The following is a 144,179-nucleotide window of genomic DNA, read 5'->3' as shown; positions in this document are numbered from 1 at the left end:
TTTTACTCTGCAAGCAAATATAAACATTGCCATATGTAAACCTGCATTGAAGGATCTCCTGGCATGCACTTGCTCTCCCAGCCACATCATCACCGACATCAAGCACATGGAATGTAGTTTCCACTGAGCTGTCAGGATCTCTGACAGTGGACAAGAACTCCTCATTTGTTGTCAATGGTGACTTAGTAGCAGGCCTATACCCTCTAGCCGGCTGTTCTCAGGCAACTGCAGCTACCCTCCTCCAGGCTAATGAAATTATATCAGTGGCCCAATGCCACACCTGATCATAATTTCGGCTGTGACCACCGACTGCATTTACATTATTGAGTAATTGGTCCCAAATTTCCTTTCTAGAAGCCATATCTCTAAGGCCTCTCTCAAGCAGAAAGGCTACATGCCACCTCACAGCCTGTTTCAGCATCACTGAAAGGGGGTTTTCATTGATTTGTAGGCTTGGGTGCCAGAATCCTGAGTGGCATAAAACAGAAAAGGATAAAATAGATAAATATTACATAACTGATGTATTTTTACACAAAATAATCAATCTGTGTACTTTTTTGTCACCATTAAACATTGAAACATACTTATTGTTCAGTGCAACTGAATGTTAGCTGGTTGCCCTACCTCCAAATCACATACAAAGACTTGTACAAACCAAGAATACCACACAAGTAATGTATATATGTTTTCCACAGAAATATCAGGATGTCTACACTTTTCAAAGAAAAGTCAATTTATGAATGCCAGTCACTTTTCACTGTGCCCATGACTCCTGTAGAACTTGCACTGGGCCATCTCAGAAGAATAACACCAGTGTCCGCGACGTGTACATTATATTTCTCTCCAATAACATAAGACACTGAAAAAGCAAATGTTAAAAATATATTTGTGCTGAAAATAATAACCTGTCAATCTCCGAAACATAAATGCCTGCCAAAACTGCCTATGCCAACTATGAAGAATAAAAAGTGCATACAGATAAAAGTTCTATTTTCTACTGGATATATAAATGCATTTGTAACTTTTTGTAATTTTGCAAAATCTAGAAAATACTTGAATAATACAAGCATACCTTAGCAAAATTTAGTCTTCCCTGCAGAGAAATCACTTCAAAGGAATACCAATCTTCTGTTTTGTCCAAATACACGTCTCCTCACCTTCAAGTTCCCTAGCTACACTGTTACCTTTTTATAGTGTAGATTCAGTCCTCTGAGTACTGTAAAGATGCAAATGAGTAGTGAATTCATTATAATTGCTGAATACCAAACCTTTGACTTCATGTAGTAGATGTAAACATATTGTAGGCTCTACACCATTATTGTGTGCTAATGGCCAGCAACTGTGGATGTTTAATGTGAGAAAGAAGGAAAACACAAAAGCAATTCAGACACCATTCATTGCAGTGGGTGTGTCAGTTAGGATACACTTACAAGTTGTGGAACTAACTTCACTGAGCTTTTAAATAAAGCAAAACACCACACATTTATCATTGTTGTCACTAATTGCAAAATTCTCGTGTCTTTGCTGAAAACTGTTGTTCACTGTCATGTATTTTTTATCAAACATTTAAAGAAAAAATATACAAAATGCACTATATACTGCATGTCTGATATTACAGCAGAGATAATGTAAGAATGAACACACTACAAAGATAAGACAGAGCTGCCTTTGAACAAACATATTTATAAATGGTAATATGATCACTCATTGCACTAAATATGTTAGCCACATATTTAAAACCAACTGAGAATGTACAAGTGTATGTCCTGTTAATACGGTAGAGGAAATATGAATTGCTTGCATGTACATGATTTGATTGCTGTTGTAAAGCTGTGTCTGTGGCAAAGAGAGACAACACATGCCAACTGTGTTTTGTAATCTCATTACTCAGAGAGTTCAAATCCAGAGTTGTGTGATTGTTTAACTTTAATTTTGTTTTAATTTTTTTTTGTCTTTAACATTTGCGCGGCACATGGCCTAGTGAAAACACAGTTAAATGTATAAAAATTTAAAATTTAAGTTCAATTGATTTAAGAAGTGCAAACCCAGTTAGTGGCATTGCCCGGCAGTCAACAACTTGGATGGTAATGACTGCAGAAATTACACCTGCATCCATCTGTGTTTGCAGCACAAGGTGTAAATAGGTTGAGGTATACTATAGATAAGATAGTTAAACCATGGTTTGAGTTCCACAGTAGTTATTTTTACAGAGGAAAGATCATACTGAATCTTAACAGAAGGAATATATATTCACTAGTGCCTTTTACAGTTATGCATTGTTCACCTGTGTGCAAAGATGGTTCACTGAAGGAAAACGTGAAGAATTTTATTTGTTTCACAGCACTCTGCACAAACAACTTAATCAGTGATGCATAGCCATCAGCACTCTGTAGAGTACCAAGTGTAAAAATACACATATTGCCTAGCTTTCTCTGTGTAATCAGGTGTAACGTCATGGATGAAACCCAGGGGAGCCAGTGTTCTAATCCAGCCCACTCCACTTTTTATTAAGGGGGTCCTGCTGTAATTTTTCACAAAAATTAGAATATAAAGATAATTACATGACAACACCTATGTATAGCAGGTTGATTGAGCATACACATGGTATCATATCTATTATATGTGTAACTGCTGTAGCATGACAATGATGATTATGTATTTATAAATGCATTTCAGACCTGGGATGGATTTCATGGTTTAATGACAGCCATCTACACACCTCCCATAACACAAGTATAACTGTAAAACAGGAAGTATTGTCTGGTCTAAACCACAACTCAAAAATCTGCTCTGCAAGTAATACAAGTATATGTATTTCCAGTATATTGTCACACATTACTTCTGCATCACACCTGAGAATGCATAAACCACTGCCTTGTCATGTCGCACACATACATGGTTAACTGAAGTGTAGCACCGCTCACTCTTTAAGGTTTATATTAGTAATGTCCATGGTTGGCAAACACTTCTGCTGTGCCAATGAGAAAAAAAATCGCCTTTGTGTAAAAACATGTATTCTCTTTTTTTACATAGGTTTGAATCCCACATTGCACAAATTACTTTTATCAGTGTGTACAGCCCCACAGAATATGTGTCAAGTGATTAAATTGATCCCCACAAATTTAGGTCTTAAAAGCCAAGTCATTTAGCATATCAGTGTTGATCATTGGAGAAACTATTGCCAGATATGGCAGCACACATGCCATAAGTTAATACCAAATGTCACATTATCCTTCCTGTTTTATAAACTCCCTTCCTGTTTGTCTGCCAGTGCTTCTCTCCATGTAATACCACACAAACTCATTTGGCATGGGTGTTCATGTTTGTGCATGAAATGGCAGGAAAAAAAAAGCTTTTCTGTTGTTTTAGGACCTGTCAGACATGGCAGGAGCTGGGAAGGATAGTGCCAAATTCAGAGCACAATGGTGGGGTGTGGAGGAATCAAAAATATTTGTTACACTCCTCATCAAAGGCTGCACCCATAGGCTACTTCAGGGTGACTATACTGGGTCTCATTATAAGGCTGAGGCTTGGAACAGTCTTGCCAAGATTGTCTCCAGTGTGACTGGCATACCACACACAGGGGAACAATGCAGGCACCATTATAATCACCTGAAACAGTGCAAGCAGGCATAACTCAAATAGTTGATGGATGAGTTTAGTACTGCTGACATCTGATAGTTGTGTAAGTGTACAGAAAGCAACTTTACATGCTATGGAAAGCTGTAGATAGCCAAGACTGGCATGCATAATGCGTTCATGTCTCTTTTTCCTGTCCTTTATTTTACAGTTGCTCAGGAAATTTCAGAGAAAGTGAGGCACGTGCTGAAAGATTAGAAATACTCAGAGAGTAAAGGAGTATATATGTAGCACAATGAACATGATTGATTAAAATTATTGTTCTTCTATATATTACTAGCTGTTTAAGCAAGCAGATGCTAACTGTAAAAGCAGGCATGCATGCTTTATTCTGTAGCTCTTGGTAATTGTATTAGGCAAGTGTAAAATTGTGTTAAGATTTTGTGGGTTCAAGTCTCAAAAGTAAGAAATACATTCAAATTGCAAAAAAATATATATATATTTTTTTAATTTCAATTCCAGCAAGATTGGCTTTAATGCCATGTTGTTAACTTAGTATGTGCTTTATTTAAAAGAATATATGTAATATCTGCATATTGCTGGGACTACTTGTTGCAATTTGCAGTCATATTTTCGATTGGGAAAGCTATATAGCTAATATGATAACAAAAGTATATTTATTGTAACAAAGTATTTGAATGTGACATATATTGGTCGTAATCATTTTTTGTGTCTCACTCCACTTCTTACTCTTTTTTCATAAATGGGAGCCCACTGTTCTGATGTTATACTTTTTTGCTAACAAACAAAATGCTTTTCAGCACAGGGAGATAAGCCAACCACTGCAGCTCAGCCTGCCAACCCTTCAACGGGTGCTGTACCAACACCCAACACCTCTGGGATGCAATTTGGCAGTACTGCCACCACAGGCCCTGCACTACCTGGCACATCCACATCAGGTAGCATTGTCCCAGCTGCTGGTGCATTGGCACTTACCAAGAGTATTGGTGGATGTGGGGATTATAACACCTACCAGAAACTGGGAGGGGTAGTGCATGATGTGATAGAAACTGTCATTGAGGGCTGCTTCAGCCATCTGGAGAGGCTACTCCTTAGAATGCAAAAAAGGCCCCTCCCATCTTGCACTATCACAGGGAATCAAGGAATGGGCAGTGATGACACTTCTGAGGGTGAGGACTAAATTCTCTTTGTTCCTATGCATGACAGGCATGTGCCTTTAATGTCTCCTACCTATCCCTAATCATAGTATCCCCCAACCTTTTGTGCCCATCACCATCCCTGTATCTGTCTTGCTTGTCCTGTTTGTCTGCACCTGCTTCCTCACCTACCCTACCTATCTGATCCTGACATAATTTCTGTCTCCCTTCCCCAACATTCCTCTCTTTGAAATGCAAACAAACAAAAAAAATGGGCACGTGTCCCACAAATGTCCCACACAGAAAAAAAAATGTCCCATACATAGCTCTCCAATTCACATATGTGTCTTCTTGACACACCTGATTCAATCCAATTGGCTATACAACATGATTGTGTTGTTTTTACCCATCTGTGTTGTGAGGACAGTCTAAATTCAGACAATTTTCTATACATGTCCATATTACAGTATTAATGAAGTGGGTAGCTTTGTTCCATTCCTAATTCCCTCCTGCAAATTCTTTTACTGCTTCCACCTTGTTCCTACTGCTTGCTCCCTATTTAATTACTTTCCTATCTACCTCATTTCACAACTTTAATCTGTTAAAAAATATTACCACACCTCAGACATTGCTAGAAATGACCCTTAATCATTTTTGTTCTCTGCATTGCTCGAAGTTTGGCATCATGCACCAATGCAGAGTGGCGGTCAGCGCTATTCATGTCCTATGGCAAAACCTGGTGAGATTTTGCCATCAGCCACACAGTCCAGTTATCTCCATTGAATGCTGCTTAAACTTGCTGCAATAAAATAGTACAATGTTAAAACAGAGTAAAGGCATTACTTCTAAACATTTACTCTGACAGTTATTTAGACTGCTGAATGTAACAAACTACAACCTGCTATGTGGAGTGTTGACCTAAATCCCTTAAGTTTTTTTTTTTTTTTGACAATAGTTTCAAGGGTTCAGTTCCAGATACATCTCTCCTCATTTCTTAGTGTTATGGTATATGTGTATGATATATTTAATCAACCACATATTAACATTTGCCACAGTTATGATTTCTCCAGGAGATATATTGATTACTGCCACTGCTATCACAAATTTATCGAACCTTGTTCTGCTTGTCATAAGCCTACTGTCCCTCTTCCAAACCTTCTCTACCCATATGTTACTCACTTCATGTTGGACTGCTAATAATGACAACAGAACAAAAAAATGACCATCAATTTGCCATTAAAACACACTGTTAGGTGTATGTTCATCTGTGTGTGTGTGTGTGTGTGTGTGTGTGTGTGTGTGTGTGTGTGTGTGTGTGTGTGTGTGTGTGTGTGTGTGTGTATCTTTTAGGTTGATGGATGGTGCCTACAGACTGACTTGACTGTGCTGATGGATATTACTAACATGTTACCTTAATTCAATATTATATCACTGCTCATGCACTGTGGAATGTTTTAAAATCATCTGTATGATTCTGTTTGTGACATGTTCACGTAATGATGAATGAAATATTCATCTAATGTGATGTACAAATTGTCTTTACTGTGACAAAGCATACTGCACACGCTTTTCAGGATATCTGGCCATACACAAATACTTGGCATATCTTCTGAGTGATAATAATCGTTTAAAAATATGTACCTCCCCTTGTCATTTCTAGAAAGCTGTACATACAATTAAACTGTGATTTGCAGTGAGACCTGCTAATAGTTGTACAACTGTATAGAGAAAAGCATTAATGATAAAAATTGTGGAAAACACATATTTTACTGTAGTCATTGTCTGCCACATTTGCAGTGATAATCACATTTACTTAGCTAATGCCATCCCATAAAAAAAAGAGAACAATCTGGATTTGAACTCTACACCATCAATGTTCTAATCAGTTGTTTACTGCTCTTACACCTGGTGCCACAGGGAAAGGTGGGCAGCAGGTGTATTTTTTACACTTAGTACTGTCCAGAGTGTTACCAGTTGTATATTTCCACTTAGCCTGTTTGCACAGAGTGAAGTGAACCAAGTGGAATATTACTATATGTTCCATTTAAGCAAAGAACTACATTTGCACATCACTTCACTCCATACAAACAGGGGAGGCAATAGCAACTTTTTTATGACACAACATTTCCAATATAAACTACAGTATGAACAGGATGATATATGTCAGCTAATTCTCCCATAACATATCTTCCTAATGACTTCACAAGTTCAATTTGCATTCATGAAATTAGAATATTGCATGCCCTAGCATTTTGCCATCATTCATGCAAGTCAGCTTCTCGGTGATGCACTATGTAAAGGTGTTTGGCATGTCTCACTATGGTTATTGTCCAGTTATCCTCCATCTCATTGAAAGGCATTCATAAACTCAAAAGAAGGGAAAGGATGTGATCTTCACTGAAGACACACTTACTCAGATTCAGGTGTGTCCTGCAGCAATGCACTTGCAAATGATATCTCATTACTGGTCCATTGTCAAGTACACTGAAGAAATAACGAGCATAATTACATTGTTACATTTGTTATGGGTTTATACTGATGCTGGACACTGGTCATCACTGATCAAATCACATTGATATTGTCAGAAAGATCTAGTACTGTGGACATCAATTCATCAGAATATGTACACGCATACCTCAACACTTGCAGTACTGCTGTTTCCTGCTGTTTCCAAAGTGAATGATATGATGATGCTATCATACCCCATAAAGTGCAACATGACAGTGTTACTGTCAGATATATATGGTGTTGCTACTGTTACACTGAATGTCATTCATATTCTAAACATGCGCAGGTGTAATTTTCAACTCAGGCCCAGTCCACTGCTCTGTGTGTGTGTGTGTGTGTGTGTGTGTGTGTGTGTGTGTGTGTGTGTGTGTGTGTGTGTGTGTGTGTGTGTGTGATATCTAAACAACATATTGAGAAAAAGGTACATTTATATGTCTCAGACAGCCTATTTCACCTAGGTTACCAGGTTGTCTTTAAATGCATGTTTACACGTTGCAATCACAAAAGCAAATCTGAAGTCCAGCGTTTACACACAAGTCTCATAACTGTATATGTTACCTGCACCATTATGATGTCATCCTCTATAAAGACCACTATGACAATGATAATATTAAACTTATGTGATGGCACAAATGTTAAGTACTGTGTTCTGCAGCTGAACTAATTAGTTAGATAGTGGGTTTGAATTGCATAACAGCCAACTTGTGTGTGTGCCTGTATGTCTAAATGTGTGTGTGTGTGGCTGTAGTCAGAAGAGCATGATTATACCTCCTCAAGTCTTGTTCAGAGCAAAATCTTACAGTGGTACATGACTACACAGGAGTGTCATACTTCCCTTCCAACATCATCTTCTCCCCATACACTGATGATGTCATCTGCCATCAAGTGTTCTCTGACAATATGAAGATCAGCTGTGTGCTATGGCACTAGCCTTAAGTACTGTGTTCTGTAGCTTATGTAACTAGATAAGTAGGGGTTCTAATCTCATTCCAGTCAACTTCAGTGTGTGTGTATACTGTATGTCCATTCAGCTATCAGTTGGGAGGCAGTATTAGAACAGCATGTGAGTCCACAGCTATGTCAGTTATTCCTCCAAACATCTTCTTGACATAAAATGATGATGTGAACCCCTATAAAGTGTACTCTGGCAGGGTTTCACTCAGACATCTCTGTTAGCATGGGCATAAACTGCTGTGTTCTCTGCTTTGTGTAGCTAGATAGTTTGGAGTTCTTATCTCACAGCAGATAATTTGTGTGCATGTGTTCATTCAAATGAGCGAGAATACAATTTTACATCAATATGTAACTTCGCATATATTTCACAAACTCCTCCCTACATTTCTTCTCAGCATACAATGCTGCTGTCATCCTCTATAAAGTGCACTGTGATACTTTTAAAGTCAGACATCTGTGGTGCTGTTACTGTTGCATTGTATAGAATCCAACTTATATAGCTACATAGGCTTACTGATGAAATTTGACCTCAATCAACTGCTGTGTGTGTGGTTGGTGGTATATTACAGTCATAATATGAGCTTTTGAATCTCTTGTTATTTGGCTCACACTCAGGAGAACTTTTAACATAGCCCCATGAATCCAATCTCCCCTTTTTCCCCTCTGTCCACATAATATCTTTTCTGAAGAACATCAGAGACATCATCTCAAAGATGCATACACACATCATGAAGTGGAGTATATTAGCACTCTCCACAGTTCTCATTCAACCATCACTGGAACACTTTCATTATGGCACATGTGTGCATGTGTATATCTACCATCATGAAATGCTATGGGACGTACAACAATATTATATTATACTGATTGCATGGGCACATATGCCTTTTTTCATCCAAATATTTCAATGCTGTTATATGCACAAACATATAACCGTTTTGGATTCACTTGCAACCTTGGGGATTTAACTGTATGCCCAATTGTGTTACTATTCTCAAGCATTATCCAGACATTGCCCAGCAGCATTGTGTAACTGTCAGCATTTGTGCCATTAACTGTTCTACATGAATTGCACCCACCTCATATGTAATGTGTCCATATATGGTACCAGAGCATTCACACACGCATTTCCATGCTAAACTTATTTCCATATGATCTGCATGTGATGTAATACTGCAAAATAGGTAGTGTTGTACAACTGTGTTAACAGTTTCACTGTGTGGCATGTGATGTATACCCAAGGTTAAATTTGGAGGTGCAGTCATAAATCTTGTTTTTTTAAGTAAATACAAAATTTTAAGGAGAATACACAGCCATGCACACAGATGGTTGTGGGTGGAACCACCCACACTCAAGTGGAGGCAATACACAATCTGCTAACTGACACATTTGGATCAAACTTCACCACCTTGTCCTCACTGGTCTTCATCCACAGTATACATGCAAACATTATTCAGTATATTTTCTCAAGAGAGTAACTCATCTGTGACCTCTCTAAGGTTAAAAACATGTCATCAATGGGCCTAGCAGACACAGCTGAATTCCTACTTAACCATAGCCTCCAGACTTGCTATATTCTGGCACAATGGTGGACAGCAACAGCATACCTCTCAACCTCTTAGAACACGAAATTTGGACAAAGCCACAAATAATGGGGGAACAAAGGCCCAGAAATGGGGACACTTTTTAAATATTCCTTTTGCAAACTTAAAAAGTTGATAGAATAACACTTTTGTATTAGCATGATTTTTCTGAAGAATATGAAGTCTGAATCTCAAATGTCTGCCATTATTTCTGACTTCAGTCTTCAGTGATTTGCCAGTGATTTGCCAGAAAAAACACAATTTTATGAAAAACAGACCAAAAATATAATCCAAAAACCTAGACATTCTGTGAAAATCTGGACAGTTGAGAGGTATGAGCAACAGTCATCTGTCTGAACAAAGGGGGACCAACTAACGCAAGGAATTATAGACCCATAACATTAACTAGCCTCATATGTAAGCCAATGGAAAGAATCATTATGGGCCCTACCAACAAGAACATAGTGAATCTCCTGAATGTGTAACCAACCTATTTTTTATTTGTTAATACTAGATCATGTCTTATAAAGCTAGTTGACTTCTTCAAGAAAGTCAACAAGGCCATGGATGAGGGAAATAATGTGCATCCCACATAACTTGACCTGGCCAAGGCATCTGACATAATACCACAGTCAGGTATTATACAGAAACTGTCTCAACTGGGCATAAACCACTATGTCACCAAATGTGTCGCCTAATAGAGCACAGACTGGACAGATACTGTGAAAGAGTTTGAACTCACCTGTAGCAAAATGCCAGTGAGCATTGCTGCAAAACAGGGTTCTATACTAGGCCTTTTCCTGTTTGGTATTTGATTCACAGAAGTCAAGGCAAAGTCAGTTTGCCTTTGTCCGACAAACTTTGCAGATGACTGAAAATTGTGTACAATCATTGAATCCATTTATGGTATCGATATACTGCAGAAAGTATTAACACACCCAAATGACTGGTGCCAGAGCCATGAAGGCACACTAAATGTCCAAAAAAGCATAATCATTCCCTTTTGTAAAGCAAATACCCAAGCTAATTACAATATAGACAGCACATTCCTATAAGTAGACGGGTCTATATCATATATTTGAAATTCCAAAATATTGAACACTATAAGTTTGAACTTGGAATTTCGAATTATGATAACATCGAATGCTCAGAATAGCAAATGTTTTCCCAGGGAAAAAATTTGCTCTTCCGAGAAACATACACACAACACAAGCACACCAAAATAAATAAACCACACATATACAGTTAACAAAACCCAACCCTACACTAAACCATACATACATTACTAACTATCCACTTACCTTAACCAGCACCCTAACCCTAAGGTCCGTAACTATCGCACACATACCCTATGAAACTATACACAAACAAACTAGTTAATACACACACATACAGTTAACAAAAAACAACCCTACACTACACCATACATACATTACTAACTACCCACTTACCTTAACCCACACCCTAACCCTAAGGTCCATAACTATCACACCACAGTGGAGTAAATAGCGAAGCCACAGAACGGCCCACCAAAATCTTGCCCTAGGTAAGATTTTGATGTTCCAGGGCTTTGCTATTTTCATTCTTCGATGTAGTGGGTTCGATATTATAACTTTTGAAGTTTTACATCTTTGAAGTTATAATATAGACCCAGTAAACCCAGTGGTATGTGATCTGGCTACTCAGGTAGATAGTGATCTGAGGTTTAGCCAACATTTGTCCACAGTGTTGACAAATCCTTTATATGTGGCACAACTCATAAGTATGGGCATGTCATTAGGATCAAAGGATATTATAATTCTATTGTACTTGACCCTCATCACAACAATAATTGAAAACAATGTACCATTTTGCATGTAACTCACCACATATCTGAAACAGCTGGAGCAATGCCAGAGTTTTTGTACAAGCAAGATACCGGATGCATGAGGCAAGTCCTACTGGGAAAAAATGAAAGTCATATCAGTGTATTCTGTCCCCTACAGACTAATAAAGGCTGATTTGTGTCTGGTCTACAGGGCAATCACCAGTCTATCCCTGATGGTAATGTTACACACTGGTAAAGAAAACTGCACAAGGGTAACTCATTCCAAGAATGTTAACCTAATCTCTGATGTAATAAATGACATTGGAGAGATAAAAATATCTCTCAGACACAACCTCTTCTCTGAAACAAGCTTTGCATTCACATAAAGCAAAGGCCTTTCCTGACCATTTTCAAGTGTAACCTAACTCAATGGATAGTTGATGGAAATTGCACTCCAGGCATTGCACCCATGTCCCTCATTGATAGAGGCAGTTGGTTTTAGATAACATAACATAGGCTCATAGCTGCAAAAACTATGTTCACCCAGTCATTTAAAACAGTGAAACTCATGTTAAATATGGCTAGGCTTTTATGTGATCTTGGAACATTAGCCAATGTCCTCCTATGAAAATGTGTAGTTCAATTGTATATTAGGAGCAGCTATAGTGTGACTGCACTGCATCATTGACATACCAGTACATCACATCAGTATTACCACTTAATATTTTGCATGAACACATATGCGTGCATGCATGCCAGGACTTCATGGCAATATAACATTTTCAGTGGCAATGTCAGGAGGACAGTGATCATGTAGCACATGTCTTGAGGTCTGACATGTGCTTATAGAGTGAGTTCCATGTATTGTTGGGTATGTGAACAATATAACAGTGACAGCTTCCTTAATCATTAATACTAGACTTTGTACCTCTGTATTTTCTGTACATGTGGGCATAGTTGATGCAGTGCCATCAGTCTCACATACTGCTATATTATTTATTATAACATCTCACTTCTTAATTATTACATCAGTTGCAGATGCTTCAGACAATGTCCATCGTTATAACATGTGGGAGATGCATGCAATACACAGCTGTGTGTAGGGATCTACTCATAATAGTGTACTGTCTGCATGTGTTGTTATCCTTATGGCCAATACCAATGTCAGCCAGGAATGCATTAGTCAAGTGTATCACATTTGACACAGTGAGCTTCCACACATCTTGTTGGCTATACAGAACTATACATTGTGATGTATGCCTATTAGGAATTGACAGTACAGACTTCCCTTCAAGGTGTTGTACAAGATGCATATGTGATGTGTCTTTCTGTGTTGCACCCAGTAAATACAGAGATCATTGACAGCATTGATGACATGGGTTTGATTCTTGCAGGCATGGCTTGTGTCTTATGTGTCATGGAAACCTCTCAACTGGCCAGGACTGCCCCTGAATTTAACTCCAGGTTTAACATTGCCCTTTGTAACTCTTCCAAAACAGTTGATTTTTGGAAAAGGGATGGTGACTTTCCCTTATAGAATACTGGCAGTCATTACAGTTATATACATTTGATCCTGCGGAACATGTATAATAACTTAAACTGACATGTTCTGGTAATGCCAGAGGTTAATGTTGTTAATATTTTAAAATTGTTCCTGATTGTGCCTGCTTCTGTCAACAGTTGTTCAGTCAGATTCAAGCAAGCCATTTTGCAGATCTGAACAACTTACACATACCCTGCTTTGTATATACTACCCTTGCCAAATGTCCTCTGCAGTGATCATGTCAGCAATGTTTATATCACAACCATTCATATCCACTGATATGTAACCTTGTGTAGCACTCACAAATATACTATCATATGTGATGATATAAACATACTTGGCACAGGAGGCATAAACAGCAGTATGTACTGTGCTATTTATGTATGATGTGCTTGTTTTGGAAGTGTACATACACTGAAATATCCTATCTTGGATACATTGCCATATTTTCCATGCCTTCTTTCTCTTTCTTCATTCCTATAATTCATGTCTGTGGCCATTTCAATCAGCACAATTTCCCACTCTATTGTATTTATGGTTCATTGTATTTGCCTTTGCTGTTCCCTCCACCATCCTTCATTTTAGTTTGCAAATAATTGTTGTACTGTACATTGCACTGAGTAAATTTTTCTATAATGTGAATACAGCAGTTATTGCAGTGTTTTCACCCATGGTAGTCATTGTGTCTGTCTGCATAATCTCGCAGAGGAGGTTTGCCAATAGGCAAACCTGTATGCATCTTCTTTTTGTGTTTGTGCTGCTCAGCATGGCCTCCTAGCCAGCAACACTGTTGTTGGCCATGAAATGTCACTTGTAGTCATGTAAGAGCAATGTGCGACACGCATATGTGATTAGTGCTGCTGGTCATCTTGCAAACAGGTAAACTTTGTACAGGCTTCACATGAAGCCTACATGGAGTTTACGGAATCCCATAGGTTATATATGACTGCTTTTCTATTATTTGCTTGTTGGCTGTAATCAAGCTATTTTTACAAGAAAAAAATGAAGAGCACAGAAGAATCACAGGCCTAAAGCAGATGCCCTATGCTGACCGCCTTAAAAAACTCCAGTTATACTCTGTCACATATCGTCTACTCGGAGGCAATCTCTGCTTAACATACAAGGCCATGTCAAACCCAGAGCTGTTGGACATGCTACACTTAAAGAAATCCCAATCCCTCAGAGCTACACACTCCAGGGATCTAAACCTTGTCATCACAATAAACAAAACATGCTGGAGGGATAGGTTCCTGACCCAGAGACTCCCCAGACTCTGGAATAGATTGCCCATACATGTCAAGCAGAGTGCCTCTTTGGACCTCTTCAAGAGGAACCTTGACGATTGGATGGGAGAAAGGAAATTCACCCCAGGGATCACGTCAGACACCCTGCTAGACAGGGGTCCAGGAAAGTAAATAATGTGGGAAGAAATAGCCAGGGAATTGTTATGGCTTAGCTTGTATAGGCCCTAGGGCTGATAGCCTAGTACCAACCTATGAACCTATGAGCACAAACCTCTTTTAACTGGGTGTTGTGAAGGGGTCTGTTCTTCAATCTTTGCATACAGAAGATTGTAGAACCAATGGCTGATAACCTTATGGGCTGATTCTGGAGAAGGCATAACCCAGAGACAGTCTGGCTCTGACAATAGGCCAAGGTTTGTCATATAATAATTTAGCGTCCTAAAGTGAGTGACCTAGGAAGGGGAATAAGTAATGTCATGGCCATCTGGGTGGCAACAGCACTGAATGACATTGTATTATCAATCTGACATAGGGCCGGATTCATGATGGCTTGCACGGAGTCTAAGAGTAGAATAAGACTCCATGCAGCCATCATGTCCGATGAGTGATCCAGGAACAGCCTGTAGGGGCGTGCAAGAGAGCTCCTAAAATGGCTCTTACACGGACAGGGCCGGGACATGCAAAGTACCTCAATTGCAGCCGAAAGGCATGCAAATGAGGTAGATTTGCGATTCAGGAAACCCGAACCTGTCCGAGTAAGAGTAGTGTTATCTGCAGAAATGTACTCAGTTGACAATTGAGTACCATTCTGCAAATAGCAAAATGGAGACGTGATAGCTCCAAATAAAGGTTGCATCCAGTAGAGGAAGCATGCCAATGGCCAAATATATGGCCATTGGCAATGTTTCCCGATGCAAAATGAAAAAAAAATGAATTTTTTTTCCCAATCTTCCATGTTTAAGCGCAGCGCAGCGTCGTGCAAACGGGCTGCGCTCTAAAAACCAGAAAAATAAAAATTAAAACCCACAAATATGGATTTTATTGGTATTTGTAATGTACAATGCAAGGCAATGGCAGGCTGAAGACAACATGGCTACCGAGTAGGGGTTGCTAAGTGGGGAATCCAGCCTAAGAGATGTAACCAAGCATTAGAAGGCAATCCTATGCAAATGAGGGTAATGATAGTGAATCCCAAGTCTACATAGCAAATGGGCACAGTCAGTGGAGTGTAAGACTAGGACAAGGGGAGTAACAGAGTAGGATATAGGTGACATCAGGAGGAGGTATGTATGAAAGAAGGTAAGCTCATTGGAGCAGAGTGGCATGTGTTAGCTGTCAGTTGCTCATCACTGGAAGAGGTGTGTCATCAGGTATCCTAGCTAAAGTCAAGAAATAGAAGGTGCACACTGAGGGTATCACTACAGTTTCTTGTATAAATGCTTGCAACGTGCATGCGCGCGTGTGCACGCCTGCAAACCCGAGTAAGACAGTGTGCACGTGTGGAAGCGTGAGTGCGCGCGTTTAAGCTGGAGTAAGCATGTATAAGGCAGTTTACAGTATTGTGAGTGCGTTTGCTCTGGTGTGCACGCATTTAAGCAGGAATTAGCTAGTGTAACTCCGTCTAAGCCTGTGTGTGCGCATGTTATCACGTGTACGCGCGTCTGCGCTTGTGTGTGCAGCGCTGCCCCCCTGAGGAAATGGAAAGAGAAAAGGAAGCACAACAAACAGTAGGAAGTTAACCAGGGAGAGTCAGCAGAGCTAGAATGTGGAAATAATCAGAATCAGGCAATTACACAGGCAGTAAACCAGCCCAGCCCAGCACTTAAAACTCTGCAAACAACTTTTCACCATGTATTGCTCAGAGACACTGCAGCACTGCAGTATGCTAAGAGAAGTGAATACTGAAAAGGCTTAACTGAGACAAAGAAATGTTAGGGGCTGCCATTGCTATCATAAACCGACATATGCAACATGCTGAGGGTGGTGACAATGGGAATGCTGCCAACCAACCCTCAGTGAGGAGACGGAGAAGAGTGTACAGACCCAGGGTAACCTACCAAGGTCTACATGAGCTGGAGATAGTGGAGCACTATAGAGTGGACAGAGACCTCATGCAGAAAATTGTTGAGCTGTGCAGGCCACGCCTCACACACAGAACCAACAGAGGGAAACCCATTCCAGTTGGTCTACGAATACTAGCAACAGGTACTTTCCAGAGATCAACTGGTGATATGATGGGGATATCACAGGCATCAGCATCCAGGGTACTGCACCAGTTTCTGGATGCTATGTCAGCACATGTCAGTGATCATGTATATTTCCCCAATTCCTGTGAGGTATTGGCCAGCAATATGCGTCTCTTCCAGCAAATAGCGGAATACCCTGAGGTAGTGGGTGCAATAGACTGCATGTACATACGCATCAAAGCACCAACCGGTGAGCGAGGTAGGGTCTACTTCAACCGCAAGGGCTTCCCCTCCATCAACTGCCAGGTCATGTGTGATGCCCAGGGCATAATACTGAATGTGTGTGCTGGCTGCCCTGGAAGCTACCATGATTCCCATATCTGGCATCTGACGCAGCTGTACCATTCATTTGCCAATGGGGACATCCCACATGGTCACCTAGTGGGGGATGCTGGCTATTCACTGGAGCCGTGGCTGATGACACCCATCAGAAATGCACACACACCTGAACAGGAACACCATAATGAGACACACGCACAAACACAAAATGTAATTGAGCGTGTGTTTGGGCTGCTCAAGTCACGGTTCCAGTGCCTGGACACATCTGGTGGAGCCTTGCAGTACACACCAACTACATGTACCCAAATTGTCATGGTATGTGCTATGCTACATAATATGATCCTGCGAAAACAGCTGCAGCAGGACCAGCATAGGCCTGGCCCAAACAGCCCTCCACCATTGCCAAGGTCATCTCAGGCAGAGCGTGACTCGGAGGAGGAACAACCTGAGCCTGCCCCAGTAGGCAGAAGGAGACGTGCCCAGTATGCTTTGGCCTTGGCAAAGAGGCAATGCATAGCACATACACTGGCTCAGTAGGAACCCTGGAAATGATACCTCTCTCTGACCCGCACATATAGTAAAAGGGATGCCTAAGTTGACACTACCTGGTTCAAACATGTACAGGGAGTGTAGTATGTGCATCTGACATAGGCAGCCCTGCAGCACCACCTGAGGCGTGATTGCCATGTGTCAAGCAATTTAAGGTAATGCTAAACAGCATTTACCACCATGTAGTATATGCAAACAAAATACACACACCAACTAGTACAACTGTGGTCAGTGTTGAGTAATATTGGGCAATGTCCAGCAAAGTTGGTGAATATACAGCAATGTCGGACAATCCTGGACTAAGTAGGGCATAGCAGAACAAAAGACAACATGTTCACATTTGCTTAACTGGCCCTTAAGCAGTCTGGTTTGCTCAGTATGGAAATATAAAGCAGTGATGGGCCTCGGACCCAGAATACTGTGCACCATAGTTAAAGTACTGAACCACTAAACCATGACAGCCTTGCACTGTTCAGCCACTATGAAGGAATGTTGATAAGTCTATGCAATGTATCTCATGGAAACCCTGCAGGCACAGCATAATCCCTGTTGAGTTATGACACAAAGGTGAGTCCTGCAGTAAGAACAGAACTTGACTTCCAACACACACAGTATAAATGTTAATATTGGTCATGTTCACACACATCCACAAATGTAGTGGGCTTCAGATCGCAACATACTGAAAGGTCACACTGGGCATGCTCACACACTTGAATAAATGAGACATATGTCAGGCAACAAAACATGGAAAGCCTGAACTGGGCATGCTCGCACACTTAGGCCATGTCTGACTACAGCAGTGGGCCACACATATCTGGCAGTTGCATGTGTTAACCCAGGAACCTCTCACTATCCAGCAATCCGCCCTGTACACACAGTTACATGACAACAGACACTTATATAATATAGTGGAACCCTGTCATGATCAAACATGTTCCACAGATACCTAAGCTGTTCATAGAAACTGGGAAATCAAAGACGATAAAGACCTGCAAACAGTATCAGCAATAAATATTGTGCATCCCAAGCAGAAGCATAGGTTCAGAGGTCGATAGTAGGCTATCTGCCCTAGGGTATGTACAAGCCTAGCTAGAGTGTGTTTGGCTTTTGCAGCCCTGTCAGAGTACTACACTGTGCCAGTGAATAGTAGGTCACACAAGATAGCCCATGTACGTTTAGGCTAGTGTGCCTCTGTCTAGCAGGGACACAGAAGATATCCCATGGGTAAACATATGATCACCCTTACAGCCATCAAGATGTCCCCTGTAGGTGGTTAGTGGGTGGCTCTGCCTATGTGAAACTGTGATCACAATCTGGAGTGAGTGGAGGCCCTGGGATAAGAATTTGTTCCTCCAGCATGTCCTATTAGCATCTGTGCTGAGGTATATGTCCCTGGAGTGTGTAGCTACAAGGGAGTTGGATATCCTGAGGTGGATGGAGCATGTCCATTAATTCTGGATGGGGTATTACTGCAAACAACAGGCACACAACATATCCAAGTAGGTGGTAAGCGACTGAGTAGAGCTGGAGTTACTGCATCTGAAATGTGCAGGTCATCTGTGTGAGTCCCTACATCTGCTTAGTGTGGAACTTATAGGTTCATAGGTTCATAGGTAGATACTAGGCTATCTGCCCTAGGGCATTTATAAGCCTAGCCAGAGTGTATTTGGTGTCCGTCTCCCTATTAGATTAGTCTACTGTGCCTCTGTAAATTAGGTCACATAAGGTACCCTTTAAGATTAGTTTGCTGTGCCTCTGTCTAGCAGGGACACAGAAGAGATCCCAGGGGTGAATTTGCGATTTCCCATCCATGTGTCCAGATTTGGCTTGAAGAGGGTCAGCGAGGGGCTATGTCTAATATGAATTGGGATTCTATTCCAGAGTGAGGGGAGCCTCTGGGAAATGAATCTGTCCCTCCAGCATGTCCTTTTTATTCTTGTGCTGAGATTTAAGTGCCTTGAGCATGTATCTCTAAGGGACTTGGATTTTTGAGGTGGAGCATGTCCATTAATTCTGCCTTTGACATGGCTTTGTATGTCAGGCATAGATTGCCTCTGAGCAGGTGGTAAGCAACTGAGTAGAGCTGGAGTTTCCTTAGTTGAGCTACATATGACATCTGTTTGTAGCCCATGATCCTCTTGGAGAGGTACTTTTGGGTCTCTCCAGGTGCTGCAGGTGTCGGGTAAGGTACATCCCAAAAGGGCCATTGTATTCAAGTATGGGGCTGATGACTGATGAGTAGAGGGGCACAATGACCTCTGTTGATGTAGATGTGAACCCTTTTGTGATAAGGTGGCATATATAGAAGGTCTTTGTAACCACTTTGGCAATGTGATTATCGAAGGAGAGATTACTATCTACATTGGTCCCCAAATCTCAAATTACTGCTTCTGTACTTAATGGATTACCACTATGTGGTAATTTGTGTGCACCTTGTTTTTCACAAAGGGGATGACTATGCACTTTTTAGCATGTAGCTCGAGCTTGTGGCTCTGGCACCAAACATCCATCTCTGTGAGACCCTTCTGGAGGATGCTTGTGTCAGCTGGAGAGTCAATTATGGCCCCCAGTTTGCAGTCATCTGCGAACCTTGTCAGCCATAATCCCCTCGTGTTAGCCTGAACCTCAGAGAAGTATATACCGAACCAGAGAGGTCCCAGAACTGAGCCCTGTGGGATGCCACTTGTAACTGGTTTGTATTCGGACATGGCACCTGCGATTCTGACAATGTGTGTTCTATCCCTGAGCCAGTTTGCAACCCATCTTGTGATATAGGGGTTGATATTTAAGCTGTTAAGCTTATGTATGATTTCCGAGTGGGGTATTGTGTTGAATGTTTTTGCGAGGTCCAGGTAGGCTGTGTGGACTACCTTGCCCTCATCCATAGCTTTGGTAACTGTTTCAAAGAAATCAACTAGGTTTAAGAGGAAAGATCTGCCCTTAACAAAGCCGAATTGGGTAGGGTCCATTGTCTGGAGGCTCCCAATGTCTTTGTTTATGAGTTCCATGATAATACGCTCCATAGCTGTACAGACCAGACTAGTCAGGCTTATGGGGTGATAGTTCCCAGGGTCTGTTCTGGCACCACCTTTGTGGAGTGGAACCACTGTAACTGTACGCCATTATTCGGGTACATATCCTGTAGTAAGGCTAAGTTTGAACAGTGACTTAATGTGAGGGTTCAGTTCTTCTTGGAGCTTGTGTAAGACACAGCCTGGGACACTGTCCGGTCCCATAGCTGCTGTGTTTTTTGCTTTGGCATGGGCAGCTTTCACCTATGCATCTGTGATGTCAGGGAGGTTACATTCAGTTGGGATAGGCATTTGTTCCTTTGTGGGTGAAGGGGGGGAGAGGTTTGTGCTGAATCTGTCTGCCAAGATGTTGTCTGTCTGTAGTTTTGGTATATTTTGTACTGTTATGCAACTATTCAGAGCATATCTGGGAGTTTCCACCCATATTATGGACTTAACTAAAGAAGGACTTGTGATTATCTTTAATGTCTAGGGCAATTTCCCTTTGGAAACTGGCCTTTGATGATTTTATGAGGTATCAAAGTTTCTTACTAATACTGATCAGAGATGCCTTCCATTTTTGGGATTTTGCTCTGTCATGTAGTAGCTTCCTCCTTCTGTTGTATAGCTTATTTATGTCCACCAAACAGGTCTCCTGTTTTTGGAGGAGTGAGTCATCGTTTTATTTGGGATAGCACGATCCATGCATTCCTGCAGGTGATCATAGAATGCATTTGTAAAGGATTCTGTGGATTGGCCTTTATTATCCTCTGGCCCGTGGGCTTTGAAGGATTCCACCTCAGTCTTGAGAAGTGCAAAGTTGGCGTTTGAGAAATTCTATACAGTGATTTCCTTGGCTGGGGGTGGGGACGGGATATGGATGTCCATGGAAATTTGTTAATGGTCTGATCTTACCAATGAGGGGTTTACCTCTGGTGTGGAACATAGAGTCCCCATGTTGGTGATGACCAGGTCCAATATGTTGTTCCCTCTTGTGGGAGTGGTGACCAGTTGTTCCATCGCATTACAGTTTATAACATCAAGGAACCGTTGGGTGAGTGTGTTTGGGCATGAGTAGTTGTTGCAGTCAATGTTTGGGTAGTTGAAGTCACCCAATAACATAGTTTTAGGAGAGACCTTGATATTCTCCAGTGTTCTCAGGAATGCCAAGTGGGGTTCCTGTAATAGGCAGGGTGTTCTGTAGCCGGCTACAAACTTAAAGGCAGTTTGGCCTGCTGTTAGTTGCACATGGATGGTTTCTGATGCTTCGTGCAGTGCCACTAACCTGGAGGTGTAGGTATCTTTGATGAATATAGATACTACCCCTCCTTTTGTGCTTTGGTCCGAGTTTTGTGTGTGAAACGCATGGTATGAGTTATAACCTGGTAGTGCTGGGGTGCTCTCAGGAGCCTTTAACCAGGTTTCTGTTATTGCACAGACATCGATATTCTCCATACTGAGGAGAGCCTCAAGTGCGTGCATCTTGAGGTTTAGACGTCTGGCATTGAGTAGCATTACCTTTAGATTTTGTATCCTTGGATTGTCTATGGAGGTGTGTTTGTCCTTTGAGCCTCACCTAAAAAAATGCACTATGGGGATGGCAAGAGGCATGGCCAGTATACGAAAGCCTAAGGGTGGCAGGTGCAAGCCATCCCTAGCGAAGCAACGTGGCTTGTCGGGCATGTCATCAACAAACAACACTGTTGAGCAGAAAAAAACCTTTATAAATAACACAAAGCTTTCAGCCAAAAACCACATGACACGCAGCCCAAATGTCATGTGACCAAATAATACAACATACAATTATACCAAAATGGTTATTACTGATATCATTGTTCATGATATCACTACAACTACAATTTCGACAGCAAAATGTGCCCATCTTTTCCAATCTGCATTTATCTTGCAAACATTCCCTAAAGTCCTTATAGCATAACATATTCTTTAAAGTTTTCATATTTCTATACGCAAACTGTGGTCTATCACCTAAAACTGTCTGAATCTCACTAGACGCCATTAATACCATCCAGTATTTGCTTATAACATTTTTAACCAAGTGTGTCATAACATTATAGGATGTAATGTACCTCATAAACCTGCTAAGGATAATATGCCTTTGGATAGCTTGGATGACTTTCCTGAATTGGTGTCTGCAAATTCTCAGCCTTCCACAAATTAAGTGGTATCGGCCATGCCGGTAAATAACGTCAGTATGATATCAGTAATAACCATGGTAATAGTGTTTTTGTACATCCGACAACAAATAAGATCTATAAGTTCCATGTATCAGCCACTTGTATAACTACTAATGTGGTATACCTTGCAACCTGCACTGCTTGTTCCTCTTTCTATGTAGGGAAGATGACCAGAAAATTAAAAGAACGTATAACGGAACACAAATCCGAGATAAGAAGAGCATGTGAAAATAATGCCCTATGTAAACATATTGTTATACATGGATTGAGTCATAGTTTTAAGTTTAGGGTAATAGATAGTGTTTACATATCTAGTAGAGGAGGGGACATAGGAAATTCTTTGGAAATAAGAGAGTTTGAATGGATTATCAGACTATCAGCTGATAGTCCTCCTGGTTTGAATTCTGCTGTTTCCTTGAAGCCTATTTCAGTTAGAATACAACGTACTAAGTTAAAGTAATGAAGTTAAATATTTATACTCATAATATGTACAGATAATTATGTATTTATTATTTTTTATTTTTCATTTTTATGTACATTTTGGTATAATTGTATGTTGTATTAGTTGGTCACATGACTTTTGGGCTGCGTGTCATGTGGTTTTTGGCTCCTATTTAAATTTCTATTTTTAGTGAACCTGTATTAAGCATTGAGAAAGGGTGTTTGACCTGAAAGCTTTGTGTTATTTGTAAAGGTTTTTTTCTGCTCAACAGTTTTGTTTTTTGCTGATTTTTGATACAGTGGTTGGTTTTTTACTTTGGAATTGTGCTGTTTCATTGAGATAGTTATAAGAGTCTCCAGCAGCCCACATGGAAACTATTAATTGTTTGAAAACTTTGTTGGCTAATGAGGTGAATCCTTTATTACACCTCATACCCACTTTAACTTCAGATTCTGAAGTGGTATCTTCGGCTTCTTTGGAAAATACAGCAGACTTTGGAAAGAAATTACAATTGTTGGAGAGGAAGGCGGGTGCTTACAAACGTTTGCAGTGGCAGCGCTTCAGCTTTACAGCCTATTTGGACAGGGGCATAGTACCTCGTGGACTTAGGGTACTAAAGATGCCCTCATATGGGAATGTGTATCCGGAATTGTTGAAACGCTGGCAACAATTGAATCTAAAATTAAGTCTTGATTATATGATGCTGATGAATAACTTTTTTTCTGGTATTGAAAAGGACTTGAGGGAAGAGATAAACAATATGGAAAATGACCTAATGTCGATGTTGTGCTTCAAAGCGATTACTTCAGCCTACCAGCAAATGTTGGATAGACTGCATGCACTTGACGATCGTATGGAAGTCATCAAGAAGCGTAAATTGTTGAGGGACATGGGGGACTTCCAGAAAGGTAACATATTCTCTTGGCCGAAAAATGATTCAATAGCAACCAAGGATTATGTTAGGGACAATCATAAAACCTGCTAAGGATAATATACCTTTGGATAGCTTGGATGAATTTCCTGAATTGGTGTCTGCAAATTCTCAGCCTTCCACAAATGAAGTGGTATCGGCCATGCCGGTAAATAACGTCATTATGACCATGCCTACCTCTGCTGAAGTTATGCCACAAGCAGAAGGAACAGATATGACCACACGTATGTCGGTGGTTGAAACCACTAAGAAATCTGAAAATAAAAATGATGAGGCCAGAAGTTTGCATCAATCAAAATTGATTTTTTTTCAGAAACCTTTTCAGCTGAACCAAGCCGAGAAGGTCAAGGAACGTTCAGCCTCGAGGGGGAGATCTATGTCGAGGGAAACGTCACTCTCCAACAAGCGGAAGAACAGCAGTCCGCAAAAACAGATGAAGTTAGTCCGAAGATAGTGGCAAGTACTTTGAATCTATCAAGTTTTAATTTGGGGGCAGCACATTATTAATTATTACAAAAGGGTCTTGGTTATATTCCATCAGCAAGTGACGATATCATCACTGCACTAACGGACCTTGAGCAGTTCATAAGAAATGTAAGTTTGAAACTAATGTTTAAAAACAGTACTTATACACAAATTGAATGCAAGATGCGGAGTACCTTCATACCAGTCAATATGCTTGTATTAACAGCATTTCATAAACTGTGTGAGAAAGATTTAAGGCATTTATATTCTAAAAAAAGTCAGGAAGGATTATAATTTGTCATATTCTGAATTTATGGCCTTAAAAGAATTAAAATTGAACTCGGAGATAGTAATAAAACAGGCAGACAAAGGGAGTGTTACTGTGATAATGGATAGGGCTAAATATATGTTATCTGTTTCAGATTTACTGATTGATACTACAGCATTCAAAATAATAACGTGTGGATGTGAAGAAATGTATTACTTTTATCAGTATGTGTATTTATGAGCTGCAGCTCTCAGGTGATATAGATATAGATTTATTTCATTTTTTTACCGTTCCTTGTCCCAAAATACCTCAGTTGTATGGAATACCGAAAATTCATAAATCACAAATTGATCCACCAATGAGGCCCACTGTTTCGGGTAATGGATGGGCAACGGAGCCTATCTCCATATATTTACAAAAACAATTACAACCTTTTTTGGTTCAATGTGAAACTGTTTTAAAAGATACAGCAGATTTTCTTTTAAAATTGAAACGATGGCATAAAAATTTGGATAAATCGGATATAGTCAAAGGTAATCTGCTACTTGTTACATTGGACATTTTGTCATTGTTTACAGTCATTCCAAGTGACCATGGAATCAATTCAATACGTGATTTTTTGGTTCAGTATTACTGCTAGACACATTGAGAATCTTTGTTCCTTACTAGATGTAGTGTTATCTAATAATATTTTTATGTTTAACAAACAGCTTTATTTGCAGCTTACTGGTGTGGCCATGGGCACACCGGTAGCAATCTATCATAAATTTAGTTTTATATCAGTGGGAAAGGGCTTATATATACAATGGTACTACTTTTATGAATTCAAATATGTGTTTTTATCAAAGATTTGTGGATGACTGTTTTTTAGTTGGGAAAGGGTCTGCCCTTGAATTGTCTGAATACTTGTTATATTTGAATAGTACCACCAGTTATTTGGAATCCAAAATGGAATTCTCTAGTAATCAAATAAGTTTTTTGGATGTTAATATAGAATATCAGGGTGGTATAATAAATACAAGTGTGCATAAAAAAGAAGTTAATGCTGGGAGGTACCTACATAGTTCTTGTATGCATGCCCCACACGTCTTTAGAACTGTGGTTATGGCACAACTAGGTAGAATAAGTAGATTGAATACAAATGATTTATGTTTTTTAAATCAATTAGAGGACACGTGCAGAGTTTATGGTTAGTGGATATAAAATTGATCTTTTGGCTGATGTCAAGACCAAAGTTATAAATAGTAGGCAAACTATTTTTAAACCTATTTTCCTGTCATCTGAAGAACTTATAAGTAATTCTAACAGTGTTTTGTTAGGGGATGGTAATGTGAGGTACGTTACATCCTATAATGTTATGACACACTTGGTTAAAAATGTTATAAGCAAATACTGGATGGTATTAATGACGTCTAGTGAGATTCAGACAGTTTTAGGTGATAGACCACAGTTTGCGTATAGAAATATGAAAACTTTAAAGAATATGTTATGCTATAAGGACTTTAGGGAATGTTTGCAAGATAAATGCAGACTGGAAAAGATGGGCACATTTTGCTGTCGAAATTGTAGTTGTTGTAGTGATATCATGAACAATGATATCAGTAATAACCATGGTAATAGTGTTTTTGTACATCCGACAACAAATAAGATCTATAAGTTCCATGTATCAGCCACTTGTATAACTACTAATGTGGTATACCTTGCAACCTGCACTGCTTGTTCCTCTTTCTATGTAGGGAAGACTACCAGAAAATTAAAAGAACGTATAACGGAACACAAATCCGAGATAAGAAGAGCATGTGAAAATAATGCCCTATATAAACATATTGTTATACATGGATTGAGTCATAGTTTTAAGTTTAGGGTAATAGATAGTGTTTACATATCTAGTAGAGGAGGGGACATAGGAAATTCTTTGGAAATAAGAGAGTTTGAATGGATTATCAGACTATCAGCTGATAGTCCTCCTGGTTTGAATTCTGCTGTTTCCTTGAAGCCTATTTTAGTTAGAATACAACGTACTAAGTTAAAGTAATGAAGTTAAATATTTATACTCCTAATATGTACAGATAATTATGTATTTATTATTTTTTATTTTTAATTTTTATGTACATTTTGGTATATTTGTATGTTGTATTATTTGGTCACATGACTTTTGGGCTGCGTGTCATGTGGTTTTTGGCTCCTATTTAAATTTCTATTTTTAGTGAACCTGTATTAAGCATTGAGAAAGGGTGTTTGACCTGAAAGCTTTGTGTTATTTATAAAGGTTTTTTTCTGCTCAACAGTGTTGTTTTTTGATGATTTTTGATACAGCGGTTGTTTTTTTACTTTGTCGGGCATGTCATCCCAGGCTGACGGACACTGGATCCCCATTGAGTGACACCAATACGTTAGACAATTGTTGAAACTGATCATTTTGTCTTTATACTCTGGCATCATTTTTGGTGAGGGCAAGATGCTACCCAAGGTCAGGGTCATACCAGCCTGGGCTACATGATCAGAGAGCTGCTCTATGTCTCATTTCTTGTAGTCCAGGGAGGTACGTCTCATGTCATTCACACCTGCACGGACAATGACGGAGTCATACTTGTACCTGCTTTGGAGTGACCTGAGTGCTTGTGTTATGTGGTGGATCTTGCCACCTGACAGGCAGCTTACAGTGACCTTCTCCTTGTTCAGTCAGTTGAGCAGGACGTCACTGTGTCGGACAATAGAGTCCCCTATAACAAGTGTATTTGGTCTGTTGTTTGGCCTTAAGGGCTGTGACTGTGAGGCACACTGATTTTGTGAGATATGTGATTCATGGGTATTGTTGAGGGGTGGCTGTTGCTTGGGTATCTGTGGCCAGTACAGTTGCTGCATTGGTTGGGTAAGGTACACCCCAAAGGTGGCATTGTAACCAAGCACGGTTGTTATTAGTATAGTGGCACAATGACATCCCTCGATCTAGATGTGAAACCATATGGGATAAGATTGCTTATATAGAAGGTCTGTACAACCACTGTGGCAACGTGAATGTCAAAGGCGATAGTACAAACAAGTCATGTCCCCAATCACCTAACAACACCTACCATATGTAATGGAGTACTACCTATGTGTTAATGTGTGGGCATGTTGTTATTCCCAAAGGGGATGACTATGCAACTAATGGCATTTAGCTGTAGGCCATGGCTCAGGCACCAGTCATCCATCTCTGTGAGACCCTGCTGGAGTATGCATGTGGCAGCTGGAGAGGTGATCATGGCACGCAGTTCACAGTCAAGTGTTAACAAGGTCAGCCATATTCCCCCTGTGGTAGCCTGTACGTCAGACAAATATATACTGAACAAGATAGGTCCCAGGACTGATCCGTGTTGGATGCCACGTGTAACTGGTGTATAGTCAGACATGGCACCTGCAATTCTGACCATGTGGGTGCTATCCCTGATCCATGTAGCAATCCATCATGCAAGATATGTGTCCATATCGATGCTGGTGAGCCTATGCATAATGGTCTAGTGGGTTATTGTGTGGAAGGGTTTAGCAAGCTTAAGGTAGGCTGCGTGTACAACTGCCCCTATGTTGATGGACCTGTTAACTGTCAAAAGAATACAAACATGTTCAAGAGGCAAGATCTGCCCACAACAACGCTGAAATGTGTCGGACATAGTGTCTGTAGTTTCCTGGTGTATATGTCTAAGAGTCCCATGACAATACACTCCATAGCTTTGCATAACAGGATAGTTAGGCTTATAGGGAAATATTGTCTGTGGTCCGTTCTGGCACCAACTATGTGGAGTGGGAACACTGTCGCTGTATGACATTCCGTGGGTACATATCCTGCAGTAACTCCAATATTGCACAGTGATGTAATGTGAGAGTTACGTCTGTCATGAAGATCGTGTAAGATGCAGGCTGGGACACCAACTGGTCACATTGATGCTGTAATGTATGCTTTGGGGAGGGCAGCACTCACCTGTTACTGTGTGGTGTCAGGGAGGTTACACTCTATTGGGATGGATAGTTGCTCCCTAGGGGGGATGGGGGGAGACATCTGCACTGAACCTGTTTGCCAGGATGTTGGCTATGCCAGTGGGTTCAGGGTAAGTTTAGTCAGTATGCAGTAACTCACAGCATATCAGTGAGTGTCCACCCAGGTTCCTGACATAACTGATGAAGGCCTTGTGATAGTCCTACTTGTCTGGTGCAACTGTCCGTGAGAAGAAGACCTTAGATAAGTACATGAGTGATCATAGCTGTCTGCTAGTACAGATCACAGATGCTTTCCCCGTCTGGGATTGTGATTATGTAGTAGCTTCCTCCTGACATTGTACAGCTCATTAATGGCTGGTGTCTACCAGACAGGTCCCCTGCCATTGGAGGAGTGAGTCTTGTTGTTATTTGGGGTAGAACAATCCATGCAGTCCACTAGGAGTCTATAGAATGTGTATGTAAAGGATTCAGCAGTTGGAGCTGTATTTCACACTGTCTCAAGGTCTCTGAAGGATACCACCTTGCTTTGGTGAAGTGAGACGTTGGCTCATCAGAAGTTCACCAAGATTACCCAGGATGGGTGTGTGGAGTGTATATGTATGTCCAGTGAGATAGATGTATGTTCCGACCTTACCAATGAGGGGTATATTGCTGGTGTGTAACATAGAGTCCCCATGTTGGTGATGATCAGGTCCAATATGTATTCCCCCTTGTGGCTGTGGTGACTGGTTGTGCCATAGCATATGAATGTACAAATTGTAGCAACTGTAAGGCGAGGTTGTTGCGGCTTGAGTAGTATCCCCAGTCAATATCCATGTATCTGTTGTCACCCAATATAATGGTGTTCGTGGAGACCATCATATCCCCCACTGTTCCCAGGAAAGCCGAGTGTGGTTACTGAGTATGGGAAGGTGGTCTGTAGTAGGCAACAAACTGAAAGGCAGTTTTGAATAATGGTAGTTGTATATGTATGGTCTGTGATGCTTACTGCAGTGCCACTAACCCGGAGGTGTGTGTATCTGTGATGTATATGGATACACCCCCTAGTTGTGTTGTCCGTTCCAAGTCCTGTGGTCAGAAAGCATGGTATGAAACATAACCTGGTAGTGCTGGTGTGCATATGTGACCCTGAACTAGGCGTCTGTTAGTGCACATATATTGCTATCCCCCATACTGAGGGGAGTCCTGAGTGGCCGCAATATGAGGGTAACACATCTGGTGTTGAGCAGCATTACCCTTAGTGTTATTTAACCTGTAATGTCTATGTAGGTGGGTTTGTCTTTTGAGCCCTGCTCAACAAATGCACTATGGTGGTAGCAAGAGCCTTAGCCAGCATTCAAAGGTCCAAGGGTGACAGGTGCAAGCTGTCCATAGTGAAGCTACGTGGCATGTTGAGCATGTCACCACAGGCTGAAAGACACTGTATCCCCTATGAATGACACCAATCTGTTAGCCAAGTGTTAAACGTGATATGTTTTTCTGTATACTGTGACATCATACTTGGTGGGTGTAAGATGCTAGACAAGGTCAGGGTCATACTGGCCTGGGCTACATGATGACACTGTTCCTCCATGTACTATGTCATGTGGTCCAGGGAGTAACATCTGAGGTTTTACGCACCAGCATGGACAATGATGGCGCCAGTCCTGTACTTGCTTTGTAGTGACCTGACTGCATGTGTTATGTGGCGGATCCTGGCACACGACAGACAGCACAAAGGGACTATTCCCTTGTATGGGCTGGTGAGTGGTACATCAGTGTGTCTGACAATAAGTGTCGCCTATCACAAGTGTATTATGTGTGTTGTGTAACCCGAAGGCAAGTGACTGTGTGGCACACTGACATTGTGAACTATGTGAGATGTGGGATTTGTAGTGGGGTAGCAGTTGTGTGTGTGTCTGCTGTGGAGACCTCTGCTGCTTAGGCAGAGTTCATTTACAGCATCCAAGTATGTGTATGTGTGATAATGTGGTTTGAGTGCTGTCGCCAGAGGATATGTGAGACTGATATGTGGTGTGTGTGGTTATCTTCACCACCTGATAGACTATGCCAGTCATGGGTCGAGAGAGTTCAGCACCCTGTATGTCTCTATAGGTGCATCTCACACATATATCTGGGTTTGTTGTGAGGAGGAGAGTCTTGTCTGTGTACATGAGGCAGATGTGACGTGTCTACATCACAATATTCACCAGCTGGACTGGAGACTGCACACAAAGCCGACCCGTGGACATGCCGGGATATCATCATGACATACTCTGTAGCCAGATGACAAAGGATCAGTAGGGTGTTAATTGTGTAAAGGACTATAACAGGGATTAGTGCTCAGGTTTGTTGGTGTTCTGTAAAGAATAGCTGAGAAGGAGTCCAGACTGAATCATGACACCTCCGACAGCTATGTCATATATAGCAATGTACACACATATATGTCGTGAGTCAGGGCCAACTTTACCTGACTGACAATGCCGACATCCTGACAGACAGGCCCATATATACATATCCACCTCTCACCGACGATAGTCCATATCATCATACCAGGAGATATCACATGTAGAATGGATGAACAGCTACCCCCAATGCTAAAAGCATGGCATCAAGTGGACTACATTGATTCCCAATATGTGTCATGCATAAACTACAGAACAAACAGATCCTGCACCTGAACAGTCAGCTGAACCTCTCCCCCTACACAGGATGTGGAACCATTGAATGTGTTACAGCAACATATGGCACTCCACACAAGTGTTGGTGCACAACACACCATGGGATGTACAGTCCAGTATGCCTATGAAGTATGATCTGCAAGCCATGGAGTCCATCATGGTTGAAGTCATAAACCGAGCTATTGGAAGCTGACATACACACAACCCTGTGGTATGTTCATGTGCGGATCATGGTTCCCAAACATGCTAGACTATTTGCAAGGCAGCCACATAGGACATACATCACTGAACACAGCTACACATGTCTCACATACACTTTGAATAGCCCTTTATCAACATCCCAGACACATGTAGTACCCACAAAACCAACAAGTTGTGCATAAATATGTGTTGACATATGAAGGAATGTCGATGTGTCCACAGATAGACCACACAAGGTAAGGATTATGAGTTCCTGTTCCAGCTGTTGACACCTGACAACCCAGATGGACCATTCCTGGAATGGCATAAAACAAAGTGTACACACATTACCATATCCAGTCTGATGATGTCACCACCCTTGAAATACAGACAGAGAAGGAAAACCACCCAGTAAAGCAAATAGCGTGCTGCGCTAATGCGTCTCTCTCTAGTATCATAACTTAGTTAGGTAGGAGTTTGAATCCTGCAAATGCTGACTGTGTGTGTGTGGCGGGTGTGTGTACATGTGTTCAATTCTCTTTGAAAGGAGTGGCCTTTTTGAAGACTGGGAAAACACACTACAGATGTACATTCCTCTTTGAAAAGACTGATGATGTCACCACCCTAGAAATACAGACGGAGAAAGGAAACCACCCTGTAAAGCAAATAGCGTGCTGCGCTAATGCGTCTCTCTCTAGTATCATAACATAGGTAGGGGTTTGAATCCTGCAAGTGCTGACTGTGTGTGTGTCACTCTTGGTCAATGCAGTGTGGGTCTTGTTTTACTATGTTATGGCATGTTATGATTACAACAGTAAGTGCATTGCACACATCAGGTATATGTGTTGCAAATATATATGTGTACATGTTCCCTTAATCAGTACATAGGTGTGAAGCCTGCATACTACATGAATACATTTGTTGCCATTGACAGGTTGTGCCTAAGCTTCTCAGATCATAGGTCACATATGTATGTATGTGAAAGGCCCATCCACTGTCGTGATCCGTGGCCAAGGACATCTGTGCCACACACACCCATGACAGTTACTTTACAGTAGTGTGAGTGAGGGTATATGCCTGGGGTATATGTCAGGCATGTTCATACACAACCACGACTGCCAATAATGGACAGTCTTTATAGGTGTACAACCGCCTTGTGTATATGCATCCAGGCCTCCAATGTCTCATGTGACACACCTTGGGACTCCACAATACCTATGGATATGTGGATACCAAGGGACACATGACATAATATGAGGCTGTATGTACACATTGGTACCCAACATACATGTTGAGGGCTACCACCTATGTGGTACTGACGGGATAGTAAGTATAGTACATGTGGATGACTATGCCATAGTTAGCTTACTGTTATACAGCATGTATCAAATGACAGGCATCTGTCTGTATGATACCCTTGTGTAGGATATGTGTCCCATCCAGGGAATGGATTGTAGGCCACTGCATGCATTACCAGATGTGGATGGATGCATCCCTAGTGTGTCTGCATGTACCGAAGGGGGCTATATGCCAAACAGGTGTGGACACAGGAATGGGTGGCGGTAATTACCACTGGTTAGTGTTATAGTGTAGCACCGGAAGGATACAACTGTTACTGAGTTCCCTACGACTGTGTGTCATTTGTCAGGACAACATCCAATGATAGCTTATAGTCATGCTGTTGAGGTTATGTATACTACCAGACCGCAAATCATTGACAGATACTAACAGTATCACCCACAGCATGGTGTCTACCCATGTCATACACACATGTCTACCCATGTTAGTACATAACTGTAGTAGAATGCATACTGGCCATTGAAAGATACTGTGACATGTTCACTATGTGTACAACAGGGTATGCCACATGTCCCATGTGTCCACTATGCACGTACATACAGACAGTGCGCACCCACCATGTTCACAGATGTACACTTGCTAATCTGTACAGCACACATCACACACACACGGTCCACTTACTAACACATGCTGGCAACACATTACAGATCAGCCAAGTGGCACATGGGTGGACAATACATAGTCAGACCTAACAGTGGTGTAAACAATGCTACATTGACAATCAGAGCTTTGATGAATAATGTCTATACCTACAAGGATGTCATTACACTTTCCTGTTGACAACTTGCTAATATTGCTACACTGCTATAGTGTCACCCTGTGCATCAGCACCATGTTAGCCTGTTCCTCCATCAATGTTACAGATGACAGGAGGCGACACAGGTATCATCATATGCACAGGGGTTATGTTGTTTGCCAGAGCCTGACACTGACCCATCCAATTGACATGTGTGTGTGTGTGTGTGTGTGTGTGTGTGTGTGTGTGTGTGTGTGTGTGTGTGTGTGTGTGTGTGTGTGAGGGACAACAGTACAGCATGGGCCAATGTTGATGTAATGTGTGTGTGTATGTGTGAGCCCTAGTTGGTTAATGTGTATGTGTCTGCATGCACACAGCTCCACCATGTGGCTGCCATATACAGTAGTTTGTGGGACAGCCACAGACTGTACCTGCTAGGCCATACAGATTACTGTCTCTGGCCACGGACACAGTACCTGTGCCTGGCAGGGGTGCTACAGACAGTATCGGGTACCAACCCTGACTGGGTACTGTCCTCAGAGGCAGAGGTGGGATGACTGGACCCATGTCCCTGCTGGGAATGGCCAGAGCCACGTGCACGTGCTCTACTGGGACAGTCAATGGACAGGCCAGCCCCAGCATTGCTGGGGCTGGTACTGCCACTACGGGAGTGGCTGTGAACCGGGGGCCGTCCGCGACCACTGCCAGCTGTTGCTGTTGCTGGCATGCATCAGCGTCGATGTCGCAACCGTCCCGCATGGTCCTGGCTCATGGATGACATATTGTGGAGGGCATCTAATGTCTCCCCCCAACGTCTATCAATGACCTCGGTGTAAGTCCGGATGGCACCGGCAAGGTCACGGATGCTGTCATTGATAGCGGTGCAATGTGCCCTCTGCGCCCTAAGTCCCTGCCTGGTCTACCGTTCCATACGTGTCTGAGCCTGCATTACAGCCCGGAACATACAGGACGTCGTAAGACCAGTGAGGGCACGCCTGCCAGGGGCAATATGACCACCGGTGCTCCCATGAGAACCCCTGGACCTCCGCCTATGTGGTACCATTCCAGGAATACGGCTATGGCTGCTGTGAAGGGATGCAAGTGCCATGGGTACCACACTCTCCTGGTCAGTGCCAACTGTATGCTGTCCCTCGCCTATGGCCATTGGTGGTGAGGGACTTATTGTTAGTATGAGTGTGCGCATAGATGGGGTTGAACGCTGTGTACTGTCAATTGGTGGACCAACGACAGACCCTGTCAAACCTCCCTGTGTCAAAATACATGTCTCATCATCAGCACTATTCGTGGCAGTGGCTTCAGGTTCCCTGCTGCATTCGGCCAGCCCTAACTCAGCACCTGTGAGAAGAAGACAGGAAACACACTTTACAGTCTACACATGAACACTTGCACACATGCACACATGCACACATGCGCACATGCGCACATGCACACATGCATACATGAACACATGCTCACATGCACACATGAACACATGCACACATGCACACATGCACGCATGCACACATGAACAGTAATACACTCCTCACTACAGCACATACACACACACACACCAGTAATCCAACACATACTCTATATTGGGTGAAGGTGGGTGTCAGTATCACAAGGTAAACAGTCACCACACACATGTCAGCATGCAGAGTATGTGTTGCACAAGACCATACAGTGCAAGTGTAGATGCCCCAATGTAATGGCAGTATACATGGATTTGTTGCAACTGTGTCATTGTTCAGTGATTGGCTACACCCTGGAACACAATTTGTACATGGACACAACATTGCTGTGCAGGTATTATCAGCTCTGCAATGCCCTGTGCACCATCACTCACACATATACATGCCATGGCTGCATGTGTTATTTGTGTGACACATAGATATCAATGTCTGAGTACAGTGTCTGTGTCCAAAGCAGATAATAGTGGGCACAGGTGTAGCACATGCATGCTATGTACACACATGGGATGATTGCTGCATGTTGTCATGACGGTATCCCAGTGCTCTGAATGGCCAGTGTACAGTGGTTATGGTGAGTGTGGTACATATTGCAGATATGTCGGTGCCACACATGGCATGTCATGCTACACGACTGCAACATTAAACACCACACATACCCAATGTGTGTCAAGTGACCTATACACCCACTAGCATTCCAGGACATATATGTAACACTTTGTTTGGATGGCAACTGCTGTGCATATTGTGTATACTGGCATATGTAAGCACACACACAACATGCTATGCATATTGTGTATAGGTGCATATGTTTGTACACCCACAACATTGAGGTGCAAAGCAATGACTGCTATGAGTAGTACTGTGGTCACTGTAACTGGATGGGATGTAGTACCCTGTGCCATCATCAACATGCATCCTGCGGTCACTCACAGCAACTAATCTGTGCAAGACCACCACCTAGCATGCTGTACCTGAACTGCAGTGCCGTGGCTATGTTCACAATTACACAGACACCTTGTACATGGGTGTGTGAGGTGACCAATAGGGAGCATTGCCTAACTTGACTGTGTTATGTGTTGCAGAGTGTTGCACACACCCATGATAGGACTCTACCCCTGGCGTACAGCATGTGTGTGTGCAAGACATGTGGGATACTGTCGTGTGACCTTACAGCGGGTGTGATGGGAAATGTAGCATGTTTTTGTGTACTGCATATGATAAACTTGTTCTGTTGTGTACAGCTGTAGCAACTATGCATATCTAAGGTGCAGTACAGTGTTGCCACACTTGTGTCTGCTGCACTGTGCAGTGTATGTGCTTGAGGCAGCTACTGGCTTTAATGAGATGATTAATGTCTCACAGCAAACATGGACAGTATGCATTATGCGTAGGTGTGTTACGTGTACATGGCCTACACCTCCCCTATGACATGCACATTTCATTACCATTATTAAAGTGTTAACACACTCACTAGCATGTACTGTCTGCCCTGCTGTCACACCAGAGGGACCTACAAGAATATGACACAGTTTATCAGTGGCCACAACTGTGGCATTGCTGCCGTGAGTGAGTGCGCTAATCTACAGTGGAATAACAGTCAACAGTCACAGGTGTGGAGATACTATTCCAAATATCAGTATTGCACAGGAGAGGAAGCACAACTGCTAAACACACAGTACACATCTCACATAAGCATATTCTAACAATACAGGTAACAGTAGTCTACAGCTAGGGCATATTACCATGTCATCCTGCTGGGTAGCTCTGGCCTCCATGATGACACATGCATGATGTTGCTGCTGCTGTAGGGCAGGAGCCACCACGCTTAGGAGCAGCTCCTCCACTCTGGTGAGGAGGGGATGTATGGGCGCCCCACCACCTGTGGCAAGCTGTTGCCTATGGATATCAGACACACGCCGGCGGACATGTCTGATTAAATCACTGCAGTGATGGTGTGCCTGCTCTTATGTCCGGTTATGCATGCCTATATCATTTACCCGGCGAACAAGATCTTGCCACAGTGCAGTACGCTCATGCTGGTGCTGGCTGGCTCTGGAAAAAAGCCGTGCATAGTTCTGATACAGGCTGGCCTGCATGACCTCCTCCTCTGCAGCTGTATACACAGGATTGCGGCGATGAGTCATAATCCTGGAAGACAATTAAACAGTATGTGTGAGCAAGTCATGTGGCACACTTAACATTATGAAGTACAGATATCATGTAACTGCCAGATATAGCATCTGTCTGTCTATCAGAGGATACACACGTTCAATACCACATATCAGTGCTCAGCCCACAACTGCCTGACAGTGGCTGCCGCACTCCATACAACAAACCAGTATACACCAGTACTCGACACACTTTATTGGATACAATGCACAACCTCACACTGGGGGTATATATCAAGCTAATGCTTGACGAATATTGTCATCCAATGCAATGAATGTAATGTACAGTTACAGTATTAACAGTAAACCACCCTAGTCTTTGATGCCATACCCCTACCTAACATATGTGCACAGTTGTTAATATAGCTGGCATACTGCTGTAACAGAGTATACATGTTGCTAGGTACACACACATACCCTGTAACACACATGTGATTGCGGCCATGGTACAGGCATCATTACACACACATTAGACATACATACAACACACAAATGTATGCCAGCACAGATGAGCATTACCTGTGTACCTTATAGTACTGTGTGCCCCTACTTACAGATACCTATGCCTGAGGAATGTAATCTGTGCAGACTACAGGAAACACACAAGACAGTGATACCAGGGAATGTGAACATACACCATACTGTGGTGTTTAGGCCTACAGCTTCAGGTAGTACAACAGTTCATATGTGACCTGGATTCACCAGCAGTACCACTTACTGAGCATACATGTATTGCTACAGACTACAATGGGACACCACAGTGGTACATAAGGTACTACGTCACAACATATGCCATCCTACTATGTCTGCATCCCAATAACTGACAAATCCTTCTCTGCCCTCACACCTAGGACACAAACTACCATGACAGACACAACCTCATGCTAAGCTATCACACCTTTACAGACCTTACACACAGTCAGTATCACACTCATTCCACCTCACATAGCTGGTATTGCACTGAGTACATGTGTGTGTGCATTGTGTCATAGGTAGGTACTACACTATTGGCCCGGGGCCTACAGCAGCCTAGCCATATGCTACCCTGCCATTTGACACACATGTAATGTGATTACACTTGCTTCTGTCAAACGAATACACAGAGGTGACTCCCAGGGCATATTACCTATCTCCATAACATTCATCAGGGGTATGTATGACATCTACTAATGAGGAGCCATGTTTATTAATGCTGGGTAGTTCAGTCCAGAGTATGGCATATTTGTGTATAGGAAACTGTACCTCCAGCATGTGCTGTTTAGTGCGTTGACAAGGATTATTAGGGCCCTAGGTCATGTAGCCTGGAGGGACTGTGAGGTGTTGTCATGGTTGTTGGCTGACTGCTATGGGTGTGACATACCTCTGTATGTCCGGCAGTGGTAACCTCTGTGTATGACGTATGCAATACAATCTAGCTGTGGTTTTGTGAGTCAGTCTGCATAGGGCATGTGTTTGGGGCAGTGTCACTCTTTGTTAGCTATGTCTGTGGCCTTTCCACTTGCTGTGGTTGTCATGTGAGGTACATACCACATGGGGCATTGTGAGGAGTAGGGGGTACACTGACCTATATTTCCCTAGATGGCACACCTTTTGTGATGACACGTACCACGTAGAGGGATTACAAGACTAGTGTGAAACTGTGATTATCAGAGGGGAGGCTACTGTACACCATGTCCCATGTTCCCTTCTGACACCTTCAGTGTTGGGCAGGCAACCACCTATCTGGTAGTTAGTGTGTAAAGTGTTTTGGAATGGGGTATGGTACTGCAGTATCAACACTGGTGTTCAGTCAATGCGTTGGTCACCAGGCACCTGTTGCAGTACGTCTGACCCCGTGTCTCTCTCTCTCTCTCTATATATATATATATATATATATATATATATACACATATATACATATATATATATATATATATACATATATATATATATATATATATATATATATATATATATATATATATATATATATATATATATATATATATATATATATATATATGTGTATATATATATATATATATATATATATATACATATCTATATATGTATCTCTCTGTCTCTCTCTATATATATATATATATATATATATATATATATATATATATATATATATATATATATATATATATATATATATATATATATATATATATATATATATATATATATATATATATACACACACATACCTATATATATTCGGATATATCCATATATATCTGTATATATCTATATATCTCTATATATATTTATATATGTATATATCTATATATCTACATATATCTATATATCTACATATCTATATATCTACATATCTATATATCTGTATATATGTATATATGTATATATATATATATATATATATATATATATATATATATATACATATATACAGATATATATACACATACTTGTAAACATCCATTGCTGTACATATACATGCACATATAGGCACATATACTGGCCACCTTTCATGCTGGGAATATCAATCATTAAACAGTTGTGAGACATAAAATTTTGTAACAATATTGCACAGTGTTGTGCGGAATGCATTTTGCTGTCCTTAGGTCGTATAGCTGTAGCAGGCCTCACAGTCTCAGTCCCACAGCATTTAACCACCACATGACATATACCTGCACTGCTTGCTGTTTTCAGTGCCACATACTACAACCTACATAGATATTTGCACATAGCAACCTTCAACTACATATATATGTCTAGCCTTCAGTAACATTTGCAGTATGTCCCTTGCCCTATGCACATCTGCATTTACTTATAGATATGGACTGCGCACACGTATGGAGGGTTCACAGTATGTACAGTACCCTTCAGACACATCATTCGCATCCCAACAAATACATATCTGTTACATACCTTACCTTTGTATTTCTTATCTCTGTCTGTTGTACCTGTTGACGTTTATTTTTTTTTTTTTAAATATTTTTTTTTTGGTGTCTGCAAACGCCTCTGTTTGTTCGTTTGTTTGTTTGTGTTTGTTTGTTTGTCTGTCTGTCTGTCTCTCTCTCTCTCGCTTGCTCACTCTCTCTCTCTCTCTCTCTCTCCATATGCTGCAATGATATTATTGCATGTGTGGACAGCAAGTACAGGCTGCTTTTGTAGGTATCTGCACATGTGCATGTGATGGCCTCTGCAACAATTGGTGCCCACCATTTACTAATTGCATGCAACCTGCTGTGTGCTAATTGCAGTTCTCACTGTGATTTCAGGACACTGCTATAAAATGATAGGTTAGGTAGGCGTAGGCCTTTCAGTTTTGCAAGGTGGGGACCATGCTTGTTTGCTGTGGACACAGTTGTGTGAGTCAGAAGGTTGGTATATGTCTCATATCTGAAGCTGGGTTGTAGCCAGTGAAATGCATGTTGGACTGAAACCTGACTGTTACTTCTTTCAGTACACTCTTATCATTGTGTCAGTTTACTCACACCTCCTAATGTTAACACTGGATACATGGGAGTATGTACTTTCTTTTGGAATTAGGAAATTAACTAGCATACAGCAGTGGTTATTCCAATGTATTGCTCTGGCTTTCCTATATTCCATTTACATTCACTACTTGTAATGCCTGTTATATTTCTGTCTTGAAATGTATTGCTCTGGCTTTCATATTTTCCCTTTACATTCACTCCTTTTAATGCATGTTATATTTCTGTCTGTCTTGAAATGTATTGCTCTGGCTTTCCTATGTTCCCTTTACATTCACTCCATTTAATGCATGTTACATTGCATTCTTGCAATGCAATGCTCCTGCTTTCCTGTTTCCCCTTTATATTCACTCCTTTTAATGCATGTTATATTTCTTGCAGCACCAAGTTACTGTATATCTGCTGTGGCTTAGTGGTATGTCATGCAGACTGGTGAGTCTAAGGTATGGGTTTTGAGACTGACAAGGATATTTTATTTTGCTGCTGAGCAGTACAAGGGCCTTGTCATACAGAGTGACTAAGGCACTTTTAAGCAGTTGTACGTGAGTTTGCGTGAGTTTGCGTGACGCTTAGCTACGCTTATCTACACTTAGCTAAGCGCACACAAGCGCACACCTGCTGACTACTGCTTAAAAGTGCTTACTCCCGCTAACACCCGCGCTAATTTCTTTTAAAGAAAAGAAAATGGGGAAATAGGAAAGTGGTGAAAAAGGGGGCACAAAGAGGGTAGGACAGTAGGAAAACAAGCTCGGGATGTGCAGGAAGGATGTAGGGAAGGCCCATAGCTGCCCAATTCTTTACCAGCAACAGCTGTGCATGTGTTAGAAATTTAGAGTGAGATTTGAAACCTTCCACCCCTGAGAGAGGGGTGAGGACAACATAGTATGTTGTACAGCCAATTGTAATTATCAGTTTTCAGCAGACATGTGTGCAAAATGGGCAGCTATATATGGGGCGTAATTTTTGTGCGGGTACAGATTGCCCCTTTTTTTTTTTCAGGTAAGAGTGGAATGTGAGGTAAAGGAAGTAGGAATATTGGGGGAGGTGGGTTGAGGAGGTTAACAGACAAGACAAACAAGATGCATACAGGGGTGGAGTATGACACATGTGGTGGGTAAACACAATTGACGGGGACAGATGTTTGGATATCACAAGCCCATGAGCCCACAGATGGCAACAGTGGAACTGAGATCCCCACCCATGGGCAGTTACAACTGCACCTTCACAGCCCATGCCGAGGCTGTGCTGGGGGCTGGATAGGAGGGTCAGGCACACCCGTGAGCTGCGTCACTCTCTCCTCAAGCTGGCATAGGGGATCAGTCACAGAATGCCTGATCTCACTACGCACCACAGCCCGGACCCTTTGTAGGGAGAGTGGAGGCTCTCCTCTGGCCACGCTTGCAGAAGGGGGGCGAGCCCCATCCCCTGCAGCGAAGGTGGCACAGGGCGACCGGAGGAGGAGGTCCCGGGCTGGGCACTAGTGCCAGGTGCAATTGCCAGATGAGGTGAGAGAGGTGGGTCCGCTGGGACCTGCCTTCCCAGTTGTCCTATGTTTAGCAGTATTTAATGGCATTTTGGGTTAGTAACAAACAACACCATTCCAAATTAGTTGTAATAGCATGCATTAGTATTCCCATTAACCAAACACACATGAATTCCAAATGTTGAACAGCAAGCATAACACATGCATATTTAGAACAACAGTGGACATTCCAACATCATGCAGGGTTGATTGGTGGCAACAAGCCATCAGGTTTGGATATGTGAACAGGGCACATGCGTCAACGTACATGCAGATATGTATAAACCAACAGGACAAATGTCCATAGGAATTAATTGTGAATACACATACCCAGTTTGGTGTGGAATGGCATCATTTGTGAACATAACATAGGGGGGTATAATATTACATTAACAACTTAAAATACCTATACGTATACTGTACATTCCTACTAGATGCAGATATATATCCCCTACATGTATTAGTACAGTTTCCTGTATGTAACCTTAGAAATGTTGGTGATGGAGATGTCACTGCTACATTAATATACATTCCATTTGTATTCCTATATGTTCATATTTGGCTGTGTTCAGGTAAAGTATCCTGCTGCATTTGAACAGTTACGTACAGTTCTAGCAACACACTGACATTTGTGGGATCACAAGCACAAGCTGCTCATGTACCGGATTAACATGTACATACTATACATGAAAGAGTTGAGGACTATAAATATTCTTCTGAGATACTGGCATTCCCATCAGCCAGTTTATATGGGCCTAGACAACTGTGGATGTTCAGCATTTTATACAACTATACTATCTCCATAATGCAAGGGTACAACAACATATCCAAAATGTAGGATGGACACAGTCCAGGTATTGTACTTTATTAAAAAACATTTCAGTCTTTGGTTTTGGCTGTCACATTCATTTCATTATCTAGTGCATGCAGTATATACCTTTATTCCAGACTTCTTACACCTTTATTGGTAGCTTCAAACTCTTTCTCACACTCTCTCACTTATTTTATATTTACATCTCAGGATGGTACTTAATTCCAGGCTTTATTAACATTTATTACTGGGTTACAACAATCCTTTCCAGCTGACTCACTTATTTCATATGACAGTATATACAAGGATGTATTCATGACTTGTCTGTCCTTTATTGATGGATTAGAACACTCATTTTCAGGCTGAAGCAGTTATCTGATATTACAATACAGGTGGAAACTCTATTTGAGACTTGTTTACTCTTTATTAATGGATTACAATACTCTTTTTCCAGCTGCATCACTTATCTGATCATAGAATACTAGCAGAAGCTTTATTCTAGGCTTATTTGACCTTTATTACTGGGTTACAACACTGAACTCTTTTACAGGCTGTCTCACTTATATTCTATAATAATACCAGCTGAATAATTACTAACCTGCCTGGTGGCGCAGCCTTACCAGCCAATCAGCATAGGCTTGCTGATTCATGGAATGAGCACCTGCAGCTGTAATATAAATGAAGGGATATTAGAACATACCTATCCATACTATAGGCTAGGATAGCATTTCTTACATACTTAATTACATGGATACTTACTCAGTAGCGGGGCATTGGGCATCTGATGGGACTCCTGGATCCATCGGTTCAGTTGGTCCTCCTTTCGTCGCTTCAGGTCTGCATGGTGGTGACGGACCTGCTCACCAGTCCTAGGAATGCCTGTGGCACTGGTAAGATCATGTGCCAACTGGTTCCATGCCTCTGCCTTGTATGCTCCCCATTGAACCTGGCCCTGCATGAGTCGGCCTTCATGTTGGTCGACTAAGAGCCAAACCATATATTTGGACTCCTCAATGCCCCACCTTTGTGCTCTAAAGCGATTGCCCTCTCCGACACCTGCCATCCTGACTGCAAATGGGTACCACAATCAGTTATGGTGAGTATTCCCGCCGATGGGGCTTAAATATGCCGCATTTCTGGCACTTTTTTGTGATTGGCCATTTTTGAGAATTCTAAGCTTACTGCAGACCTGCTTAGTAATGGTCAATCTACCACTTCTAAGTATATGTATGCTAGTAGTGGCTGTTTCTCCTAAGCTGTCATGGCTTAGTGGTTCTGTGCTTTGATTATGATGCACAGGGTCTTGGGTTCAAACCTTGTCACTCTTTTATTTTAATACTGTCTAGACAGGCTAGGGGGTGTGGCTGCGTTTAAGCAACTTAGCTCTACGTTGCTCCCCGGTGCCCTATGGTGCCCTGGTTGGCGCAGCGCGCACGTCCACGCAAACACATTGCGCTGGGTAAAGCGCATTTAAACTTTGGGCAACTCTATTGCGCTGGGTAAAGCGCTATTAAACTATGGGCAACTCTGTTTAGCTGGGTAAAGTGCTATTAAACTATGGGCACCTCTGTTTAGCTAGGTAAAGCGCTATTTAACTATGGGCACCTGTGTTTAGCTGGGTAAAGCGCTGCTTAACAGCAGGCTATTCTATATCTGGGTCCCTTAAAAATATATATTTTGTTCACTGATACATTGACCATGTCACTGATTTTAATAAAATTTTGATCAAATGTATGGTATTATTTCAAATACTAATTTAAACATAAATAAGAAGGGGAGTGGTGGGACTTGAACCATGAATGCCTCCTCTTTGTGCATACGCTTTACCATTACACCATTGCAATTTGTTGTGATTTGCATAAACATTCTTTCTTATGCTCTTCCATGTCGGAATTGCTAACTATAGCTAAGCAATGGGCACACCCGCGTACACACGTGCAAATACGGGCAGCTATATCATGGATTTTAAAAAAAAAATTAAATATTTTACTTTTTATAACTGTGATGGGGGTTTACAGTGTCAAGGAGTGTGGTGTTTGGTGCAAGTACATTTGGGCAAACTCACTCTTGTGTGTTGACATTTTGCTTTTACTACACTTGCAGGGGCATGGACATTTAGACTGCTCGGCAGTTGGACATGCCCCCTGCTTTCATACTCGGTCCGTGTAAGAGTTGCGGTTGAGTCAGCGTACCCTCATGAATATTCATGGCACGCTGACATCATACCATTCAACTGCAGCCTCCGAGTAAGACTTATTAAGTCTTACATGGAGGATTCGTGAATCCGGGTGATAGTCTATGACAATACCTTTTGTTCTCTAACATTGTTTTTTGGAAGATGGTATTGATCAGTCTATAACTGAAATGATAGTTACATTAAAATCGCCACAAGGGGAACTAGAAAATCTCCTTTAAAATCAGGTGCAGCCTGGAACAAACCTAAGAAAACATGAGGGAGTCCTTGTTAAGACCATATATATCACTGATAAGTAAAGGTCATGCAGAAATAATTACTTTTGTAAAGTCTATCTGCCTTCACCACCCTGTTTTTCACAAAATAATACCCATTCTAATATATTTTGTATCAAAATTAGGGTCACGTTCTTAGTAGAACTACAGCACCCCATACTTTGGTGTCTTTAAAGAATTAATATACATCTGACATACCTACATTTCACTTCAGTCTGTTGCATTAGGACTACATTCACCTGTTGGTTTCTACTAAAAGAAGAAGAGTACTTCAACATGGTGTTTGAGTTTCCTTTCACTAGTAGTTAAACATCTCATCTTTCATTATTAATAATGCAATGAAAAAAAGAACTCTAACAAAAGAAGCATTTATAAATAATAAAAAATATTTACTAGCAGGTGTTCAACCATAATAATGTTGAATCCAAAAATAATACCATTAGAATATTTTAAGCCATGAACCAAAAGAGTGAACATATGGACTCACATTAGCACTTGTTCCTGTGTCCACGCAGGTCAGGAGATGTGACGTTTGATGTTGTGTGCTCTGTAGTCTTCTGCATTGCTAGTGTGCAATCCTCTGGTCATATTATTTTCAGATTTGACATTGTTAGACTCGAACAACTACAGTAAACCTAAAAGAACACTTAGCAAAAAACACATAGCCAGTGAAATGAAGGAAGATGATTCATAGGTTCATAGGTTGGTACTAGGCTATCAGCCCTAGGGTCTATACAAGCCTAGCCATAAGAGTTCCCTGGCTATTTCTTCCCACACTATTTACTTCCCTTGACCCCTGTCTAGCAGGGCGACTGACATGATCCCCGGGATGAATTTCCTTTCTCCCATCCAATCATCAAGGTTCCTTTTGAAGAGGGCCAAAGAGGTGCTCTGCTTGACATGTTTGGGCAGTCTATTCTAGAGTCTGGGGAGTCTCTGGGTCAGGAATCTATTCCTCCAGCATGTTTTGTTTATTGTGATGAAAAGGTTTAGATCCCTGGAGCGTGTGGCACTGAGGGATTGGGATTTCTTTAAGTGTAGCATGTCCAACAGCTCTGGGTTTGACATGGCCTTGCATGTTAAGCAGAGATCACCTCAGAGTAGACGATATACAACAGAGTATAGCTGGAGTTTTTTAAGGCGGTCAGTATAGGGCATCTGCTTTAGGCCTGTGATTCTTTTAGTGAGGTATTTCTGCGGCCTTTACAGTTGTTGCAGATGTTTTGAGAGGTACATACCAAATGGGGCATTGTATTCTATAATGGGTCTAATGAGGGATGAGTACAGTGGGACAATGACCTCCTTTTTTATGGATGAAAATCCCTTAGTGATGAGGTGTGCCACATAGAAGGATTTCCTGACTGTTGTGACAATGTGGTTATTGAAGGTGAAACCACAGTCCACCTGTGTCCTTAAGTCTCTTATCACACTTTTGGTGTTTAGTGTACTGCCACCTATGTGGTAATTCATGGGTACATGTTTTTTTCCCAAAGGGATAACTATACATTTCTTGGCATTGAGCTTGAGCCCATGGCTCTGGCACCAATCATCTGTTTCTGTAAAGCCCTTTTGTAGAGTATCCACATCATTTGGAGATTCAATAATGGCTCCCAGTTTGCAGTCATCTGCAAACATTGTTAGCCAGAGTCCCTTAGTGTTGGCCTGTTCTTCAGAGAAGTAGATGCCAAACAAGAGAGGTCCCAGGACTGAACCCTGAGGTACTCCACTTGTCACTTGTCTGGCATTATGTAATATCCCAATAGATGAAGTCATAGAAGGTACTAATTACAATTAACTACCAGAGCAGACATAGCTGCATGGTGCAGCCAATTCAGTAACAGTGAGTCTTACAGAGTCACCAGTGTGTATCTCTCTCCTTTAAGCTCTACTTTTTTTCTGTAACTCTTAATATTATGAGACTAGGAATAATTTTAGAATGCACCATGCCCATCTGGAATTGAAAATTTTGTGCACCTGATTAACTTTTTTCATTCATTCATGCCCAATGCAGAAAGAGTTTGTGATGTGTAGACTCAGAACATGTCATCATAAACAAATTCCTCCAAAAGAGAGTGGTCTTCCATTGTATCATACTAATATCCTAAGAAAATGGGTGTACTACAATTGTTCATGTGCTGTTTGCTTTCGACACACTTGCTTTATACCACTTTGTCAAAAAAACAATTAACCTAAGTCTCACTGTCTCAGTTTCCCATAACTCAGCCCCCCTAAAACCCTCACCTACAAAACTTTATAGCCCTACAAAACCCTGACTCTAACCCAAAACTACCCTTCTTGCTCCATAACTCTAAAACCTCCTTCTGTCTCTATAAACTTAACTCCTCTTTTGTGCCCTAATCCTAAGAATCCCTTCTTTCTCCCTAACCCTATGACTTATCCATGTTCTCTCTCTATCCTGAAGACTCCCTTCTAGCTCCCTAAACCTAACCCATTCTCCATTCCTAATTTCTAAGACTCCTTTCCCACTCCATAAGCCTAAAATCCCCCATCTCATTCCTAAAACTTAAAACCTCTTTCCTGACTATTGCCTCATTTATACTCCCACACCCACTCCCTCAACATGGCTTCCACACTTGATCGAATAAAGTGTTCAGGTAAGGTGCGGCAGCTGCTTGTCTGAACTTGTATTTGAGGTCTAGCATGAGGTGAGCGGCAGCCTACTTGAGCCTCAAGAAGCTGAAGTCCCTGGTCTGAGAAAGTAATATTCAAGTGCTTGGGACATGTGCACTTGCAGAACAACTTAAAACATGATACATCATTTAAAGCAGATGTGTCACCTGCATGCTGGTAAACAAAACAGCTTAGAAACAGCAATACATTTTTGCATCTGTTCCTTGAAAGAAGGGATCCTATTCATGAGTGAATTCAAAAGATATCTGTACAAACATTTTCATCTATGTGCCAATGTTTGAATTAAATTACAATTCTCTTTCCAGCTAACTGTTACATTCTTAGGTTTTTATTTTTTAGTGTATACCTTTGTAATTGTAAAAGTTAAAGCAATCATTTATTGTGATTCTGACAAATGATACTAAAGAAATCTAATCGTGACCACCTTTAGATATACCAGGTTGAGTAAGCATTCATTTCTATGCATCTGAAATAAGGAAATGAGAAAGATAAACCTATATAACATGGCAAATAAAATATTTTAACAGACGTGATGAAAAATATGATGGAATGGAATATATGATATTTTGCACATTAGCTTTTGAAATACATGCACAATACTTTTGTTCTTCCTGTTCATAATTTGTTTCACAATAGCAAAAGGCATTTTATATTCTAGTGATAATTATTTGGTGCTTGGCATACCTATGTGCTAAAGATTCATAGGTACATTTATAAAACAATGCTATTTTGCTGCAAGTGCAGAAAAAAATAAATTGATATCCTTTCCAGCAAAATATTTTTTATTTAGAATCCGGTGGTATATCTCTCAGTGCTAGCTATAGCAAGACATCTTATGCTTCAGTGGTGCCTGCCCACAAGTAATCACTGCATGCAGGAATTGATTTAATTCTTATTTCCCTATAGGGTTTTTTTTTAGAAACTAGCATTGACTTCACCTATCCAGGTGGTAGGCCCTACAGTTGTCTCTAGGGCTTTTCTGTGAAGTGCATTATCTCTTTCATTAAGCAGCTTAGATGACCTAGGCTTTGCTGCACACCTTCCTGCTCTTCAAGGATTGAAACAGTGCCCCAGGATTTTATGAGCGTACACTCTTTATAGTCACATTCTTTGACAAAGAAGTCGCTCCTTTCATCATGCTGATATAGTGTATTATATATGTTTGACTAGTTTTGACCTTGTCATAGAAAACAAGTTGCAAGACAGCCAGTAAAAGCATGATTTGCTGTTCATGATGAACTTTGCTGTCAGTGAATATCTGATGCTGTTATATCATTGTATGGGGAAGTTAGAGCAGGGATTATTTATTAAGAACATATTTTAGTTAGATAACCTACAAGTAAAACTGCTTATTTATTTTTTGGTCATACTTATCACGTAGCAGCTACATACTTCTTGCTTATACAGGCTTATTTTAATATTAGGGTCTGAAGGTATTAACTGTGACAATGAATGACAAATGATGCAGTCATTATAGTCTTCATATAACTGGTACTGTAGCAAAATAACTGAAATTATGCACATCAGAAGAGTGAGTGTATTTTCCTGCAAAGGCATCCAAAGATGCTTCTAAACCATACCTCTCAACTGTCCATAATTTTGCCTGATTTTGCCTCAAAATTTTGCACTGCCTGCCATCATTTTTTGATTTTCTGGTAAATACTACACAACCTGATTACTAGATATTCACCAAGGATCGTAGTTAGTCAATAATGACATACATTAGAGTTCCATACTTTTTTATTTTTCAGAAAATGCATGCTGATGCAAAACCTGTGGGTCCATTAACTTTTTTGGTACTTACGTATTATCGTAACCACATTTTCCCGGTTGCGAAATTCGTATCCTGAAATCAAAACGAATGTAGGAAACACTGTAAGGTGTTATTCAAAGTGGTTATTGCTGAAGAATAGGTTTGGATTACCTTCAGGAAGAGAAAAAAAATGAAAAACTCCTCTTCCTATTTTGCACGCTTGAATCGTCATGGCTGCTCTGTTACTGATGTACGGATTATTTTCATTCTGTGGAAGGAATCCTTCTGAAAAGGAACACACAGATACAGGAATGATGGTTTGGGTATATCATTTATTTTTCACAGTTTGTAAGCATACTTCAAAATAAACATTTCAGAGATAAAGTTGCAGTATGTAATGCGGACAGGCAGTTGTCCGAAATTGCAGCAGGAGTGCTCCAAAATGCCTTTTGCTATTGAGTGCGCCAAGCTGGGTTTCTTACGACATGCTGCCAGTCTACTGCATACATAAAAGGCGACACTAAGTTTCTCCTTTTTTATTGATATCCCTGCATAAAGGTGCCTTCGTTGTGAAAGAAAACACATTGTATTACATTTTTAAAACATTTAATGGCCAGATTTCATTATCGGGAAGCAACCAGTATTACCGTGAAAATGTGGTTGCGATAATACGTAAGTACCACTTTTTTTATACCTTGATTGTATCAGCACTTAAGACATAAGCAAATGGACACTTATATAAAAGAAAACAAACCATATTAACATGTTGCCAGTGACATACATTATACATCACATACTTTCTTTTGTGTAACTATCATCTCATTCCAACATTATATACATTACTCAATTCCTGCTTTCCCTTAATTCTCACTCCTCATCCAGAACATTATTTTGCATGTAATGTTCCCACAATTTCCATTTATTTTTATGTAATCTGCTCCTACTATTTTCTAAAGATCCCACTTCCAGTTCTGTCTTCTCTGTTATAATATTCACTACTTCAAATATAGTGAGTTTAGACATTGATTTCTATTTTCTAGTAATTACTTTTCTTGGCAGCCACTAGAATTAAATGTAACAAGACCTTACTATGTCCAGGTAATTCATATCCTATGTCCCAGCTCAGAATAATCATTTCCTTAGTTACACTCATTTGCTCACCAAGTATATGCTGACAAAAGTATTTTGCATGGGATTTTTAAAGTTTGCCTATCCATACTCCCAACATAACTTTTTAAGTGAATTAGAATGATATTCACAAATTGTCCCTGATCCAGCCTTTTGTCCTACCATTATCTTTGGCTTTGTCTAGAATTATTGAACAAAGGAGTTAAGTCTGCTTCTAACATGCTTTTATTCATATTTGTTGTTGTTATTTGATTTTTTACAAACAGTTGCTAGCCTCCAATAACTGTAAGGTGATGCTTTTGGTTGCACCACATCAGATCAAAACTTCCTCCTTCTATGCAGCCAGGAATAGTAGAAGACATAAGTTAGATGTAAAACTTTCTACAAGCAGTTCACAAATATTATATAATTTCGCAGTGTCGTTCTCAGATGAAGATTCACCCCTCTCCTTTCATCATGTATAAAAGATTGTCTCTCTAATGGCAACCTGGAATAATGGAAGTTATGGACAAGATTTGAAGCATTTTAGGAAGTCATAATCTGTCATTGTGGTGTATCGTTTTCATCTGCAAAACTTTACTCTTTCTTTTTAATTATAAAATTATTTTTATTAATAATTTTCTACAACCAAAAATATTATGCCAACAAAATATTCAAAAAGACAACATTATACATATTCATTACATTGACTAATAACAAGAAAAAAGAAACATCACATTAACTATATACAATTATACATTGCCCAACGCTAAACTATAACCTGAACACCATGATATTAACTGGTGATATCAACGTAAGGAAAAAAAAAATTTGGAAAAAAGAGAAAAAGAAGTTCAGTCATTTCAATATATAGTCAAATAGAATTCTCCATACTTCTTTAATTATAGGTTTATGATTTATATTGTGGAACAGGTATTTATGAGCTTTGAGGTGCTTATTGGCTAAAGATTTAAAACCTTCCCAGGATAGAGATTGCCTGTTCTTCCAGTTTAAGGATATATAGTATTTGATTAACATAAAAATAGGGATAAAAACTTTATACTTCCTCTCAGTTAGACCAGGAGGTGGAATATGAAGAATAGTAAATTCCCAGGAAAGGGTAGATTTTTCGTATCCGATTTTCTCAAGTAATACCCTCAAAGCGCACCATAGCTTGTAGGTACATTTGCAACTCCAGAATATATGTAGAATATCATCAGTTTGGTTAGAACAAAACTGACATTTAGGAGAGTAATTGGGAAAGATTTTAAGTATGTCCGGAGTGAATTACGCATTATTCATTATCATAAGCTGAGTATATTTCAGTTTTTTTAAGGGTATAAATTTGGAACTTAATCTTATAGCCTTAGAGATTTGACTATGGTTAATAGAAGGGTTAATTTTAGGCCAGTAATTAGAAAAAATTAGCTCGTTCTGTGATTTAATTAGCATAATAACCTTGTAGGTATTTGAGATCATCTTTTTCTTCAGGAGAAGCAAGTCCCTCAGTGTTTTACAAGTTGATATATTCTTATCGGAGACCAAAGGGTGATCCAGATGTAACCGTATAAGTTCTCTAATTTGTCGTAATATGATTGTATATTTTTTAGGTAAATTCAGATTAGTTCTTAGGCTGGAAAGTGGCTGGTACCTATACGGGAAAAAAATCAAAAATGGTAGTATTCAAGAGAAGGGGATATTGTTCTAGATTTAACATATGTCCATTCAATTTTAGATTGGGGTTAAGGTGAAGTGGTTGAAGTGTATTGAATGAATGTATCAAGTTCAAGGAGTTAAACAAGTTCTGTAGAGACTTTATACTAAATAGGATCCCCTTAGTTTGCCTCAGACTGCCTATGTTTGCTTTATTCAAGAATGGGAGAGCTGAGGGATTAAAGTTCAATACTTTAACATATTTGTTATACATGACAACCCATGCCGGTGCCCAAGGGGATTGGTCCTTGTGGTATGCAGCAATATTTAAAATTCTGCTTCCATTAATAATCTCATAATAGGTTTTAAGGTCAGGTAGGCCCAGGCCACCTTGTTCCTTAGGATAGGTAAGTTTTGCATAGCTAATCCTAACGGATTTGAAGGCCCATATGAATTTTGAAAGAAGAGATATGATATTTTTAAAGAAATTGTTATGTAGAATGTTGATAGTTGTGTTGAATAGATATAGGAATCTAGGTAGAATGTTCATTTTAATGATTGCCGTTCTGGCTAGTAAAGGGAGCTTAAGTTTAGCCCATCTGTTAAGATCATTTTGGACATCTGTCCAGCATTTCATGATATTATCCTGATAATGATTGGAGATTTCTTGAGAGAAGGATATACCTAAATAATGCAGTTGTTGCTTGGATTTAATACCCGTGTTAGTAAGTATATTAGTTAGCATAGAATGAATATTTATTGGGAAAATTAGTGACTTCTCTCTGTTAAGTTTGTAATTTGCGAGGCTGGAAAAAGAGTTAATATAAGATATAATTTTGATTGGCTCAGAGCAGGGGAGTGCAAAATATATGTTTAAATCATCAGCGTATGCCGATAAAAAGATGTTTGAGTTAAAAATACTAGGTTGATGATGAAAAGTACCTTGTTTGATTAGTATAAAAAGTGGTTCAATATAAAGATTAAACAACAAAGGGGAAAGATGGCAACCCTGCCTGGCCCCGTTAATAATTTTAATTCTGTTAGATGTTTGTTTATTAACTTGCAATATAGTATATGCTGTGGAGTATATACTACATTGCAAGTTAATGTAGTGTATAGTATATGCTGTGGAGTATAGAATTTTAATTTTTCTGATAAATGTGTTTGGAATGTTAAAGAAAGGTAAGGTATCAAATAAAAATCCGGTACTAATGCGATCAAAAGCCTTAGAAGCGTCAACCGCTAAAGCGTATTTGGGGAATTTATTTAGAGAAGAGAGATGTATCATAGCTTCCAACGATAGACTGTGATCGTTAGTTTGTCTACCTGGTATGAAACCAGATTGTTCGGGGGGAGACGATAGATGGAATAACAGCTTTCAATCTATTAGCTAAAACCATGGCCAGAATCTTCATATCCAAATTAACTGTGGAAATGGTCTGTAGTTCCCAGGGTTTTTGGGGTCAGCATCATGCTTTGGAATAAGAATAGTTATGGAAGCATTTAAATGAATATCTTTAAATCCAAACTAAATGATATATTTATACAATAGGAGCAAAATCCTGGGAATTTTTTTGATAAATGCCTTATAAAATTCCGCCGTAAACCCATCAGGGCCAGGTGACTTGTTAGGTTTAAGACTATTAATGGCTGCAATGATTTATTGTATTGTGATTTCTCTGTCTAAAAATTGATTTTGCTTCTCGGTTAGTTTAGGAAAGGTTAGATTGTTAAGGAAAGTTTGCAGCTCTTCTATATTGAGGACGTTATCGGTAGGTCCATAGATTTGGGTGTAGAAATTTTCAAATATTTTAATCATTTCATTAGTCTTCTGATATTGTTTCCCTTGATAATGTATCTCTGGTATAAGCAGAGAGGATTTATTTAAGTTGACAACCCTAGCCAAGAATTTAGAGGGGAATTGGACTAGATCTGCGTATATGGCTAATGATTTAATCTCATGAAAGTTAAGACTGTCTACTTGTAAAGATAGTAACTCTTTTTGTATCCGTAACCTTTGTTCTTCCAAATGTGGTGTGTGTTTTTGTTGGATTTCAGAATCTAGCTTATGAAGTTGAGAGGTCAAGTCAAATTATTTTTTGTTAAATAGCTTTTTATAATAGGAGGCTTTGTTAATGAGGAAACCTCTGATCATTGCCTTAATTGCAGCCCACTCGCAATCTAAGGGAGACTGAAAGGATCCATTGGATTTTAGAAATTGATCAAGGTAAACTTCAACTTGGGAAGTGATCTCTTTTTTGACAAGGAGATTGGGGTTTACGCGCCACCAATTAGTTGTGTTTTTTGTGGGACATTTGTTAAGCTTGTGGATAGAGAGGGAAATCTTAGAATGATCAGAGAGGGTTCTAGGAAATTTGGTAAAGGAAATGTCAAGGCTATGAAAGACTGAGGAAATCAGAAAGAAGTCTATTCTAGACCAACTTTTAGCGCAATTAGAAAAAAAGTGAATTCATTATTTTTATGTGGGGCAGCTACATATATATTTATATATATATATATATATATATATATAGGTGTCAAATAGATTGAAATCCTCCTTCAGTTCTGTCATAGACTTAATAGCAGGGAGATTAGGTTTGGTCTTAGTATTCGTTCTATCTTTTTAGGGGTCCTGCACGGAATTCCAATCTCCTCCTATAATATAATAGTGATTAGGAGAAGAAGTAAAAAGATTGCATATCTTCATAAAGAAGTTCTGTTGTAATGAGCATGGGGCATAAATATTGATGAGAAGAATAGGTTTGTCTAAGTAAGGGCAGGTTGTGATAAAGTAACACCATCTACCTTCATCATCTGCATCAATTTTCACTATATCGTACAAGAAAGTATTCTTAATTATAATGGCCACCCCTGCACTATTGGATGATACCCCCGAGGCTATAATCTTGTTAACCCAAGGTCTCGTTTTATCTTGTTCCCATTGATGATTCAAAAGATGCATCTCCTGAATAAAAACAATTTTAGATGTAGATTTAAAAGTCAGATGCATGAAAAGTTTTTTTTTATTTGGAGCTTGTAACCCTTTAATGTTCCACGATTCTATGTCCCACATATATCAAAAATCTAAGTAAAATTAAACGCATTAAGAGGAGTGGAGAAACTATATTTAGCTGTTCTTTTCCACATAGTTGAAGTATGATCATATGGGCAAGTATAAGAATTCCTTCCTGCTTGATCTCCGTGCCTAACCACCCTCCCCCAAGCCCGGAAGGATCCGGGAAAAAAAGGGATAAACTCAAATAGTAGCCGGTTCTTGGTCCCTCCCCAGGAGGAAAACAATTTATTCCCGAACACAAATCCTAAAACTCCAGAAACAGAAATGCATAACTATCCCAGGCAATGTCTACAAACCACCATAACTCCGCTATATTGAGTAATAAAAAAAAGAAAATAAAGTTGGTCACCAGTAGAAATAACCTAATTATTTAAAGTTCTGTTGTATGATTAAAAAAGAAAAATGAAATACAATAAGAAAGAAGGTTAGCGCTTAATAATTGGGGAGAAGTCCTTCACCCCTTGTTATATCTGAAGCCTTAGAAGAATACCAGTAACGTCCTAATAGGGGCTATAGAGCTGACCCTAAAAAGATATATAACATACATTACAGGTATTTCCTGTTACTGTATTAAGTATACCGGTGTAGTTATAACCGAAAGTAAATTTATTACAGTGCTCTATTAATATTTCACCGATATTTGTTAATAAGTAATATATTTGCACAGAGAGAGTGTTACTTAGTCATCTTCAACGCACTACTTTCTTCTTAATTTCCCTCTGCTTGAAGGTTAAAGGTATAGTATACATCTACACTAATCTAACCCACCCCCTATGAGTTTAAATTCTTATGTCTAAGAAGATCACTAACAGTGGGTATACATGTAGTCTTCTTCTACTATAGATTATATACATAGCATGTTACTTAACTCCTAATATCAATAAGGCTAACTGCACTTTATCTAATAGGTCCTTTACTGCCTAACGAGCCGACCGTGCGCTAGGTATCCTTAGAAATAACTTACTCTCTAAAAATGTCTAGGAACTGTAATAAATCATACATATCCGCTTGGGCGTTTTGTTCAGGCTGGGTGGTTCAAATGTATTGAAATTGATTCTCAGGAATAATTTGCATGGAGTAACCTTTGCTTATTATATAAACACAAAGTGTCACATTATAGACAATATATATTGCACATAAATGTGATAGTACATAGAGTATAGAACATGGTATCATATACAATAGATGAATGCACAATTTAAGATGTGTGAGATATATATATAAATAACCACACAATTGTTAAGAAAAACTTGCAATATAGGTAAATCTCCCAATTTAAAGGAGAATAGTTAGTGGCTGATTCACTTGTATCTCCCATGCAACCTGCCACTGTGAAAGTGACATTGAAGAAAAAAAAAAAAAAAAAGAAACATTTTTTAGCATATAACCACACCTATATAGGGAGGCCAAACTATAAAGTCGGCATTTTGTGTTTTGTTATTCCTCCAATGTACATCCAACAGTGTAGAGCACTGATGCTAATATATGTGACTCTAGGGAACAATATTATAGATGAGCTCCATTAAAACATTTTCACCATAACCTTAACGGCCACTTCTGCTATTGCATACCTCTTCGCCAAGCCTCCAGACATCACACTGTTTTGAACATTCACTTCAAAGATAAACACAGGCGAGTGACTATTGGACCCAGACCAAAGCTATGCTTAAAAGCCTTTTTTGTTTCATTTGATTCTCTTTAGTCATTTGAGTCTCATATAAAGTCATACTTTTCTGGTTTATGTGGTAGATGCACATCATTTCCCGTCCTGGATGGGGTGTAAACAATCTCTGAAAACGCATTGTCCCTAGAAAGACTCTAGAAGGACTTGGAATTGTTGTTTCCTTTTGATATGACAATTTCCTAGACGTTACCTATTGCAGAAGCGATTACTACTCATATTTGACCACTTCGTAACATACAGAGAAAATTCACAAATATTCCTTTCTACATTTTATTTTACTTACAGCCCACCCCTAAAAATGTTGCATTGTGGGTCCTACATCAGCCTACTCGCCTGTAAAAAAAAAAAAAAATATACACAGCCGGTTACGCTCACTACAAAAGTTGTGCAGTGGTTACTTAGAAAGAGAAAGAGGTCATGTCTTACAGTAGTAAATACAGAGACTTGTACTTCCTTAACTTGTGAGAGAACAGTTAACACTGTACTTTAAGAATAGAAAAAGCATTTAGAACACTGATTTGTATCCAGTTTTGCAGAACATGGACAGTATTGGCCTTTCCATGTGACTTCATTGGATTTGAACACAAAGGGGTTGCAGACAGTTTTAATTAGTCCCTGTTCACTCAGAGCCATGTAAATGTCAGTACATATCTCAGTGAAGACCCAAGCAAGATATATCCATTTAAAAAACACATTGCTCAAGCATTATTATACTGGTGACAATACATACTGTATAATTAGAATGTAATTGTAATACCATCAGCTAATGAGCATATTAAAACAAACCCGTCCTAGGTAGGGTGCCTCCTCATACCAAGGATATATAATGAAAGCCAATCTACAAATATCAGGACGTAACTGAAGGCTTAAAGAGTGAAATCCACTATATAGGATGATATGTAAAGAATGTACCCTCATTTAGGAGTTTTTAAATTTAATATGTGATGTATAAACACTACTAAATAATAAAGCGCGTACTGCTGAGCCAATCGCTCAGATTCCTGCTATTCAGGGAACCATTTTCTCTCTGTTTCGGAGTCTGCTATCAGAGCTGAATAAGGAAGATAGGGATAGGAATAACAGTACCTGGATACGAAGATCCCTTGAAAACTCCGTCGTGATGAGACCGGAGGGTTAAACCAGGCTAGTTCAAAATGAATTGTGATACAATACACTTGCACTTGTTTCGGAAGGGATCTTTCTACTTCCTGTAGTTGGTAGATAGTAGGTGCACCTTGAAAAACCGTCCCTACGTCGATCTGGATATGCAGGAGTCTTACCACTTTAAGAGACTCCTTGATTCATGGGAAATAAGAGGGTCAAAGTTCTTATAGGTAGTAAACAAACATGGCGGCCGGCTAGTAGTTCTATAGTGTTCCCATGGATGCCACGAGGGAGCTGGGCCAAAGATCGGCCTCTCAGGACACTGTGGTGGCTTCATAGAAGTATATTATCAAGGTGAGTTAGAATTCTATACAAACTGGACTAATACTATTTAACGATCCAGGAGAACCATCCGCAGAGTATGATTTACTGATTTTGTGTTGTTTGTTCCGGAGATTCATTGAAAACTGTAGTGAAGATAGCAGATGCTTCCTTGTAGTTTTGAGTGGAAAATTTTGATCCTTGATGGGAGAAAGTAAGAGTGTTGGGGTACTTCATTTGGAATCTGATTTGTTTATTAATTAAATATGTGCAAAAGGGAGCTAGTTTTTGTCTCTCTAGTTTTATTGGAGCAGGAAGATCAGCTGAAAGAAATATTTTGGAGCCATTCCATTCTATGTATTTTTTATTCTTGGCTGCTATTAGTAATTTACTTACATGTTGGTAGTTAAGAATCTTAACATAAACAGGTCTTGGCTTAGATTTGTCATATGGTGGTCTTAGAGCTCTATGAGCACGTTCAATTATTATTTTATCTGAGAGAGGTGTTTTGTCAAGGAATAAAGAAAAGATTGTATGTATGTTCTCCAGCAAAGCAAGTTGATCAAAATGCTCCGGAATGCCTCTTAATATAAGGTTGTTATGCCTGGATCTGGCTTCAAGGTCTAATAGTTTCTGCTGAATGACCATAATGCTTGTGGTATTATTTTTTTGTTCATTCTGTATCTGTTCAATTTTTACCTCATTGTCCAGCACCTTTGCTTCTGTTTTATCAATTCTTGTTAAAATTCTGTCAATGGATTCATTGAACGTTTTAAGCTGTTGTGATAAGCTTTGAATTGCTGTTTGAATGGGTTGCAGTGCAATCTTTAAATCCTCCATGTTAGTAGAGTTGTTTTTCGCTTTTGATGATGGTTTAGAAATATCTTGTTGTTTAGTAGTTCTAGCTCTTTTAGGAGTTACGTCTTTCTCTGGAGATGCTATAGTAGAGAATTTCGCTTTAGTAGTTTGAGTTTCCATGTTATCGAGGTCCTGAGACATATCTGGGTTTTCTTTTTGTCTCTTTTATTTTCAGTAGAGAGAAGGCCTGTAAGATCCAGACCACATGCACTGTAGGCAGCAGTGAGGCATGCACAAAGAGGAAAAGACAAATCCAAAACAATCCTTTAAGATATTTCTTCAGCAGACCCTACTAGGCGCCGAAATTTGTATCAGGTGAGCTTCAAGTCGCTTTAGCAAGATTATTGTCTGTTAAATTAACTTCTCTTACATTGAATTTGGTTGTTTTATTTTTGAGAGAAGCAGAGCTATGTAGTTACACTGCTTACAGGATGGCAGCCATCTTGTTCTCTCCAAAACTTTACTCTTTCTGAAAGTAGTCCAGAACTATGGTAAGAAGGTTTATTAAACACACAGAGGATTTCATGTATTACAGCCCTTTTACAAGCTTTATTTTGAAAGAGAGCTATAATACATGGCAGCTTGTTGATCTTATTCCATCTGCATGTTTTAATAAACCTTCTTGCCATGGGTTTAGACTACCTAGTGCATGTATTTGGAGTTAATTTTTGTTAAGGTCCAGTTTTATCTGAGAACCTGATGTCCTGCAGTTTCCATGCCATAAAACTAAGAAGGTCCTCTCCATTTGTTCAATAAGAATATTGTAAGGAATTTTGGATCCCATAGTGTCTATCTAGGTTCCTTTGTGCCTCTACTCTTGGACATTTTAGAAGTTCCTAGGGCTAGTTTGAAGACCTTAGGAATCTGGGCTTTTAGACCATGCCCTTTATGTATTGAACTTTTTCACATTGTGGTTACAGGTTGCACTCACTCTCAATCATAGGTTGCATTATAAAACACATATGATGTCTGTTGATTCATTTTAGCTTTCGCTAATAATTTTCCAGTCATATCTTTACATTAGATTTATCCAATAGTCCATTTTACTATTTGCATTTTGTGTGGCAGGGCTAGCAACCTGGTGGTGTATACACTGTCTCTAAGTGATTGTCAGTGTTGACATAACACCCTTAATCCATATATAAAATGGGAAAGGAGTGGATGCTGATGCCAATTGTCCTGTTTTTATCTCAGTTTTATTGGATCTGCAGAAGGTTTTCAGAAGTCTTTTTTTTTACTAAATTGTTTCTGCCTGTAAAAGTGATTTAGTGTAGTGTACTTATGTTCTAGTACACTGTTAATCAAATGTTACTGTTGTCAATTTGAGGATGATACATTGTGGTAGTTATGAGGGCTTTTGTTGTTAATACTGAAACTTTTGAATATACTGAATCTTTTCACATTATGGTTAGGGGACTGTGTGTGTTTGTGGGTTAGGGTTAGAGTCAGAGTAAGGGTTAGGTAAGGGGATATATTTTAGTGTGTGGCACATGTTTTCTGGTTAGGATTAGAGAAATGGATAGCTTTAGTACGTGCATGATATTTATGGGATAAGGTTACAGTAAGGGCTAAGCAAGGGGATAGCTTTAGTGTTATGCATCTGCTTTTTTTTACTATGAAGGGTGTATTAGAGCTGTTTTGTATATTATTAGTGTTACTCAACGTTTTTTCTAAAATAAGTTACAAGGTGAGTGTTAGGGTCAGCGACAGGATTACATTTAACATGTATTATCTTATTCTGTAATTTCTCTCTAAAACAAAATTTCTTATATTTCTGTTTTTATACATTTCTTGAATGTTAAGACCTCAGGCATTAAAGTTTGGCAACACTCACAAATTAAGGCATCTGTCAGCTAGTGTATAAAATGGACCACAGAGTACATAATACTAGATAGATTATGTGTGACACAACATTTATTAGTTTTGTCTTGCATTTCCCTTTTGTAGTGCTAGGGTATAGAGAGGTTAACTGATGAGTAGATTGAGGGTACTAGGTGTTCCAATTTTATATTAACTGATTTACTAGTTCATAATGTAAACATACTAGTCATCAGTGCCTCTTTCCACTGGAACCTCTAATGCTTTAAGGGGGTTAAGACTTGCTTAGACTGGTACAGCATGCAAAACTGAGACCAGTGGAATCAAACCATGGACAAAATAGTTTGCACTGGTGATACAGAAGGATGAAGCCCTGGCTACAACCCAAGTAATCTGAGTCTGACTAGTGGCTTTGGTGCTTGATGGCGCAGGCCGAGAAGATGGGCATTCTTATCCTTTGGGGAGAGGCAGTTGTACTCTCCTGGCTTGTGTTATTAGCAGGGCCCAATTGAAGAAGCAGAAGCTAATGAGGCAATGGTGGTCTGGGTTGGAAAGATGTCATCATGGCCACTCAATTTGGTGATGATAGCCGTTTTTGGCACATGTGGAAGAGCATACATGTGCACTTTGGCAAACAATATGATGAAACTGAGATACAATATAAGGTTAGAACATTAAGGTAAGCAATTAAAAATTTACAGCTGACCAAAACAAAATCTTCCTCTTCGAAATTTCAATACTTTTTACTTGAAAAGTAAATATCATAAGCTAGAAGTTAAGAACTAATCATCATCCAATAAGCAGCTCTGTTAAAGAAGGTGGTATCTACTAAGCACCAAGGCAATGATCCACATTAGCCTGAACCTCTAAATGCTGAGGGTAAGTATATTACTCAGCTTTGATGTTATAAAAAGGAAAGAGAAAAACAGGAATTCTGTTAGCTGGAAAAGTGCACATGACCATACACTGAATTTCTTTTATTCACACAATGGCATGGTGACTTATTTTAACTAATGCATCTCAGAATAAGGAAACTATAAGGATTTCCTTGTTGGTGATATAGCAAAAGAATTCTACATTGCATCCTGGACTTGATAAAAGATCTCAAAGGGAATAAAACCCCTATTGTGTTAGACCTAGCAGGGAGAGAACATAGGCAAAATTGGAGTTTACTCATGGATACCAAGGATGTAGGAAGAAAAAGAAGCATGGCCCTCACCTTAACTAAAGATTACAACACAATCAGGATGGCAATAACTGAAAACTGGATAATCATTTCAGACAGTAAGCAAATGGAAAAACAAACTGGCCCTGAAATAAACTTTGTGATTAAAAAGGCATGGAACGTTAGTAGCTCATTAGTGAGACACATGGATGTCCCGCTCACCAAGTTAGATAAGGAGAAACTCACAGTCAGCTGCCTGTCCAGTGACAGGATTTGTCAGATCACACATACACTCATGTCTCTTGGCAACAAGTACCATTATGACTCTGTTATAGCTCATGTTGAAGTGAACGACCTGAGATGTACCTCACTAGACTATATGAAGAGAGATATGATTGCGCTCTCCAAGTATGTATCCCAGGCAGGTACGTCCCTAGCCTTGAGCAGCATATTACCCTCACCTACACCGATGCCACAATATAAACACAAAAATGATCAATTTCAATAATTGGCTTAGTTTTTGGAGTCATTGAAAGGGGATCCAGTTTCTGTCAGCTTGGGATGACATGGTTGACAAACCTCGCTGCTTTGCTAGAGGCGGTTTGCATCTGGCACCACTAGTCTTTTGGCTGCTCGCAAAGGCTCTTGCCTCCCCCATAGTGCCTTTTTTAGGCAAGGTCTCAAAAACAAAATTCTCAACATGAAAATTGCCAGTCATAACAAAATAAGGGTTGTGCTGCTAAATGCTAGGAGCTTAAACCAAAAACTGCACACCCTGGAAGCACTTCTATCACTGGTGGATGTAGATGTCTGTATAGTCAGAAACCTGGTTCAAGGCCTCAGGAGTAACCCAGCCTTGCAAGGCTACAATATCTTGAAAACGTTCAGACCACAAAAAAATGTGTGATAACCAAAGGAGGTGGTGTTTCTGTCTATATTAGAAATAAATTCACGCTCCAACTAGTTAGACTGGACAACTCCATGGATTTATTCCAAGTGCAGATTACTGTGGGTAAGAACCCCATTCAAGTTATAGCTAGCTATAGATCTCCCGCCATGGATCATGATACACATGAGGTCTGCTTGACCAAACTGGAGTCAATCAAAATACTGACAAACACTCTGGTCATAGGAGATTTCAATTATCCCACCATCAACTGGGAAACCTACTCTAGCTTTAACTCACTAGCACAAAAGTTTGTTGACTTTGTTAACTCAAATGCCCTGGAACACATTGTTCATATCTCAACAAGAGGAACAAACATACTAGATCTTGTCCTCACTAACATGACAAACAGATCACCACCACAACTGCTGGACCCTCATTAGTTAAAGTTGACCACAAATCAGTCACCTTTGAACTGGCACTAATGCCAGAACTCATAGAGGGCAAAGTCAGACTAAACAACTTCACCAAAACAAACTGTAACCTCCTAGGGGAAGGTATAAATGCATTCAAATCCCCACCCCCAGATGGAAATGGTAACTACACCAAAGCTTACACTAAAGACCTGCACAATCACTTGTACAGGTGTATAGACTCGGCTGTTCCAGAGACAATCAAACCCAGAGTCCTAAGTAAAAAAAAAAGCCATCCTAGTGGACATCCAACATCTACAAGGTTTTCAACAAATGCAAAAAGTTGCTGTCTAAGAAAACTAAGGCAAGGCTCCAACAATGGAAAAGCACCCTCCTCAGCCTCAACAGGTAAATAAGACAACATGTCAAATCCTCTAAGGGTAACTTTGAGAAAACCTTAGCAATCACAGCTAAGGATAATCATAAAGCCTTTTACACCTACATACATAGCATAAAAGGTAGGACACAAGAATGTGTCACACTAGTGGCTAACAGTATCACACAAACTGATCCTGCAGAGATAGCAAACCTGCTAATGGACAGATTTGGTGAAAATTTCACTCCCTTATCCCCTCCAAACTTACCACAAACCTTGCCACTAACTTTCCCCCACCCTACATATCTGAAAAGCAGGTCATTAAAGCCTTGTCTAAGGCAAAAAACACAGCTTCTATGGGACCAGATGGCATCCCAGGCTGTCTTCAAAACAAACTAAAACATGAACAAGCATCAACATTAAGTACCCTATTCAATAACAACCTAACCACTGGCTTTGTTCCTGTGGAATGGAGAACAGATGCAGTTATTCCCCTCCATAAAAGTGGCTTAGCAACTGACTCCTGGAATTGTAGATCCATAAGTCTGACCAGCCACGTAAAGCCATGGAACATATCATTATGGACCTCATAAATAAAGACAGGTGACCTCCAAACCCTGGATCTGACCCAATTCAGCTTTGTCAAGGGCAGATCCGGCCTGTTAAATCTGGTGAATTTCTTCAAATATGTGACTAGGGCCATTGACAATGGCAAATCTGTGCACACAGCATACCTCGACTTGGCAAAGGCCTTTGACACAATCCCACACTCCAGCATTACAGATAAACTTGGCAAACTGAATTTAAATCTCATTGCTGTAAGTTGAGTTGCCAACTGGCTCACAGACCAGTCACACACTATCAAAGTGGGTGACTCTACATCAACCAGCAGACTTGTCCCTAGTAGGGTGTCACAAAGGTCAATGCTGAGCCCCCTACTGTTTGGTATATATTTCTCTGAACTTCAGGCCAAAACTAAAGGGCTGTGGCTGACCAAGCTTGCAATGACTGCAAACTGGGTGCAATTATCGAATCCCCAAATTATGTCAGTATACTGCAGGAAGGTCTTATGCAGATCAACGACTGGTATCTTAGTCATGGTCTTAAACTGAATGCAAAGAAATGCATCATTATTCCCTTTGGTAAAAATAATGTCCCTTCACACTATCAAATTAACAATACCGTATGTACATACAAAGTGGCAAGAGATCTGCGATCACAAGTAGACTACTACCTTAACTTGTGTCTACTGTAGTAAAGCAGGCTTTCTACATAGCACATTTGATTAGCAAACACACTGCCTCTAGAGCAAAGGAGGCTATAAGCCCTCTATAGTCATCACTAATCAGGCGCATAATTGAGTATAATACCCCTTTTGGCATGTACTGTACAAAGCACCTGTAGCAATTGGAGAGACCTCAGAGGTTTAAAACTAAGAAGATCAAGGGACTCCAGCACGTGCCTTACACAGACCAACTAAAGTCCCTATCGCTATACTTAGTATTGTATAGACTTCTTAGGGGAAACTTATGCCTGGCTTACAGAACAATCTCCAACCCAAACCTAATGAATTTGATACACATCTGTAAATCAAAACGGAGTATAGATACCCATTCCAGGGACCTAAATATGGCCTGCAAATTGAATAGGATGTGCTACTGTCGCATCTTTGGGATAGGTTGCCAATTTATATAAAGCAGAGTACCTCTATGACACTGTTCAAGAGGAAACAGGATGAGTGGATAGGGCACCATAAATTCTTACTGTAGATACTGCCCACAACCCTCTTGGATATAGACAGTCATTATTAAATATAATCCTAGGTATTGACTAGAGTATTTATGGTATTAATTTAGATTAAAACAGATAGGCTTGAAATAACCTCCAGGTCAATAGCCTAGTAACCTCCTATGATGCTATGATCCTATTAGTAAGCAGAGGAAAAGGGTCTAGTAGCACTATAAGAGGTATCTACAAATGTGGATCAATAGACTGCTAGTACTCTAACCTAATAAGTGGCAATGACCACTTAACATCCCCAGTGTCATACAGAAAGTACTGGAGCACTGGAGCAACACATCTGTAACACTGAGAACTTTGTCTACAGGACCCAATGCAACAACTGTCATTATAAAGACAAAACTGTCAATAAGCTCAAAATTAAAACAGCCCACCATCTTTCAGACAAAAAACAGAGAGTGATGAGAAACATCCTGGCAAAACTCAACACACACTTTTCAATGACAGTCTCTCTTTCCACATTATGTACACAGTACACTGTGAACCATCATAAGGCATCAAAAATGCCATCCACAAAAAGGAGTTGGAATAGCAGATAAAATGTAATGCCTACAATACACCAGGTTTAGAAATCTAGCTGCTCAAATGAAAGTATATTGGTTATGTAGCAATTAAATGTCAATATGTTCTACAGAAATTAATTTTACAAAGTCAGCCCTAAGACCATTCTCTCCTCAGATATCTTGTATCATTTATATACAAGTTCTCTGTGGTTCACCCATTCATCCTATTACAGGATTGTGACAAGTGTCTCCAGCGATGTTGTTTCTACTGTTCCCAAACTGATCAACCTAGTGGTCCTCAGAGTTTTTGGTTCTCAGTTTTTATTCCCAAATAAATTCTCATTTGAACAAATGTCTTTTAAGCACAGTCATTATTTCTGTTCCTCCCAGTTCAATTAACCTAGTGATTCTCAGAATATCTGGTTCTCATTTTTATTTCCAAATAAATCACAATTTGTACAAATCTCTTATCTGCACCAAAAACACTTTGAAAAAGGGAGGTGAGGTAAAACCACCATATTTTGTTCTAGAGAGTGGGGGGTCACATACAACATGCTTTTTTCACTGAAAATAGCATATAGCATTTTTATTAAACTAAGAAAGCCTCATAAAAGAATGTAACAGATTTCATATGTTATACAGTAAAAAGCAATTCCTGTTTTCATACTTAATTTGATGGATCCAACAAATCTTTACTCTAGTAAAAATGTTTTGTATCCTTTAATTCTTTAATTTTTTTAATTATTGATATGTACTGTGAAGCCCATGCACTGGCACAGTAATCAAGGAGCATCAATCCTCACCACTAGCACCAGTGAGGGGTGTCCACAGTGGGAGGATAACAAGTACACACACAGTAAAATGCAGTTTCCCTTAAGAGCACACAGAGATTACAGTCAGCCTGGGGCTGGTTTCTCCCTTTCTCGCCAGATCCCCAGTAAGACTCCCCACTGGCACAGCTATAGGGTACAGATCTCAGCTGAGTGGTCAAACCAAAACCTCCAGCAACCTCTCTGTCCAATCAGTCCTTCATGTACCTGCCCAAGTAGCTGACACACACACTTTGAGATGTGAATTATATACAAACACACAGACACTCCTGGGGAAGGCTGGCACAGGTTCTCCAGCTATGCCCCCTCCTCCGCAGACTATAAGGTAGAAATCACTGCCACCAACTACTACTTATCAACTACTATAAGGGCTGTTACTGTTATCCAAATAGTAAGTGTAACCCAGGGTTAAGGCTATTCTAGAGTGGGTTAGTACAGTATCACCAAACACATGCAAGTACCCTGAGAGCTTAAATCATCTTATCTTTACACAAAACAGCCACAGTTGAAAGGTTTAAAAATATTTAATAATAAATAATAAAACACAAAACAATACTCATCAATTCAACATAATAATAATAAAGAGTTCAGAAATCACAGGAAAATGCTTTAAAACAATATTATAGGATAGTCTGACATAAATAAAGAAAACAGATAGACTAATCTGTTATATTTCTATCTCTCTCTAAGAGAAATCACTGTTGTAAATATCTTAATTACAGAGCAAAGCAAGTGCTTGGTGAGTTGTTGTCAGATCCAGATCAAGATACAAAATGCTATTATTTATTTCTGTCCTTAAATTGATAATACACAGTACTGCTGATTCATTTCAGATTACATAATTCCTGACACTTCTCTGATTTAGTTTCCCAGGCACACAGAATTTAGAATTTTAACATTTCTTTTTGTAATCTGCACCTGCAGGAAGCCACAGCAATTTGTAAAATCTAGTAATTACCTCTTGTATTAAAACAATAGAATGAATTCCCAGTCCATTGATGCAAGTGCCAGAAATATTTTTAATACGGGTACATAATTTACAGTGTCTACAAGCAAAAACACCAATAGACGCTTCAGGAACACTTATTATAGGCATATTCAGCAATTCCTTTAAATTAGCATAACGCCCGTATGAGAATTTCACATGTTTAGGAAACAAGTTTCCTACTACCACATCTTCACAAATAATGTACCAAAAATCCAAAATTGCTTTTTTTATCACTTCTGAAAAACCAGAATACCGAGAAACAAAGAACAACACTTTGTCATCAAAAGCATTAGCGTCCAAATGCCCATTCATAACAAATGTGTCCCTTTTCTCACCTACATTCTTATGCCTTCTTCCAAATGCCTCATCATAAGCCTGACATCAGTGTTCCACCCTGTACCCCCATTTAAAAAGCCTATCCCTTGCTTCCAACACAAACTTCTTTTTAAATTTTTCCTCAGAAGTGTTCTGAATAATTCGCTTGAATTCACCCAAGGGTAAAGATGTCACCAAATGAGGGGGGGTGCATACTGTCCGCATACAAGAAATTGTTAACTGATGTATTTTTCCTGAAAGGTTTATACTGAATTCTATTACTATTATCCACATAAAGTACTACATCAAGAAACTGAATGCAATATTCACCTTTTTTCATAGAAAATGTCAAACCATGACTATTTTGATTTACCTCCTTAAAAAATGAATCAAATTCACTGACATCACCCCTACACAAAAAATAAGATCATCTATAAAACGTTTATAAACCAAAGCATTCTTCTCGATAAATTCAGAACAATAAATTAATATTTTTTTCAAAGTATCCCATATGCAAAATAGCATAAGTTGGGGCATAAGAAGCCCCCATAGCTGTACCCTTATGCTGCAAAAATACCTCACTCTCAAATTTGAAATAATTATGAGTTAAGCAGAATTCAAGCAACCTAGTAACAAAAGCAGCTTTAGGCCCATCACCCATAATATTCCAAATGGCTTCAAGGCCCCATTTTGTCTGAATGTTAGTGTAAAGTGAATTTACATCTACAACCACCCAGTAAAAATCATCTTGCCATTCCACTACACTAACCAACTTACAAAGTTCTTCAGTATTAGTGACATGTGCAGGCACTTTATTTAAATATTTCTTCAACACAGACTCTAAAAATAAACCTACATTTTGAAAGTATGACCCTACCCCTGAGATAATAGGCCTCCCAGGCGGGTCAATTATGTCTTTATGTATCTTAGGCAAGGCATAACATATCGGGTCATAAGGTTTTTCAACAAACAACTTCCTAACATTCTCCCTAGTAAGGAAGCCCAAACGCTTCTCTATTTCCAAAAGATCCAACAACTGTACATTGTATTCATTCACTGGATTTCAATTTAATTTGATATAATCTTCCCTAATATCTAATAAATCATAGACCATTTTCTTATACTTTTGTCTACTCATAAGGACCGAATTGCCCCCCTTGTCTGCTTGTCTAAACACATAATCATTCAAATTTCTTCTCAACTCATTTAAACATTCCCACTCACTTTTAGTAATATTATACATTTTTTTTACTCTTTAACAAATATTTGATAATCATGTTCAATTCTTCTCAAGAGCATTTGCTCAAAAAAGAATTACAGCAGAGGAGAGCTTGGGTGGCATAAAACTGCTAATAATAGGTAAATGGGGTACCAACAATTTCTCATACTGTGGAAAAACCCTCAGCATTCAAGTTAACATCAGAACAATTTTCTTCCTGTACTGGATCATCATTAAAGACAAATAAGTCACATTTTCTTCATCTGTAGGAGCATCATAAATTGAAACATTCAAGAGCGGATCATCCTTAGCTGTCCTATACCCATCATTTAAAACATTTTTACTTTTATCAAAATATACAGTTACATGCAATTTTCTACAGAATTTTTTCACCTCCACGAGTGTGTCTGCCAATGATGGCAATTTAAAAGGTACAAACTGCATGCCTTTCATTAGCAAAGAAATAGCTGAATCACTAAGCTGCATATATGATAAATTAATAATTTTTAAAGCATTTGATTCTTCAGATACACAATCACTTACATCAAGCAAAACAGGATGAGTCCAAAACAGGATAACATGAGTCCAAAACAAAACTGGCTGCAACTTTATAATGAATGACACCACTACGTTCATCATTCTCGGGTACAGCAAACAAATTTCAATGATCCTTTTTCTCTTTGTAGCGACCCTTTCTTGACTTTTCCTGCTGCTGAACAGAAACCCCAGCAGTGTTATTTTCACCTTCTTGCACTTACAGAGTGAGAAAATGTCTCACCTTCTATAGTTTCAAAAGAAACACTTTTTTTTGAGGAAATATCCAACAAAGAGGCTGAAGAATCATGCAATGCTACCTCTAGACCAACATTCTTCCTATTCAGCTTACTTCTCATCGTACGTGAATTACGTTGCCAACCAAAGATGGAGCCATTATGAAAACCATTGATATCACGGAGGAGCTTCTTTTTCTTTCTATCAGTCACTTCCAATTCATGTTCACCCATTTTGCTCTTCAGCTCGTTCATCTTTTTAGAAAACAGCTCCCCAGTTACAGACATATGCATTTTTTGTTGCAAATCAGCAATTTGCTGTTGGAGTTTCACACCATTCCTATTGTTTCTTTTTACAAGTATAGAAATCAACCCTAAGGTACATTCAGTTGAGACTTGCCTCCACTCTTGCAATAAATTCTGCTCATCTTCAGCAAAATTACCGGCTGGCAACTTATCAATTCTTAAGCCTTTTGGTATTATCTTCATACCAAGATATTTCTCCAACAGCTTGGTATCAAAGTACAGATTCAGTTCTTTAAACATCAATCTCTCAAGTTGTATAAACTGGAAATTACAGTCCATCTCACCAGTGGCTTGCCAAAAGTCATGATTAGCCAGCTTCGCCTCATGTTCCTTGATAAGTTCAGTGAATAACCACTTATTAACATCCGTTGGGGTTCAAAATACCCCTGGAACTGCATCTGCCACATCCAAAGACATGATAAAAAATACTCGACTACTTCACCACACAAATATAGAATATGAAATATAACCAAACAGCAAGAAACATGACCACACAAAAAAGAAGTTTGAATTTTTACTCCACCACTGGTACCTCGGCCATTCGCCTTCATCGGATAAAATACAGTGTCAAACAACCAACATTTATACACAGGTTCAAACCCCAATCAATTCAATTAGATAAATTAATTAAACAATTAAATACTATATTCCACTTTTTACATTTTTAAAGTACTACTAACACATTTACTAAAAACAGCCATCATGAACATTAAACATAGCTAACTTTTTTAAATTTCATCAACTTTTTTAAATAACTTACTTAATGTAATTGATTTTAATAGTAAATTCAATACATTTTACTTATTCTTTAAATATTTATAAAAAAACATTTAAGTGCAAGAATTTAAGTACAATCAAATAAGCATGTTAATTCACACATTTACAAATTTACCTCAAAATTAAGACCTCTAGGAAATAATGTTCCATACTTGAGAATGAACTTACTTTCTAATTCATTCAGCCTTTTCACTATATCACCCCCTCTAGATGAAACAGGTTGTGTCAAAATACTGAAGACAAAAGAGCAAATGCTGCCCCCATGAATGTTCATAAAATGCTCAGCCACTGGACTCCTCATGTTCCTGTTATTGATGTCCCTCAAATGCTCCATGATCCTGACCTTCACCGGCCTCTTAGTTTGACCAATGTACCATTTTACATTGGTACAACCACATCCTACAGTATAAACCACCCCAAAAGAGTTGCAACCAAAATTACCCCTACAGGTGAATCTTTTTCCATTGATACATGTGCCAGAAATATTTTAATATGGCTACATACTTTACAGCATCTACAAGCAGAAACATCAATAGACGCTTCAGGAACACTCATTATAGGCATATTCAGCAATTCCTTTAAATTAGCATAACGCCCGTATGAGAATTTCACATGTTTAGGAAACAAGTTTTCTACTACCACATCTTCACAAATAATGTACCAAAAATCCAAAATTCCTTTTTTCATCACTTCTGAAAAACCAGAATACCGAGAAACAAAGAACAACACTTTGTCATCAAAAGCATTAGTGTCCAAATGAACCTGTGTATAAATGTTGGCTGTTTGACACTGTATTTTATCCGTTGAAGATGAATGGCCAAGGTACCAGTGGTGGAGTAAAAATTCAAACTTCTTTTTTGTGTGGTCCTGCTTCTTGCTGTTTGGTTATATTTTGTAGCATAATCTACTACCACTAGGATATACTTTTTCCCCGTGGAACTTGGGGAATTCAGAGGGTCCATAATATCCATAGCTACTCTCTGAAATTCACAGGCAAAGGCATCAAAGGAGCTTTCACCTTGTCTCCTGCCTTGCCTACCTTTTGGCACTGCTCACAGGTGCTGCAGTACCCTGTTACATCTCTGGAAATTCCAGGCCAATAGAAGTTCTGCATAATATGTCTTTTTGTATGTTTTATGCCCATATGACCTGCAAAGCAAATATCGTGGGCTATGGATAGAAGTGCCAGACAGTAGGCTCTGGGCACTACCAACTGCTGTATCCTCTCATCTTCTATCCCTCCCTTAGGGATCTACTCTCTGTACAGTAACCATTTGTCCCAGTATACAGATTTCCCCTTCCCTTGATAATCAGGTGTCTCACTAGCTACCTGCCTCAGGCCTTGTAATGTAGGGTCTGAGAGCTGAGCCTGTCTCAACTCTCTTTTTATAACACTTCCCAGCTCCCCATTCACAGGAAGTCTAGCATCCTCTGACAGCAGTGCCTCACTGTCAGCCTGGGTACTACTACTCACCTTGGCCCTGCAGTCACTCTGTCCAAGGGACCATCAGTACCAACAACCACCTTCAGTCTCACTGCTACAGGGTAGCTCCCTCACTGAAGTAGCCACCTCAGCAGCCCCGGCTGCAGGTGTGCTCTATGTTTGGGTCTTCCCCAGGCTACCAGACCCACATGCTTGTCTCCAAGCCTGACTGCTTTTAACTGCATGAGCCCATGGTACTGCATTATCAAAATCATTCCCTATCAGGACATCTGCAGGGATATCCTCAAACACACCTACTTGCTGGTTTCCTTTTCCACCCTCCCACTCAAGTTGAACCCTAGCCAAAGTTATTTGGAATGGGGTCCCTCCTAAATCTCTGACTAGAGTAGACTGCCCAGGCAAGTAGTGCTCCACTGTAGCCACTGCAGGCTTCCTAATGGTTATGTCAGATGCTGTGTCTCTCTTACCAATGGCCTCTTTGCCATTCACTATGATAGGATATAACTTCTGGTGGTAGTTGTTATCCTTGTTGTCTCAAGACAACCTACTTTTGTCATTTGTCATTCCCACTTACTGGCTCCCTCATCTTTTGTTCCCCATCTTGCATCCATGGACATCTATATGCTACATGGCCTCACTAGTTGCATTCAAAACATTTAACCCTAGGTCCTGTACATGTACCTGGACTAGTGGCATCCCCTGCTAGTGGCAAATTATGTTGGGGCAGTCAGGGCTGCTCTCCATGGGTTCCTTTAGACCCCTGAGCAGCACTGGGTGTCCCCTTCCTGTGCAATGATGCCCTGCTTGCTAAGTATAGGTCTCCCTTCTTCCCTAACTCATCTGAAGTAGCGCATTGTTTATCAGCTAACCAGATCCTCATGTCTTCAGGTGAAGTGCTAAGGGCTTGTTCCATCAGTCGTGACCTGATATCCACTCACCCACCTATCAAAATAAGTGCTCAGTTCAGCAACATATTCACACACACTTTCATCTACCTTGCGTCTATGGTCACAAAACTTTTTCCTGTAAGCTTCAGGTGTTAGCTTAAAAAAATTCTAGCAAACAATTCTTAACAGCAGTATAATTAAAAAAATCACAATCAGATAGTTTAAACAGCACTGTTACAGCTTTACCATGGAGTAAGGGGGTCAGGAACCATATTCAGAGCCTTTGGTCAACATCATACTGTTTACATACCCTCTCAAACATATGAATGAAACTATCAAAATTATCCCCCTCTCTAAACTGTGGAAGAAATGTACTGACCTGTTGTGCTTCTGTACTCCCTTCTCCATTACCTCCATGACTGGCAAAGAGTCAGCATCTCCTTTTCATGTTGCCTCTGCATTTCCATCTCATCGGCTTCTATTTCCAAATGTCTGGCCTCCAACTCAAGTCTCTTTAGCTCCAGATGGATTTTTAAGTCCCCCTGCAGAAAGGTTAAGCTGGCCATTCTCCGAATGTTGTTAATCTCCACAGCCAGTCTGATCATCCTCCTGGTTGCTATTTTCTGCTGCAGCTAGCACCAAAGCTGCAATCATGTCTGCTTTAGTCAGGTTTTCATGCACCTGTCCTTTAGCCTGCCACATCTCAGCCAACTGTCTCCTCGTCAGCTTGCCATACTCCTCTCTTGACATGCTTGCCGGCTCTCCCTGACTAATTAAGCTAACAAAAGAAATAAAACAACTGTGAGCTGAACTCTGAATGTTCACTGAGTGGCTGATTTAGAGTACAAAAATACCTTCAGTGATCACTTTACACAAGCTACAGGAATTCAATGTCCACACCACTACAAGCCAATTAATATGTGATGTGGCTAACTCACCACTGTCAAGCAATTAATATTTGATGTTGATATCCCACCACTGCCAAACAATTAATATGTGACCCCCATGCACTGGCCCAGTAATCAAGGAGACTCAATCCTCACCACTAGTACCAGTGAGGGGCATCCATATTGGGAGGATAACAAGTACACACACAGTAAATTGCAATTTCCCTTAAGAGCACACAGAGATCACAGTCAGTCTGGGGCTGGTTTCTCCCTTTCTCTCTAAATTCCCAGTACTGGCACAGCTATATGGTACAGATCTCAGCCGAGTGGTCAAGCCAAAACCTCCAGCACCCTCTCTGTCCAACCAGTGCTTCATGTCCCTGCCCAAGTAGCTGACACACTCACACTTTGGGATATGAATAATATACAAACACACAGACACTCCTGGGGAAGGCTGGCACAGGTTCTTCAGTTATGCCCCCTCCTGCCCAGACTATAAAGTAGAAATCACTGCCACCAACCACTACTTATCAGCTACTATAAGGTCCTTCTCAAAGGGTGACCAATTCCACTGTGTGCTATTATTGTTATCCAAATAGTAAGTGTAACCCAGGGCTAAGGCTATTCTAGAGTGGGTTAGTACAGTATCACCAAATACATGCAAGAACTCTGAGAGCTTACATTATCTCTACACAAAACAGCCACAGTTAAAAGGCTTAAAATATTTAATAATTAATAATAAAAACACAAGACAATACTCATAAACTCAACACAATGACAAAAGAGTTCAGAAATCACAGGAAAATGCTTTAAAACAATATTGTAGGATAGTCTGACATCAATATAGAAAACAGACCAATTTGGATACATTTTTATCTATGTCTAAGAGAAATCACTGTTCTAAATATCTTACTTACAGAGCAAATCAAGTGCTTGGTGAGTTATTGTCATTTCCAAATCAAGATACAAAATGCTATTATTTCTTTCTGTCATTAAATTGATAATACACAGTACCGCTGAGTCATTTCAGATTACATCATTCTTGACGCTTCTCTGATTTAGTTTCCCAGGCTCACAGAACTTAGAAAACTAACATTTCTTTTTATAATCTGCATCTGCAGGAAACCACAGCAATAAAAGACATTTTACATGTAAAACCTAGTAATTATCTCTTGTCTTAAAACAATAGAAAGAATTTCCAGCCCAGACATCCTGTCTCCGAGCTTGAGATCAAACAGTCATAAAATGCTTCACTTATCAACTTTCGTCCAGCAGGGTGCACTGTTGCTACATTTTTGAAGCTAAGAACATACACAGCTTTCTTACATTTGTTACACCAGCCTGTGGATCATATTAATATTTACAATGACATAGAATTATTTACAAAATTCTATCTAGCTAGGCTGGCAGCCTTCACATGTACATGTCCATTTTTTAAGCCTTGTAAATGCAGGCAATTATGTGCTTCTCTTCAAATATCTAACCACATAAAAAGCAGGCAGGGTCTGCAAATAAAGTTATTCAAAGCTGTTAAGGCTGCCTTCTTGACAAATTTGTAAGAGGAGACAAAGTACAGTGAGAAGGCTAGGAAACTGCCCACCCCCAATGGCCAGTTAAGGACATTCAATCTGAGAATAATAATCCACCCACTCCATTGGCCAGTTAAAAATATTAATCTTTAGAATAATAATCCACGTACCCCATTGGTTTAATAAATACATTTAAATGTAGAATAGTAATCCACCAACCACATTGCTCCCAAACACTGTCATAATGCCCTCCCCTCATGCTGACCTTATATAACACTGCAAAAATTCTGTACTACCAAGTAGTCATTTTACAAGAAAACTAATACATTGAATAAAACTTTTAAGACTGACCCGGGGATTCAGTAAATTCCATGTAGGATTCATGTGAAGCCGACATAGAGTTCATGTCTTAGCACGATGAGCAGCAACGTTAATCGCATATTTATGTTGCTTGTCATGCGTAAACAAATGCAAGCATGGTTTCATGGCCAGCAACAATGTCATCATTGAGGAACCCATGCAAGCAGTACAAATATAGAAATAAAATTCATTCAAGTTTGCTAACAAGCAAACTTGCTGGGTGAGATTGCTTGGACAGCCACAATGATAACCAGGGCTGAAAGTATTGCAATAACAGTGCTAATAACACAGCAAAGAAAAATGCTCTCAATGCAAAGTAGTCTAAAAAAAATCTGAATAATGACAAAATGATGGGTTGGTTAAATGGGAAGGGCAATTACAAGGAATGTACACTGGGCAGAGAAAATGTGCTGATGAAAATGGGCACAGACATGAATGACAGAAATAAATAATGAGGAAGAGGGCATGGTAAATATGGCAATGTGACCAAAATAAGATGCGTTACTGTATGTACACTTAAAGCACAAGTCAGTAGCATAACATTAAGCACATATGTAGATAGCACAGTATGTGCTGCTGTTTACACCTCCTCAGTAAGTATATTATGATATAAACACAAATTATGGTATATAAGTGATGGTCACTCAAGGTTACATGTAAATGGAGGTGAAATGTTGTGAAATAAACATCAATGACATACTCATCGCAGAGAATATTTAGCAAGAACAATATATAGAGCAGGGGGTATCTGCATACTGTGATGATCTGCAAAATGACTTGCTTGAATATGATTGACATGTCACCATAGCTCTCAACCAATCAGGGACACATAGCAACAGACTCATGGACAAAAGCAGACAGAAACAGGCACAATCATTGACACTTTTAGAATATTATTACCATTAATCTGTGGCACTGACTGAATATGTGAGTGTAACTTATACATGTTCTTCAGGAACAGACATGTATAAGTGTAATGATTGTCAGTATTCTATAAGTGGAATTCACCACTCCTTCCTCAAAAATGACCAATTTTTGGAAGATTTAAGTGGGATGGCATTAAAAGTGGAGTTGAAATCAGGGCAAGTCATGACCAGTTGATACTTTTGCATGACACATAAGTCACAGTCAACACCTGCAATTATCAAACCCATGCCGTCAATATCATCACTGAGCTGTGCATTTACTGAGTTCAACACAGAAACACGTACCCACACAAGCATCTAGTAGAACACCTTGAAGGGAAGTCTTCACTATGAAATCCTAATGGGTATACATCCCAAAGAATATCCTGTATGGCCTGCCAGATCTATGGGAGCTCACTGTACCAAATATGATATTCTTGAAAAAAGCATCCCTGGTTGATGTAGGTATGGGCCATACAGATAACACATACAGGCACCACACCGTAGTATGAAGGGGTTCCCTGCACACAACTGTGTATTGTATACATCTGCCACATGTAGTACCAATGGATATTATCTGAAGCATCTGCAATTGATGTGTGAATTAAGAAGTGATCCATTATAATGAATAGTGCAGCAGTACATGAGAATGATGGCAATGCAGTAATTATGCCCATAAGCACAGAAAGTACAGCAGTGCAAAGTCAAGTAACAATGAATGAGCAAGCTGTCACTATAATATTGTACACATGCCAAACAATATTTGGAGCAACCAATATAAGCATATGTGAGGCCTCAATACATATGCCACATGATCACTGCCCCCTGACATTGCCAGTCAAAATGTTATCCTGGCATGAAATCCTGACATACATTCATATGTGTTTATGCAAACTATCAAGTAGCAATACTGATGTCATGCAGTGGCACCTCTGTACTACATTACAGTCAAACTATAGCTGTACCTAGGCTACAATTACACTTCATAGGATCATATGTTCATAGGTTCATAGGTTCATAGCAGAGTACTAAGCAAATGGCAAAAGAGCCTAGCCAGATTTAACCTAAGTTTAACAATTTTCAATAGCTATGTCAATGATGTTTAAAGGGATATGAGCCTGTGCTATGGTATGTAATACTGACTGCTTGTGTCCATGAGGGCATGGAGCCACCCACAAGTAAATTTACGATTATTCATCCATTGATCTAGGTTGCAGTTCAAGAGGGTCAGGGAAGGGATTTGCTTCTCATGAATGGGGAGCTTGTTCCAGAGAAGCTGTAGCCCCTGAGAGACATATCTATCTCTCCAACATGATTTATTTATGTCAGAGGCTAGGTTAATCTCCTAGGAATGAGTGATCCTCTTTCATTTTGATTTATGAATGTGTAACATTTCCATCAGGGCTGGATTAGATACTGCCCTCTTGGCCAGACACAGACCACCCCTTTTTAGTCTGTAGAAGACAAAATGCAATGATAGAGCTTTCGATCCTTTGGTGTAGGACTAGATTTTATAACCTGTATCTTCCGGGTAAGAAAACTCTGGGTTCACTGCAGTGGTTGCAAATGTCTGGTGAGGTACATGTAAAAGGATGTATTGTACTGAATTACTGATGTGATGTTGGCCGAATGCAATGGAATTATACCATCCTTTGATCCTGATGCCATGCCCTTACTTATGAGTTTTGCCACATAGAAGAACTTTCTCATTAGTGTGGACACAGGGTGGTCAAAGTTCAGATTAGTAGTAACCTGAGTACCCAGATCACATACCACTAGGTCTACTCTTAGTGTTTCATTGTCTATATTGTAATTAGGTTGGATATTTATTTTCGATAAAGGAATAATTATGACTTTTTTGCATTTAGTTTCTCTCCATATCCCTGACAACAATCATTTGTTGCATTAATCCTTTCTGCAGTATATCAGTATAATGTGTGCATTCAGTGATTGCACACAATTTGCAGTCATCCTCAGAACTAGTCAGACAAAGACTATCTACATTTGCATTGATTTCTGAGAAATAAAATACTGAACAGTAAAGGGACTAGTACAGAAACCTGTGGTATGTTCCTGAAGACTGGCCTCTTGCTGGGGGTTCATTCACACACTTTGACAGTATGTGTCCTGTCAATGAGCCATTTGGCTACCCACTTGGTGATATAGTGGATTATGCCCAGTTGAGAGAGTTAAGCTATGGTACCTGAGTGGGGTAAAAAGTAATGTCTTTCAGCTTTTCCCGGTTAGGGGTCGCCACAACAGAACGCTGGTCTGCTTATGATTGGCAGTAGATTTTTTATGGTGCGAAGATGCCAGCTCGATGCCCAACCTTCAATGAAGGCACACCCATTCATGCATGCACCTACCTGCATGTCTTTAAATGTCACTCAACCATGGGGAGGACATGCAGACTCCACACAGAAGGCTCTCCAGCTGAGAATCGAACTGCAGAACCTCTTGCTGTGAAACGACAACGCTAACCACTGCACCCCATAGTACCTGAGTGGGGTACTGTGTCAAATGCCTTATCCAAGTCAAGTTTGACCAGACACAGAGTCTTTCCCTCATCAATGGCCTTGGGGACCTTCTCAAATATGTCAACCAGATTTAATAGACATGATCTGCACTTAACAAATCCAAAATGGGTCGGTTCCAGCGTCAGGAGATTAACTATGTCCTCGTTGATAAGGTCTATGATGATTATTTCTGTGGCTTTACTGATGAGGCTATTCAGGCTTATGTGTCTACAATTACCTGGGTATGTTGATGGTCTCCCTTTGTCTAGAGGGATGATTGTTGCTGTCTTCCATTCTGCCGGAACATAGCCTGTTTGGATTCTGTGGTTAAATAAGAATCAAAGTGGGTCTGCTAGGTCAGGTTTGAAGTTATTTAAAATCCAACCTGTGATGTAGTCAGGGCCTCTTGATGCAATGTTTTTAGCCTTAAAGAGGGCAGAGATGACCTGCTCTTTTGAAATGATAGGCTGTGAAATGGTGCCAGGTATACTTTGGGTGATAAGTGAAAGTGACAGGAGGTTGACGTGTGATCCCAATCTATCAGCTAGCAGGTTGCCTCTTTCATCTGGCTTAGTAAGGTCAGTGCCATCCACAACCAGCTATGTACATAGCTGGGTATTCTCTTAAAGATTTCAGATGTAGCTACAACATGCTTTGTGACATCACCTGCAAATACAACACTGGGTATGAATCACATGCAACACAGAGGAACTGTTAACACAGTCATACAGTTCAACCTGTTTCATGTAATTACATTAGATGAGCATCATATGCCTATATGTTCATCAGTGGAAATGTGTAGGTGAGGGCCCTGACACCATATATGGATACACTACAACTAAGGTGGATGCGGTTCATGTACAATAGCTACTGACACAAATACTGACAGGCCCACAGTGCTGCTGTGGAACTCTTGAGTAATTCATGTGAATAGGAACACAAATGTATATAAAATTAATTCTCCAAGGTTGCAAGTGAATCTGAGCATATCATATGTTTGTGTATATAATAGCATTACAACATGTGGATGAACCCAGACATAGGTGCTCATGTAATCAGTATGAAGCAATATTGCTATATGTCAGATAACATTTCCATATGCTGGGTATATACACACATACCTGTGCCATACTGCAGCTGTCATTAGGATGGTTGAATGAGAACTGTGAAGAATGTTGATATATACATAGTATCATCCATGTCAACAGTTCTCAGGAAACATTTTACTATAGTTGTTATGGAAGGAACATGTAACCCATTGGCAGAAGTGGCCATCAATACAATAGCTCAAATCACACATTGGAGTACACTTTTGTAGGGCTACATTAGATCTACACCTCAGCATAGCACATGTGGATGAAAACACCACTGACATGTGCACCGTTCAAATGGGCATAAGGCATTACTATGCTAATGGTCAAGAGCCTATCACATTCTTGCCATTATTATGCCATTTAAACCCAAATCACTGTATCTATATGGTGGAAGATAGTAGGTGAATGTGTGTATGTGTGAATGTGTTTAATTTGATTACAGACCGCCTCTGTCTATATGTGACACCTGCCCCACCCCATGATAGAATTACCAATCACACATCCCGTGGTCTGGAGATGGCTTGCACAGGGTAATGTGGCTTGTATGCATCTTTGAAAATGATGGCATCCTCAATGTTCTGCAGAAAGGGTGTTATGTGTACAGAGGGGACGAGGATGTTGGTTTCATGGGGCCTAGTAAAATGATCTCATAATTGGAAGTCACATGAAAAGAAATTCAAAACATCATACAATGAGCATATTATACCTCCAACTACCCACATACACACACACCATTTGATTGAGTTCTGTTTTAAACACCACATCTGTGTAGGTATACAAGATGGATTTCATGCAACATAAGACTAGCACTGCCTCAGATGTCTGACTTTAACAGCGTCAGTGTGCACTTTACAAAGGATGATATCATCATTGCCTGCTGAGAAGATGATGTTGGGGAGGAGTGTCTGATATAAATGTGGACTCACATGCCAATGTAAAACTGTCTTCAAATCAATTGTTGAATAAACACATGTAAGTTGACTGCTGTGAGATTAGAACCACTAACTATATATTTACACAAACTTGAGCACACAGTACTTAATGCTTTTATGCCAAAGCAAACAGCTGAGTTTAATAGTCTCAAAATGCATTTCACAGGTGATTACATCATCAGTGCATGCTGAGAAAACAGTGTTGGGAGGGTTGTATGACACAGAAGTGAATTCACATCCCAGTGTAAGATTGCGTCTGCTGAAGCGGTTGTGAACCATGAAAGTGCTTACCATTCATTAAAGAGTTTGCTATTGTATCAGTGCATCAGCCTTTCTGCCTTGTTTGGGACTTCTCTACATATTTTTACAGTATAAGATTGTCTCCAGATTGCTAGTTGAATGAACAGAAATTCAGGTTAACTCATTCTCTCCAGTGAAGCTCAGGAAGTTTGCATTGAAACTTCCAATGGGCAAAGCCTAAGCCTTTAGACAGAATCAAATTATGTCCTCACATTTCAAACAAATATATATATATCTCTGGAACCATAGGGGTTATGAAAGAAGTATAAATGGCAAACCCTTCAGCACAAACTACTTTATAGTGGTAGTATACTTTAGCTTCTAGGTGTTAAATTGAATTTTATGTCACAGTAAACACAGTAACTATTATGTTTGTAATATTAATAAACAACTTACAATATCTCAGCAACCTTTCAAGATACACACATACTGTCAGCAGCATTTTGTTTATCTACCCAAGAACATTCATATGAGGTTACGGAGCTCTGTCTGTGTCACTTGGTTGTTGAGATATTTAGAAAAATGTGAAAATTATATCCATATAAATCAATAAAATAAAAACAACATTTAATATATCTTTACCTGCACTATACAGAGGACAGTATTAATGCAGTTGAGTTTGCAATTGTGTAAGCTTTAATATGAAATCTTTTAAAACCTTGTACAAAGCATGGTTTGGGAATTATTGATGCAAATATGAACAAGCAATATTTGACGCCTGGAGGCATCAATAGGAGTTAACTGCAGATGCACCTGGAGGGGTCACTCGGATGGAACAAGGTAATTGCTATGAGATTAGGACCCCTACCTATTTACTTACACAAACTTAGCAACAGATTGTTTAACACTTATACAAACACAGACATCTAAGTTTAACAGTGTCAGACTGCACTTTATAGGGGATGACATCATCAGTGTTTGCTGAGAAGATGTTGGAAGAATTATGTGACACAGATGTGGACCCACATCCTGGTGTAAAATTGCCTCTAAACTGATAGCTTAATGAATACTCATACACACACAAGTTGACTGGAGTGAGAACCCATACCTATCTAGTTTCACCAGCTATAAAACACAATACTTAACACTAGTACCACAACACAAGTCTGATTTGAATACTTTCAGAGTGTACTTTTTAGAGGATGATGAATGCTGAGAAGATGTTGGGATTGCTGTATGAAATTGGTGTGGAGTCATATACCAGTGTAAAAGTATTTTCTAAATGATACTTGAGTGAGGGTAGCGAGATATGGACTCAAATTTTTCTGACTACGTACACATACACAGAAGTTGACTGATGGGAAGAGTCAATCCCCTATCTAACTAGTTATCCAAGATAGAAAACATAGTACTTAACACTAGTACCACAACACAAGTCTGATTTGAATACTTTCAGAGTGTACTTTTTAGAGGATGATGAATGCTGAGAAGATGTTGAGATTGCTGTATGAAATTGGTGTGGAGTCATATACCAGTGTAAAAGTATTTTCTAAATGATACTTGAGTGAGGGTAGCGAGATATGGACTCAAATTTTTCTGACTACGTACACATACACAGAAGTTGACTGATGGGAAGAGTCAATCCCCTATCTAACTAGTTATCCAAGATAGAAAACATAGTACTTAACACTAGTGCCACAACACAAGTCTGATTTTTCCAGTGTCAAAGTGCACTCTATAGATGATGAGATCAACAGTGTATGATGAGTAGAAGATGTTGGCAGGGTTGTCTGAAATTGCTGTGGAGTCATGTACCAGTGTAGAACTATTTTCTAAATGATATTTGAGTGAGGGTGGCAGGACCTGGAGTCAAGTTCTTCTGACTATGCACACACAAGTTAATTGTTGTGAGATTCAGTCCCCTACCTAGCTAGTTACACAAGCTGGAGAACATAGTACTTAACACTAGCATCATCACTGACATCTGGTTTTGTCAGTGTCACAGTAGACAATAGCATCATCATAGTGCTGCAGGTAACATATACTGTTATGAGACTTGTGTGCAGAGCCAGGACTTGTAATATGACTGTGTGATTGTAATCTGAAACAATACATTTAAATATATCCTGGTAACCTAGGTGAAAGAAGCTGTCATGAATGCATATAGCAGTGCTGAGCAATACATGTACCTGAGTCTCACAATGTTGTTTAGATGATAACCCCCCTCCACACACACACTCACACACACACACACACACACACACACACACACACACACACACACACACACACACACACACACAGACTTTGGAAACACTGGTACTGCAAAAATGGGGTTATGCATCTTCATATTCAGACAAAGTGATTCACACATTAATATAACTTACTGACAATATCAATGCAATATGATCACAGATTACCAGTGTGCAGTGTCAGTAGAAACCCATACCAAATGTAACAATGCAGTTATGCTTTGTATTCCTGCAGTCTACTTGACAATGACACAAGTACTGGTATATCATTTGCAAGTGCATTGCTATAGGGCACACATGAATATCAGAAATATGTGTTCATTCAAGCACACGTCATTGCTCTTCTCTTGTGTTTATGAATATCTTTCCATGTAATCAAAGATAACAGCTCAGTAACCAGAGTAAGACATTCTAAACACCTCTTCACAAAGCACATCACCAAGAAACTGATTTGCACAGATGATAGCAAAGTGTTAGCCCATGCGTGATTAGCATTTCATGAATTTAACTTGGACTTGTGAAGTAGCTTGCAAGATGTGTTATGGGAGAAATTGCTGGAAGCTACTAAGATAGTCATGTTGTTATTTGTCTTTGAAATCTTGGGGCCAATGTTTTATTTCATAAAAGCTCTTGCCATTGTCTTTCTCATTTATGTGATGTTAAGCACTGAGCAAACATGGTTCTCTGGTTATTGGAAATATTGAAAAAGTTAATGTAGTACACCTTCCTTGATGCAAACAGGCTAAGCAGGGAAGTGCATCTGTCAACACTCTGGACAGTACTGAGTGTGGCAAATACACTTATTGCCTAGCTTTCTCTGTGGCACAATGTGTAAGAGCAGAGCACTCCTTGTCTGAATCCAGAGGAGCCAGGGTTCAAATTAAGATGAATCTCTTTTTTTACAAACGATGTCAGGATGTCATTAGTTAAGCAAACGGGGTCTATGTCACATAATTTGAATGGCCACATCTTTGAACATATCATCTTATCGACAATGCATGCTGTTGATCCATTCTGACTGAGTTTGCATTATGGCAAGGATCAGGAAATGTGCCCTTTTCCCCACTGTAGTGTGATCTCAGAGTTGGTATATATAATTATTTGGGGGGGGGGCACAGCCATCCATATGGGTGTTTTGATTTTGATGAACTGCATTGTTGATGAGATGACATTTGACAATGTGGCAATTCAGTTATTTGACATAGACCTAAGTAAATGTGATCAGGATTGCAAATGTGATTATTAATGACTACATTAAATTATGTGTCTTCCCCAAATGTTATCAGTAATGCCTACCTCAGTACAGTTATACAACTATTAGCTGTTTTGCAGGCCTCACTGCAAATCACAAGTTAATTGTGTGCACAGCTTTTTAGAAATAAAAATGGGTGGTACATCTTTTATAGGTTCATAGGTTCATAGGTGTGTACTAGGCTAATGGCCCTGGAGTCTTTACAAGCCTAACCCATAGAATTGCTCTGGCATCTTGCATCCCAAAGTTAGTTCCCAGTGCCTGTATCAAGTAGAGCCACTGGAGTGATCCATCGGATGAGCATTCTATTGCTCATCAACTCATTAAGATTTTTCTTAAAGAGAGACAGCGAGGTGCTCTGTTTGGCATGTATGGGAAGTGTATTCCAGAGCATGGGCAGTCTCTGGGTGAGGAACCTGTCCCTCCAGCATGTTCTGTTGATTGTGGTAATGAGGTTGTGGTCTCTGGAGCATGTGGTGCGGAAGGATTGAGATTTCATTAGCTGTAGCATTTCTAAGAGAGCTGGGTCAGACATGGCTTTGTATGTTAAGCAAAGATTGCCTCTAAGTAGGCGATATAAGACAGAGAATAGCTGGAGTCTTTTGAGTCTGTCTGTGTAGTACATGTGTTTAATGCCTAGGATCTTCTTCGTGAGGTACTTCTGCGGTCTCTCCAGCTGTTGCAGGTGTCTAGTGATGTCCATGTCAAATGGGGCATTATACTCGATGATTGGTCTAATGAGGGAAGAGTAGAGAGAGATGATGACCTCTTTCTTCCTGGAAGAAAAACCTTTGGTAATGAGATGTGCCACATAGAAGGACTTTCTGACCACAGTGGCAATGTGGTGGTCGAAGGAGAGGTTGCTATTAACCTGCGTCCCCAGATCTCTTATAAAGCCTTCAGTGTTCAGTGGGCTCCCATCAATGTGGTAATTAGTGGGAACTGAGTTTTTACCAAAGGGAATGACGACACATTTTTTGGCTTTAAGCTTAAGGCCATGGTCTCAGTGAGGCTTTTATGTAGGATGTCTGTCAACCTTGGGGAATTAATAATGGCTCCCAGCTTGCAGTCGTCTGCAAACTTGGTCAGCCAGTGTCCCTTTTTGTTGGCCTGGACATCTGAGAAATAGATGCCAAACAGGAGAAGACCCAGGACCAATCCCTGTGGGACTCCACTCATGACTGGTCAGCAGTCTGATTTGGAGTCTACTACTTTCACACTGTGTATTCTATCTTTGAGCCAATTTGCAACCCACCTAGTGATATAGGGTTGATGCCTAGTTTGCTGAGTTTATCAATAATTCCTAAGTGAGGAATGCTGTCAAAGGCCTTGGCTAGATTGAGGTAGCGTGCATGCACTGCCTTACCTTTGTTCACAGCCCTGGTGGCTGACTCAAAGAAGTCAACTAGGTTGAACAGGCATGATCTCCCTTTCACAAAGCCAAATTGTGTTGGGTCTAGAGTTTGAAGATTTCCTATATCTTTGTTTGTCAGGTCTATGATGATGTGCTGGTCGAGTTGTGCCTGCATGTGCTATTACAGGTAACTGTAATGCTGCCTGCACTGTTCTCCATTGTGTGGTATGCCATTTGCATTGGAGACAGCCTGGGTTAGGCTGTTCCAAGCCTCAGTTTTATACCGAGACCTGGTATAGTCCCCTTGCAGCAGCCTATGGCTATAGCACTTCACAAGGAGTGCAACAAATGTTTTTGACTCCTCCACACATCATCTCATTGCCCTGAATTTGGCATCATCCTTCCCATCTTGTGCCATTTCTGCAAAGGCCCTCCTACAACAGTACAAGTGTTTTCTTGCCAATTTGTGATATCTCGTTTTATGACCAGTGCACAAACATGCACAACCATGCCAACCATGTTTGTACAATTTTAAGTGAAGAGAAACATTGCCAAACAAAGAGGAAGGGAGTTTATGAAACAGGAATGATGGTGTGACATTTGGTATTCATTTATGGCATTTGTGCTGCTATTCCTGGTCACACTTTATCCAATGGTCAACACTGAAATGCTAAATGACTTGGCTTTTAATACATGACTTTGGATGGATCAACAGAATGACTTGATGCATTTTTGTTGGAGACTTACAAATTGTTAAAAGTAGTTTGTATAATGTGTGATTCAAACCTATGTATAAAAAAAGGAGTACATACATTTCTACATATGTGATTATTCCTCATTGCCACAGAAGAAGTATTTGTCAATCATGGTAATCAGAGATATACAGTTTAAAGAGTGAGTGCTGGTATATTTCAATTAAGCCTGTATTTGTGTGACATTACAAGTTCCTGGCTTATGCATTCTCAAGTGTGATGCATGACTAAGATCTGACAATATACTGGAAATGGATAGACTTGCATTACTTTATTAATAGATGTTTGACTTGTGGTGCATACCTCATGATACATTCTATTTTACAGTTCCACTTGGGTTATGGGATATGTGTAGATGATTGTCAGTAATCTATTATGTGCATCAGAAATATGCAACTGCATTCTTATTACATAATCATAATTGTCGTGATAAACCAGTTACCCACATAATACATATGGTAACTACAAAAGTATGTGTGTGCTCAATCAACCTGGTATACATAGCAATTGGTAGATAGTATTATCTTTACAATCACAATTTTGTAAAGAAATTGCAGTGGGACACCCTTACGAAAAAGTGGATGGTGCTGGAATAGAACCCTGACTCACCTGCATTGTAATCGTGAACTTATTGCAGTTACACCTGTACCACAGGGAAAGCTAAGCCAGAGGTGTATTTTCCACACTCAATACTGCCCAGAATGCTGATGTCCCCTCTTCACCACTGAGCCTGTTTGCGTGAAGGAAGGTGAACCAACTTTAATTTCTCACTTTTTTCCTTAAGTTGTGAACAGTTTTTGGGCACAGACAGGCAACGTGCAAATGGAAAGGGCAATAGCTAACATATATTCCTTGTGTAAATAATCATTATGACCCTTCCTCAGTAAAATAATCACTGTGGGACTCCAACCTCACTTAATCTATGTCTGCTCTCTTTTTAGCTCTACATATTTACACCTTGTGCCACAGAGACAGGTAACAGGTGGAATTTATGCAGTTATTACCATTCATGTTCCTCACCACAATGCAATGCAGCTAAGTGTGTTTGTGCTTTCTAAGGCAACTGACATTACATTTTCAGTTTTAAGCATTAAACCTTGTTTACACTAAGCTACAAGCCACACAAATGGTAAAGCCAAGAAATACCTGGAAAAGATAAAAAAGTGAAAAAAAGGTTATGCAATTAAATAAGTCTGGATCTGAACCATCATATCATTGCACTTACACAACACAGTTGTGGTTTATCTCTCTTTGTCACAGACATAGCTTTGCACTAGCAATCAAATCATGTGCATTCAAACAATTCACATTTTGTATCCAGTATTAACAGTTCGTACAGTTGGACATTCTCAGTTGGTGGTACATGTGTGGCTAACAAGTTTAGTGCAATGAGTGATCACACAAGTATTTGTGAATATGTTTTCAAAATGCAGCTCTGCCTTGTATTCTGGTCAATCTTCCCTTATCTCTTCTTTTCTGTCAGACATGCAGTCTGCAGGGCATTTTCTATCATTTTGATTTCAAGGTATGATTAAAATACATAACATTAAACAGCGTTTTTTCTCAAAGACAACAGACTTGTGGTATTATGGCCAAAAATTATACATGTGTGGAGTGTTGGCTTATTTAAAAGCTCATTCTGTTGTCCTAAATGAGAAGTGTGTTTCAATTGCTTTATGTTGACAAAGGGTACACAGATTGATTATTTTTGCAACAGATACATTACTTATGTGACATTAATGTGTTTCATCCTTCTCTGTTTTATGTCACAAAGACTATGGCACCCAAACCTACAAATTCACAAAAAACCCTTTTAGTGATGCTGAAAATGGTCTGAGGTGCCATGGAGACTTCCTACTTGAGAGAGGCCAGGGGGATATGACTGCCAGTAAAGAGATTTGGAACCAGTTAGTCACCAATGTAAATGCAATTGGTTGTCACAGCCACAATCGTGTTGCGATGAGGCATTGAGCTACTGACGTGGTTTCATTGGCATGAAGGAGGACAGCTGCAGTTGCCACAGAACAGCTAACTACAGGGGTTGTCCTGCTATTGAACCACCGCTGACACCAAATGAGGAGCTCCTTTCCACTGTCTGTGATTCTGACAGCATAGGGGACTCTGCGCACCGTATGCTTGATGTCAGCTCTGATGTGGCTTGGAGACTAAATATGTCCCAAGAGCAGATTACAGGTAGGCATCTATATGGCAAGATTATAATGTCTTGTAGACAACATATAATTTGGCTGCTACTGCTTCTGATACATGTTTTTTTCTATCTGTACCTATTGATAATTCATAGTTATAAAAGAGAGTTGTTCAATAGACATGGATATGGGTGGATGGCTCCGCCATGTTTCAGTTAGAGCTATTTCTTACAGGGCATATAGCCAATTTTGTATTCACTCTCCCTGTTTTATTTCCATTGTGATCATTAATTGCTGTCCTTTCACTACTTCATTTCTTCCAGGCCTATCCTCCCTGCAAAGTGTTGAGACATCTACACAGGGTAAGAACATTTTTTGTTTTTGTTCTTAGTAAGCATTATTTATACACACACACACACACACACACACACACACACACACACACACACACACACACACACACACACACACACACACACACACACACACACACATATATATAGGGTCTATGTCATAAGAATGAAAGATCAATCTCTCGAACACTCACATGAGCGAATACTGAAAAACTCAATTTTATTTATTTTTTTTTGCACTACAGTGAAGATCAGAATATTTGCCCTTCCCTCACTGTAGTGCGATCTCGGAGCTGGAATATATATTTAGCCAGGGGTGTACCCCCCACAATAGGGAGTTTGAGTTTTTTAATATTTGCTCATGTGAGCATTGGAGAGTTTGATCTTTCATTCTTATAACATAGATGCTATATATATATATATATATATATATATATATATATTCATACAGATATATACATATTTATAGATATACAGATATATTGATGGGTTCACTACATATGACCGAAAACCCAGAATCCTGATGCTCAGAATACCGAGCCCACAATACCTAAAGTCCATAATCACGAAAATTCAGTATACTGACTCCCACAATACCGAATAAGTTACCCAATCACTATAGAGACATACCTGACTGTGAACTTCCATTATTTAAGAGCGGCATTACCAGTGCAAGTCCATATAATGGCTGATGTTGTAGACATGGCCAACTATGATGCTCCTGGGAATGTAGGCAAGCTTTACCCAAGGCTTAAATCACAAAAGTGTAAAGAGATCCTGATCATCGACAGCTGCATCTACCATCTAGAAAGGAAATCCAGTAGTAAACATTACTGCTGTTGTAAGTGGAAGCAGAGCAATATGTGCAGAGGAAGAACAGTGACAGAGTCCTTGTCCAAAGGTGAGAGACTTCTGAAATCAATGCCCCACAGCCATGTGGGGGACACCTTGGAAGTTAAACGGTACGTTTGTGGTACACTCTGAGAGAAAGCTGCTATGTCTAAGGACACATTGTGCCTATTAGTGGATGATGCTCTGGCATCTGCTTCACTAAGTTGTGTACCCAGCCTTCCTAACAGGAAGGCTATGTTGCAACAAATACGCCATGTATGGTGTAAGACCACATCTGCAGGACACATTCCAAACCTGACCCTGGAAACATTAGACTTCAGTCACTTTCCCTTACAGACAGGTGAATTTCTTGTGAAACGGGCAACAGATCCAGGCTCTGGAACACAAGTAGTTGTGTTTAGTACACTTAACAACCTACATGACCTGAGTGTCGCTAACATCTGGTTGATGGATGGTACTTATTTCTGCAAGGGCGCAGTATGCCATCAGTTGTATAGCATACATGGCATTGTGAAGTGCTGTGGATACAGTAAATGTGTCCCTTTGATATACTGTTTGATGTCAAAGAAATCCCTTCATGCTTACAGCATGTTATGGCACTGTGTTTTGTATTTATTTGCACCCCAGAACTTTACATTTTCTCTCCAGTATGTGCTACATGATTATGAGGTTGCTGCTATCAAGAGTGTTAGGTTCAACTTTACTGATGTAACAGCTAAGGGTTGTTTATTCCACTTTGGCCAGAATATCTGGTGCAAGGTGCAACATTTGGGCTTGGGGTCATTGTATAACCGATGCCATATGTTTCAGCTAGCTGTTAAGTCACTAGTAGGTCTTGCATTTTTAGAAGAGTCAGAGGTAATAGCTACTTTTAACACATTAAAGGAGTCTTTCCCTGAGGAGTTGGGACCTTATTAGATACTTCTTGGACTGGTATGTCTTGGGTCGTGTTCGTAAATTTACAATGGATCCACAACAGTTATAAGGTTCCCACCACTATTTCCCGTGAAATTTTGGAATATTGCAGAGTTAAACAGACTATTCCTGCCACACACACAAAACTCGGTCGAGGCATGACATCGACGTCTGAAATGTCTGCTAGGGAATAGGGCAACTAACCTGTCAGTCTTAATGATGTGCCTAACCAAGGAACAAACTTGTGTGGATGGGTTATGTGAGCGTCTAGTTGCAGGATGTCCACCCTCACCAAAATGCTGACGAGTTCTGAATAGGCAACACAAATTTCAAAGATTGCTGGATAATAGAGATGAGTATACTACAGTGGGATTTGTCAAATGCATAGCTCAACTGCTTAAAATGTGATATCAAATGCCTACAATGTATTTTTAAATGTGCCGTTGTACCAATATCTGTCATTGTTTGTTGTCATTATCGGTGTCATGTTGTACACTGAGGAGGTGCTTAATTGCACCTAATTCATTCATGTTTTGGTGTACAGGACACTTAATCTGATATGTCAGTGTGTGGGTATTGCAATGGATTATGCTTCATGGAATATTGTCTGTTGTTTTGTGCTCCACGATCGGGTGTATGTATGCACATGGCATTTGTTTCTGTGTTGTTCAGGATATGTCACCGCATATTACAGCTGTTGGATCATTTTTTTCGATATTACTTATTTATTTTATTTTTATTTATTTTACATTTGTTAACCGGGATAGTCCTACTGGACACAGGTCAATTTTCAGTGGAGGCCCGGGGAGAAAAGCTCCACATGTGGATAGTTACGTGACTCACACACCCCCTGGACTTACTTTAGACACAGTCAGTATGACTATGCATAACCATTCCACTGTGCTCTCAGACAGTGGACAGGCAGAGGGTCACACAGTTGATCAGGGTAGTGTAACTACTGTGGTTTTGATGCCTGTTGACTCTACCCATTCCCAAAGTGTGGGTGAGGTGCCACACAGGAAGGTTGACAGGGGAGATTGGAGGATGACTGTTGCAGTAGTGGTACAACACAATCTGGTGTTAGCCAATGTTTCTGTGCCTGATCCTGCTCCCATTGTGACACTACTTTCACTGTTCCATCAGTGGTTGAGGTGTCCTTACCCAGAAGTGGTAGGCCATGAGGTTGTGGACTGTGGCATAGTCGGGAGGAGAGATCATCCAGCAGATATCACTCACATTCAGGTAACATCACCACATCTCACCATGGTCATGGACATGCCAGTGCAATTCCTGGCACAGCCAGGTCCCACGGTCAGGGATGATGAAAATGAACTCATACGTTTATCATGCTTTGCTCACACCTGTTCAACATGCCAAGATGGGGTATATATCACTTTAGCAAAGTGACAATTCAGCAAATGACATTTCATTGGAAATGCCATTTATCAAAATCTCCTCCTGCACTCCCCACTAATTATATATACCAACTGTGAGATCGCACTACAGTGAGGAAAGGGCAAATTTTCCAATCTTCACTATACCACCATCTCAGTATGAACAGTTCGACAAATGGCATGTTAGATGTAAGTGAACCAAAAATGCCATTTGCTGAACTGAATTTTCACTGAAGTGATATAGACCCACCAAGATGTAGTGCTAGCAAAGAGCTTGACTGTGTTCCTGCAGATGCTCACACACACAATTTCACTTAGAGTGCCCATACAGACACACAAATATCAGCTACCTGAGGATTTAATGAGGTTTGCAGGTCATCCTGTCTCAGTGGTCCTTTGAAATTATCTGCATTCTTGCCTGCCTGTGTTTCTTACTCACACACACTCACTACTTTGGTGTCATCCTTGGCCTTCTGCCCCCCCCCCCCCCAATTCTCACCCTGTGTAAATGATGATAAATGCGCCATTGCCATGTTTCTATCTGGTGGATTCAGGGTTATATATGTATATGTAATGGTGATATTATTTGGAATTTTTTTCTGATTTATTACAGTATTGTAGTGTTGGAATTCCTAACTTGAAATTGTTTATATTGAATTAATGCTTATTGCTCCACTTGTGAAAATGTAGGGATAAGAAGAGTTTGAATAGATTTTTCTTTACTCGGTATTTGAGATGCATGATTCATGTTAGTGGATAAACTGCATAAATTTATATTATGTATGTCAGTCATCACATATTGATGTAATTGCTGGACAGGTCACACACATTCTGCTTAAGTAAATTTACAAGTAACAGTATGCAGGTGTCTGCTATTCATTCATGTTCTTACACATTTTTTCCTATTATACATTCAATACTTACCTCAATAGTCCTGCAGTTACAACCATTGTAATTCAGGGCTGGCTCTGCCTGATGCTAGCAGTACACAGCCATTATATTGGAAAGTAAAGGTTGTGACTGTAGCCTGACAACAATTTTACTGTATGCATGTGCATAGCATGAAAACTGTACCCCTTAGGTGGTCAGCATGTGTACTATCCATTGCCTACTGGCCAGGGTTCAGGCATATTGTAAATGCCTACACCTACCTACACCCACAGAGGCTGTGGGGGGCCCCCTCTGACTCCTCAACTGTGTGTGGGTATGGTGATGGTGTCAGTGGCGGTGGGACATTTCCTCTTAGCCCTTGGTGCTCCTGCTGCAATTAATTTCAGAGGATGATATTGCGTAGGATAACACAGACTGTGATAATCTTAGCAGAAGTTCTGGGATCATATTGCAGAGCCCCCCCCCCCCCAACCTCAAGTATCTAGGCACAGAAACTATGGCTTCAACAACCCAGACATGTGCTCTATGGTATTTCTTGTTTGATCATGTGCTTCATTATAGTGTTCCTCTGTAGGTGTGTGTGCATCTCAGATGGGCATTGTGATGCCCGTGCACTGGCCCAGTAATCAGGGAGCCTCAATCCTCATCTGAGGGGCGTCCATATAGGGAAAGGATAATAAATACACACACAGTAAAGTACAATTTACCTTAAGAGCACATAGAGATCACAATCAGTCTGGGGCTGGTTTCTCCCTTTCTTTCCAGGTCCCCAATAAGACTCTCCACTGGAACAGCTATAGGGTCCAGATCTCAGCCTAGTGGGCAAGATAAAACCTCCAGCACCCTCTCTGTCCAACTAGTGCTTCATGTCTCTGCCCAAATAGCTGACACACATACACTTTGAGATAAGAGTTTTATACAACAACGCAGACACTCCTGGGGAAGGCTGGCACAGGTTCTCCAGCTCTGCCCCTTTTACCCAGACGATACAGTAGAAAACACTGCCACCACCCAGCTAATTTTTATCAGCTACTCAAAGACCCTTATGAAAGGGTGTCTAATTATACTGTGAAATATAAAACCAAGCATTGGAGCAGCAGAGGAAGACACCAACCAGGAATTAGCGTAAAAAACTTTTTAGTCAACGCTTTCGTCAGAATGACTTCTTCAGAAATACAATTACAGACATTTTTACACAGACTTATATACTTACAATCTCATGTCCCTCCCACTAATCAAATTAAATTAAATTACTCAACTTTTCAGATAAAAGTCTTAAAGTGTGTAGCAACAAAACATAATATAATAAGCACATTTAAACACAATTGATAAAAATAAAAACACACACACACACACATGTGCCAATAGTTACGCCAACATGTTTTTGGCCCTATGGGAAGAGGAACGACTTTTTGTGAAACCTTGGTTTAAAACACATGTTTTATTTTATTGTCATTTTGTGGACGATATTTTTATTCTTTGGAGAGGAAATGAACATATTTTAAATGAATGTATACAGCAAATGAATAGTATGACAGCATGTCTTAGATTTACATCCAGTGTTTCAAGTCAAAGAATTGAATTCTTAGATGTTTTTGTTGAGAGAGTGATGGACACGTCTATAAACACAGGAGTCTATAGAAAAAAGTGTTATAAAAACACCTTCCTTCATAGACGTAGTATGCCTCCCCAGTATATTTTTGATAATGTTATTAAAGGGCAAGGTATGAGGATTTCATGCCTCAGTGCCACACAGGAAGGATACAAACATGAAATAGATATTTTCAAAAATAGATTGATTAAGTGAGGGTATGACCAATGTGAAATAGAACGTGGGCTACAAAATATGGATCTGTTGAGACATAATAGAGCAGCACCTTTCTATTCTAATATAAGAAGAGAGTTAGACAGAAAAGAAAGTGTAGTACCGATTTTGAAAATACCTATGTACTACACCAAAGATAATTATGACACTGTGAAGATTATACAACAACATAGGCGTATTCTCACTACAGGTGAAGATCTCAAAAACATCGTAGTAGATAAACTTAGATACAAATTCAAAAATAAACCCAATCTTAAAATACTATTATGTTATCAAATAGAAACATTGAGAAACGAACACCATATAGGAACATCTCCCTGTGGCAGGTGTAATTACTGCTCTTATATAAATAAAACAGATAAATTTGTGCATCCTGATACGGGTAAAATCTATTATTTTAAAGTTACAGCAGATAGTAATACTAGGCACGTGGTATATTTGGCAACCTGCCAATACTGCTCTTCCTATTATATAGGAAAAACTGACAGGGCTCTTCGAGATAGAATAAGGGAGCACCTGTATGCTATCAGGGTGAATTATCAAAATAATGCTCTAGCCAAACATGTACAGCTATATGGTAGTGAGCATACATTCAAATTTATGGTTATTGATATAAATCAACCAACTGAAAGAGAAGGAAATGTAAGAAATGTTACAGAAAATAAAGAAATAACTTGGATAATTAGAATGAGGGCAGATAAAGGTAAAGGCTTTAATGAAAGGGCCTCCATTAAACCCATTCTAAGAAATAGATCAGTTAACATCAGGTAAAAAGAATAATCTATCATATGGTATCTATCATATGGTATACAATATTTTTAGTTCATATTATTCTTGTAATATTATATTCATCACATGTAGTATCTAAATAATACCATATTTCATTTAGGCTACCAGCCTTAGGATGAATATAGTATATGAATTTCAAATAACATCTCAAGAGTCACATATTAGTATATCATATAGCTAGTCTGTAAAAGTTATTTATACTTGATATACTAATAACACTATATAAAATTTTCTGTGACATATGTCATACACCAATAGGACACTCAAATTACTAAATTTAATATCCTTCTATTCATATGTAGTTATTCACTTAATGTCCATCTTGGAAGCTTCAATAGGAATCTCATCATAATTCATATAAATATAGCTCTATATAGTTGCATAGTTACTAAAAAAAAAATTCCTATGTTTTTTCTATATTTGTTCATCATGTATTTGGAATGTAAGACCCTAATGCTTTTTAAAAGCATTTAGTTCTATTAGTAATATATTAATACATAAATACATATATAAAAAATCTTTCGGTGTTGCATGAAGGTAAACAATCTGTACATATATCAGCATGAGTAACACGTAAATAAGGTATGATTTTTTAGGCATTTATATTTGTAATATATGACCTAGTGCAACAGTGCATTGTATTTTGAAATCATTTGGAGGTAGAGCTGGATAATGTATGCAATCATTATGATATACTGCAAATAAATATTCTTGTTTTTAAAATTCTGAGAAATCCCTGAAATTCCAGCTTTGAATATTGTCTTTATAATGCAGGTGGGAGAGTATCGTAACCATGGATTTATGGTACTATAGGCATAATTGTAGAAGTTAATTTTGATACTTCATTAAAATCCTAGATATGTTACTGGAAATTCTAAATAAGTTACATGATATGTATTCATGTAGATATTGTTATATAATTATAAGAACATCACATATACAACAAATGGTGACATAGCAGCATAATTATGGATTTGTAGCAATTAGGTATCATCATAGCAGCAAACATTGCTGTTTCATTATAATACGTTTTAGCAGGTTTAATATAAACTGTTATAAGAACTAGTTAGTATGAAAGTATTCATTATTTGTAAGGAAAGTGCTTGAATGTATCATAAGTTTTAGCAGATGTTTTAGAACAGGCTGTTGCGTTTTTAAAAAAAGTTAATAGGATAATCAATCCTTTATCACATGACTACTATTTAAGTAACTGTTTGTGTTTTGTAAATGTTTTATGGTCTGATGAAGCAGATGTGAAAGTGCTTACCGAATAAATGTTTTATTTTTTAAAAAAAGAAGTTAGACTGGACTTTTGTCAAGCTGGTGGTTGCCTACTGCTACTTTGTGTTTTTGGACATTATTCCCCTGGGTTTATTGGATACAGGCATAGATTTCAAATTGTCATTCTTTTCTAACAAGTTCTTAATAGTGTTTGATTTCTTCAACACAAAACTGGGTTTATTACCCAAAATAGTAGATAATTCATTATTGCCTGAAATAATCTTCCAGTTATTTGTAACTGCTGCCTTAATTTTATTACTATCAATGGACATATTAATAATACATCTAGGCACAGTTGGCAAAGCAATAAAACCTACACTAGTACTGGATATAGACTGACAGTTAATATTCTTAACTTGCAACCCTTTTATTAATATTGGGGAAAATTCACTATTCCTTCTGTTTGCAATATCAGTGCTGATATCACAAAGTAAAGGCAACAGGTAACTTCTAACCACAAACAATTCAGTAATAAAGTCAACTTCCTCATGAAATACCTTGTCATCAGTTGTCATACGAGATGTACTTATGTACTGACCTTTAGGCACATTCTTCTTAATATACATAGGATGATTACTGCCAAAATGCAGATAATTATTTACATAAGTAACTTTCCTATAAATGTTACTTGCGAAGCATTTACTAATAGGATTCCATTCTAAACTTACATCCAGGTAGTTTGTTTTATTACCAAAACCACTTAAAGTAAAGTTTAGAAAATCACAACTAGCATTTAATTGTGTAAAAAATGTAGTGTGGTTAACTAAGCAGTCCTTTATAATGAAAAACAAAACTTCTATGTATCGACAATAGAACAGTATATCAGTAAAGAGGCCAATGGGGGGTAAAATTTCTTTCTCCCACCATCCCATTACCAAACCAGCAAAAGTGGGCGCCACCGTTGCCCCCATTGCTACCCCTCTTAACTGTTTATAACTTCTTTTGCTGAAAATAAAACAAATTGTTATCTAATAACAGTTCTAATAAGGAGCAGCACGTTTTTACTGTTGAACTACACCAGGTAGTATATTTAGTAAGGAAATTAGACACAAATTCTAACCCTTCTGCTTTTGGAATACAGGTGTATAAAGAAACGACATCAGCAGTTAGAATAAAAAAATTCCTCTGTACCATGACAACTCGAATCTCAATATTGTTTATGAAACTGTCTGATTTGTTCCAAAAAAGACCAAGAGTCCTTAATAAAGGAAAGTAGTTTCTGAACTAAAGGGCTTAAAAGTTTGTCCAGATACAATGACAAACCCTCAGTAATACTTCCTGATGAGGAGTCAATGGGCCTAAAGGGTGGATGAGATGCATTCTTGTGCATTTTGGGTATACCAAATAGTATACCTAACATAGGACTATCATTGACCAAAAAAAATCATAAATATCAGCTGTACTTTCACCACTCATTAAATGGTCATAGAAAGCATATTTAACAAATGTATAACTTCTATCTATGAAGTCTCCATTAATTTATATGTACTCATTTTTATTATTTAAAAGTTGTTCCATTGCCTTAATATAGTCAGCTGTAGACATCACTACTAATTAATTAATTAATCTATTAATATTACATTTTTATCAGATAGTAGATAGTATGTCGATTCACATTTATATTTTATGGTTTAATATATATATATATATGTGTATGTGTGTGTGTGTGTGTGTGTGTGTTTTTTTATTTTTATCAATTGTGTTTAAATGTGCTTATTATATTATGTTTTGTTGCTATACACTTTAAGAATTTTATCTGAAAAATTGATTGTCAATTAAGTAATTTAATTTAATTTGATTAGTGGTAGGGACATGAGATTGTAAGTATATAAGTCTGTGCAAAAATGTCTGTAATTGTATTTCTGAAGAAGTCATTCTGACGAAAGCATTGAGTAAAATTTTTTTACGCTAATTCCTGTTTGGTGTCTTCCTCTGCTGCTCCAGTGTTTAGTTGTATTTGTTTTTTTCTTCACTGGTGGTCATTTTTATACTCTGCAATATTACTATCCAAATGATAAGTGCGACTGAACAGTCAAGACTTATTTGTTATGACTTGATACAGTATCACTATATACATGCAATGTACTTTTAGAACTTAAATTATCTCTACACAAAACAGCCACAGTTGAAAAGTTTAAAAATATTTACTAATAAATAATAAAAACACAAGACAATACTTCTTACTACACAGTGCTAGTCAAGAGTTCTGAGATCACAGAGAAATACTTAAAATAATACAGTAGAAAAGTTCTGACATCAACACAGAAAATCACTTAGTCTAATCTTCCTAATTCCTAGCTATTTCTAAGAGAAAACACAGCTCTAAAATCCTATTTCCATATAGACACAGGCAGAGTGGTGATGTTGGATGTTCTCAAGACAAATGCTCAAATGCTGTCATTCTTTCTGTCCTTAAATTGATAACACAGTACCCCTAATTCATTTCAGATTACATCATTTCTTTCTAGTTCCCAGGCTAACAGACTCTCAGAGGTTAATAGCCCCTTTGATCTTGTAGCTGGCCAGGAACCAGAGCAATAAAATAAATTATACATGCAAATTCTAGCCATTAACTCTGGCCTCAAAACAATGGGCAGAATTCCTTCATCCAGACATATCAGCTCCAAGTTTTGACATCAAAGAATTGACTTGTCAGCTTTGTTACAGCACAGTGCACTGTTGTTACATGTTTGCAGTTCCACATTTAACACTATTCTTTCTCATTTAAGAGAGCAAGCCTGTGGCTTATATTAATATTTACAAATGACAGAATTATCTACAAAATTCTGTCTGGCTAGGCTGGCAGCCTTCACCTATCTTCACAGGCATCATCAGCCGTGATTTGAGTTTATACCCTGCATCCCCTCAGTAAATGGGTTTGTGGGACAATACTGTCTGGAAAACCTATGGTTGAGCTAAGAGATATGGTTGATATTGGAGTTGTGGTAACAGCCAACATTGCTAGCGCACACATTCAGGATAATTCCTGTGCCATTACACATGACCTGGCTGTATGGAGTAGAAGCCCTTTCTGTTGCTTTAAACCTTTTCCTGTTCTTCACATGGTGCTTTGATCCCAATGTGTGTGCAGACTATAGCACCAAGATGTCATGGAAGTGTGCTAAGAGTTAGAAATCCTGCATAGTTATAACTTTCTCCTCAGGTGTGCATAAGAAATATATGTGGTCACTATCATGCTGTAGCACAGCATTCAAGAACTGATGTGGGATCCTCAATGCTGATGCCTGTGACACCCCCAGCATGTCCCCTCTGGGTCACTGAAAGTTTCCTGTAGCTAATATTCTAATACGGATTCAATTTGCATGCTCGATGTTTTAAAATGTCGAATTTCATATGGCCAAGACCATATGATCAACGTTTTAAAACATTGAACATTCTAAGCGGAGAGCTCCATACAGTGCATAATGGGACGTTTTCTTTTTTCCTCACTGTAGTGTGATCTCCGAGTTGGTATATTTAAATAGCAGGGGGTGTGGGAGGTGCAGGGGGGCAAAAACATTTTGCAATTTTTTTTTTTGTGTTGTTTTTGCTTGAGATGCTCGATGTTTTAAAACACTGATTTCATGGTCTCAGCCATATGAAATTCAACGTTTTAAAACATACAGCATTTAAATTAATCCTCTAATACATACCTTGGTCTCCACAAGAATTGGTTCTCTTCAGTTAATTCTTGCTCTCAGGTAAGGATGACAGAAGTTGCAGAGTTTCTGGAGTGTATCTCTATCCACCCTGCAGTGCTCTACTATTTCCACATCATGCAGAGCCTGATAAGTTAAACAAGGTATAAATACCCTTCTCTTCCTTGCCTGAAGTCTATCAGCAGCAGTAGCAGCATAGACTTCAGTCTGTTGGACATACACATACAGAAGAGCAGCAGAAGCCCCTAGCATTGTTCCCCTCCAGTGTAGTTTCAGTGGTTGTATTCCAGTAGATTTTGGAGTATAAGGCAAAAGGCTACATTAAGTGTACATGATTGCTTTTTAGCTTGTTGAATTGATCTGCCATCTTGCATTAATTGATTAGCATACAATGTGTCTGCTTATGAAATAATTAGTATGCCATGATATTTACCATGTAAGACCGCTTGCTGAAAACAAATCAGTGTGCTGTTATGTGAACATCGCTGCAAGATGCTCACATGGTTTTAGTGAGCCATATAGGGTTTCTTGAATCCTGTCCTGAGTACTAGCATCTTATTTCTCTTTGAGGAAGACTGTCTCTGATAGACATCCAGTAGATAACAGTCAGCAGAACCTTGGGCCCTGGGGCTGTAAAGTTATCTTGTTTGTCTTAAAATGGAAACTGGGATATGTATGTTCTTTTCAACTGTCAGCATTTATGATTAATAACTTCCTTATTAGTTTCAAGTTAAGTATCATATATGATATAAAAGTACTCAAAAATCCAAGGAAAATTTTGTGGAGGAAACTTACTTAGTGAATATCTTTTGCCTCAGAAATTTTAAGAAAATTTATAACAAAAGAAAGTGTGGGAAAAATGAGCAAATCTTCAGTAGTTGAAAATGTTTACACTGTGGCACAGATATGGATAAGACATATTTCACAGATACATTTTCTGCTGCTTTCTTATTTATGGTTGTGGTCTCATAGTGCGCCATAATATTGTCTAAGAAAATAATGACTTTTTGTATACTGCCACTTTTCTACTCCTTTAAGAATTACAAAAAACTCAACAGTGTGCTGAATCTTTCTGCTAAGATTCTGTCTCTTACTGGCACCTACTGTGAGTGTAAGATGACAGCCCCTCCCCCTTATCCACTCTTTTGAAAAGAAATCATTAAAAGCTATGCATATAGTAAAACAAGGTTTCTTTTTCAGAACATCAACACTCTTCCTCCTTTGTTCATCACCAGTCTACTCCATCACTGTATTTTTAGAGAGCTTAAAGCAGTATCATCAAATATTCTTCAGTCCCGTCACTTCTATCTCCAGTTGCCTATATTTTCTGCACCCATTCTACTGCCCCCCTTCATTGCCTCAGTGTCTCCTATTGCCCTATCTCCTCATGACTCTGTACCCAGGTGTATATTACTCCTGTTCTCTAATGAGCACCACAAGTAGAAAACAGAAGGTGTTGTACCATCACTTTGTCTCCATACTATTTATTTATGTACACGGATGCATATTTATTGATTTATTCATTGTTATCCAAATAGGTGGACTGGTCAAAGGACTGTTTTCAGTGGGTTCCTATTACTTTATCGAAAACTGTAATATTGAACTGCTATTTATCAAACCGGAAAAGTCAAAAGCTGAAAATAGCAAAAATGCAAATGAGCGAATTCTTTCCCTGGGAAAGAAGCCACTTGGCCATCCTTGTGAGTTTGCCCTTTTTCCTACTGTAGTGTGATCTCAGAGTTGGTATATTTAGTTAGGAGGGGTGTGGGGGCACAGCCCCACACTTTGTTATGTTTAGATTAGTGTGTAGTTGGTGGTAGGGCTAGCAATTTCATTCCCAGGGAAAAAATTTGCTCATTGCATTTTCACTATTTTCAGCTTTCAACTTTTCCGGTTTGATGAAAAGCTATTCGATGTTATGGCTTTTCGATGAGGTAATATATACCCATTTTCAGTTATGCCACAAGCCATGATGACATGATAAATGCAGAATGAAACTAAGAACCACAATAGAGCGTAAAGCAGAAGATACATTGGATAGTAATAACAAGTCAAGGACAAGCACAGAGGCAGTAACAAGCAGTATAACGCAAATTGAAAGTACCTCAAAGTACATGAGCAAAGTTTATCAAAGATGGATATGTGAAAATGACTCTGTACAATGAGGGTGCATGCCTTAGGTAGACTAACAGAACATAGAACAAACACAGCCATCAAATCTATTTCTTTTTCACTCAGCCTCTGATACTTGCCTAATGGTTCCACTTCTTCTCCTCAATTGACCCATGCATTCTTCTCTTGGTGTGGGAGGCAGGCACCTTGAAGCCCATGTAAAACCACTCAGCCCACGCATTCACTGGGTGCAGGGTCTAATCAACTTATTTTCTCTTCAGAGAAATGAAAATCAGGTGGTAGGAAGTGGATCTGTCTGTTGGACTCACCTTCCAACTCCTGGAGTTTCTAATATCCACAATTCTTAAGATCCGCTATGTGTTGCATTTTGCAGAAAGCAAGTGCACACCCACATGACGTTCACTGCTATTGTGGTTCACCACTGGGCAGTGTGTACTCATCAGGCTTATTCTGCATTGGTATAGCAACCAGTGATCATTCTGGTTGTCACCTGTGTAGTGAGCTGTACCTGCTCCCCCCTCAGTATGGCAGAGTCAGCAGTGGCTGGTCACCCCATTTTCCCTGGCCTGTCCTCCCAAATGCTTATGATGCTAATTGAATGTACAGTCATGGCTTCATCCATCTACATCATGGCAGCAGGTTATACTGCCAAAGTTGTGTCACCATTTTAGTCAAAATGATTGCAGTTCAATCGTTCCACATCACTGCATCTCTCATTGTATCATACCCCTCTTTTAGTCATTGCTGTAAAGCATTCAGTCATTTATATGCAGCTGCATGTTTATTCACTTACAACTATTATTCTTTCAGTTCTGTCAACAGGCCTTCAGCTAAGCTTAGCAGATTGAGGAACCATCCAAATAACCTGCTCAATCCCCTATTTAGTATGACTACCTCTTAAATTGCACCCTCATGCACTGTGTTACTTCAATTATCTTTGCAGGCTTTTAGGAAATTGCATCATAGACTGCAATCTTAAATAAAACAAAATATAAATTACGTATTTCAATTTGCCAGATTAAGTATAACAGCTTATTTCTGAAAACTGAACATCACTTTGTGTAAAAATCCCCAGTCCTCAGCACATACATACTTCATTCATGTATACACTCATAAAACAGTCAACTAACATTCATTCATAAAGTACTGCAATCACTAACATGCATTCATGCATATGTAGGCAATCGGAAATTCAAAGAGTTCTCCAACTCATAAAAATGTACGCCTTCCATCTATTCATTCTTATTAATATAAAATGAATGTCATTTGTACAATTATTACTGTAATGAATCTGAAGCAGTAGCATAAGCGCATGGTTGTAACATATAAGGGTTGTGGGTATTTAGGATGAGAAGTGATAGATAAAACTCTTTAGTTTTCAATTTGTAACAGGTGAGGCATTCAGAGCATTCAGACTTCAATGTGTTTTTTTTTCTGAAAAAAATAACAGAATATAAAAAACATTTAGCCACTTGAAATCTATTACAAATCAGCAAAGTTACATAGATACTTGTCATCCGCTATGAAACTAATTGCCTGAGACCAAAGATGTAGTAACACACCCTGTTTTTGTATGTGATGTATCTTTATTAGAAAAAGCTAGACTGCATTTAAGATCATTGTCTTTTTTAAAAGAAAAATTGCTGATCTACATTGTCTACATGCAAAGTGCTCAGTAATTTCTTTTTCGTACTCTTACTTTCAACCATTCAATGATAATCATACTACAGCACTGTGATTTATTATTTATTTATTTACTTAGCTTTGTAGTGCTGAGCTTTGCAGCCAAGGCACTACTACTGATGGCTACTATTACGATAAAAAAATAACCTATATAGAACATAGAATGTGGAAACATTTACAAATATTTCATATGCTTTTTTCTACATAATGTCAAATATTAGCTATGTCTGTGTAAATGGTATGTCTGGGCTAAGATACAAATTTCTTTCCTGGAAGACATGAAACTCCTACTTTAGTTAAGTGGGTTATTCATAATCGCTCAAGATTATAAACAGAATATAACAAAATCAAAAGTGCTTGTGGTACAACAGGTAACGTATTTGCCTGTGGTGTAGAAGGCTTTGGGTTCTATTATCACACTAGGCAGATGGGGTGCTGCACTCATGTGTATTTCATTAAACAGAGATCCCATCTGCTTGAGTTGGTTAATATATAAGATTAGAGAAAATTCCTTACTCCCTGGCAAATTTCTCGCAGTAGTATAAATATCACCTTGTGTTTACCAAGCAAAGTGGCCACTAACATAATGGCACTAACCAGGTCAACAAATGATAAATAAAAATAAAATACATAAATATCTACAATGTATGTTAAATTGCATTAGCCCTTCTGCTATATTCTCAATATCCCTTATGTACTTACTATCTAATGTGCTCATGAACTGTTCCCAAAACACACATTCAAAACTATGCAACAGCACAGTTATTTATTACAGCATATGGACGTGGCTATTTAAAAGTTTGAATCAATTACTTAGTCAAAGGTGTATTATAAAAGATTTCAGTATGTTCATGATGTTTTAATTTCTATAAGCTTAGAATAAAGACTGGCAATGCTTCTCTGCACTTGGTTCAAATATTTCACAGTGCTGCTGTGTGATACATTTTTGGTGCCTAACTTTACTGAGCAATATATATTGTGCAATGGAACATTTGAAGGATTATTGTCTTAATTTCTACTTGAGAGTTGAGTCATAAATTTTTATCCTATTGACCAATCATCTTGAACAAATATTAGGGAACATCAGGTTCTAGACAAGCCAATATTTGGCATTAAAAGTGCTTGTTTATTTGTCCACTCAACCATGTAACTAGAAGGTGGGAATCCTACATTGAATCACCAAGACTGCAATCTTACAATCTGAACCAAGTAATATCCATGAGGCAATTGGCCTTAATAGCATACAATTATTATGGAATGCTACAGATGAGATCTCCTTGCTGCAGTCAGAGTTTCATCCCTATGCACCACATAGCTAAAATAAAAAAAAAAAAAAAAAAAAAAAAAAAAAAAAAACACTCAGAGAACTGATTCTTATTAATTTATTTAAAACTTTGATCTTATAAGTATAATAACCTAGTTCAGGAAAAAGCAAATCTAAACTTGACTTTCAAATGCATTTAATAGTGATCACATGATTAAATTCTACCAGTGCAAAATACAATCTTTTCTCCACAGAAGTTAAATAAAGCAGACAATATTTCATTAAGACAGTCACCTACTAATCATGCTTGCTAATTTAAAATACATTTTTATACTAATGTAATCATTTAAACCTGACCATCGTCCAACATTCAGTTGTACCTGCCATTCAATTCCTTTTTTTTTTCAAAAAGGATATCTAGATTTCTTTTCCCAAAATGTAAACTTTTTAAATCAGAATTGCAACATCGAGAATGCTTACATGATCTGTTGCTTCTATTGGCAGCAGTATTGGCATCAGTCCCCTTTTCTATCATTATTTTTTATTTCTTGTTGTCTGTTGCTTTTTTTTATGCTTTTCCTGGCTAGGGGTCGCCACAGTGGAACTAAGGTCTGCTAATGATTAGAAATAGATTTTTACGGTGCCGAGGTGCCAGCATGATGCCCAACCTTCAACGAAGACACACACATTCACGCATGCCTTTCGAATGCCACTTGACCATGGGGAGAACATACAGACTCCACACAGAAGGCACTCCAGCTGAGAATCGAACGGGAGATCCTCTTGCTGTGAGGCAACAAAGCTACAGCTGCACCACCGCGGCTTTTATTTTTTATTGCTTATTAATGTTTACAGATATAACATCTTTATCATTATTTTTATCAAAATGGAAATAATTGTAGATAGATAGATAAAGTTGTTATGTAATCACGCTTTGAGAAATACAGTACAGTTGCCTATCCTTAATCTAGTAGGATCTTTATCACCTGGCTCGGTTAACTCATTACATCTGAGTGATATCTCCAGGTGTATCTGCAGTTAACACCTACTGATGCTGCTAGGTGTCAAATATTGCTAGTTCATATTTGCATCAATAATTCCCAAACCATGCTATGTACAAGGTTTTCAAAGATTTCATCTTAAAGCTTACACAATTGCATTAATATCTGACTACTGTCTAGTGCAGGTGCATAGATATTAAATGTTTTATGATATTAATTCATATAGATATAATTTTCACTTTTTTCTAAATATCTCAACAAAAAAAACACAGGCAGAACTCCTTAGCCTTATATGAAAGCTCTCAGCTAGATTAATAAAATGTTGTTGACAGCATGTGTGTAACTTGAGTGGCTGCTTAGATATTGTAAGCTGTTTACAAAATATTACAAATGTAATAGTTAATGTGTTTACTGCAACTTATAAAATTCAGTTTAACACCTAGAATCTAAATAATACTACCACTATAAAAAAATTGTGCTGAAGAGTTTGCCATTTATACTACTTTCATAATCCTTATAGTTCCAGAGATATGAGCATTTGTTTGAAATGTGAGTATATAACTTGATTTCTGTGAAAAGGCTTAGGCTTCACCCATTGGAAGTTACAGTGCAAACTTCCTGAGTTCCACTGGAGTTAATGAGTTAAATAAAAAAAAAAAAACACTGTTGTATCTATACATTCTAGGAACCAAAGCAAACAAACTGCACACAAAGGAGGTCTAATCTGGTTCACATTACACGTTTTAATATCTACACAGATTAAGCTCTTTTGTCCCCCCCAAACAGGAGACTTCATCAGAATCAATTAAAAATGTTATAAAACTCATTTATATAATTACAACACCTTTCCAACTGGATAAGAAATTCACATGATAATTTCATTGTCTTTTTTATCCAATTGGAAAGGTTTTGTAATCATATAAATGGGTTTTATAATATTTTTAATTGATTCTGATGAAAACCCTGTTTGGGAGGGACAAATGCGTTTAATCTGTGTGGATATTAAAATGTGGAGTGTGAACCAATTAGACCTCCTTTGTGTGCAATTTGTTCACTCTTATTCCTAGTCTATTTCATAAACTGCATGTCAGCAACTATTTTGCTGTCTCTCTGTTTTTTCATGTTGCTAGAGGCTCAATATCTATACATTCTACCAAATACTCTTTTATAGTCAGACTATTTCACTGCCCTTAGCTGAATTTTCTTTAAATTTATGAGTAAAAAAATAGGCCCATAGCCTAATAATTGATTCAGTTCTGGACTACCCTTTATTAATTTTTTAATTATCAGTCCAAATATGTTTACTGCCTCTTGTATTTATCATTTATATTAGCCAAAGGCCAAGAAGCAATCAATGCTATTTACAACTGTGAGAGCACTGGAAAATGTATTGGCTGCTGTATTTATTTACTTATTTTAAACCAGAGATACTTCTCTATCATAATTCTGCTTATCATTCATTATTTACTGACATATTCTGTTTCTTTTCTAGTTCTATACTATCAGCTACTAGGGTGTAACATTTCTCTTTTTTTGTAGCCTATATCTCAAAACACCTTTTATAGCTAGAAAAATTGATTGTAAAACATGTCATCATTTGTAGTCAAATTTGTTATTTTGCCAGCTTTTTTACTTTGTTTCAAATTGTACTGATAAAAATGGAGACCTCTGAGCAGCAGTGCTAATTGCATATGCATGCCACACATCGCAGTTACATGAATACAAGCAACTTTTCATGGCTAGCAACAGTGTTGTCAGCCAGGAAACTGTGCAGAGCAGCATGAATGCAGAAAGAATATGCATACAGGTTTATCTACGTACAGACCTACTCTGCGAGATTGCGTGGACAATCACAATGATTACCGGGGTGAAAACACTGCAGCAATTGCAATATGAACACATTATAGAAAGTGTACTCAGTGCAATGTACACTACTACAACTATTTGCCGACTGAAATAATAGATGTTGGAGTAATTAGCAATGCAAATACAATGCAATATAAATACACTAGGCAGGCAAAGTGTGCTGATTACAATGGCCACAGACATAAATGATAGGAAGGAAGAAAGAGGAAGAGGGCATGTAAAATATGGCAATGTAAACAAGATAGGATATGTCAATGTATTTACACTTCCAAGATGAGTCAGTAGCATAACATGAAGCACATTTGTAGACAGCACAGTATGCACTGCTGTTTACACATCCTGTGCAAGTATATGTATATCACCACACATGATAGTATATACATGTGACTGTCACACAAGGTTACATGTCAATGGAGATGAATGGCTGTAATATAAACATCACTGACATGCTCACTGGAGAGGACATTTAGTATAGGATGGTATATACAATAGGGGGTATTCGCATGTTGTGAAGATCTTCAAAATGACTTGCTTGAATATGAATGGAATGTCAGCATACCTCACAACCAATCATGGAGACATAGCAACAGAATCATAAACAACTGCTGTCAGAAGCAGGCATGATCAGAAACAATTTGAAAATATCAACAACACTAATCCATGACATTGCCAGACCATGTGAATTTAAGTTATTATACATGTTCTGCAGGAACAGGTGTGTACAACTATAATGATTATCAGTACTCTATAAGGGGAATTCATCACCCGTTTTCCAAAAATAAACTGTCTTTGGAGGGGTTACATGGGACAGTTTTAAACCTGTAGTTGAATTCAGGGGCAATCCTGGCCATTTGAGAGGTTGGCATGACATGTAAGCCACAAGCCACATGTGCAACAATGGAACCCATGCCATCAATGTTGTCAATAATCTCCATATTTACTGGGTGTAACACAGAAAGACACACCACACATGCATCTTGCAAAAGACTTTGAAGGGAAGACTACAATACCAATTCCTAATAGGTATGCATACCAAAGAATAGTTCTATATTGGAGACGAGATGTATGCAAGCTCATTGCACCAAATGTAATACACTTAACTAAAACATCCATGGCTGACATAGGCATTGGCCATAAGTATAACAACACTTACAAGCAACACACTATTTTATGAGTGGATTCACTACAGACAGCTGGGTATTGCATTCATTTGAATCATGTAAAAGCAATGGATATTGTATGAAGCATCTGCAATAGATGTGTGAATAAAGAACAGATGTGCTACAATGAATGGTACAGCAGTATGTGAAACTGATGGCAATGCATCAACTATGCCCATGTGCACAGAAACAACAGCAGTGCAAAGTCTAGTATCAATAACCAAGTAAGCTGTAATATGATAATTTGTTCAAATGCAAAACAATGCATGGAGCATACTCTATAAATACATGTCAAAACGCAAGACATGTGCCACATCATCTCTGTCCCCCTGACATTGTAAGTGAAAATGGTATAATGCCATGAAATTCTGACATGCATGCATACGTGTTCATTCAAACTATCAAGTGATCAAGTGATGTACTATTACATGCATGACAGATACAATTTGACTTTATAAGTTCATAGGGGAGTACTAGGCTAATGTTCCAAGATGACATAAAAGCCTAGCCATATTTATCACAAGTTTCACAGTTTTAAATATCTATGTGAACAAAGTTCACAGTTTTTAGCCTATGCTATGTTACCTAAGACCAGCTTCCTCTATCCATGAGGAGCATGGGCACAACACCAGGATTGCAATTAACATTAACCATTCATTGATGTAGGTTGCACTTGAATACGGTCAGGAAAGGCCTTTGCTTTACGTGAATGGGAAACTTGTTCCAGCGAAGGGGTAGTATCTGTGACACATTCTTTCTCACCAATATGATTTATTATGTCAGAGGCTAAGTTATCATCCTTTGATCGTGTGACCCCCCATGCAGTTTTACTTTAGCAATGTGTTTCATTTGTTAAGACTAGATCATGTCTGTTAAATCTGGTAGACTCCTTTGAAAAGGCCACAGATGCCATGGATAAAGGAAAGAATGTGCATTCTGCATCACCTGACCCGGTCAAGGTATTGGGCACAATTTCACACTCAGGCGTTACAGATAAACTGTCTCAACTGACCTTAAACCACTATGTCACCAAGTGTGTAGCCTAATGTAGCACCAACTGGACACATACTGTCAAAGTGTTTGAATTCACCTGTAGCAAAATCTCTGAGCAGTGCTGTATCATAGGGTTCTGTACTAAGCCCTTTCCTGGTTGGGATTTAATTCACAGAAATCAAGACAAACTTAGACAACCTTTGTACAAACAACTTTGCAGGTGACTGCAAATTGTGGAAAATCCTTGAATCTAGTAATGGGGATATACTGCAGAAGGTATTAACACACACAAATAAATGGTGCAAAAGCCATGGAGACACACTAAATGTCCAAAAAAGCAAAAAAATTAATTTATTTTGTAAATGAAATACCCAACCTAATTAAAATATAGACAGTGCAACATAATGAGTTCAACCAGTGGTACATGATCTGGTTACTCAGGGAGATAGTCATTGTAAGTTTGACCACCATGTGTCCACAGTAATGACCAATCCCTTCTATGTGGCATAACTCATATGTATGGACATCACATCCATCTCAAAGGACATTATAATTCCATTGTGGTCGGCACTCTTTACAACAATAATTGAGAACAAATCACTCTTTTGCATGTAACTTATCACACGTGCAACAACTGGAACATCACCAGTGATATTGCACAAGGAAGATACATGGTGTACTTGACAAGTCCTACATGGAAAGATTGAAACCCATACCACTGTATACTGTCACCTACAGAATAATAAAAGCTGATTTCTGTCTGCTCTGCAGGGCAGTATCCAATCTATCCCTGCTAAAGGTTTTGCCATAGGACATGAAGAGCCATTTACTGCCATTCTGCATTGGTGTGCAATGCCAAACAGTGCAAATGTAGAGGAGAAAAAGTGAAGTCTTTATTAGGGGCTATTTCCAGCTGTGTGGTATGTAAAACTATTTTTTGACCAGATTAAAGGTGTGAAAATGGGGTAAATAAGAAAGTGATGAAATTGGGAGAAAGCAGGTGGACAAACAACGGGGAAGCAGTAAAGGAATTTACAGGAGCGAATTAGGAAAGAACCATAGCTATCCACTTTTTTAACAGTGTAATGTGAACATGTATAGAAAACTGGATGAATTTGCACTGTCACCTCAATACAGATGGATGACAATGCAATCATGTTGTACAGCAGACTGGACCAAATCAAGTATGTTGAGAAGACACATACATGAAGTGAACAGACAACATTTTTTTTGTGGGGCAGGTGTCCATTTTTTTCTTTTTTGATTTCATGAAGAGAGGAATGTTGGGGAAGGGGCATAGGAATGTGAGTTTCAGGTAGGTAGGGTTGGTGAGAAAGTAGGTGCAGAAAAATAGGACAAACAAGGCAGGAAAATGGATGGTGATGGACACAAAAGGTCGGGGAACACCATGATCATGGATAGGTAAGGGACATTGGAGGCACATGCTTGTTAAGCATGGGAACAGTGAGAATATAGCCCTCACCCTCAGAACTGTCATCACTGTCCCTTCCTTGGTTTCCAGTGGGATTGCTTGATATGGAGGTCTTTTTTGCATTCGAAGGAGCAACTTTTCCAAATGGCTGAGACATGCACCATTGATAGTTTCTAATACCTCATGCATCATCCCTTATATCTTCTGATGGGTGATGTAATCCTGACTTCCATCAATACTCCTGGAGGGTACCAGTGCATCAGCAGCTGGGAAAATACTACTGACATGGATAGGCGAAGTAGTGCAGGGCTGTGGAGTCAGTACTGCCAGATTGCATCCCAGATGTGCTTTTGTTGCTGCTGCTACTGATGGAGGACTGGCAGGCTGAGCCACAGAGATTGGCCTACCTCCCTGTTCTGGAAATCTCCTATATTCCAGAGGTACATTAGTAGGACTAATGTTCTATAAATTAAGTAGTAAAGAGACATTTTCCTCACACTTACACAATGAAAGTATCTGTCACACATGTAAGTCTTAGAAATTGTTTTAACTAATAGCAGTGGTAAATAGCACCAAATGATATTAGTACAGCAAAATAACAGCGTAGAAAAGAATACTGCCAAATTTTAACTAGTGTGCGAGATTCCTAGTGTGTGAGATTCCTACTTATTGCTAATTACTAATTGTAAGGCGTCATTACAACATTCTACATATTCTTCATCTGTTCAGATGGAAGGTTAACAGCAATTGTCTTGCTGCCTCTAACCATTATAAGCCGGAGTTACTGCTGATCCTATCCTCTCAGTAACAAATGGAGGGATGTACATGTTTCACACCTTAAGGTGCCATTGGAACCATAATACTACAGTGCCTATATTTTTTCAGTATCCCATCCGATCTTCTGTTCTCCCTTTTGCTTGCTTTTCATTTTCATCTGTGATCTAATCTCCATTGTCTGACCTTTAATCTGCTCAAGCAATAGATAAACACAATGCGCACATTCCCAAAAAGGGCTTATAAACTGAAATGTCCATTTCTATAGTCATACATTGCATGATAGTTGGTATACAGCGACATCTCTGATCATTGATGACCAGAGTGAAATTATAGTTCGCCTCCTTTGGCAAAACTGAAGAAAATTCCTACACATGTGCAAAGATATTGCCAGCAGTCAAACCCTCTCAGCTGAGCATCAGTGCACATCAGTAAGCAAATCTGCCATAAATAAATGTTAGGTAAAGTGATTCTGTACTCTGTATTTGCTTCCATGGCCCAAAGTATTAGAGGTGCAAGGAGTCAATTCCAGAGCGCTCGGTGAAGGGCTCTAATCCACTGAGGTTGGGATATTGTTTTGCATTCTTATTTTTAGTCCACAGTTGTCTTCCATTCCACTGAATATCAGGGTCCCAATCCTTTGAATATTTTTCATGATATTAGTCTACAAATGGTGTAAATTTACCTGCTATATCTCACTTATGATCCCATACAGATAACCTTAGTTAGAACCCTGGATAAATCATTACTATGGAGACTATAACTACGAAAGGCATGGTTTACAATCCATTGAGTTATATCTATCCCTGTCACCAACCTCCATTCTACTCAGTTCTTATGGTGACATTTTTATAATTTCCATTTTGAGCATTTCCTTCAACTGTCAGTTGTCAGACCCATAGAGTATACATTTTTCTGAGGCTTTACATGACACTGCAGTGATCTGGAGAATATCACTTAGACAAGCATGGTTTCTATTCCGTAAAGTGAAAGCAAATTTGCTATCCATACACAGAGAATGATAAATGACATTTATCATCTTATGGCAAAAAGATGGAAAATTCCATGGGCCATGCTAATGTTTTGGGTGACTGTCACGAGTGATCATACACTTGAAGCAAGACAGAAAGCAATACTGACATAGGAATAACATGGCATTATTAGCTTAACTGTAGCAGCTTCCATGGCTCATTGTACTCCTGATGTGATGCTTAATATGTCAGTAAGGTATCTGGAGGATTGTGACCCCTGATTACTGGAGTCTGCTTAATATTGCTCATTTTGCAGACTTCCACACTATTGGAATGCTTACTCTAATGTGTGCTTTATGATGACCATTGTATAACTTCTTCTGCCACATCAGAAAGTAGCATAAAGATCAAGTGAATGTGAGTCAGGCAGGCAGGGTTTCAAATCCAATGAGGCAAAGGCTGTATCAGTGTGAAAAGTTATGTATGTCATGTACTAGTGACTCAGTGAACAAATATGACATTAGATATACTACTTGGATTTGATAGGTTGGGGTTTGAACCCCTGAGTGTTGCACTCAGTTTAAAACTGTTCATTTTCAGTCTCACACACTGTTGGTAGCATCCATTGAAATGTGTCCCTTATGACAACTATTCCATAATGGATGACGAAGTGGGGCAGCGGTAGCATCACCTCACAGTAAGAGGTTCTCCAGTTTGATTCTCAGCTGGGGTGCCCTCTGTGTGGAGTCTGCATGTCCTCTCTGCATGGATATGGAGTGTTTCTCCCCAGGCCTCTGTTGAAAGCTGGCTGTATTCCAAGTCAGACTTTCCAAGTAAACAAATGTTAAATAAATAAATAAACTTTTACCATGGCTTCAGTAGTTAGTACACATGTCAAGAAACCGTGAGTTTAGCAGGGATGGTTTTGAATCCACTGCGGTGTACGTTTTATCAGTCTGAAAAGCAATTTTTGTCATGCAGTAATAACCAAGTGCTCAATGATGATGTCAGGTATACTCCTTGGATGGGACAGATTGAGAGGTGTAGGGTTTTGCTCCCTAAGTGCTATAATCTGTTTAATACTGCTCACTTTCATTCTCACACATTATTGGTAACATCCATTCAAATGTGTACGTTCTGACAACCAATGCATTACTTCTTCTGTGGTACCAGTAGGTAGTGCCCAAGTCATAAGTATGTTTTTATTACTATTATGTATTTATTGTATTTGTTTACCTGGACAGTCCAACTAGGTACACAAAGTGTCCCTTTTCAGCAGGGGTCCAGGGAGAAAAGGTCCACAATAAATGAATAAGCAGTAAAACAATAAATAATACATTTTAGAAAATGAGCATAAATAAATTTCAGGCCAATTTAAGTTATCCACAGTTTAATAAATATTTCTCACACATATGTAAATAGTACATGGTAGAATAAAATTGTCATACAGTGTTAAATTTGACAACAAAAAAAATGAAAACAGAGATTTATGACTGACATGTAATGCAATTTGTTACAAAGCTTTATGTTTATGGCATAAACGTTTTTGTAAATTGTGACGTTGATAATAAGCGTAGGAGGTGCTTTGAAGTAGAAAGAGCAGTAGGCAAGATTGTGGTTATACAGGAAGACTGTGAGAGACATTTAGTGAGTACAAAGATTATAAAAAGTAGAGAGGCCAGGAAAAGAGATTATAGAGAGGCAGCATTTTGGTTTTCCCAAGAGAGGTGCAAGACATAGTCAAATACTTTTTAAATGATCCTTTAAATGTAGTTTGAAAGACTTTTTTTCTAATATTCTAAATGTGAGAGGGGTATGGAATTCCAGCTTTTAGGAAGAGTAGGAGTACAGAGTATCCATCAGTACTCTTTGATTTAGTTACAGTTTGCAACACCTTGTCAGAAGAGTGCAGTGATCTATTGGAACTGCAGAGCTGGAGAATATTGCTTAGACGTGGGCATTTGTCTGGCTCATATATGAAGTTATGTGTCATGGGAAGCTGTGAAAAAGTTAAACAGTGCCTAAATTTCAGCCACTGAAGTGACTATAGTGTGAAGCAGTGATGTGTCCTATAATGAGGGTTGGCAACACATTTTGCAAATTTATTATAGCACTGGTCAAGTAGAAAGAGTTTATTGGTCTGGAAATTGACAGGTATGTGGGCTGCATATAGGAGACTGGGGATGAGAAGAGATGATGCAATGTTTATCCTAGCCTGCTGTGTTAGGTAGGGTTTGGCTATATAGAGAGCTCCCAGTTTTGATGGGTTTTCTTTTCACTTTGCAGAATGTGAGTTAGGCAAGCAGGAATTCAAATCTATTGAGGTCTCGGTTATAGCAGTCTGACAAGCAATCTACACTTTGCTATAGATATGTAGAGTGCATGTAAGTTCATAGATTCATAGGTTCATAGAAGGTTACTAGGCCAATGGCTCTAGAGCCCTTACAAGCCTAGCCATGTTTATTCTAAGTCATTCCAATTGTCAGTGGTTAGGGTGAGTGAAGTTCACAGAGTTAAGGATCTATGGTAGTTAATAATGACTTCCTCTGTCCAGGAGAAACATGGGTCTGTTCCCAGGAATGAATTTGCTGTCACCCATCCATTGATCTAGGTTGTTTTTGAAGAGGATTAGGGAGGGAGTCTGTTTCACATAATGGAAGTTTGTTCCAGAGAAGTGGTAGTCTCTGGGAGATGTATCTATCTCCTCAGCATGAACTATTCATGTCACAGGCTAGGTTAAGATCCCTGGAGCAAGTGATCCTTGTGCAGTTTCATTTACAAATTTGTAGCATTTCTATCAGGACTGGGTTAGAGACTGCCCTGTAAGCCAGGAGCAGGTCAAACCTTAGCAACCTGTAGGAGACAGAATACAGTGACAGAGCTTTCAGTCTTTCCGCATAAGGCTTGTTTTGTGTAATTTGTAATTGCTTGGTGAGAAACCTCTGTGGTCTCTCCAATTGTTGCAGGTTTCTGGTGAGGTAAAAGCAAAAAGGAGCACTGTACTCAACTGGTTGGATGAAGACTGAGTATAATGGACTTATAACACCCTTAGATCTAAATGTGATGCCTTTACTTATAAGATGTGCCACATAGAAGGATTTTCCTACTACTGTGAAATCATGGTGGTCAAAGTTCAGCTCGCTATCAACCTGAGTGCCCAGATCATGTACTACTGGGCCTACACTTAGGGTGGTGCTGTATATAATGCAATTAGCAAGGATGTCAGCTTTCCCAAAGAGAATAATAATGCTTATTTTTGCATTTAGCTTTAATCCATGGCTGTGCCACCTATCATTTGTTTCTTTTAATCCTGTCATTAATATATTAACATTGTTGGGGGACTTAATGATTGTTCCCAATTTGCAGTCGTCAGCAAACTTGGTCAGCCAAAGGCCATCCAAGTTTATCTGGACTTCTGAGAAATAAATTCCAAACAATAAAGTGACTAGTCTTTTGCTAGAGGTGAAGTCACCCACTTTGACAGTATGAGTCTTGTTAGTGAGCTAGTTGGCTACAGATCTGGTTATGTAGGGGTTAATTCCCAATTGGGAGAGTTTCTCTGTAATACCCGAGTGGGGTATTGTGTCAAATGACTTGCATATGTCAAGATAGGAAGTATGCACTATCTTTCTCATATCCAGGCCCTTAGTGACTTTCTCGAAGCATGATCTACCTTTAACGAATCCAAACTGGGTTGGGTCCAGAGCATGGAGATTACCTATATCCTTGTTAATAAGGTCCATAATGATTCTTTCCATGACCTTGCATATGAGGCTAGTCAAGCTTATGGGCCTCTAATTCTTACGTTCGGTTGATGGTCCCCCTTTGTGCAGAGGGATTACTGTTACTGTCCTCAGTTCTGCCAGAACATAACCAGTTCACAGGCTGTGGTTAAACAGGGATCCAAATGGGTCTGCTAGGTCATGTTTTAAGTTGTTCTAAGGGCAACCTGGGATGTTGTCTCGTCCCATTGATGCCATGTTTTTGGCCTTGGAGAGCACCAAGACGACCTGAACTCCTGAGATAGTAGGCTGAGGAATGGTAACAGGCATACATTGTGGGGGGGGGGGGTGACTGGATGGGACAAGGAGGTGAAGTTTACTCTAAATCTGTCAGCTAGCAGGTTGGCTGTTACGTCCAGTTGAGTATGGGTGGTACCATCCACAACCGGTTAAGCGCATAGCTGTGTATTCCTTTCATATTTAGGATGCAGTTAAGAAATGCCTTGTGATTATCCTTAGCTAGGGAGATTATTTTTGCTTTGTAATTAGCTTTAGAGGACTTGGCAAGATCTCTAATTTATTATTTAAGTTAGAGAGGGATTGCTTCCTCTGCTAAGCCAGTTCTCTCTTGTTCTTAAGTACATTTATATGTATTTTATAGCTTGTCATTGCTGTGAAGATTGTCAATGGGGTTTGGTTTTGTTCTCCTTATTGTTGTATGTTGTTTACTAATAACCATTTTCAGTAGTATACAGTCAACCAGTAATAGAGAACTACTAAAAAGTGACACCCTTTCCTGTGACATTATCACTGCACATTGATGGCAAAAAATGTATTTATTTATTTAACATTTGTTTAGCAGGAAAGTCTGACTTTGAACAAGACAATTTTCTGTGGAGGCCCAGAGAAGAATGCTACAAATGTATGTCTTTGTAACATGGGAGGAAACTGGAGCACCTGGAGGAAACCCACACAAATGCAGGGTAGACATGCAGACTCTGTACAGAAGGTACCCCAAGCGAGAACTGAAACAAAGAACCTCTTGCTGTGAGGCAACAATGCAAACCGCTGCACAATGAGGAAAAATAAAATCTGCATTTTTTAATCATTTTGTGGCAGTTTGTGGAGAGAAACTTTGATGCCCTTACTTAAGCACAGACAAAATACACTTCTTATCATATTGAAAACTGAGGAAAATCGTCCAAACATGCTACAAACTCAGTTTCCATCCCATAATTAAGGTAATCATCAATGAGCAGCACCAGGCAATACTGACATAAAGTGACATTAATAGCTGCATTGTCATACCCTCCCTGTCCCTTTGTAGCTATAACATGATGTGTATATGGTCAATACATTAGAGAGAGGATTGTGAGTCACTGGTTATAACATGATGTGTGTACAATGTGCATTTTATAGTTTACCAGAGTGTTCTAGTATTTCATTAAAATGTATGTGTTTTTGCAAAACCATTTCATTAGTTTCTCTGTGGCTTCACCTGCTAATGTACTGCTGTATGGTATATTGGTTAGGCAAGAAGGGACTCCATTCCAATAAGTCCTAAATTGCAGCAGTCTGACAAGTAATCCATACCTTGCATTGCATTCTCCCAATGCATATCTCCTGTTACATTTGGTGAGGGAATCCCAAATCAAGTATGAGATGCTGCAATCTCACCTAGGCTTCAGTGATCTGAGAGTGAACCGAGGAAAGGAAGACACCTTAGTAATTGACAAATACTCATGAGTAGTCACTTAACTGTATAATCTGCTGTGAGTGCATGCATGGATAAAATGAATCCTAGAGGGTTGGACCAAATGAGAACCCTGATGATGGTTATCAATGGCAAGCATTTTTAGCTGATTAATCAATTTTGTAGATTTCTCTCACCTTTGAGTTGATGTGACTGTTTAGTTGATATATACAATTTTGGAGAGTTGGGGGGCCCTGTAGAAAACAATAAAAATGAGTTTTTTCACCCTTTTGGATTTGGGGCATTTTTTTTTTTTTTTTGGAATGGGACTATCAGGCAGTTGGCATTTTATAGTTGAACCCTGTAAGGCATATGAGAATTTCAACTGACTATAGATATTTAGACACTCCGTGGGAATCACTAAAGCCTACACTAAGTTAATACTAAGTGTGCACAGTTCTAAGTGAACAGACTGCACAAACATAACTCACACATTCCTCCTAATTTTAGTTTTCTTACTGATTTTCTTGCAGCCTTAAATAATGAGGGGTATTTATTTATAAAGGTTACTACATGTACACAAATGTGGTGGGGATGTCCATGAATACAGATTATGTATACTTAGTGTGTTAATAAATTTGGTCCACTTGCCTTAGAAAAAAAAATGATAAAAAGTCTTGAGACTTTGAAATAAATATATAATAAGCCTGGTCTGGTATGGAATCAAGGAATTCTACCAGATTACACAGTCTGAAGCATATTTAACACCAATACTAAATAAGAATGCTTCTTTAAAGCTTAAATTATAAGCTATGCTACTTAAATGATATGCTGCTAATTGGTTGCCCAGTACATAACATCACTGTAATAAATCCTTAAAAATCTGTGAATAATATTATTGCTATTACTGATAAAATGTAGCTTATAGAAGCACATATCCACTGTTTTATTTATATATGCTGATTTATTTGTATGTGTGTGTGTGTGTGTGTGTGTGTGTGTGTGTGTGTGTGTGTGTGTGTGTGTGTGTGCATAGCTCTCAACCTTCCATCTCCAAAATGAGGAACACTCGCCTTCATAATGTGGAACAAATGGGCAAAATGTGGAACACACTAATAGCTTACTAACAGCTTCAATGAGGAAGGTCATAGGATGGTTAAAATATGCTGGTTTTACTTATAAAGAAGATCCTTTAATGAATTAATATGATTAATTTCTATTTACCATGGATTTCACTTTAAAAAATTCCTAACACTTAATGTGTGATAGACTCTTTCAATGTGGAACTTTGAGGAACTTCGAGGAACATGAACTTTTTAAGACCCCCAAATGAGGTACGTTCCTCGTAATGAGGTACACTTGAGAGGTACGTGTGTGTGTATATATATATATATATATATATATATATATAGACACACACACACACACACACACACACACACACACACACACACACATATATATATATATATATATATATATATATATATATATATATATATATATATTTATGTGTGTGTGTGTACAGACAAGCGTATACAATTATATATTTCTGATGTATTATGAAACACTTTAATGACATTTTTTTATTTCCTTCCTGTATCTTGTGTGGTGACCTTTAGTGAGTGCTGGTGATTTCTAACTTGTTTAACATTGTAGCCTAAATGGAGTATTTTCTTCTTCTTCTTTCTTTCTTTAGCTGTTTCCATGTTGCTCGTGCCACGTGCATCAGAAATGTTAAGAAATAAGTATGAGTACCATTGTCTTTCTGGGACCACCTTACATTATTTTAGGGTCAGTTGCTGAATGCGATTCATCAGGTCCTGTTTGTCAAATTCTTTGCTCAGTGAAGGAACCAGTATGGCTCTGTTAATGAATTTAATGCAAGAAATGTCTAGTTTCAGCTTGGTAGCAGCCTGATTATTATTGTTAGAGAAGTCATGCAAGTACAGAGCAAGAGGTACAGCCATTTTTATTTAATTCTGGATGTTCTATTGTGCTCAGTCATGGGCGTACAATGCGTGAGAAGGACAGGTGTGTAGAATTGTCCTAGTGCATGTGTGGATGTTACAGAATGGGCTGCCTGCCCCTGCAAAAATTATGTTTTACTTTTTCAAACTTTATCATTTACATTTTTTTAATCATTTGATTTATTTGGGCTTCAAGATAAAAAGTTTAGATTTTAATGCACTGGGTCTTATTAAGATGAACTAGATGCATGTGTAGATGCATTTATTTTAATGTATTCAGTTATCAATGCCCCATACAGGACGTATAACAAGAACGGCACATTATTATACTCAGCTTTATTATATTGTACCAGAGATGGCCAGTATTAAACAGTAAACCGTTTTAGGCATCAAAGTAACATTTTAAGACAGAAACAGTTTAGATAGTTAGTTCATTAGTTAGTAAGTTTATTTGGCACCAGTGAAAGGAATAGACAGTCCTGAACCCTTTTCAGCCATGAGCCATGCTACCAGGGCAAGAAAGAATATCACAAATATACAGACAATTTAATAAAATCAGTCAGCCGTCATGTTTTTGAAGGTAAAAAGAGATCATGTTAATAAATCAATCCCATGGAAATGTGGGGAGAATATTCAAGATTCTACCCAGACATTGATAACAGGTTAGGAATGAACCCAGACTCTGAAGCTATCAAACATTTATTGGTAGTCTAGTATATAGTTTCACTAGATCTTCTAATCAAAGTTATTCCTGCTGCAGTTTGCTCTTGTGCATTTATAGCTGTATGTGATGCAAAGTGTCATTTTTTTTGGTGGGGGGTAAAGTAAATCAAGCACATTGCATCAGTGATAGTTATAAATATATGCCAGTTAGCATGCAGCCTTGTCTTCTTTGAAAAATAGTATCAAACCACAATACCCATCCTGATTTTAAAGAACTGAAGAAGTAGAGTTTAGCTCTGAAAAGAGTTATGGTCAAGACATAAGCATGGATATCCAATAGCAGTGCTGCTGCATCTCAGCCAAATCAACACTATTATCATCCTAGCATGATGAACAGTATTGCTAATCAGATATGGATGTGGCCACAGCAGTTTGGTGGATGAAGAGACTTCCCTCGTGGCTGCAGTACAGGCTCATGGATAGATTGTATTATCTTGTGGACACATCAAATACAAGTAACCGATGAGACTGCTCACAAGAAATCCAAGTAGCTGATGTGAGTGTATTTGTGCAGTCATTTATTGTTGATGTAATCATGAGCAGGAAATACATGAATAAATATGGCGTGTAGGTAATAGACGGACAATGAAAAGACAACCAGCACAGATGCTGAGACTGGAAGTGAAGCCACTAACAGAAGTCATAGACAAGGGGAACATTAAAGTGTAAGGTGAGTTACATAGTAAAACAATACATGGAAAAGTAGACCGTGATGTCTATGACAACATATCTGTTTTAAGAAAGTGTAGTATACATTGGAAATGTGGAAAATAACATAATATAGTAATGTGATATAAGAATGTGTACTGTGGGAAGTGTTATCCTTACTATAGCATGAAGGTAATTAAAAATGAAAATGTGGTTGTCACAAGGTGGGTCAGTGCAGCAATTCAGCTCATGTGCCAGTACATCCAACATTGTAATGTAAAGGTGAGACACTGCAGACAGAGTGCAAAAGGTCATAAAAACACATACCTCTGAAAAGTATCACATGAACAGACAGAATACAAAAACAAAGAACAAATAGTAGTCATCAAGAGAACCAAACCTAGAACTGTCCACTACAATGTGTTATAGAACCACAATAGCAAGGGTGACCTCCAAAGCAATCATGGTGCCAGTCTTCTACAACACATTACATATCTGTATGTAAGTACAAGAATCAGTCAAAGAAGATAATATAGCCCACCTCAACAGTGGAAGAAGAATCCAGAAAGATAAATTTTGTAAGGCAATGCTAACATTCCCATATAATATGCACACTTATTACAGCTGGTTTACATATAACACATTTACTCATAAAACATGATAGCACTAAAAGAGAAGCACTCAGAAATGAAACTAAACTCCTGTCTATGTCATTGATAGTTGGTAGATCACTGTTTTAAAATTAGACCGGGAAAACCTTAATGCTTTGTTTTGGTGTTGACTGAACATACACGCATAATAACAGTTTCAGTGCACATAGAATTAACATGATAAGCCACTTTTCCTGATATGTCAATGGCAGCATGGAGAATTAACATTCTGCCTTTACAAATTCATAATAATTACAGAATGGAATCCCAGTAATGGCTGATGCTTGCTACATACATTTTGTTTACAAATATTTTATTGTTGCGCATTACTACTGAAACATAGATATGTTTCATAAAACTAACCTGTATGTACCTAAGCTCTCTCTTAGGCACTCCTATGCATATTCTGATTCCTTTCAATCCATTCAGGAGTGACAGAGATAAAGAAAGCACAATAAAAATCTGCATGGTGCTGTGCACTGACAGGGTGTAAGGATTGGTAATTTATGTTATACTTACAACACTGAGGTGGTGACCGGTCTTGAGCCTCTTTCTCCCATGAGCCAAGAACTTGAGGCTTTCTGCAACTTCCATCACTATAGTGGTGATACCACCATTCCTCCATGTGTGATATGCCAGCAGCATGGGTGACAGCCTTGGCCACATTATTCCAGGCATCTGTCTTGTACTGGTGCTCAGTATAGTTTCCACTTGCAGAAGCCTGCAACTGTAAAGCTTACGATGGAGATACAGAAAGATTTTTGTTTCTTCTTCACACCATCTCAGTGTTTTAAGAGGAGGACTACCTTCTCCTTTGCCTGCTATACATCCCTCCTTCCATGATTTCAGGAAAAATGGCATTGAATTTGTGCTCAAAGCAGATATCATGGTTTATATTCTTTGTACAAAGAAAGGAACCAGGGAAAATTGTATTTACACAATGGATGCCAAAACAAGTACAACGTATGTATTGTGCTGTTATGGATATAGTGACACTTTAAAGTATGAAACATGACAGTCCTCCTTCCATCTATTTGCTGATGAGATTACAAACACATCCATTTACTTAAGATTAAAATGGTTAATCCTGGAATATCAATTGTATTTAATTTAACAGATGTAATTTCCAGAGCATGCACACTTTTGCGTTAGGGCTCTGGCTTTGATTCTCTCTGGAGCAGCGAAGTCTACATACACTTATACAAGTGATTGTACAGGGCTTTAGTGTAAGCTTTAGTGTAGTTATGACGTCCAGCTAGGGGTAGGGCTTGGAATGCATTTTCACCTTCCCCTAGGAGGGTATACTTTGCTTTGATGTAGTTTGCTTTAGTCTCAATTCGCCCTTTCTTTTTTTTTTTAAAACAGGTTTATTGTTTTAACATATAAGAGAAATATCATAACAATTTTATACAAGTAATTAAAAATAGGTATTATTATAACATTCAACAAAACAACTAAAGTATTTACAAAGACATCCACTACAATCAGATCAATTAATTAAACTAAAATACCATGCTATTGAAATTAAATTTTTTTTAACAAATTTTGTAAATTATCCCATACAATATAATAAGATGTTTTTCTATTTGTTCTTGTCCTAATTGTGTTTATTTCCATATGGCACACTATATTCATAACATTTTTAAATTCATTGAACGAAGGAGGTGTATCTGAAATCCAATTTCTAGTTATTATTTTCCTAGCCACTGCTAGAATAGACCATAACAAGGGAAGCTTGACCTTTTTAACACTTTGAGGTACAGGTGTGTTGAATAATATAAGAGATTTAGAAATAATGAAATTATCTGTAAAAGAGCCTGCAAAATTCATTAATTGACTTCCAGTATTCTTTCAATTTTATACAGTCATAAAACATATGAGCCCAGTCAGCATTAATTTCTACATTACATCTCTTACATAAATTATATTTATTATTTATTTTATTCATCATCAAAGGTGTATAAAAAGATCTATGTAAAAATTTCCATGTATAAAGTCTCCAGACAATGGAAGACATAGTTCTATAAGCAGATTCCAATATATATTGTTTATCTTGTTGATTTGGTGGGTCCCCATTAATAGAAGTGAAATAATTCCAGTATGAATCTACACTGTAAAAAGTTTCTTGTCTGATAATTTTATGTATGTATGAAAGTTTACCTTTATCAGAAACTTTATGTTGTAAATTTAATATCAAGTAATCAATCAGTGTTGGAATAGATTATTTAACTGTTATAGACATTAGATCTATTTTATTAATAATATGTTGTCTAAAGGTCTGAACCTCTAACCAGCATGTTTCTCTTAGATCAAATTCTTGTTTTAAAAAATCTAGATTTTTAACTTTATTATCAGATATCAACTGATACCAGTACTTTAGATCATTATCTATAGCTAAATGAGTTCCTTCAGAAGTAGATGACAAAAGCATACCCTGAGTATACATTATAGGGAATACAATAAAATTCCATTCCCTATACTTAGGGTGCATGAATATAAAGTTACGATAACTAATAATAATATTTAATGGGTAACAAACCATATGTTTAGGTGTAATAGGTGAAGTACAAAATTCCTTTAGTAACCATAACATGGAGTTATTTACAATCATATTTTTATGTGTTAAGGAGATTTTCATGAAGTGCATACTAATTAGCTCCCGATAATCTTTCCATTTTGCGACATATGACTGATCTATTAATAAAGTAATAACTTTTACAATAGAAGAGATAGTATATAAATTAAAGTCTGGAAAAGAAATACCCCCTTGAGACCAGCTATTAGTATGTTTCTTTAATGAAATCCTAGGTCTATTAGGTGCCCATAGGAAATTTAACATTAGTGTATTCAGTTTCTTGATATTTATTTTTGTAGGTGGAAGTATTATTGATTGTATTAAGTATAAAATCTTGGGGAATATTATCATTTTAATAATTGTAAGTCTCTCCTCCATAGAAAAAAACATATTATTCCAGGTATTAAAAAGATTTTGTATATTAAGAAAACAGGTATTATAATTATTATATATAATAGATTTAATATCTTTAGATAGTATTATACCTAAATAAGTTATCTGACCAGAATTGGGTACATATTTAGTAAAATCACTAATGAGAATATTTTTTCGTGTATATATAGGTAGTATTTTAGTATTTTCTTCATTGAATATTAAACCAGAAATACTTTTAAAATTCATCATGTTATCAAATAGAGACTGCATAGAAGAATTAGATCCTGCTGATGTAATTAGAACATCATCTGCAAAAAGTTGAATTTTGGATGTTGTATTTTTATCTATTTCAAAACCCTCTATGTCAGTACTGTTTCTGATCAAATTAGCCCAAGGCTCCATTACTAAAGTGAATAATAGTGGAGAAAGTGGACATCCTTGTTTTGTACCTTTAAGAATGGGTATTTTTTGTGAAACATATGTTCCTACCTTAATATAAGCCAACGTTCCTTTGTATAAATGCTCAATTAGATTTACAAATACATCTGAGAAGTTTGTGCACTTCATTAAGGTAAACAGATAGTCCCAACTTACTGAATCAAATGCTGAACGTATATCAAGACTAATAAGTGTTAAATCTTTCTTTTTCCTATTTGCAAAATCTATTAATGTTAAAGTTCTTCTTATATTATCAAAAGTATTTCTATTTACAATGAAGCCTGTCTGATCTATATCTATAATGCCGGAATGATTGTCTTCAATCTATCAGCAAAGATACTCATAAACATTTTATAATCAACATTAAGTAATGAGATGGGCCGATATGAAGAACATCTAGTTGGATCTTTATTAGGTTTTAAAATTGGCAAAATAAATGTATATTGCCAAGATGGGGGGGTTATTAACTCAGTTTGGGCCAAAATAAAAACCTTATGTATTAATGAATATGTACTTTTAGAAAGGATTTTATATATCTCTGGTATAATACCATCATTACCCGGTGCTTTGTTTGATTTAAGCTTATTTATTTGTGTGATAACCTCTGTATATGAAATACTTTTGTCCAATAGTTTAATCTGTTGTTTATTAAGCTTTTTATTCATGTTTGTGGTTATAAACTCCTTTATTTTATCTTTAGGTTCTTTAGGGAGGAGGGAAGTTTCTTTGCTTACCAGTGGGAGTGGGAAGCACTGAGCAGCCTTTCTGTCCGATTTGGTGAAGTTTCAGCCAGAAACTAGTAGTCCATTGGTTGTTTTGGGCCAATTCCTAGCTCCTTTCAGCCCCCTGCTATAAAACACGCTAAACACGTGTTTTCCAGCTTGTACCAACTCAGCACAGATCCTCGTGGTGGCCTGCAGAGTGATCCAAGCAGCAGAGAGCTAAAAGAGTGACTTTCTACCAGATATAAGTATTTTTGTGGCTTTCCCACTGTTATTTAAGCTAGCAACTGCATTTCGCCTGTTTTATTGTTACTTTAAGTGATTTCTGCATTTTACACTGTTTATTGCACTTTAAGTTACTAATTGTTGCAAATTGTTTCTGTAGGCTACACACTAAAGTGCGCTAGCCGATTTACAGCAATTACTGTCTGTTTTTTTCCTTGTCTCTGTAATAAAACAAAAAATCTCTTGTTTTCCGCCTTACTGAACTAGAGTAGTCCAGTTTCAGAGTTGCTGATCCCTGGGCTTTGTTTTTAGTTCCTGTTACTGATCCATTGCCTTATTAGGAAGGAGGGAAGTTTCTTTGCTTACCAGTGGGAGTGGGAAGCACTGAGCGCCTTTTGTCTGATTTGGTGAAGTTTCAGCCAGAAACTAGTAGTCCATTGGTCGTTTTGGGCCAATTCCTAGCTCCCTTCAGCCCCTGCTATAAAACACGCTAAACGCTGAAGCTGATTTAGCCAGTTACCACTGTTGCACACAAGAGCAGCGGTTAAACAAGGTTAAACTATTTGGGCCATCTAAATTCCACTCTTCCAATTTTCCCTTAAAACTACCTTCCTCGAGCTGTACTGCTGATCTAACCAGCATATCCTATAACTGAAAAGTTCATCTCTACTTGATTCCCAAGTAGACTATTCTCTATCTGTAAAGCCTAGCACTTACTCCTACAGTACTTGCACCTTGATAAAGCACTCTTATTATAGATAGTACCCCACCAGCCTAAAACCCACTTCCCCGGAGTCCTTTGAAAGTCTCTTTATCTACTACTTCTAGTATGTCGAGGATCAGTTGCTAGTGTCCTCTCCAGCTCAACTGGTGAACCTGGGAATATTGAGGCAATGTTACAACTGCCTCATGTACACAGACAATCCTCTCCTTCTCCCACAAAACACAAATACATGCGAGAGATGCAACTATACGGCCAAACTGGAGGCTGAGCTCTCTCAACATAGGACTGGCAAGACCAGACAGGAGGAGAAGGTAACCACACACAATACATACCCAGTCACACATGGTACCATCACAACTTCAAATCATACACATACTCACACAAAGACATACTCGAGGCTCTGATCAAAAATTTACCAAAACAGCAGAGGCCACCAAAGCAGACACCCAAACAACTACCACCTCACGACCCAACACATGCAACACATAGACCACACAGTCAGAGTGTCAAACAGTCACAGCCCTTAAGGCCAAACAAAATGCCAGACACACTTGTCATTGGTGATTCCATAGTCAGACACACTGACGTGTCGCTCACCAGACTGAGTAAAGAGAAGGTCACAGTAAGCTGCCTGTCAGGCGCTAGAATCCGCCACATAACGCAAGCACTCAGGTCTCTCAACAGCAGGTACAAGTACGACTCAGTCATTGTCCACGCTGGTGTCAACGACCTGAGACGCACCTCCTGGACTACATGAAAAGGGACATCGAGGAGCTCTCTGATTATGTAGCCCAGGCAGGTATGACCCTGACCTTGAGCAGTATCCTACCTTCACCTAGAATGATGCCACAATACAGTGATAAGATGATCAGCTTTAATAATTGGCTTAAATTCTGGTGTCATTCAAAGGGATCCAATGTCTGTCTGCCTGGGATGACATGCTGGACAAGCCACGCTGCTTCAAGGGACGGCTTGCACCTGTCACCCTGGGCTTCCGGATATTGGCAAAGGCTCTTGCCACCCCATAGTGCCTTTTTAGGCAAGGCTCAAATTCTAAACCTACCACCCTAGAACACCAAAAAGGAAAAAAACTAAGGGTAATGCTGCTCAATGCCAGAAGTCTCAATCTCAAGATGCACGCACTCGAGGCCCTTCTCAATATGGAGAACATCGATGTCTGTGCTGTGACAGAAACCTGGTTCAAGGCTCCTGAGAGCACCCCAGCACTAACAGGTTTCACCTCATATCATGCCCGGCCCCAAAATCCGGACAACACCAAGAAAGGAGGGGGGGGGGGTGTCCATATTCATAAAGGACACCCACACCTCAAGGTTGGTGGCAACGCATGATGCATCGGAGACCATCCAGGTGCAATTAACCATAGGCAAGACTGCTCTGCAATTTGTAGCATGTTACAGGCCACCCTCTCAAACTCAGGAACCTCACATGGCCTTCCTGAAAACATTGGAGGGGATAAATGTATCTCCAAACACCATCATACTAGGTGACTTTAACTACCCTAATATAGACTGGGAACACTACTCAAGCCCGAACACTCTAACCCAAAGATTCCTGGAGTTCGTAAACTCAAATGCCATGGAACAACTAGTCACCATCCCCACAAGAGGAGAAAACATACTTGATCTCATCATCACGAACATGGGATCAAAATGTTCAACACCGGAAGTATACCCCTCACTGGTGAGATCAGATCATAAACTAATCTCGCTGGAGGTCCTCATCCCGCCCCCACCTGAAACAAAAAGGACACAGTGAAAAACATATCACAAGCCCATTTCACACTTCTAAAACTAGTGTGGTCTCCTTTAAGGCCCCTGAGCCAGTGGTAAACATTACTCAAACCGCTGAATCACTTACAAATGCCTTCTACCAGCACCTACAGGACTGCATGGATCAGGCAATCCCAAACAAAACTAAGACTCTCTGTACCAAAGGCAAGCGTCCAGTCTGGTGGACCCCAGCCATAAACATGCTCTACAACAAAAGGAGGAAGCTACTACAAGATAGAGCAAAATCCTTGAAAGGTAAGACACCTTTGATCATTATAAGTAAAAACTAAGAGCTCTCATAAAATCATCCAAGGCAAATTTTGAGAGAAAAATCGCCAAGGACTCTAAAGAGAATCATAAGGCCTTCTTTAGCTATGTTAGAAACCTAGGAGGAAACTCCCAGATATGCTCAGAATTAGTTCAAAATGATGTGAAAATTACTGAACCTACACACATTGCCAACATACTGGCTGACAGGTTCAGTGCAAACTTCTCCCTCCCCAAAAGGAGAGATATCTATTCCAGAGGATTGTAGCCCCCAAACATCTCCAACGCCCAGGTGAGAACTGCCCTCACTAAGGCAAAAACACAGCATCCATGGGACGGATGGTGTCCCCGGCTGTGTGCTTCATGAACTCAATGAGGAATTAAACCCACAGTTAGGACAGCTGTTTAATCTTAGCCTCACCTCAGGATACATTCAAGGAGTGGCGCACGGCGACTGTGGTCCCACTTCATAAGGGCGGTGCCTCCACAGACCCTGGAAATTACCACCCCATTAGCTTGACAAGCCTTATCTGCAAAGCCATGGAGAGGATCATAATGGAACTCATAAATAAAGACATAGGGAACTTGCAGACTTTGGATCCAACTCAGTTTGGCTTTGTCAAAGGCAGATCCTGCCTCTTAAACTTGGTTGACTTTTTCGAGACAGTCACCAAGGCCATTGATGAGGAAAGGCAGTCCATACAGCCTACCTCGACCTGGCAAAGGCCTTCGACACAATACCCCACTCAGGTATCATCGAAAAACTCATCAGCTTGAATGTAAACCCATACATCACAAGATGGGTTGCAAACTGGCTAAGTGACAGAACCCACAGGGTCAGAGTTGCTGGAGCCATGTCAGACTCAAAGCCTGTCACAAGTGGTGTCCCACAGGGCTCAGTCCTGGGTCCACTCTTGTTCGGCATCTACTTTTCTGAAGTACAAGCAAACACAGGAGGGTTATGGCTGACAAAGTTTGCAGATGACTGCAAACTGGGCCATAGTCGAAAACACATCTGACACAGATATCCTCCAGAAGGGCCTCACAGAAATGGATAACTGGTGCCAGAGCCATGGCCTGAAGTTAAACGCCAAAAATGCATAGTCATACCCTTTGGGAAAAACAAGGCTACCCCTAGCTACCATATAGGTGGCAATCCACTGAGCACAGAAAAGTCATCAGAGATCTGGGGACCCAGGTTGACAGTAGCCTTCGCTTGACACTCATGTTGCTAAAGTAGTTAGGAAAACCTTCTATATCACCCACCTGATCATGAAGGGATTCACATCTAGATCAAGGGAGGTCATCGTCCCCTGTACTCATCACTTATTAGACCTATGATTGAGTACAATGCCCGTTTGGAATGTATCTGACCAGACACCTGCTGCAGCTTGAAAGGCCCCAAAAGTTCCTCACCAAAAGGATAAAGGGTCTCAAAAATATGTCTTATGCTGCCCGACTGAAAGAACTCCAGCTCTATTCAGTCTCATACCGCTTGCTCAGAGGTGACCTGTGCCTGACATATAAGGCCATGTCAAACCCAGATTTGATGAATATGCTTCACCTCAAAAATCTAGATCCCTCAGAACCACAAGGGCGGAGACTTAAACCTTGACACGGTTATAAATAGAACGTGCTGGAGGGACAGATTCATCACCCAGAGACTCCCTATGCTGTGGAACAAAATCCCGGTACATGTGAGGCAGAGCACCTCTCTGGTCTTGTTCAAGAGGAATCTTGACCAATGGATGGGAGATTGCAGATATACCCCAGGGATTACTTCAGCGTCACTGCTTGACAGAGGCACAGCAAAATGATAGGCATAGTTTTTATTCAAACTAAAGGGGTGGCGAAAGCCACATAACTATGGGCTAGGCTTATAAATGCCCTTGGGCAGATAGCCTAGTATGAACCTATGAACCTATGAACCTATGAACCTATGTTAATGTTATTATGGTTAATTTTGTGAAAGTGGTTTCTAAATTCATCTAGTATTTCTGGTATACTAGAAACATTCTTCTTTTTCCTTAGAGAAAAGATTTCTTTGATATGGTTTTGTTTATTCAACCTTTTTGTTTTATTTTTAAGTCTATGTAAGTATTTGGGGCTTATTGAATAAGACAAAAACTTGTATTTCTCTAAAGTTATTTTAACTTTATGAGTTAAAATTTCTTTGTATTTCTCATTAAGTTTGTTTATTTCTTCAATAACTTTCTTGTCTATAATATTTTCTTTATTATTATGTTTATAGGAGTCTAATTTACTTTGAATATCTAACAATTCCTTATCCCAAGATTTCCTTTTATTATTATACCATCTGATACTTTGTCCATATAGATATGATTTTAAGGCATCCCAAACATAAACAATGGAGACTTCAGGAGTATTATTTATGTCTAAAACATGTTTTACTTCTGAAAGTATATATTCTTTATAGTCTTTTAGTTGAGTTAAGTATGCTAGTATCCTTTTAATCTGAACATTATGAGTATTTTTTATCATGAATTCAAAAACAATTGAATTATGAGCAGATATAGGACATGAAATGATTTTGGAATTAATTAAATCTGTTACTATCTGGTTAGAAATAAAGACCCTATCTATTTTTGAATAAGTTTTGTATCTGTTAGAAAAAAAGGTGTATGGTAATGATTTTGAATCTATCTGATTATTAATATCATTCAAATGATAAGAATTAGCAAAATCATTTAAATGTTTTGCATTAGATGTAATTCTTCTTTTCCCTATAGTGGTAGTATCACTTTCGTGTAGTATACAATTAAAGTCACCAGCTAAAATAATATCTCCTATAGAGAATGATATGATCTTATCAAGATGATGTTTCACTGTATTAATACCAATTCCAGGTATCCAATATACATTAATTAAAGTGTAAGTCTTCCCATTAATTTGTATTGTAACCATACAAAACATTCCTTTGTCATCCTGATAAGACTTAATGGTTTTAGGAATGGGCATACTTTTATTCCATAAAATAGCCACTCCTCTTTTTTCTGAGTGTGCTCTGAACTAACCAATACTGTATATTTGTTTGTGGCTAGTTTATCAATATCTTTTTTCAAGAGATGGGTTTCTTGCAGGAAGACTAAGTTGGCCTTATGTAAATTAATGTATCTTATTAGGCTTGCCCTTTTACATGGATTATTCAATCCATTAATGTTTAAAGAAATTCCTTTTAAAGATGTCATTTGGCATTTTTAAAACTTAAGAATCTTATGATCAAAATAACAAATAACAAGATAAGTAATGTTACATCTCCTCCTTTAGGTGTACCTTTAAATATAGCTGTATTTATTGAATCTCTTATGGGATTTCGTATAGGATTCAATTTTGTCTGTAGTGACAATGAATGTACAAAATATATTGTGGATATCAAAACTATATACAAATAACAATGAACAAGTGAAAATAATGTAAGGATTAAACCTTGCATCCAGCCTGGAGTTATAAACTCCAACTTAGAGTAGTATTTACCACTCAAGTTAACCCCCTACCCTAAGCAGCAGTACCTCAGCTACCACCTTATCATTTTAATACTAGTTATATTTAACTGAGGTTAACAGTTTTCAATTCAATTATCTAGCAAGACAAGACTACACATTTGGTAAAACAGCATCATATAAACTAAAATAAACCTTTTTTTTTTTTTTTTTTTTTTAAAACTGTTCATACTACTATATACATCCATGTAATATAAAACACTTGTATTCAAATAGCATTCAAATAATCTTGATGTTAGAAATCAAGAGGAGAGAAAAATAAGTTCTAACATTCATTTAAATCAAAAACTTTGGCTAATATGATTCAGACATTACATATATTAAGATGCATCTATTTTCTGTCATGTAAACGCAATTAACGGCTTCCAAAAAAAACATTGAATTGCTTGTATATGAGCATTTACTCAAACTCATTATTGTCAATAGAATAAAATATTGTATTCATAGAAATTGTTATAAATCATACTGCATAGTTATGCAGATTCTCAGAAACACTTATATACATATATACATACACACACACACACACACACACACACACACACACACACACACACACACATACATACATATATATATATATATATATATATATATATACATATACACACACACACACACACACACACACATACACATACACACACACACACACACACACACACACACACACACATATATATATATATATATATATATATATATATATATATATATATATATCTGATCTCACTGAGTTGTGTCCTTACTTAGCACTATCTTACTTGCTGTCCCTATAATAAATCTGTCTGCTTTATACAAAATAATGCACAGCAAACACATTTTAGTAACCAGATTTTACAACCATGCTATACTACTGCTTTAAAATATATCACATGACAATTTCTTCCAGTATAGAGTTATAAAATTATTTATGCTTGTCAATCAGATGAATTAAATGAGTTATAGTAATGTATATGTTTGGAACATAAGTTTTTAACACAGATTACTAAGCTGCTGTTAAGTAGATTTTCAAAAACACTTGAATAAATGTTTCATTTTCTATGCCTTCTAAAATAAGACATTTACTTACTACAAAAAACTGTATCATTTAAATTCATTATAACTGACATATTTTATGAATTATAACATAGATATTTAAGTAATTATATAAAATAACTCACATTTAGATGTTAAAGAGTTCATTTTCCTTCACATAGTCACATTTGTATCATTTCTATTTCTTGGTAGAGTATCATTCCTGAATCTGTGATGTGTCAGTGTGATATCTAGGTCAAAGGTGAGACTAGCTGCTTTCAGCTTCTCTGTGAGAATTCTGAGAGTTGAAGCTTTTGAAGTAGCTCATGGAGACTGTGCATGAGACAGCCCACATCCCAGATTGTCTCTCTTAACATTTTGGCGGGAAACTTATTAAAAACTAGTGACAGACATTCATTTAGCAGTGTAAATGCATCTAAACATGACAAAACCTTCACAATGTATTTTACAGGTTATTACAGCTTCTATGTAAGTGAAATTAAGCCCAAAATTATTAATAAGTAATAAAACTCAATATTTTTGTCCCAACTCAATTTTTATGCAAATCTTATTATTTACTGTGTCTATATGATCAAAAGCATTTCTATATATTAATAAAGAAAAGAAAAAGAGAGTAGAAAGTAAAAGGGTGTAAGGCAGAAATAAAAAAATGTAAGAGAAATCTATAAGAATTATATACAATGGAATATTACTTACTGTTTATATTAATAGAGTTAAAAATAAAACATATTATTTACTATTATTTAGTTCTAATTATTATTAGTTAAAGCATGACAGATTATTTACAAACAAGAATAATCAGTGTAATCAAGAAAGTATAATTAGGAATAGCATTTGAAGAACATATAAACTTTTTACAAGGAATAAATATGTTATTATTCTATTAATCATATTTTCATTACTCTTTTCTCCCTGCCCTCCCCCACCCTTTACCCACTACATAATCTAAATAGAATGTCATTGTTCAAACAAAGAAAAGAAGAAAAGAAGAAGAAGAAAAAAAAAGATAAAGAAAAAAAATGTATCAAATTACTGACCTTACTTCTCCTTTTCAGAAAGAGAAACCAGTTGAATCACAACTTGCCATTAAATCTCCAGGTATTTTGACTAGTTATGAAACAAAACATTTCTTTGCACATAGAGAATAACTTTGAATAAATCTTTTTCAAAATATTTGTTGCTTCTTGGAAATGCAGTAACTATATTTAAAAAGATTAATAATTAAATAAAATGATGAGAGAAAAAAAAAACATAGAACAAATCATTTGTTTTTTAGTCTCTTCTTCTTCTCTGAAATCTTCCACGAAGTTTCAGTTGCCAGTCTCTTTACTGAAGGACTAGCCCATTCCATTTCTTCTATTTTATCCAAAATCTTATTTTTTTTGATAAACAGTAAAGCAGAGTCTAAGTCATTGAAAATTTTAGGACCATCAGGAAGGAAGATTTTAAGCTTGGCAGGAAACAGAAGGTATGTTTTAAACTGTGCTTTTTTAAGCTCCCTTATTAGTGGCAGAAAAACTTTTCTTTTAGCTATTACCATGGAAGAATAGTCATTGTCAAAACGCACAGTTGTCTCATTAATCTTAACAGGAGCTTTAGCCCAAGCAGATTTAAGAACCATCTCTTTATCAAAAGATGATAGAAATCTAACTATAACTGATCTAGGATAGTTTTGGTTAGAGTTAGTATTAGCTATAGATCTATGTGCTCTTTCGATACCAAAAGAGAATGCTTCTGGTAAGTCCAAAATTTTAGGGAGCCATGTTGTTAAAAAAGAAGTAATATTGTTACCTTCAATATTTTCTGGCAGTCCAAAAATCCTAATGTTATTGCGCCTAGATCTATTTTCCAGGTCATCCAGCTTTGTTTGTAAATGTGTATTTTGTTTCAGCAGAAACTCAATGTTGATTTCCTCTTCTTGTATTCTATTTTCCATGTCATTCACAGCTTCTTCTATGCCTGTCATCTAGATCTTCTGTTGTTGCAGGTCTATATGTAACAAGTCTATTTGTTTTGTAGTTTTTTCTATGAAGGTGTCTATTTTAGTATCCATTTTATCCATCTTAGCAGTAAGTTGCTGGATTATAATTATCAGAGACTGAAATTCTTTCTTGATGCTGGAGTCTTGAGAATTTGTCTTACTGGAACTCATTTCAGACTGATAAACTGACAGGAAAATTTCCAAAGTGATTTCTGACAGGAATATTGTTAAGATTTCCTTTCTTTTTTAGATATAGTTCAAGAACTATATAAAACAAACATATTTAGAAAGAAAATTACTTCAAAAATTAATTTTTTAAGTAATTAATTCCTGTCAGTGTAATGAAATTGGTGGAGCTGAAGAAATCTGCTGCTATCCTGTGTTCATCCTTGGCCACGCCCCCTCAATTCGCCCTTTCTGAGTTCTGCTGTTACTATCAGTTCAATGGTGACTGATTTGTGGTCATCTTTAACTAGTGAGGGTCTGACAGTTGTGGTGGTGCTTTATTTTATTTATTTAATATTTGTTTACCAGGAAAGTCTGACTTGGAATGAGTCAATTTTCAGGGGAGGCCCGGGGAGAAATGCTTTAAGGGCATGTCTTTGTAATGTGGGAGGAAACAGGAGCACCTGGAGAAAATCCACAGAAAAGCAGGGAGGACATGCAGACTCCACACATAAGGCATGCCCGCCAAGAATCAAACCAGAGAACCTCTTGCTGTGAGGTGACAATGTTGACCACTGTACCACTGCACCATGCTTCAGTTTCTCATATTAGTGAGGATCAGATTAGTATGTTTGTTCCTGTTATTGGGGTTCAAACAATTTGTTCAGGGCATTAGAGTTAACAAAGTCAAGGAACCTTTGCACTAGTGAGTTAGGTCTACAGTAGGTTTCCAGGTTGATTGTGGGATAATTGAAATCCACCATGGCCAGAGTGTTTGTCAGTATTTGGATTGATCAAGTAGGCCTTGTGCACATCATGATCCATGGAGGGGATCTGTAACTAGCTATGACTTGAATGGGGGTCTTACCCACAGTAATCTTAACTTAGTGTAACTCAATGGAGTTGTCCAGTCTAACTAGCTGGGAAGTGAATTTATCTCTAATATAGATTGAGACACCAAAATAACCTTTGGTTCTTACATTTGAGTTTTGTGGTTTGAAAGTATGAAAGGCTTTGCAGTGTTGCAAGGCCAGGGTACTCTGTGAGGCTTTGAACCACGTTTTTATGACTGCACAGACATCTACATCCTCCTGTGATAGAAGTGCTTCCAGGGTGTGCAGTTTGTGGTGTAAGTTCCTAGAGTTTAACAGCATAACCCTTATTTTGTTATGGTTGGCAATTTTCATGTTGGCAATTCTGTTTTTGAGACCTTGCCCAAAAAAAGGTAGTATGTGGGGAGGCAAGAGCCTTTGCCAGCAGCTGAAAGCCTAGTGATGCCAGGTGTAAACTGTTTCTGGCAAAGCAGTGAGGTTTGTTGACCATGTCATCCCAGGCTGACACAAACTGGATCCTCTTTGAATGACACCAATAACTAACCCAATTATTGAAATTTATCATTTTTGTTTATACTGTGACATCATTCTAGGTGAGGGTAATATGTTGCTCAAGGCTAGGGACACACCTACCTGGGACACATACTCAAAGAGCTCAATCATGTCTCTCTTCATATAGTCCAGTGAGGTATGTCTCAGGTCATTCACTCCAACATGAGCTATGACAGAGCCATAATTGTACTTGTTGCCGAGAGACCTGAGTGCATGCATGATCTGATGAATCCTGGCACTGGACAGGCAGCTGACCTTGATTTTCTACTTATCTAACTTGTAGAGTGGGACATCCATGTGTCTCATTATGAAGTCTTCAATGACAAAAAAAATTGTTTTTTGCATGCTATGTCTTAAGCGCTTGGTAGATGAGACACTGGTGTTACTATGTATCCTGGGTGCTGTGGGAACTGTTTTAGTTGTTGGAGTATTTTGTTTTGGATGCCTCTGGTGTTTTGGTAAGTTTTTGAGAGAACCGCCACATATGTTAATTTATGTGTCGGATGCGTAGTGGTACTATGTGTATTAGTAGTGGAGGGTGAGTTGATAACCTCTTCACTGTTACTGTTTTGAGTGTGAGAGAGCAGGGAATCAAGATTATTGGTATAGATACATCTCTTGCACGCTATACTAGAGTGAATTAATAGTAGGAGTTGTCAGTTTACATGAGGCAGTTGCTAAACTGTCTCAGGAGACCCAAGTCAACAAGCCTTATAGAAAAAACAAGGGTAGTCCAACTGTACATAATTTTAGGCTTAAAGAACTGTTTTCACAAAGGGGTACTTTCAGGACTGATCTAGGAGGTGATCTGTAAATGGTTACTTCTGACGGGAATTTGGCTGGTGGTTTAATAGGCCACAACTCACTAGCAATACTTCTTAGACTGGATATGTACTAAAGATGAGGACTACACTAAAGTACTACAGCTGTATCTAAGGGGAAAATTGTCGAAATTATCTGTCTGGCTATGGCACACAACTGAACGGCAGAGCACGTTGCTGAGCAATGTGCAAGATTACAAAAACCTGCTAAAATGCATGGCTTTAATGCCAGAAGCTAAAAGCTTAAAAAAATTTAAGAAATTCAAAAAAAAAAAAAAAACAGTGAGGGTGCTTACTCTAAGCTCTAGACCAATCACCCTTCACCAGACAGGTTCCGATCAGAACACTTCACTTACAAGGTACAGAAGTGCCCCTTCCAATCAAAGATGGCTTGGAAAATGTGTTTAGAATACAACAGCCACTGCAAACAGACCCAGATGCAGTGAACCTGTATCTGGACTATGCTACAGCTACTAGCTATAGTAATTTAAGTGGGAAACACTAAACATGTTTTATACAGCAGAAACTCAACAGTGAGACACTAAAATATGTTTTAAACAGCATAAAAAGAGTAAGGAGACAATAAATAATGTTTTAAACAGGAAACAAATCTGTTATTTAAAACACTGCTTGGCAGGAAAACAGATCACACAGAACAGATGCTTTGCAAACAGTGAAAAGTAGCAACAATTACTTTGCAAACAGCAAAAGTAGCAAAAAATAAGCTTTACAACAGTGAAAACAGCAAGAAAATATGATTTAGCAGGCACAGTAATTCAGACAAATGGAGTACAAACAGTGCCGTTTAGTTTACAGTATTAAAATACAGTATCAAATAAGCAGAACACAATAAAACATGCAGTAAATAATTTAATCAAGCAATAAACAGGCAAGTTATGTTTTTTAGGAAGCTCGGGAGCCTCTAGTCATCCTATATGTCAGCTCGGAGTTGTAGCTGCTACTCCATCTTAGTTCAAAGATGGCTTAGAAAATCTTTTCAGAATACAACAGCCACTGCAAACAGACCCAGATGCAGAAAACGTGTATCTGGACTATGCTACAGCTACTACCTACACTAATGTAGGTGGGGAAACACTAAAATTGTTTTAAACAGCAGAAAAACAGCACTGAGACACTAAAAGATGTTTTAAAAAAGCTAGGAGACACTAAATAATGTTTTAAACAGCAAACAAATTAGTTATTTAAAACACTGCTAGATGGGAAAACAGAACAAACAGAAAAAATGCTTTGCAAACAGTGAAAAGTAGCAACAATTAGTTTGCAAGCAGTGAAAATAGCAACAAAGCTTTGTAACAGTCAAAACAGCAACAACATATGATTTAACAGGCACAGTAAGGCATACGAATGCAGAACAAATAAGGCAGTTTTGTTTACAGTATTAAAATACAGTATTAAATAAGCAGAACACAATAAAATGCAGTGAATAGTATAATCAAGCAAAAAATAAAAAAAGAAAAGAAAAAATAGACAATTTATGTTTTTTGGGAAACTCAGAAGCTTCTAGTCATCTGGTATCTCAGCTCAGAGTTCTGGCTGATAGCTCCAAACAGTTCAGCTCAGTTCAAACAACTGGAAGAGGAATCTTAAAAAAGGGAAGGAGCAAATTACATAAATGGAAACTGTGGGAACAATGCATACGGAATAATGTTCATCAGGAGGAGGAGAAGTGCGGTTTAATGGAGGCAGAAATCGTGAAATGTATGTAATGTTGGACTGATGACAATTACAAGGAAATGATATGTGATGTATAATGTCAATAGGTGGAAATGTTAATACAGTTTGTTTTCTTTTCTGTTAATGTATGTTTTCCTGTGTCTTAACTGATAATTAAAAATAAACAGTAAAGAAAAAACACAATGAGCAGCTCCACAAAACTGTTGAACTCCTCAACACCCTACCTTCGTGCTTTAAATTTTGTACCATTCTCTCCATTGCCAGCCATGTCTACAAAAGTTAAGCTAACAGGTATGTTTCAATTGGCACCCAAATCAGATCTTGCGGGTAACTGGTTGTACATAAAGATGCACAGCCTTGCCGACTGCATTTGTGCAATTGAAAGTGTATGGATTTCTTGGCAGACATGTTGGCACTATGTACATCATATAGAAATAAAGGTGTGAAACATCACATTGAGCTTTGCTATGTGTGATGCTCAACCTATTGACACAAGTTCCAGTGTTCAACAAAGGCATACTTAATGGCATAGCTTTTAATCCTTGCAGTTTAGAAGGAAAAAGAGGATAAGTTGTCATATATTGTGATGCTGGGTCTTATACAATGTTAAAATACTGTTGTACCAGCTCATAATCGAACCTATGGGATAAAGCAGGCAAAAATCAAAACTTAGCTTATTAACTGACATTGCCACAGGAAACCTACCTTTCTATCAGAGAAATTAGAGATATACTAATTTCAGAATGAATGGATATATACCTCAGAGTGGCCTATATGTGTGTGATTTTAATTAGTTCTGGGAATGTATTTCTATGTAAAAGTCATTATTTCTGTTTGTAAATATATTTCAGATGGATGTAGTTGAATGTGCTGATTAATACAGGTTGGTTTATGTAACATACATACTTCACATGGCATAACGTCCTAAACACAGATTTAGGACATGTGATGAGTCATGATGATTGTAACAAAAGTATTGTGGCCATTATACATATGCAAGTGAATCTGATATTCAGTATCATTGTCATGTTTAAGAAATTGTACACACACTAGCTTGATGTTATATGTGAAGCATTAGTGATGTATGCTAAACAGAAACTTTAGTAATTAATTACTGATATATTGCTAGCAATAAATATGTTTAACATTATCAATTCTCTTTATTTTTATAGTTCCAGTCAAAATTTTGTGACAAATGGGATTCTGACACCCATTGTAAGGGCACCTTTGGCTGGATTCAAACTTGTAACCACCTGTGTTCTTTATTTAAACTCACTGCACTTACTCCTTGTTTTACAGAGACAGGTATGGGAGAGGTGGATTTTCTCCAC

This window comes from Protopterus annectens, chromosome 2.part1 (assembly GCF_019279795.1).
Source record: "Protopterus annectens isolate FY-2018-M chromosome 2.part1, PAN1.0, whole genome shotgun sequence".
Classification (NCBI taxonomy): Eukaryota; Metazoa; Chordata; order Ceratodontiformes; family Protopteridae; genus Protopterus; species Protopterus annectens.
The sequence above is the reverse complement of the archived record's forward strand: the minus strand, read 5'-3'. Positions refer to the sequence as shown.